This window comes from Apus apus, chromosome 3 (genome assembly GCF_020740795.1).
Source record: "Apus apus isolate bApuApu2 chromosome 3, bApuApu2.pri.cur, whole genome shotgun sequence".
Classification (NCBI taxonomy): Eukaryota; Metazoa; Chordata; class Aves; order Apodiformes; family Apodidae; genus Apus; species Apus apus.
In genome coordinates, this window is record NC_067284.1 from 108325832 (window position 1) to 108468074 (window position 142243).

The following is a 142243-nucleotide window of genomic DNA, read 5'->3' on the forward strand; positions in this document are numbered from 1 at the left end:
GTTGCCAGCAGGTCGAGGGAGGTGATCCTTCCCCTTAGTTCAGCACTGGTGAGGCCACATCTGGAGTGTTGTGTTCAGTTCTGAGATCCTCAGTGCAAAAGAGATATGGACATAGAGAAGAGAGTCCAGCAAAGGGACACAAAGATGTTTAAGGGACTAGAGCATCTCTCCAATGAAGAAAGGCAGAGAGAGCTGGGACTGTTCAGCCTCGAGGAGAGATGGCTCAGGGAGACCGTATCAGTGTGTATAAACACCTGTAAAGAAGACAGACGTTGGCTTTTCAGTGGTGTCCAGTGACAGGAGTAGAAGACATGGGGCACAAACTGAAATGCAGGAAGTTCCCTCTGAATGTCAGGAAACACTTTCTTACTGTGAGAATGACCAAGCACTGGCACAGGTTGCCGAGGGAGGTGGTGGAATCTCCCTCCTTGGAGATATTCAACAGCCATCTGGACTAGTCTTCGGCAACCAGCTCAAGGTGGTCCTGCTTGAGCAGGGGGAGCAGACCAGATGACCTCCAGAGATCCTTTCCAATCTTAACTATTCTCTGATTTGAAATTCCCAACTAATTCAATGGAAGCAAAGTTATATCAAACCCTAAGTGTTTTAAAAATAAAAATCCCTGTGCATTAATCACTTGGGGACTGGTAATCTGATTTTGGTTCCCGGGGTGTCAAGGCTGTGCCTGTACTAATGATGCAAACATAGTTAATCAGTAACCTGAAGAGCATGTAGAATTTATGACTGTGGTTCTCCATGCTCTTGGACTTTAATTTCCAGGGAGCTACATACTCACCAAGTCACACACACTTGGCTAACATTTACCTGCCTCCGTACCATGCTGCAAATTCATTAGCAAGCACAGGGGAAGAGAATAAAACCTAAGCAAGAAAAACCTACCCTTCACTGGGATAGAAGCTTAGGAACTAGGACAAGAGTGTCTCAATAGAAATTTCTGCATGAAACAGAGATCCAGAGTACACATTTTCTCTTTTCTGTAGCAGATACGTGGCTAAATAGAGATGGACTGGAGCAGCTGCACTTCCATTGGTTTAGTCATTATCCTGGCTTTTCTCTCCATTTTGAAAGTGGGAGGTTTCTGGAATAACCACCAGAGGAAGAATTTTCCCCCAGGGCCAAGACCATTGCCTATCATTGGAAATCTGCTTTTGTTTGATTTGAAGAGACCCTACAGGACTTATCTACAGGTAGTTATTATATTTTTCTCTTGCTGATCCTTTCTTAAAGGGTTTTTGACTTAGACATTAAAAAACATTTTTCTTGCCTATGGTTTTAAAAGGGATACTTGCACCTACATATCTGCATGGATGTTACATCCACAAATTAAAAGACTGCTCAGGTGCAGCATCTGGAAAATCATCTGTAGCTATCCAATGCAGCATAACTGGTTTGCCAAAAGCAAGCTCTATCTCTTCTCAGTCCAACAGATCCAACATGTCTCTGTCATCATTCCAGTAAATCCATTCTAAGGGAGAAGGTTGCTCCTCTGACTTGAGCTTAGATCAAGACTTACAATTTAAAAATGTGTACTTAGTGTACAAAAGCAACTGGAGACCATATGCAATCAACATTGCAAGCATTGGGAAGTCCTTATTGGGGAACATCCTTTGAAAAGATCATACTCTTGCCACAGCTACAGCAGTCTGGGATAACAGTATCACCACCAAAGAAGCTACTCTTAATTCAGACATGTCACTGCTGCTATGTTATTTCATGTAGCTGGCTGGACTTGCTTACCAGTTGCTGAATATTTTGTGTATTGACTCTAAATAGTAGTCTTTTGTTTCTCTGTGTAAACACACTAGATAAGAAATACAGTCAGGAAAACCCTCTCCTATTGTCAGGAGAATCAGGAACATTGAGTTCTATGAAAATAAATCTGCTTGTACAAGATAAAAAGGTACCAGCTTAGGCCAAACATTGTCTCTGAGACACATTCATGGTGGATGCAGTCATATGTGAAAAGTGAGACTTTACCTAGTGCTAGATCCTGGCCCAGAAACACCCTAGACTTTTTATACAATAACGGTAGCAAGGTTTGAACAGGCTTAGCCTGTCAACACAAGAAACACAGTACTGTAGAGATCAGTGAGGAAAAAAATGAGTCCAAACCTGAATTTACTGAAGTTCCTGAGGGAAGAGAGAGCTGCCAGCACAGTCCTTGACTGACTTGGGGTTTCAGCTGTTAACACTCCTGCTTGGTTTAGAACAATGGTGCTCCACTCCTGACTGCACCATTGAATCATTAGTTGTCATAATGTCTGGCACATTCACATTATTTAAATCAATTCTTTCTCTGTACTTAGAAAAATACTTCAACATTTTAGTAACTTACAAGCAGGACAGGAAAATAAGCAGCATTGAAAGGGTGGCAAATTTCTTGTTAAGCCTTTGACAAAGCTGTAAATCACCATCATCTTCTTTTGACAGCTGTCAAAAATATATGGTCCAGTCTTCAGTGTTCAGATGGGGCTAAGGAAAATAGTAGTGATTTCTGGGTATGAGATGGTGAAGGAAGCTCTTGTGAACCAGGCAGATGCATTTGCAGAGAGACCTAAAATCCCAATCTTTGAAGATCTGACTAAAGGAAATGGTGAGTTCATTTTCTTTTTCTTCATCAGCTTGACTTCTTCAAAACAAGTTTTTTTCCCACAGAAGAAGCAGAGGCTGGCACTTTGGACCAGAGACCACACAAAACATTGGACATAGAGAGCAATTTCATTGACTTCAGTGGCTTTGTTGAAATTTGAAACTCCTGACAGTGACAACAAAACAACTATAACTTTCACAATAATCACAGCAACAGTTAGTCCCACTGACTAACTCCTTGAAGAACTGAAAGTTTGATTTCCTTTCCTAAATTTCAGGGTCCTGACCCATATCCCTCAGGACTGCAAACTCCACCAATGCATGATCACCACAGCCCAGGCTGCCTCCAGTCTTGATGCCACTGACTAGCTCACTTGAGTTGGTGACAAACAGGTCCAGTATTGCATCCCCTTTGGTAGGCCTGTCTGTTACCTGGCTTAACATCTTATCCTCAATGCACTCCAGGAGTTTCCTGGATTGCCTACAGCTCACCACACTGCTTTTCCAGCAGAAGTTAGGGTGCTTGAACTCCTTCAGCAGGACAAGAACCTGAGAGCCAGATGCCTCCTGTAGCTGCAATAAGAAAGCTTCTTCTATAGGCTCCCCTATTGTCTAAAAAATAGTTATTTAAAATCTTCTGCCACCTTGAAATGTTCTCCTTGCATCAGGGGTTGTTTTTGCTCATGGTGAAAACTGGAAGGTGATGCGAAGATTTACTCTCACAACCTTAAGAGACTTTGGAATGGGAAAGAGGGCCATTGAGGACCGCATCGTGGAGGAGTACGGGTATCTGGCAGACACCATTGGGTCTCAAGAAGGTGGGCAGATGATTAATTCTTCAAACCACTAAGGTTTTGCTCAAGTACCCAGAGAGTTGTCAGTAACCTTCTCGAGTTCAGACCTTTTCAAGAAATATACTTCAGACTGAATCAGTCTGATGAATTTTGTTCCTCTTAGCTTTGTATTCTAGCACAGAATAATAATAATAATAATAATAATAATAATAATAATAATAATAATAATAATAATAATAACAATCAATCACAAAGTAACAATAACAATTAGTTTTAAATGTATATTTATAAATTACATCTCTTGGCACAATGTAATATTCTTGTTTTTCATTGTATAGGAAAGCCCTTTGATGCTAGCAAAATAATTAATGCAGCAGTTGCTAACATAATTGTGTCAATATTACTTGGAAAACGATTTGACTACAAAGATTTCAGATTTGTAAGACTTCTACAGTTGACCAATGAAAGTATGAGGCTTGCTGGGAAACCTTTGGTTATGGTAATTATAAATATTTTTATGTTGCTGTTCCACTGGATGCCATGGGATTATATATTCATCCAGTCACTTTTTCATGTTCTAAAGAACAAACGATTAATATTAAGTCTTTGCCTTTGTATCAGCAAAATAGGAACAATGTTATTGATTTGTATCTGTAGTGTCTGGTAAATTTTAACATTTTTCACTCTTGTAGATGTACAACATGTTCCCTCACCTGGGATTCCTCCTAAGGGCTAACAAGACTCTTCTCCAAAACAGAGATGAATTCCATGATTATGTAAAAGTTACTTTTGTAGAACATCTCAAAACCCTGGACAAAAATGATCAAAGAAGTTTTATTGATGCTTTCCTGGTTAAACAGCAGGAGGTAACTGAATCTTTTTTAAATTTCTTCCAACTGTTATGGTTGTATAAAGACATTTACAATTTCCTTTCAGTCATTATATCTGTATTTCTTTAGGGAATCTGTCTTTAACAAAAGACATATAATGAACCAGTAGAGTTGAACAGATAGTTCACTCTGTTGCAGTTCCAACCCCTTTTAATCAGTAAACATTTATCCTTATTTATGCTTTGCTTCAGACAGTATCAATATATTCTTCATAGAGAAAACAGCTCTCTTTGCAGCTGGCCACAGTGAGGGCAGAGACCATGCACAACATAAAACCTTTGTCAACACCCTTCTCCAGGTACAAGACCAAACTCTTCTTTCTCTCTCACACTATTTTAAAATACTGGATTTAATTCTTAGTAAAAGCTTAGCTACATAAATGGCATTTTCACATGGAAAGCTTTAAGTTTTCAACATTTTATCTCAACCACTTCTTTCAGGAGAAATCCTCTACCAATGGGCATTTCCATAATGGCAACTTGCTAAGCTTGGTGAGCAATTTGTTTACTGCTGGTGTTGAGACAATTTCCACCACACTAAACTGGAGCTTTCTGCTGATGCTAAAGTACCCTGAAATTCAGAGTAAGTGGTTTCATGACAGACACTGTTAACACTCAGTGCATTAGGAACCCAATGGGGTCCCAGACAGTCAAAGTATCTGTTAACAAACTGTTACAAAAAGCCAACATTTCCAGCTAATTATTACCTAGGTATTGCTGTGCCCTCTGGTTCAGACCCAGTGAGGGGCACACTGGTCACCTTACCAGTAGATTATAAACAGAGTCCATATGGGTCAGGTCCTTTGTTCAGTAAAATCTCATTGCTCCAAAAGAAGAGAGCTGTCCTGTGTTGGCCAATTAAATTGTTCCAGGTTTCCATCAGAAACAGGCTGTGGATGTAGCAAAGGCCTGTACAGATGCTGAATGGACTGTATTGAGGCTTTAACCACTGGAGAAGATTTAGGGAATTACACCTTCTCTGACATCTGCATTCCAGTTTATGGTACCAGGTTGTTAGGAGTCAGGTGGGGTTTCTGAGACATTTCTTGGTCAGAGCAAGAAACCTTAGGCAGAATAGAGGGCAGAATAATATGTCTTCAGGTTTCTTATCAGTAAAGAAATAATCAAACACTGTACTTCTGTCTATCTCCACTATTTCTGAAAAGAAAAAAAGATTTTGGGAGAATTTATGGATTTCACTCAGGGTCTTTTATACTTCACATGTGTCAGAGATGTCACATGAGCCTTCGTCTCTTCCTAACAGTGGATTTCTTCCTCAGGAAAGGTCCAAGAAGAGATAGAGCAAGTGATAGGGTCAAACCCCCCACGGATTGAGCATCGAACCCAGATGCCATACACAGATGCTGTCATCCATGAAATTCAGAGGTTTGCTAATATCCTGCCATTGGATTTGCCTCATGAGACTGCTGCAGATGTCACTCTCAAAGGCTATTTTATTCCCAAGGTGAGATGCCTACAGGCTTGTTTCTTTTAGCATTTCTTCTTTCTCAAACCTGGTTAATGTGCTAACATAAACTCTCTAATGAAGTCACGTAACAGGAGGCAAAATAATCTCTTTCTCCAGGTTGACAGTCTTGAAGTCTTATTGCCATTACTGCTGCCATGACACTTTTCTGTGGATTTATTCCACTGTCTTGTTTTGCAGGGAACCTACATCATCCCCTTACTGACCTCTGTCCTGAAAGACAAATCCCAGTGGGAGAAACCAGACATGTTCTATCCTGAGCACTTTCTTGATGCCAATGGAAAATTTGTGAAGAAAGATGCTTTCATGCCTTTTTCAGCAGGTACCTTGTCTTTTCCATTTACTGCTGTTGCAAGAACAGATCTTAGACAAGAACTACTTGTAGTGGTGGGTTTTTTTTTGTTACTGAAGCCTGGGCTCCACACTGTCTTTTCACAGGACCCTTTCACAACCCATGTTTCCCAGATTTCTCAGCACACACCTCTGATAAGAGAGAGTACTCACAAATGTCTGCCAGTTCCTCCAGTTTCTGGATTTTATTAGTTTCTCAGTTAGTATTCAATTATTATAAACCAGAATTTGTAATTCCTTCTTAACTCCAATTCCATTTCTGCATTATAATCTCTAGTTCTCAACTGCTCTATGGCCTGGGCTTCTTTGTCTCTGACTCTTTACCATGCCCAGCTGCATTGTTTGTGATCACACAGGAAAGGTGGATTCTGTGCCTTTCCTGGAGAACCATGTTTCATTTTTGCACGTCCTTTTTAAGAAGTCAAGAACAATGTCGGCTGGGATTGAGACTTCCCATACTGTGCCAAAAAAACAGGAGTTGCCTTATATAAAAACTCAAATTCTGTGTAAAATCAAAGGACAGAAAGGGGTTTCCTGAGTCTGTTATGCCTCTTCTGCATTTCATTCCAGGGCGGAGGATCTGTGCTGGAGAGACTCTTGCCAAAATGGAACTCTTCCTCTTTTTCACCAGCCTCCTGCAGAGGTTCACTTTCCACCCTCCCCCTGGAGTTTCTATCTCAGACCTGGATCTCAGCCCTGCTATTTCATTTAATGTCATCCCCAAACCCTATAAAATGTGTGCTGTACCACGTTCCTAGAGCTCTCATCCGCATCAGTTTGTTTTAAAAATGTTTAAATTACATTTTCATTATATCTGTCTTCTAATTCTTTGGCCAAAATCATTCACAATATTACATCTTAGTGAAGGTTTCCAGTACTTCTAAAACGAAGTGGTGTTATTTTATTTTTTATTTACTGAGGAAAGGCAGAAGTGGACGAGAAGTGTGGACTAACTGATGACTTAAGGATCAAACTATTAGATCACCTAATCAGAGCTGCTGTATTGGAAGATGTAACACTTCAGATCCTCACAGCCTCTACTGCTATTTAGTCCAGGACTCTTATGAGAAAACCTAACGTAATTTTCAGGACCTTTCCACTTCAATCTTATGCATATCTGTCTTCTGAGCTATGTTTGCACTTGGAGAAGATTGTATTTTTCACCAGTTAGATGATTGATATCTGTGAAAATTACAATTTAATCAACGTTAGCAGGAATATATTTTTCCCTTCTCTACTACTGAATATTAAATGCTAAAAACAATTATGAAAATACAGGGGGTTTCCACTGAAGGCAAGGTTTGAAAAAGGGAATCACTGTGGAAAACGTATTAGAAGTTGGTGATCACATTTCATTTTCTGAAGCTGTTTTTTCTTGTATCATCAAAGTACTCAAAACAAACCAGATGTTTGCATTTCTTGTTCCTATTAACCTTTAAACAAAACATATTTCTCTCAGTAATATAAGCAATTCAGTGTAACAATGTCTTGCATTTATCTTATTAAAGATTCTGAACCCATAGAAAAAATGTGATCATTGAAAGCATGATCACAGTGCATGAAAGGAGGCGATACAGTTGGACTCTGTTTTCCTGAGACAGTTTCTGTGTGTACAAAACAGCTTATCTTATCTAACCATCTTTGTACATATTGATTCATGTGACCTCTATTAACCTACTGTTGGAAGCTTTCCCATGTATTTATCTTCAAAGAGAGAACCATATCAAAATGGATTTTTAAATACTTTTCCAGCTCTAACATTTCAATTAAAAAATCCCAAAGCCCTGTTGAAATACTGTTTTTCTCACAGGAGGGAGGTTGGAGACAAAATTATGGCAAAAAATTATTCATTCATGAGCAAAACACACCCGTGTTCCTCACACTTCTTGCCAGCAGTTGCCACCAGCCCTGGAGAGGCTTAACTTCCATTTCTAGATCTTTATAATTAAAACAAACAAAAAAAGGACATTATCCATGGCAATGCCAGATTATCCAGGAGTTACAGCACAGTTGCTTGATGTTTGCAGGATCACCAGGACGAACAAGGTCACAGAGGCTGTAACTCCTGCAGGAGAGATCCACACATTTCAGAAAAATGCAGAACCCAGTTTTTCTAGAAACAGGGCATTAATCACATCTAACATTCACCAAAACAACCCAGTTATAACCACAAGAGTACTTAAGTCTGTGGGTCTGCCCAATTGCCTTGGACAGTTTGGGCACACTACAGGCAGACTCACCAGCTGACTGACTGCTTCTCACCCTGAGAAGAAACAGAAGCTCTTCCTCCACCACAAGACATTTGCATCTTTAAAGTAGCAATTTCATCTTTAATCATAATTTCTCTCCCTTATTTCCCTATTATTTTCTGTCAGCCTTCTTCCAAAGACTAAAGCCCTACAATGCTGTAAGGCAGTCAAACAACCCTGAAAATTTATTTCAAAAAGAGAGATGCACCTGACACAGCCTACCAGGTGCAAAGAAATAACAGTTACGTACTTGCTACAGCAGATCACTTATGAGGAAAAACCTTAAGCTAAGTTTACCTGAGTCCAGAGGGTCACTGGAGTTTTCCTGAATATTCCATAACTGGATAACCTCAGCAAATAAAGCATACACCCATGGCAAAGAGCCATGGTTATTTTAAAATCCTGGGCTGTCTTAAACCCAGATTGGCCTTTGAATCAGGAGTGTATAAATGTATGTACGTGCTCACACACTAACAAAGCATTATTCTTTCCTGCAGTTTTCACTTTTCTATGGTCTTGCAAAATTTCTCTTCTGCCAGAAATCACTGCCTTGCACAAAAAACACATTCAGTTTTTAAAAAATTGATGAAGTAGAATCACATCTTGGTTTTCTGAAACAAAATCTGCAAGCCCCATATGAGTGACTCAGATACACCTACTGTTTTGCAAATACCAGTGCACATAAAAGTGATATTCTTATATTTAATGCAGTATGAAACTCAGAAAGCTAAAATACTAATGGACTATTTGCATGTTAATGACATTAAATGTTTCTATCCACTTTTTTGTCCTCCTTTCAGAATATTTTAGCATTTCAGTCCAGGACCTGGTAATGATTCAAAATCCTTTTTTGCCCATAAAGGACGAGTGCTTCCTCCTATGCTCCAGGCACAGATTTAGCAATAGGAGGTAACTTCCATTTATATCATCCAGTCAGGTATATGCTGCAAACCAAGTCAACCTGGAATTAGCCCACGAATACATTGAGCATCACCACCCCCCAGACCCCCAGACATCCAGGTCTGTACCTTCCAAAAGTCTATGCACGTGAAGTACTTTTCTCAACTCACCTGGGAGGTTGTTAGTTGACTCATGAGATCGTGTTGTTAGTGACGCTAAAGGATGCAAGGAAGAAAACCAGCAAGCCAGTCAGGTTGGAACTATATGAAGCTTTGAAACTACATGGAGCCACAGCTTGTATTACTTGAATTTTTAGCAGTTTGACAGCTGCTGTTCAGAGGCTCCCTTGCAGCTGTTTGGCCAGCAATATGCCACTGCTCTGCTTCTAGCCCACATTGTATGAATCAAAGCAGATCTGAGTGACAGTGTTGACATAACTGAAGCCAGTAGCTTAGAGGACAGGCAAACCTTGGAAGAGGAAACAGTCTCTTGGGTATTAATCAATTTATTTTTTCACTTGAATCTGTATAGAATGCACTTCTTGCTTTGTATAAAACTCCTTCTGGGCATAGGCTGTCTGCATTAAACCTTCACAGCAACAGAGCCAATTTTCTACAGGACTAAGGACACCCTTGTTGTCAGTACCAGAAGAAATAGACAGAAAATACAAAGAACATGTCCATTTGTAAAAATAAACAGGCTATAGCATGGAAAGCTGACAAATACTGACTAAAACACAAGTAGAGCCCTCGTTCTATTTTATATCATGGATAACCTGGCTTTTACAGTTGTGCTAACCTTGATTGATAATTAAAATCCCAGAGTCCCAGAATGTATCTACAGATGTATATACCAATATTCATAGAAAATGTTTTAACAGAAATTCAGCAATCACAACAGTAAAGCCATTAGGAAGGAAACACTGGTTCCATGATCAGCATCCTGCTGCTCTACACTAGCACAGAATGCTGGCACAGGTTATCTCCTTCCAAGGAAATTCTTGTATATTTGGTTTCTCAAAGGAGGTCCACCTTCTCATAGGTCTTTTCAATGAGGCTTAACATGTTCTTCAAGTGAGCTGACTGCTGGATAGTTTCCATATCCTTTAAAAGGCCTTTCTGATTTTTTATCTTCAAAATTTCTTCCTAAAGAAGGAATGACACAGTCAACAAAAAAACGCCAACCAAACAGCTTTCATTGAGTCCAACAGAAATTTCACCTTCCTGCAGCCTAGCTGTACCTAAATACAGCTAATCCAAAAAGGATTCAAAGACACAGAATGAGACACAGTCTTCCTTCCATCAGTTAGAGATGTATTAAAGAAAATACTCCAGGTTCCCTAAGACCATAAGGTTCCTAGGAAAAGACACATGATCATTTAAATGGAAAGTTTTCTAGGGTTTTGTCCAGTTTTTAAAATCTAAGCATTTAGTTCTCAATGAAAACAAATTAAAAAGATAAAGTTTTCAGGTATTTCAGAATTTTTTTCTCTGGCAGAGGTGAAGTGACGAAAGCACATTCTGTTGCCTTTTTTCTCATAGCCAAGGTGTGTCTGAAAATATATTCCATGCTCACCTGGAAAGTGGGTGCCTGTAAACTTCTCTTGGGGAGTTCTGGAAGGCAGAGTGCTCCACTGGCATTTTCCTGGAATACCTAGAAGGAGGAAAAGAGAAAAAACCCACCACAAACAAAACCAAAAAACAAACCAAAACATCAGGCATACTAGTAGGAAAATAAACTGGCAGTCACCATCCAACTTCTGAAAACTAAACTTCTTAATCTTGTCGGAAGTTGGAAAGATGGAAAAGTTACATTCCCAAAGAGAGACAAGGCCCTCCTCATATGACACTCTGTGCAGAAACACCTTGTACAGGTTAGCTCTGGAAAAACCTTCTCCTTAGAGAAATCCACCAACATCTATTGGAAATACCTTCCTGGCCTCTTTTTCATTTTCCTCTAACTCCTTCTTGAGCACCTGGATTTTGTGCTGCAGCTGCTGTACAGTTTCTTCAGTGCGTTCTGCTGATTGCTCAGTGTCCTTTATTTCATCCTAAGACAAAACAGACACAGAACAACACAACAAAATTTCCTTTAGAGATAGGGAGTCTTGCATACAGGATGGTGACAACCAGCATCAGCTGAGTCACCGATCCAAAAAGATGTGCTCCTTTGTAGTGGAGGTGGGTGACAATGATGAACAGTGGTCAACTCCTCCACAACAGCACAGGCATAGCCAGTAGTCTGGATACTAAAGAGTTATAAAACAGAGTAGCTGCAGATGGGCTTTTTCTTCCCTTCCTTGCCTTTCCTACCTGCAGTTGTACCAAAGACTCTTCATTTGTCTCAAGCATTTGTTTCTCTGCCATTTGAAGGCCTGAGACATTCTTCAGGTTGCTCAGCTTCCCTGGAGGCACTTTTAATGTCTTGAAAACTTTCAGCACCCTGTATTAAAGAAAAAGGAAAGCATGCCTTGTTTGGACTACTTTGCACAACAAAATTAAAACTTGACTCTTAATTTCTCTGGGGAAAAACTGAACTTAATTTAGCCCAGTTGCTGCCAGTGAAGTAAAAGGATCCAGAGGGGAAGAATCACAGAATTACTGAGGCTGGAAAAAACCTCTGATATCATCAGGTTCAATTTATGACCACATCAGCTAGACCATGGCACTAAGTGCCACATCCAGCCTTTGCTTAAACACCTCCAGGGACGGTGACTCGACCACTTCCCTGGACAGTCCATTTGAATATCTGATCACCTTTTCCATACGGAAGCACTTCCTGATATCCAACCTAAACCACTCTTGGTGCAGCCTCAGGCCAGGCCCTCTCATCCTTTCACTGGTTGCCTGGGAGAGGAGCCCAACCTCCACCTGACAGCTGAAAAGCTGTCTTAAATGGTTTTCCAAAAATCATGTAGTATAGATTTTCTGGTTCCTTCCTTGGACTAGGAAAACCCCCCACGCTAACATTTGCTCTTACACTGACGTTGCATGGTTTCTATCCCACTGGCCTGCACACTCTCTGACTATAATTTGTCATTAACTAATTTTTTCCTTCTTCTGCTTCCTGCTTTTCAAAGTAAAACTAAATTCTAAAAGCAACATTTTTAACTGTTTCCACACAAAATCAATTTATTTAAATCTATGAGTGCTTTTGTGAAATAGGATACATCGTTTTATGCCAGAGGAAGAGTTTTAGCTTGCTCTCAAAGGTCCTTCTGATTCTGAGGAAAACTTCAATTCTATCTGTTAGATATATCAAGCTGCCATAATTTCCATGCACATCAGATGAGACTGCAGGAATTTGGCAACTCGGAAATCAGGCCAAATGGTCACAAATTAAACATTTAAAAAAAAACAAACCCAAAGCATTTATGAAAATCTAGCTCTTCATGTTTGAATCCTGAGGTACTGAAAGAACAAAGAAAGCAAATATATAGGCTGAGGCTTTATATTGATAAGAGCCTGGTATATCAACACACACACAAAAATTCTCAGGCACTTAAACATATATAGTTACTCCCACTATGACACAAAAAGGCTACAAGTTATGTCATGAGACAGAATTTCAAGCTTTCTTTGAAGTAACGAATTAACTATAACTGCTCCTGCCACTACCATAAAATAACAAAATAAATAGCCCTCCACAAATTTAAACCCTGAATAAAGAGTACAAAGCTGATTCAAGGAGCCCTTAAAAATACCTCCTAGGTTCTATTACACATATAGAAGTAGTTAAAGTGGGTTTTTCAACAACTCTTGCTTCTCCACTTAACTTGATGGCACATCAAGTGATTTCCCTCGATTTTGCAACAATTTCCCTTTCAAGATTTCCTAAAGGTGACTGCTCCCAGAAGCAATTCTATAAGCATGGTATAAAACAACTGGGTAAACTAGATGACTTCTTTCCCTATCTCTTTTATTTTCTTTTTCAAAATTACAATTCCTTACCTTTCTTTCAGTAAATTGAGGTGCTTCTGAACATCATGTTTTCTTTCACTTTGTTGGCACAGAACAGATCTAAAAAGAAAATAAAAGGCAAAATTTTCATCACAAAGCCTGCAAGCACAGAGAACATGTTAAGTCAACACAATCAGAACTGCTCTAACTGAAAATTTCCAACTTCAGATAGAAAATGTTATACCAGTCAAAATATCCAAAGCCAGTCACAATGCCCAAAAGAGCTCCAAAACTTTTCAAGTCCAAGCAATGTTATGATTTTTACATTATTCCTTGTGGGAACAGAGAAGAATCATCAGGCTATTCAGCACTTACAGTATTACTGAATCCATTATGGTTTCCAGAAACTGCCTGCTGCTCTCTGAGAGAATCTGCCAGGATCCTATTTTAGCACTGGTTAGCCTCACCTTTTTTGAATAACCTTTTTCTTCTGTTAACACAAAGGAAAAAAAGAAAAATATATTATTTACCAAGCCTGGATAAACAGCTTTGTGATTCAGTTCAGTCACATCATAGTCAAAGACATAACAATTAAGATTTTTCCATGTCAGAAAACTACCAGGTAAATCTATCCACATTAGGGGGTACTTATTATTTGCAAGTCACGAGCTGTTGAAAAAGCAAAAAATAAAAAAGCAGTTTATATTACAGCAGTTTCATTCTAAACAGATGCTTTCACAAAATCATTGGCAAAACAAGTGAGAAAACCCACAAAGAAATAAAAAAGAGTGGGAACATACACAGGTGTGAAACACAATGCAGCACGGGCTTCATCTCATGTGCATGTTCAATATAATTTAAGACAGAGGATCAACAGAGAAGGCAATGACTTCTGAAGAGAAAAATCAAAGTTCTCTGGGTGCTTCTGGTGGAATTTTACAAGAGAAGAATACTACTTGCAAACAAAAATATATAATTAACATACTCATATACAGCGTCTATAATAGGAATGCACACTGGCTAAAACTGCACTACAAATACTCACAGTTACTGTTCAGAAAGAAAACTTTGAAGCTTATTTCAGTGACATCTCAGACATCTATGAATTCAACATAACACTTACTACTTTTACTTTCAGTCTTTTTTCAAAACACTGAATTTTCACGAGACAAACACAAGGAAATAGTATCATCCTACCTGCAGGGGAATTGTCTCCATGTTCCTTAGCCTTCCTTTTGACTGTCCGATTGACTTGCTGAAAAGAAAAAATTCCAGTAAATGTGGTAACTTTGAAACATTCTCTGCTGTGCAGCCATTTATCTGCTACTAGCAGCCCACTACAAAAAGGCTGTGAAAGCACTTCAGCGCTTGATGGAGGTCTATTGATGCTGACCATGAAAAAAAGCCTTTTGGACTGTGAAACAGTAATTCATCTCAAGCAGGTTAAGGAAAGCAATTCACTCTTCTTGGTTCCTCCCATTCCATCAATGAGGTCATGAAATAAGAAATGCACAAGATGATGTGGCTGGATAGCCAAACATGAGATCATGCCATCCATAAGAGGTCTCAAAAGAGCTGTTCACACTGGACATTTTCTCCGGAGGACTATGCTTAGTTAATGAAATATTCTCTATATATTCCAGAAAAAAATAGGCAAAAATGTCTCTTTTTTTTTTCCCTCCTTTGGTTACTTTTCTAATTTGTTCGATCTAAAATAATTATTACCTTTGTTTTTTGACCTTGTTTTCTTCCTTCTTTATCTGTACTTTTTTTTTTGCTGGAAGTCCCTGGCTGGTTTTGTGATTTAAATGACTTTTTTGCTGGTCCCCCACCAGTGGTCTCCCCCACTTTACTGGAAGGTACATGGTGGCGTTTCATTATCTATAAACCAAACAGAACAGGAGAAAATAAAAACAAAATCCAAATCCAATTATAATCCGTACAGCACAAACCACACACTAGCGAGCAAAACAACAGAAATACCCTGTGCTAAATGAGCCCAAATGTTTGCATATTTGCTAATCCAGAGCTTTGCATATTTATCCAAAAAAAATTTATTTATCCTCAGAATCACAGAATCCTAGGGGTTGGAAGGGACCTCGAAAGACCATCCAGTCCAACCCCCCTGCCAGAGCAGGATCACCCAGAGCACATCACACAGAAACGTGTCCAGGTGGGTTTTGAATGTCTCCAGCAAAGGAGACTCCACAACCTCTCTGGGTAGCCTGTTCCAGTGCTCTGTCACTCTCACAGTAAAGAAGTTCTTCCTGATATTCACATGGAACCTCCTATGCTCCAGTTTACATCCATTGCCCCTTGTCCTATCACTGGACATCACTGAACAAAGCCTGGCTCCATCCTCCTGACACTCACACTTAACATATTTGTAAACACTGGTGAGGTCGCCCCTCAGTCTCCTCCAAGCTAAAGAGACCCATCTCCCTCTGCCTTTCCTGATAAGGGAGATGTTCCACTCCTTTCATCACGTATGTGGCTCTGCCTTGGACTCCTTCAAGCAGTTCCCTGTCCTTGAACTGAGGGGCCCAGAACTGGACACAATATTCCAGATGTGGCCACACCAAGGCAGAATAGAGGGGGAGGAGAACCTCCCTTGACCTACTAACCACACCCTTTCTAACACACCCCAGGATGCCATTGTCCTTCTTAGCCACAAGAGCACATTGCTGGCTCATGGTCATCCTCCTGTCCACCAGCACCCCCAGGTCCCTTTCTCCTACACTGCTCTCAAGCAGATCAGCCCCCAACCTGTACTGGTACATGGGGTTGTTCCTCCCCAGATGCAAGACTCTACACTTGCCCTTCTTGAATTTCATCAAGTTTCTCCCCGCCCAACTCTCCAGCCCTGTTTGCCTTTAAGACAAGTGTAAGCCAGTGAACAGCAATAGCAATGCAGTGATAGCTGCACTGTCTGAGAACAGTCCCATTTGTTCTTAAAGGCCTCCAGCAACAAAAATTACTTGTTTTTCTAATGCAGTTCAATCCAGTCATCCTATCACCAGAACTTTTTACTCTAGTACCTAACCATAATGTTTCTTGCAGCAGTTTAAACCTGCAGTGTCTTTTCTTACGACAGAGGAGGGGAAAAAAAGCCACACCGAAGAGACTCATCCTTACACCCCACTAGCCTTCCCTTTACAAGCGCAGTGACCCAGACACGCCGTTTTCCTTTCACCCTCTCAGGCCGCTTCTTCCCTCACACAAAGGCCCCGTCAGGGCTCGCCAGGTGACAGCGGAAACTGGCACTGCTGCCCCTCCCTGGAAATGCGGCCCCTCTCCCTGGAAGGCCAGGCTGGATGGGGACTGGGGAAATCCGGGCGCTCCAGAGGTGTCCCTGCCCACTGAAAGCGGGTCGGAACTAGATGATCTCTTAAGGTCCCTTTCTACCCAAGCCATTCGAAGATTCTCTGCCACCAGGTAACTAGGCCTCTCTCTCTCCCTTCCCTCTAGGAACTCCTGATGTGGCGCTGACAGCAGCCGCAGCGCGCCCCAGGGCACCGGGCGCGGCCTACACCTCCCGGCATGCCCAGCTGCCCGCCTCCCTCCGGCTACTAACCCACCCGCCGAAAAGCATGCTGGGAGTCGTAGTCTTCCCCGCCTACTCCCTGATACCCCCCTCTCCCCCACCCCCGCCAAACCCCTGCTCCCAAAAATTGCTGCCGGTACCACCGCGAGACCCTCCACAACACCCTCCCGTCAGCCGCCCGCTCATCCCGCCCCGGGACTCGCTCACCGTCCCGGCACCTCCCGGACGCTCCGGCCGTTCCTGAACCGCCGTGCCCGCGCAGCCGGGCGGGAGCTGCGCGGAGCGGCCTCTTGCGCATGCGCGGCGCGCGGGAGCCGCCGGAGGGGCAGGTAGCGGGGGGCGCGGGGGGCCGGGGTCGGTGCTGCTGAGCCCGCAGCCCGCCCAGCGCTCCCATCCCCCGGGCGGGCAGGGCTGCGACCCGCCAGGCAGACCCCCTTCCGCCCCTCCGGTCGCTCTTGGCCGCCGAGGGGGTGTGGCGGGGGCGGGGGGTGGCGGTGGGGGGGTGCTGGGCCTGTCAGGGCGGTGTGGGGCTGCCGGGCCGGGCCGGGGAACGGTGCTTGCTGGTCTCTGTCCCCCTCCGGGCGTGGGTGCTGTGGGGTGAGGGGTGCTGGAGGAGGTGTGGAGGGGGGTGACAGGGCAGCTTGGTGGTTCCTTTGCGGTGCGGGAACGGGGGCATCGCCTTGGGACCCGTGAAGCGGCGGAGGCAGAGTTTGCCTTTGGATGTTAGAGTAAATTTATTTATTCTAATAAGGTTTATTAAGGGTTATTAAACACTGCTGCGCAGGGAGGTGGTTGAGTCACCATCCCTGGGGGTATTTAAAACACATAGAGTTGTGCTTAGGTACATGGTTTAGCACTGGACTCGGTAGATTAATCATAGGACTCAATGATCTTCAGGGTTTTTTCCAGCTAGAACAATTCCCTGATTCCATTCTTGGCTGCAGGATCACGTCTCTGCAGGAAACAGTGCTCCTCTGATGCTCCTTTGTGCTCATCAGGGTATATGTATACCACATATAGCATGTATATTATTAAACCACGTTTGTGGAGTATGTTGCTGCAGCACTGTAATAATGACAGAGATGCTCTCCAGTTTTATGCAGACTTCCTCATAAAGGAAGGCAATTTCCAGGGAGTTGTGAGGGAGCTGAGGCAGAGAGACTGGCTCTTACAGCCAAGCTAAAAATGGCTTGGCTTGGGAAGGAAGTGCAGCCATAGGGCATGGACAGCAGGAGCAGAGGAGCTTACAGCTTTCAGGAGTTACTGTGCCTGTCCCTCACATCAGTCTCATGCACAGTGGGATGAGCTCTGCCATTTTGTTATCCCCATGTTCTTGCATACCACGTTTTCTTTGTCCTTTCTTTGTTAGCATATCTCTGATTTTCATCCAGCCCAAGCCACCTTTTCCAAAGTGTATGATCTGGCAGCAATTTTCTGACAGTCCACTTCCTTCAGAGTGCCTCTTTGATGCTGAGGGTCCTTCTCTGACATTAAGAAAGCCATAGGTGAGAGAGATGGGAAGGTGAGAAGGCAGCTAGGCATGCTGCCTTCATGGCTAACACTGACTTTTCAGTGGCTGATTAATGATGGTGCTGCTTAAGGATTGAAATAAGTTGCACATTTCATGTGTGGGTGTAGATGAGTTGTAGGAATGTCTTCCTTAGCTAGAGGAAAATGCAAGATTTTTCTCAAACTCTGCTTTACGCGCTTAGTTTTTTCTTGCGAAATTGTTTTGGTTTTAGCAAAACTGCTTGACCTCTCCGTGCTCACTTCTCCCGTGTTGGATTCATACGATGATGCAAAACATGTGCTTTTGTTTCCTTCAGCTTGCACCATAACTCCCCAGGGACAGACATGCTGAGAGCCAAGGATGCTCTCCTGCGCCTGCGGCCCTGCCGCTGCTCCTGCCTGGCACAACCGCCAGCCTGCCGGCCCGCCTGGCGTTTGCTGCACCGGCAGCCGCTGCACCCCGAGTGGGCTGCCCTTGCTGAAAAGCAGCTGAAAGGCAAGAATCCAAAGGAATTAATTTGGCACACCCCAGAGGGGATTGACATCAAGCCCTTATACTCCAAAAGGGACACGGAAGACCTCCCTGAGGAGTTGCCAGGCGTGAAACCTTTCACTCGAGGCCCCTACCCAACCATGTACACGTACAGGCCGTGGACCATCCGCCAATATGCTGGCTTCAGTACAGTAGAGGAGAGCAATAAGTTCTACAAGGACAACATTAAAGGTTAGACAGCTGATTGGGGGAAAAAAACATTGCATTGCAAAACAATGGGGAACATTCATGGGGCTAGTTACATGGCAAATGTGATTATTCCACCTTGTGAGTTGTGGTTTCTGATAGGATCTTCCCAGTGGTGCTGTAGTGTTAAATGCTATTTTTAGTTACTCTGCCTGCAAACTTGGACATAATTTGGCTGCATCCCAGGGTCCAACCAGCAGAGATCATGGAGCACTTTTCACTCATTTTGTGACCATGAAAGAAGATTGTAGTGGGGGGAAAAAAATAGTTAAACTTTGTCACTTAGCTAAACTTCTGGTGTTCTGGCATCCAGACAATTTGGGTTTCCATCTCACATTATAAATTCTGCATGAAGTTATACATACATATGAATGGTATCATTCATGGTGTATTAGTAAAGCCAGGTTCCTAAAAGTATTGGTATTTTCCTTATCTGAGAGCAATTTTCCCAATATTTCTATGGAGTTTTGTGATTTACAGCAATTTGTTTAGCTGATAGCCAGAGCATCATCAGAATAAATGCTGTTAAGTTAGGCATTGTAAATCCACTACTAAGCAGTTGTTCTTGATAGGCTGAAGCATTAGTTTTACACCAGCCATACATCTTTGCAATTGTTTTAAGTCAAAACAACAGACCACTGAAAGTTGCTTTTTGAGTAATACATCTGTGACACTTTTCCACTTTACTGTGCCACATAGTCAGAACATAACTGTTTAGGGCAGGGGGGAGGAGTTGTTTGGGTTTTTTATCTCTTGTGGTATCATTTTTAGCTAAGATGAAGCAATATAAGCTGCTGCAGTATCTTTGCAAGTGTTCTTGATTCTTTCCATTTATAAAACTTAGTAAATTAAGTATTAGAGGTTCACAAACAAACATGTCAATAGAAAGATTGTTCTGAATATTCTCTGTCTTTCTCCTGAGCATTGCTGCTGAAGCAGAAGTGCTAACACTTGGGTTAGCTGGTAGCACAGCTCAGTAATTCAAGAATGTTTGCTGCCAGGAATTTTTCATCTTTATTTGAGTTTTGACATTGTGATACTGTAATTTTATCTTTTTGTGTTAGTGGTTGTATCAGTAATGAATTATTTAGTGTAGATTCTGAATCTGTCCCATGTATTTATAAAGCATTTTAAATAATTAATTTAAAATCTCTATATAATTAGAGAATAAATTATTCAGTTCTCATAATTGCTGGAATTTCTGTTACTTGAAACTAGGTAGAAATTTACATTTTGCCATTGTGCTTCAGAGCTAACACATAGCTTTTTAGATCAGAGATGACAGCTGATATCTAAATAGCACTCTGGTGATGCTGAGAAGCAGATTGCAGATGCAGTAGATGAAATTATTTCAGGAACAGCAGTTCTGGTCAGAGGCTGAATGCCTGGGGGTAGAAGAGATTTGGTCTAGAAAGGAGAAGACTGAGGGGGTATGTAATTAATGTCTATAAATACATGGGGACTGGGCATCAAGAAGGCAGGGACAACCTCTTTTCACTTGAGCCTGTGATAGGACGAGGGGCAATGGACTCAAACTCGAGCACAGGAAGTTCCACCTCAATATGAGGAAGCACTTCTTTACTGTGAGGGTTGCAGAGCACTGAAACAGGCTTCCCTGAGAGGTTGTGGAGTCTCGTTCTCTGGAGACTTTCAAGACCTGTCTGGATGCCTTTCTGAGTGATCTGCCCTAGTATTTTTGGTCCTGCTCTGGCAGGGGGGGCTGGACTCAGTGATCTTTAGAGGTCCCTTCCAACGCCTAATAGTTTGCGATTCTGTGAACTGCTTTCAGGTTGGAACAATAGGTCTGCCAAGAACACTGACTCTCCCCTTCACTGCTTTATAGGAATAATTCTCCTCCTGTAAATTTAGTAATGCACCACTTTCCTTTATGAATAAATAACATATGTCACTAGAGCCAGGGTAACAATCTGTGTGCATGTGTTTAATTTGTGATAAAGAGAAGGTAATGTGATGTAGTTAATCACACTTTTTTTCCAGCTAAGATAAGCAGAGTTTCTGTGTATAAGCCCTGTCAGTGCGCGTTTATAACTTGTGGCTAAATTGTTATTCAGTAGTAAGCTGATTATGTGGCTGAGCTAGAAGGGCTTTTTCATACAATATTTAAGACTAGAAGGCCTTGAATAAGTTTGAGGATGGAACAGTGTTTAACATCACAAATTGGTTTGTTGTTCAAGACTGGATCATGTGAGATGGAGCTAATACATTTAAATCCAGTTCTAATGTGACTAACTCTCTTCAGTGCTTCTGATTCTCTCTCTTTCTCATTTTTTTCTTGTGGTTTGTTTGTTTGTTTCCCTTCTTACTCATTTAGCTGGCCAGCAGGGATTATCTGTTGCTTTTGATTTAGCCACCCACCGTGGTTATGATTCAGACAATCCACGAGTTCGAGGAGATGTTGGAATGGCTGGAGTTGCCATTGATACAGTGGAAGACACCAAAATCCTTTTTGATGGAATTCCTTTAGAGAAAATGTCAGTTTCTATGACAATGAACGGAGCAGTGATTCCTGTGTTGGCAACGTTCATTGTCACTGGAGAAGAACAGGGAGTGCCTCAGGCCAAGCTGACAGGGACGATCCAAAATGACATCTTGAAGGAGTTCATGGTCCGAAATACGTACATTTTCCCCCCAGAACCATCCATGCGGATTATTGCTGACATCTTCCAGTACACCTCAAAGGTATTAATTAACTATTTATGAGGCACTTTGGAGAACAAAGCAGAAGATGGGAAGATCTGTCATAGTGAAGAATGATGTGTTTGAGGAAAGGGCCATGAGGAGAAGTTAAGATCCCAAATCATTTACAGCATAAATGTGAAGATTTTTCAGTCAGTCCAAATCAAAGTCAGATTAAAATGAGCCTAAGCCTGAAGTTACGGCATGAAACCTGGAGACAAGGAACACACAGGCTATTCTTTGCACAGAAAGTAAGAAGCCCCCTAGTTAAGAAGTATTAGCAGGAGTGAAGAGGTAAGCAATCTTTAAGAACTTCTGCAAAATGTATCATGAGAAGGAGGTAGTGAAAGGAATGAAGTCCTCAACTGATGACTGAAGTTCTGTATTACCAGTTGTTTTCTTAGTTGTGTTTTTTGTTGGAGAGGTGGCACACAGTCTGTAATTGAGGAAGATACTTACCATGGTGGATCACAGGTTAAGCTCAACAAATAGTGCAGAGAGGCAAAAGCATGTGAAGTGAACATCTGCAAACACCACTTAATAGAGACAGGTTGTATTTGCAGTCTTACAAAGAATGGATTATTTGTGAATGTTGATAGAACAACTGTCTGATCCCCTCTTTTGCTCTCGTACCCTATTGTCTTTTATTTTTGCAGTATATGCCAAAATTTAATTCCATTTCGATCAGTGGGTACCACATGCAAGAGGCAGGAGCTGACACCATTCTGGAATTAGCTTATACCATAGCAGATGGCCTGGAGTACTGCAGAACTGGACTTCAGGCTGGCCTTACCATTGATGAATTTGCACCCAGGTGAGCTGAAGAAACATGCAAGTATAAAACTCACTTTTGGTAAAACCTCTGGAGTTTAATATCAAGTTTAGTATTTTTTATACATACGAGCAATATTGGCAATGCCCACATTGCAGACATGATTTAGTTACACAGTTTCAGCAGTAGGAAAATATATCTGATGCAACAGACACTTAGACTACATCTGCAGTAATAAACTGAATAAAGCTCATGCACAAGCCCAAGCATTGTCAAGATCTGTTGTGACAATTTGTCTCTGGGTCAGAAAGAGGATCTTTAAGCTGTTATATCGAATACAGTTGTAGCTTTAGGACTCCAGAATGCAGCAAGAGCTCTTGCAGTTCTTTTATGCTGTACTGTTACTGAATTTTTTTCATTAGTATTATTTTGAAATATTTGGGGAAAATGCTTAACAAGGGGAGATTTGGATAATTCAATTTACAGTTGCAAATTTCCTCAAAATAAAAAGGAAATATCTGTAAAAGTAATTTAAGAAGAGGCCTTGCTGTAGGACTTTTTTACCAAAACAGAGTTATTAGAATGTTTAAATGTTTTATCCTGTTCATGTGCTTTTATTAAAGGCTCTCCTTCTTCTGGGGAATTGGCATGAACTTCTATATGGAAATAGCTAAGCTGAGAGCTGGGCGGCGGTTGTGGGCTCACTTGATAGAGAAAATGTTTAAGCCCAAGGATCCAAAATCTCTTCTGCTGAGAGCTCATTGTCAGACTTCAGGCTGGTCCCTCACTGAACAGGTTAGAAATTGGACTCACATTAACTTCCTAATTTAAGTATGTTCTTTCTCTTAGACAGGGCTGCTTGTTTTGCTCATAAAGATGCAGCTTTCTGAAGGAGACAGCTTGTCTTAGTCTGACACATGCACACACTAGCTTTGGGTACATCCTTTACTTATGTAACACAAAAGGCTTTGTTGAATGCCAACAGCATTGCTTCCCAAAACGCTGCTTTATGAACTATCTCAGTATTCTGGACTGCCATGTAGCACTCAGGAAAAAGGGCAGAAACTAAAAACTTGAGACTGTATTCACAAAAGGATTCCACTGTGGTGATAGGCAGAGTCTCTGTGCCTAACTTTTCATTGTCTGGTTTTGTTTTCATTCTGGAATCATTGTCTTAAGTATGTGTGCTCACCATCTAGTGCATACTGAATTGAGAGTAGGATCCAAACCTGCTGAGTAGAGAGAGAATTGCTGAGAAGTGCTTATATTAATTCAAAACTCAGAGGATGAAGCTCTCTTGCATTTGTCCTCTAAGTTGTCATTTAAAAATGCAACTGAATGAGGAAGTAGAAGCATCTTTTCCTCAGAGTCACTGGCTTTGAGGATTCATTTGAGGAGCTGAGGAAATCAGTTGTGCCCCTGACTCTCACTGCTGAAGAGTGAAGTAACGGCTGCAGCTTATCTGCTCTTTTGAAACTGAGTGCATCAGCTACTCTTCATGTTGAGTTACATCACAACAAGAAAATAAATCATCAGACTGCATATAGTTTCCCACGTGAGGTCATAGCTGGATTCCAGCTCTGATTCCAAGTCATGCAATATGAGTTATTTTTAGGTTGTGGTTGCAACTTGGTTTCTGTGCCTTGGTTTTATTCTTCTTTTTTAAAGCAAATGTAATGTTCACTTTCATTACAGGAATGCAGTAAAACTAATCCAGTGGAATTTTTTGAACAGTAGCCTTTGCAAGTTACCCAGTTGGAAGTATTGTATGAGTGCAGAAATATTAATATTACCAAAATTATGTTCAGCCATCTTCCAGTGTCCAGCATAAATTGATTCCAGCAGGATTATACCAATCTTTTCCTGTCTAAACATTGTTTATCTTAATATAGCTCCTCATTGTCCAGTGTTTACTCCTTAAGTTTCAGAGAGCACATGAATTTTCCTTTACCCTGCCTTTAGGTAGTATCCACTCATAAATTAGATTTTACTTTCTTGCTTATCCAAATCACATTTTACTGTAATTCTTTCAATGGAATACTTGAACCAGAAATAGACTCCAGTGTAGGTGGAATTACTGTGCCCTTGTAAAATACTGATATTAATTCAATCAATTTGATTTTACAAATTGATTCAATTTCTTTACGGAAAATAACATGATTTGCAGATTTCATTTTATTAATTTTGCCTTCTTCAAGGTCCTGTTACATTGATAGCTCGTAATTATTTTTGATACATTTCATCCTCACTGAGCATGTCAATAATTAGGTATGCAGTCTAAGCTACTGTTAAATTCCCACAAGAATCACATTAGGCAGGCAGCTGCAGCGTGTGATTCTTCTCTCCATCTCAGAACATAAGTCACCCCCAGGAGATCATGATAGCTCCTCTTTGACTGTAAAGGCACATAATATACAGTTCAACAGTCTAGATGTCTGAAAAGAGCCGATAAACTTTTTGACCTAAATGCTGAGTTTGTTTTCTGTAATACCCACTCTATTTCTATACCTCATACCCCATATTCTCTGTTTGTTTTGGTTAATATCCCAGTTTTCCCATAGTTACCTTTCAATTTTATAGCACCAGCAAATTGGAGCTGTAATTCCTACTTTTATGTAATGCTGTCATTAATGAAAATATTAAGCACATTTATTTCCAAAACAGATCTTGACTAGTAACAGATGCCTTACAGATGTGCTACTCACTGCTCTGAGAATTCTGGAATTCAGGATGGAGGACATTGGGACTACCTGTTCCATCCTTTCCAACTTGGATTTATTAAGTTCTTTGAAACACCACTAAATATACGTCAGGCTTTGCTTTATTATCGTGACCAGTTTACTCATAACACTGATAGTTTTGACTTTCTTTATGGATTAATTTCTTTCTCTGAGATATTGCTAAACTATAAGCTTGATGGGATGTTTATTATTAACTGTCTCCTTTTTCAGCTTCTGTTATGATTACAATGTTTCATTGGGGAATCTTGCATTCATTTCATTGCAGTAGTATAAGTGTGATTAACCTCAGCCTCACAACAGAACCTTTGAGCTTCAGAGCTCTCCTTTTCCTTCCAGGATCCCTTCAACAACGTTATCCGTACTACAATCGAAGCCATGGCTGCAGTGTTTGGAGGCACACAGTCTCTGCATACAAATTCATTTGATGAAGCCTTGGGTTTGCCTACAGTGAAGAGTGCTCGCATTGCTCGGAACACACAGATCATCATTCAAGAGGAGTCAGGTATTCCTAAAGTGGCTGACCCCTGGGGGGGATCTTACCTCATGGAGTGCCTCACCAACGATGTCTATGAAGCTGCTTTAAAGGTCAGTTTGCAGAACCTTTTATGTTTCGTGACAGCATTTCAGGTATAGGAGTTCTGACACATGCTTTTTAAGGGACTATTTGATAAGTGGGTACCTCCAAAAGAGGGAAGTATTTTACACTTAACACTTCAGTGATTTCTTTGTAAATGAACTTTACAAAAATACAGTGTGTATTTCAAGAAAGAGAGACTTCTGGCTTCTAGCAGACTATGCTCAAAAGGGAATATCCCAGGGTGGAAAAAATAATCAAGCCCTCTAAAGTCTCTTGCACACTGAAGACTCCCACTGGGATTTCTGTTTTATGTGTAAGGAAAAAAATACAGTTCAAAAGAAGAAAGAGTCAAACCGACCTACTTAGTGACATACCTACTCATGCCTATGGTGATCTGCTTGAGACTTTAAAATTAGGGGTTACTGAAAGCAAAGTTTTATAGCCAGGCATGTAGGCAGGCAGTTGTCTGGCTATGCTCAACTTTTATGCAGAATTTAGAGGAAATTCTTCTGTTGGATCCAAATATTTTTTTACATTACGTTTTTAGCTGCCAGCCATTACTTGCATGTGAAAAGTACTGTGCAGTAGTAGTCTGACTGGTGGCAATCAAGCATAAAGATACATGCCTGCATGTCTAGCCTACAGCTAAACCCACTGATTCTCCTTTTGAGCAAATTACTGCTCTTATGCAAAGGCCCAAATGAATAAGCTAGCATGGGCTCAAGCCCTAGCCTGTGGCTGTACTGACACAACAGCATCTGACGTGTTTTTTACATAATTGTCAACTGGGACTCCTTTAGACAGTGCCAGGCATGGTCTGATGGACATTTTCAGTAGGCAGTTTGAATACAGTCACCCTGGTTTGGAGTTGAATGGGCTTCTGCTGTGTGGGAGCTGAACCATGCCAGGCCACTTGCCCTAAGGATTAGAGAGCTGACCCTCGCTTTTTTCAATGTATTTGTGTTTGCATACATGTAGCCATAAGGGCTGATTGACAGGCAGAAGGCAGTGCAGAGTCAAGGTCTCATATTTTAAGCCTTCTCATCCATAGGTGTTACTGGTTGAAAATATGCCATACACTGGTATTGAATTCATATACCACAACCTGTAGTCAGAGACACAGAGATAGTAAACACACTTTTAGTACACCAGATTGTAAAAATGTGGATGGCAGTACAAGTGCAAAGCTCATTTTGTGAACCTTGCTAATATTTATTTTCTAAATCCTTTTCATTTCTCAGCTTGTTGAGGAGATTGAAGAAATGGGTGGAATGGCCAAAGCTGTTGCTGAGGGAATTCCCAAACTTCGCATTGAAGAGTGTGCAGCCCGAAGACAAGCCAGGATTGATTCTGGTAGGGAGCAGGGAGATGAAAGAGAGGAACACTGCCAATCTTCTTCCAAAGTTTTTTTGCACACATTTTCATTGTTTGTTTTTTTTCTTCTTAGTTTCAGAGTAGCAAATTGTGAGTGATAAAATGGTAATATTTTAGTGTTACGGCAGTGAAAGTTTCTGGAAAGTGATAGTATGTATGGAATACAGTACCAGTATGAAAACAGTCTTGCTTGATATATTCAAGACTAGATTAGGCAAAGCACTGGAAAGAGTATTTTCAAGGAGTGTTTTGGCCTTCAACAGTGAATCGCTTAATTTCTGTTAGTATCTTAGATCTGTGAATCCTGAATTTAAAAGCGTGACCACCAGCAGATGGCGATACTGACTGTATCTGGCCAAATTTCTGGTTTTGCCTGAAAACTGCACATTCTTCCTGAAGACCAAAAAACGCCCTCAGCTTAGACGCAACCCGTTCTTTGTGATATGTATGTAGAAATGTGTATGCATATATACACATATAGTAAGTATAGGTGGAAATGTATATACCTGTGTATATGTATATACATGTGTGCTTATAGCTTTATTTTTGTAGCCTGCATTCCATCAGCAGTCCAATAACAGAAACTAGGGATAATGTGAATATGAAAGAATTTATATGAACTATTTTGTTTGGAGGATAATTTTGAAGCAGGTCTAATAATTAAGACCAACAAAGAATAATCAAAACAAGTACTGAGTTTTCTCTTCCAAGGTAAATTACTTCATGTTGCTTTGGAGAGTGTAGGAATGTTATCTGGCATTGCAATAAAAATGGTTAAGTCCATACTTGCTGAAAGTTTAAAAACAGTTTTCCAAGATGATAAATTGATGTTTATTAATATGGAGTAGTTTTAGGTAGGAACTTCACTTTCTTACTTATGTGGTAAATCAGAAAAGTAAATGCAAAGCAGTGCATGCTTAATTCTGTAAGATTCAGTTATGTAAACTTAAAAAAGAGAAAAATAGCTAATGTATATTAGTGACACATTACTAAATCACTCTGTAAGATAAATATTGTTTTATTTAAACTTTTTTCTAACCCAGTATTCACTGAGTTGAATGGTCATACATCTAGTGATCTCTAATCCTAAAATATGGAAAATACAGACTTAAGTCCTTCCTGTAAGAGCAAATTTTAAGCATTTGAAGTATATACAGTTATAAAGTAAAGCACTGCATTATAATGCTCAAAATTTTATTGTCCTGTTACTATTGTGTCTTTTCACAGTAGTTTGCAGTGTATTCTGAGTTTCTGTTTGTTTTCTGGCAATAGGGTCAGAAGTAATTGTTGGAGTAAACAAGCATCAGCTAGAGAAAGAGGAGACAGTCGAAGTTCTGGCTATTGATAACACTTCAGTCCGTAACAAGCAGATCGAGAAGATTAATAAGGTGGGAACTTCCTTCTTAAGAATGAAAGATCTTGTAATTGCAGATAGAACGTGAATAAAGGTGGCTTGCCAGAAACTTGACCCTCAGATTTCCAAGTATCTGCTCTAGTCTTTAGAAGAGAAGCTAGATTTCTGTTCCACTTCGGTGGAGGCTGATGGAAAATCCCAAGAAGGAAAGTATTAGAATCCAAACAAAAATGTTTTTGTTACGTTCATTTGATCTTAATCATTGTATTTTAAATAGTCTCGTAAATATATGTGTAGCCTTTCAAAATTAGTAAAAATGTAGATGATATTGTTTTAGAGTTATTTTATGGATATGGACACCTTTTTACTTCTAATTGTGTTGAAATACACAGCATATATTGACAATTGTCAGTTCAATGCCTCCAGAATTAATATTTGAAAGTCTTGCACAGACAACTTCCCAGTTCAGTTTGTAGTTTGTTTTAACTAAATATTTCTGTCCCTCACTTCAGGTGAAGGCTAGTAGAGATCAGGCAGCAGCCCAGCAGTGTCTCTCTGCTCTAACACAGTGTGCAGCTACTGGGGAAGGCAACTTGCTCGCTCTTGCAGTGGAAGCAGCACGTGCAAGGTATTGGGGATGGGGGTGAACATCCAACTGCTGTTTAACAACTGGTTGTTCATTTTCCCCTTTTAGCTGTTCGTGGTTATGGTATCAGTGAGGTTGGTGTCTTTGAGATGTTTTGGGTTTTTCTTCAGATGTGGAAGTTGGCTGGAGTTTGACATTGTAAGATAGACTTGTTATATTTTACAGTCTCTTAATGCTATGCTTTAATTTCTCACAAATAACAATATGGGTACAAAGAATCTCATATGAAATTATGTTTGTACACATCGTGTTGTTTACAACTCAGACTCTTAGCAGTTTCAGGACATAACTGAGTTTCTCTGTCACCCTGTTGTTTCATAGGTCAGGGAGCTTAAGAAGTGTCTGAGGTGAGAAAATGGATATTCACAACCTTATTGCAGTCTGTTGCTTCATCCTTCCTTGCACTGCAGGCTGGTGTGAAAAGATTTTTTGATTGAAAGAGGAGTAAGTTTGCTTAGTCAGACAAACATGTAAAAGAAGCTTTTGAGTAAGGCAGTGAGGCATCCTCTAGGGTCCAGTGGAACATTTACTCTTTTCACTTACGGTACTTTTAAGACTGTTTTCATTCCTGCTTCAAAGTAAGTGCTAGTCTCTAGAACAGATCCTGTCTGCCTGTTCCTTAACTAAATGCTTCAGAAATGAGCAAAACAAATTCATTCTTTACTGGGGCACTGTCCTGTTTTTATTGCGATGTCTCAAATTCCTTCATTCCCTTTCCTTGAACACTTAAGAGCCATATTTTGAATGCTTTTTCTCCCATAGAAAGCTTGTCACAATTCTGCCTGCAGCATGTCTGCACCTGTCTTTGAACTGTAAAGGTTCTGGATTTACCCAGAATCCATATCTTCTGTACCAAAATTGGCCAGTTTACTGCTAGTTTTTCATCTTGGTGATGAAAAGAAAGAATTGTTTTTCATTTTTGTGCAGTACACAAAAAAACTTCATCCCTGACACCAGATTATACTTTATTAAAACTGATAGTCCAAACCAGTCTTTTCACTTTGTTCCATGAAACTTTCCTTCACACTCTTATAACCTGTACTACATGTGCTGCACTTTAATACTAAAGCTATAGTCAGGTGTTGCTTCTGCTAAAGAGAAGGAGCAAGATTTATCTAAGCTTGCTGTTTTCTCCAGAAGAAAAGACACGTGTTGTGCCAGTGTAATCTTTCACCAAACTGCCCATGTTTACACAGGAGTAAGTTGTCAGTGTTTGTATATAGGATGTGTCTGTATCAGGCTGCAACCTGTCATGTCTAGCACTGATGAGAGGGAGTCAGTATTTATAGGTACTATTTTTAGGTCTGCTGCAAACTTGCTTTTTAACCTTGGGGAAGTCACTTAATCTAGCACTTAGACAGTTTACTTTTCAATATTTTTTTTTTAGTGATATCAGAGGACAGTATTATTAATCAGATTGTTTAGATGTCCTGAAAACCAAAAATAATTATTATATAGTGAGTAACGTCTGAGAATTATTGTAACTCAGACAGTGCTTGCTAAGCTTTCTGAGATCTTACAGGTGCTGTAAAAATTAAAAAGTATTACATAGTGATGTCAGTGGTTTCTGATGCAATCATGGATAGTTTGTTGTTTTAGCTGATGCAACCTAAAGCATTACTAATACATAAATTCAAATAAATTATCAGACTAACCTGGTGGATCACGGTAAGTAAAATATCTCTCTGAAATGTACTGAAGGATTCAGTTAACACAGCAAAATCCATCTTCTGTTACATTGGACATGTGGCAGATTGCAGAAGGTGGGAATCAGATAATAGCTACTGAAACTGCAAACAGCAGAAGGAAACAGTGCAATTTATTTGGCCATGTCCTTCTAAAAGAATGAGGACAAGAAGTTGCGTCTCATCAAAACATCCTTTGAACATTTTATATAAAACCTTTAGAGGATTCTTAACCTAATTTTGCCTCCGAGTTGCTTATAGTTAAATGCAATATGACAGGAGAAAATCTGAATTTCATTTCAAATGTAGCTGAATGGATGGGGTTTGGTCTTTGTATTTGGAAGCACACTTTTAAAGTGTTTTACAAAAGTAGTATTCTTTCCTATGATAAAGTTTGCAGAAAGTTGTATTCATTTCTTAGTATACATAAATTCTCTGGTCTTTTCCTATTCAAGTATAAACTATAATATTTTCATCAAAATAATTTTGGTGAAAGATTTCAAGAGCACAGTTGCATGCCTTCAAAATCATTACACAGTACTGAATTCCAGTTCATTTCATACCAGAAGTAAGAAGCTTGCTGTGACAGAGCTACCAGTTGAACTGCTTGTTCCACAGATTAGTTGTTTTTCTCTTCTAAGTAAGTTCCTTTCATCAAGTATTTGGTTGCAGGCTCAACTGCAATCAAAGCACTGCGTTAGTTTTTGGTACAGTCTGCATTATAGATTTTACACAGCAAAGTGTAATCCATTAAGCATGAGATTTTTAAATGCTGTGGGACAGAGGCTGTTCTTTCTGATGTTTGTACAAGAAGACAGCACAGCCTAGTTTTGCTTCTAGCACTTGCGCTACAGCAGTAAAACGTGTATCATTTGGAATATGCACAGTGTCTCCAGTAGCAAACAAATTTGTAACTTGCATGTAAATGGATTTCCCAGGTTCTTCTGCATCTCAGTGGATAGAGGAGCTCTGTCAGGAATAGAGTAGAAGAAGAATAAATGCTAAAATATAAACATCATGGGTAAAGTAAATAAGTTTCACTGAAAAAGTTAGGCTTCAGTCTTTCCTGGGTGTTCTTCCTTTTTTTCTCTTGATTTATATTTTTAGTTTTAGTATGAGTCCAAGTGCAAGATCTTGCAGTCTGGGCTCCAAAAAAATGCCCATTTGAGAAAATTTGATTTAATTTTCTGAAGTGTTTTGCCGTGCTTGGCCCCCAAGTGACATTGCCTTGTCACTTGTAAAATCACTTCTCACATTAGCAAAGCAATATTTTCTTCAAAATACTCTTCCATGTTCTATTAGTGGATGACCATGGGGTGAGTCAGATTGCGAGAGTTGTAGCAACAAAGAGGAAATTAATGTGAACGAATTTGTCCTGCAGCAAGGCAAATAGCTGGGCCACTGCCAGTGGTTTCTGTGTTCTGTTTTCATACAAGCCTGGGGATAGCATCAATACTTTGTTTCTGTATCTTAGGTGCACTGTTGGAGAAATAACTGATGCCATGAAGAAGGTGTTTGGGGAGCACAAAGCCAGTGACCGAATGGTGAGCGGAGCTTATCGCCAGGAGTTTGGAGAGAGTGATGAAATTCTTCATGCCATCAACAGGTGAGAATAGCTTCCCAGGAAGCTGAACACATTCTTACATTTAATCCATTAAATGTATGTGCTACTTGCTGTGCCCTAAAAAAGCATTTCCCAAACCTGAATGGCATCCCTGGAACAAAACAGTGACCTACACAGTCATGCTCATGTGTGTAGGCAAGTAAGTAGAATGAGGAGCAATAAGTGCAATAAGAGAAGAGTCAAAACTTAATTGAACTTGTATTTGCTTGCAAACAAAATCCACTGAGGTGATGTTATCATTTGAGGATTTGCTCAAATGGGTTAGGCAGCTGTAGATTTATAAACTGAGAAACACAGATTTGATTACTTGCTTTGAAGACTATGTAATAGTAATCTCTAAAATATTTCCAGCAATTAATAATTACAAAACCTGGTTTCCATCTGCCCATAAGTTGTCCCTGCAACTTCACTCTTACTATTGCTAAAATTGTAAGCCTAAAATCTGTCTGGATATCCACATAAAACTTCCAGTCTATGGGTGTTACTTACTCATATCACAAGGGAAAAAACATCAGAAGATGGTAGTATGTGTGAAGAGAGCTGCCTGGTTTTGCCTTTTGTCAGTTTCTGCTTTTGCTGCTGGTCTCTTGGGTAAAGAGGCTGCATTGCTGTAGTGGGTGGTGATGTCATATGAATCGGTGCTCAGAAGTCCCTGCTGTGTTGGGGCATTAAAGAGTTACAGGATCTCTTAAAAGGGAATTACTTGATGGATTCCAGTGGGGGTGTTTAGCCTGACTTCAAAGTAGTTGTGCTGGGGGATGTCCCTATTATTTTTTATTTTAAACATTTATTTTAAATGTAAGTATTTAGAATTATGCATGTACACAAAAAGGAACTGGTTTCTTGAGAATCAAGATGTAGCTCCCTTTTTTACACACCTGCCTTTATGTCTAAGGTCATATGTACCTGTTAGTAAACATAGTAATGAAACTGAATTTACTATGTGTCACCTTTGCACAAGCTTTCAAAAGTCTGATTTCACCCTTGCCCCACACTTAACCCAAGCCCCAGGTTGCAATGACTCAGGTGATCTCTAGCCTGGTAAGTTTGGAGCACCTAGGGCTGGTCTTGTTGGGAGAGAGCCTGTGGGTGGGAAAGTAAGAAAACAACAATATAGAAAGAGAAAACAATACAGAGAAAATTATTTCAAGACATACTGGCAATGTGTGCTTGCAGCCTGCAGGGCCAACCATGTCCTGAGCTGCATCAACAGAAACATGACCAGCAGGTCAAGGGAGGGGATTCTCCCTCTCTGCTCCACTCTTGTGAGATCCCACCTGGAGCACTGTGTCCAGTTCTGGAGCCCTCAACAAAAGAAGGACATGGAGCTGTTGGAGCAAGTCCAGAAGAAAACCACAAAGATGATCAGAGGGCTGGAGCACCTTTCCTATGAAGACCGGCTGAGAGAGTTGGGGTTGTTCAGCCTGGAGAAGAGAGCTCCAGGGAGACCTTACAGCAGCCTTCCAGTACCTGAAGGGGGCCTACAAAAAAGCCAGAGAGGGACAAGGATAATACTGTGATAGGATGAGGGTTAACGGTTTCAAACTGGAAGAGGGTAGATTTAAACTAGACATTAGGAAGAAATTCTTCACTGTGAGGGTGGTGAGACACTAGCCCAAGTTGCCCAGAGAAGTTGTGGCTGCCCTGTTCCTGCTAGTGTTCAAGGCCAGGTGGGATAGGTCATGGAGCAACCTGGTCTAGTGGAAGGTGTTCACCAGAGGGATTTGGAACTAGATCTTTGAGGTCCTTTCCAACACAAACCATGCTATGAATCTATGATTACACAAATGGATTCAGATACCTACTTCATTGATATTCTCAACAGTCCTTAGAAATAGAGAAAGCAGGCCCAACAGTTACAGATCCTCAAGCAGAAGCTTTGCCAGCCTGCTTCTTCAGACTCTCTTGACATAATTCCTTTTTAAGCTGTCCATGTTCTTTTTTATTCCCCCTTACATGGTGCCTGTTCCTGACTTGGTATCATCTCCTATTCAGACCTGTGCTGGTAAATGCTTTATCTACAGTCATCGTTCTCCCCAACTATGTCACTGGATTTCATACAGTGATCATCCCAGCCAGGTCAGCATATGGTTTCAAGGCACACCAAATCCATACAACTCCATAATTAACAGAATACTCAGAACAGCACAATGTTAAAAAAACCCCCACATTTAGTAATATTCCTGAGAAGGAGTAATCTTGGTGTCCCATTCAAGGACAGATACTGGTGGTACCTGGGTAATAAGAAGTAAGATGAAAGATTAAATCTCTGACGCTGTGCTTAGACTGTCACTTTACAACAACAGAAATCTGAACTGCCTGCCACTAACCAGAAAAAGAGAGATACTAGGAGTGCATGGAATCAGGGGTACAGTAACCATTTTCTGCACAGACTTGTGCCCAGTTGAATGATGACAGCCAGCATGATGTCTAGGACATCTATAGCCCATGTGCCATGCAGGTACTTTTGAAATAATTGCTCATTGTTATTCTTAAAATGTAAAAATGGTGGTTTGGTTAGCTCATTAAGCCCTCAGAGAATACATTATTTTGTCTGTTAGAAAGCAGAAAAGTAGCAGAGTGGTTTTCTTTAAAAAAGAACTTTTCATTATTGAGGCTTGTTCCAGAGGCTACAAGAAATCAGTTATCATAGCATAACTATTAACATATGCTGACTACATAGACAAACCATGTCTCAGAAGATCTTTTTATTTTAATGTACAGAAGTGATACTGCAATCGCAGCCAGTGCTTTCTTGTTTGTGGAAATGCTTCTAATAAATCTTAGTGACTTACAATGATACAATTTGTGTTTTCAAACAGAGTTAACAAATTCATGGACCGTGAGGGGCGCAGACCTCGTATACTTGTTGCAAAGATGGGTCAAGATGGCCATGACAGAGGAGCTAAAGTTATTGCTACAGGATTTGCAGACATTGGCTTTGACGTGGACATCGGTCCCCTATTCCAGGTATGACTGATGGAGCAGTGTCCAGTGCATTTCAAATGCAGGAATTTTCCTTCTAATCCATGTTCAGCAACCAGGCTGAGGCTAACTATGACTTCTCATGTTTTCTCCCTCCACAGACACCCCGAGAAGTGGCCCAGCAGGCGGTTGATGCAGATGTGCACTGTGTTGGTGTGAGCACACTGGCAGCAGGTCATAAAACTCTTGTGCCTGAACTCATCAAAGAACTCAACAGCCTTGGCCGGCCAGACATTCTTGTCATGTGTGGAGGTGTCATCCCACCTCAGGTATGGGTCAACATCATTTCCATCAAGACTGTGAGGCTGCTTTGTTTCTGTCTATGCTGGTTTTAGCTATTTCCTGCATTCTGTTAATGTCATAGGTGATTTACAGTGCTGAAGGCTACCATGTTCAATCACCAGGGTCAGCACAGAACTGCAGGATGCTCACAAGGTGTTGTCAGGTCTCATTGATCTGTTTTTTTGCACGCCATGTCCTGGTTTAACTTAAAGTATTTCTTGAACGGAACATTAAGTTGTGTTGTGAAAATCGTAGAATGGTTAAGATTTGAAGTTAGATCAAATTTACATTAGGTTATTCAGGGTCACATCCAGTTGACTTTTGAGTATCTAACAAGAATCTGATATTAGGCTGATACTAAACAAAGAAAACCTTTCCTGTGAATAGTTGGGTTGTTTTTTTTTTAATACTTATGTTTTTTCCTTCTAACCACTGGGGTTTTTGGTCATTTCCTCTGATGCTGTGGTGCCTCTCTCTGGGACTTGCTGTGTGTGCTTTCTCAGGGCCAGCATGCAGAACAGAGCACACCAATTGTAGAGGTCAATTTTCTGTTCCTCTGCTAACTACAGACCTTCATGTGCTTTCTGACCAGGACTACGACTTCCTGTATGAAGCTGGTGTTACCCATGTCTTTGGTCCAGGGACTCGCATTCCAAAAGCAGCTGTCCAAGTGTTGGATGATATTGAGAAGTGCCTGGAGAAGAGGCAGCAATCCATGTAATGTCAAAATGTCCCACAACACAACCAGCCTTATATTGATCACTTATGGAATGTAATCATCAGCAAGGGAGGGCCAGCCACGTACCTTTGGTTCCACTGCGATGTCTCCTGGTGTTTTGTGCTTTCTAAGAAAGTTTTAAATTCTCTGCATGTTCTAGTTGAAGATTATTTATATACATACCCACAAGAAAATGTTACCTCTAGGACTATGACTTCAAGGAACAAAGGGAATTCAGTAGGTGGGTTTGGTTTGCTTTTTTTCCAATATACTGATAAATAAAACATCTGTTCCAGCTCGTTGGTCAATCTCTCTTGCATGCAGATCACTTCTTTTGAGTTTTTTGGCAGGCATTGCAGGCCTTAAAGTCTGCAGGCAAAATCACTCAAGTTCAGCAGAGATGTGATGGAATGCAGCAGCACTTTGATTTTAACATTAATCTGACTTAATTCCTCTTTAGAAACATAAAGTAGATAAGTCAGAACTTTTCGAAGGTCATGGTTTCTTTAATGAGATACAAATCCTGTATCTGGCAGCAAACTGTACAGGGGCAGCAATGCACCTCCACTCTGTGTCACTGCCCTTGCCTGATACTTCACTGTTTCTCAAATGAAGTTCATTCCAGTCCTTCTCCTTTATTTAGTTCTGTATTTTTGTCCAATGACTGGGTTTGCTGGCTGAGTCTATTCAGCATTTGGACTTTCTTCAGGTAAATTGATCCTAAATCCTCACTATTTTTTTCTCCCTTCCAGGAGAAATTTTATTTATATATGTGAAAAGTCATTTTTGGAATCCATGTAGGGCAAATAGGGGGTGAGGGTCTTTCGAGGGGCAGTCTCTGGCCTTATGGCCCTGCCCCACTTGATTTTGCCTTGTTGCTCATTGCATCCCATTGTAAAATGAAACTACAGCCTGGCTGGGACAATGCTTGTATCTGCCTGGTAGTGGAAGAAGCTGTGGCACCTTTCTAAGAGGCTCAGAACCATCATACTTTATTAAAAATAAAATTTTCTGCTGTTGGCTAGAAATTGCAGATCTCATTAACAGCATTGTATCCTCACTTCAAAGATTGCAATTGATGAGATCTGTACTTAAAATACACTTATTTAATGGGGTACATGCCCATCATCTCAGACTGCTCAGAAACAAGGAGGTTAACTGACTTGGAAGTTTTCTTTTCCCTGTTTTTCTAATGAAGGTATAAAATATTGATCCCAAACCAGACCTTTGCCTTTAAAACTCCTTGAGGTTTTTTCACCAACTATTTATAAGAATCTGATTCCCATCAGGAAGCATTGGCATGGTTCAAACGAGGATATACAGAAAGTAACAGCAATAAAAATACTTCCTTATGTCTTTTCACAAGCCTTCTTGCCAGCCAACTGGAAAAATGCATGCTCAAAGTGTTGGTGGCCTCTGGACTTCGTAATACTACAGGTTTCATTTCTTTCTATGCATCGTTTCTCTGCTCTTTGATCATTTATGTCATCCACCTGTGTCTGCCTTAAGAGTCCTCCCCCTTTTTTTATTTTTTAACTCTCTTGATCTTTAAACTCTGCATCTCATTCCCTTTGAAATCAATTAAAAATGTCCCACCAACTTCAGTTGGAATTGCTCCAGGCCTTTGGTGCTTGAAGAAGGGCCCTGTAAAGGTACTGGAAGGCACCTGTAGAAGCTTTTTTTGTTACCTCGATGTCCCTGGCCAGATTTCATTCTGTCTGGGCTTTGGCTTTCCTAACCTTATCTCTGGATGCTTGGACAACTTCTTTGTCCTCCTCCCAGGCTACCTGTCCTTATTTCCACCCTCTGTAGGCCTTCTTTTTACATCTAAGTATGTCCAGGAGCTCCTTGGTAACCTGGCATTCTTCCTGCCTTCCTCTTTGTTTCAATGCATTGCTCCTGGGCTTGGAGGAAGTGATCCATCAGGTCACTGCTAAGTAGAGCTTCCTTATGGGATGACAAGCTAAGATGGAATGTGCTTTTCCCATGTGTTCCAGGCTGCTGGAGCAGCACGGCAGTGACAGCAGTGCTTGCTGACAGTTGCTGTCAGCCCTCATTGGTAAGGGTGGATGATTCCCAACCAGAACCTCATGTGCTGCACACACTCCTCATCAGCCTGCTGCTTTAACACTGCACGTCTCCTTGGGCTACTGAGAGTTTCTTTTAGTTCAAAATCCTGCAAATATACTGAAACCTTTTGTCTCAATATGAGTATTTTTGGCATACTGCAGAGCAAAACTATAAACCATGGGACTCAATGCTCAGAACTTTCCAATAGGAGTAAGGTAGAGGCAGGTTAATGCATGGCTAAGTCATTTCCCTTAGGAGGTTCCAAAATAGATATTTTTTTAGGTGTAAGACATTTTTCGTTTTGCAAAAATTCACAAAATGCAGATAGAACAAGTCTGGAGATTTGGAGATTTTAATTTACACCTAGGAACTGACTTTAAATCCATTGTCCTTCATGAAAACCGTACCAAAGCAAGAACTTGAGAGAAGGACTGAATTCCAGGCCAGTCCCATGGCTGTGAAACAAACTTCCCCATTGACTTTAAATTCTAAAGTAACATCCTGAGCATGGTAGATGATCCAGAGGACAAATTACTGCAAGGGAGTAGCAATCTGTTTTTCATTCTTAGTGTTAACAACCTTCAGGGTTGGTGCTTTCACACTTGTATTAAGCTGCTTATCAAATAATTGGTGCTTTACAATGATGCAAGACCATCTCTATTGTGTGGGTAAGAGAAGAACCCAAGACTAAGGTTAAGTGATTTCTCCAAAGTGGCACAGTGTAACTGGCAGGTCTCCACAGTGTTTGCCTCATGCTCCCACTGAACAATAACCTCCCTCAAATAATTGAATTTTGTTCTGAAACGAGTCACATTTAATTTTACAGATGGAAACCTGACCCTTAACAGAAGTGATCTAATTCTCTAAGTTATTCCTGTGCTGAGATGGACAGAGACTGCCTAGAAGGTTTGTCAAAGGAAGGCACAGAATTCCAATTTATTCTAATGCAAATCAGGGTGCTAGCTGTCTTCTTTGACTGGAAAGAAAGGAGCTGAAGATGTCTCCCTCAGATGTGTATGTCTGCATTGTAAACTTCCACGGTTAGGTGAGAGAGCTCCTAGTATGTGAGCAGGTTAGATGCTCTTGGAATTTTTACCTAAAATGCTTGTATTGGGATGACTGCGTTGGTGATTGCAAACATAAGATGCCCTGTGGTAGCTGCTTGCATTTTGCTTCAAGGTCTTCGAAGATCATCTAGTTGACAACACAGTCCAGGGAATGGCAGGAAATACCATGTAATTAGAGTTAGAATTTGACCATAAATCAACTTCATGAAACCTAAAACAACTAGTTCCCTATACAATATTATATACCTCCTTTCCTAGTTCTCTGGTCAAGGGCAGCCCTGCATTTTAAGTTTTCTGAATATAATATAAAAGCATTTAAAATTCAGAATCTCTACTTGGGAAGTTTTGATTTCTTCTCACTGAGTCCAAGTGAGGAAAAACAGATTTGAGCCATAGTTGATACACAAACACTGGGACTTTGATTTTTAAAAATGAAGGACATAAACAGGTAATAAATCAGGCTATTAAAATATTATTCTTAAACATTGACACTATACAGATCTTTTGGTTTTACAGAGACCTTGCCTGTATTGTAGAGTGACATAAATTTCATATTACATACACTTCAAAAGCATTTACAAGTGGATGTGGATTTGTTTTGCTCCTAAATTTTTGACAGAGGAAGCCTGCATTATATGACATTATTAGTGTGCAACACTCATTGTTCCATTCACAAATCTGCAGTTAGTAAATGGGAATATATACTTCGGTGTTTATTTTAAACATCAAGTAACTGAACAAATGAAAGCAAGAATTGGGAGGTGGAAGAGGATTGTTAAAATACAGTTTCATTTTCCTATCAGGTTATTTTTAAAGCTGAAAAAATGCTGGTAATCGACATTTACCATAGCAAGTCCCTTTCCAGCATGTTCATATTTTCTCCACCCATTGACACACTCCTCTGACCCCTCTTTTGTTTTACACTCTTGTCTCTTTTGCATTTCCTTCTGCCACCTCCTCACCCTCACTGCAAACACTCATGCTAACACTCCTGCATCTCTTCTCTCCCCATATATTTTTCTTCAGCTTTCACAAGCTCCCCTCTCAGTTATTAGCATTTTTGCCTGTCCCCCACATTCCTCTTTTCCCATTTTACTGTGCCATGGGCTATCAGAGGTGACTGTTTCCCAGAGGATGGTTCACCTCTTAGTATTTGGGACAGAAGACAGCAGAGTGTCATTCCATATGGAGCATCTGTGAGTGACAGGCCGAGACAAGATAATGCCACCTTGAAGGTCAGCTTAATTTAGGAATTTTTCACAACTTAAAAAAATAAACCTATTTTAACCTAGTAGAATATTTATGACAGTTGGTGACACTGCCAGTGGCAGGAGTTCAGGGGGAGGCAAGCTCCTTAAGATGTCCTAATTCCCCAAATTTGTCATTAATTTGTGCCATAGTATATATTACAGCTCTCATTTTGTTTGTGCTTCTGTAATCCAGTCTCCACAGTAACAGAAATTCTTGTAGCCACGGAAATGCTAAAGCCTGTCTTTTAATCCTGCTCTTGGCTTTGGCTGTAGGTTATAAAATGAAACTTTATTAGGGTTTGAGTGTGGTGGAAGTTTTCAAGAACTCCAAGTCCATTCAATATTGTTTTAGTTTGTTGCCTAAAATCTGTGCCAACATGAGCTAATGGACCTAATGCAAAGATAGATGTTGTCAGCTGGGCAAGCAAGGGAAACAAGAACTACTGCAGTTATCAAGCCATATTTTGTACACTTTGAATCCTGAAGATAGTTGATTATGTCCTTTAAAGTCACAAACAGTAAGTCAGAGAGAGATTTAAGCTGCAGAAGCTCATCATTTCCACTTCAGAATCTCTTGTTAAAACTGGCTGCCAGGATGCTGTGTGCTTTAATGATATGATGGACACATGGTTTAATGAAACTGCTATTAAGTTGTACACGTGCTTTAAACTGAATCAGCAAACTGTTCTCAGTTGCAGTTGTGCCAGTGCTCCAGCCCCCAGGGAGCTCTGGATCTCAGGAGCTCCCACTGAAGCCATGAGAGCTGGGACTGCATCTGCAGGCTCACATACTGCTGGGCAGGTTGTCCTGGGGGTGTCTGTTGCTGTGCTATACAAAGTGCTCCTGCAGGCAACAAATGCTCTGACTGCTTTCGTGGTGGAAGAGCTGTTACACCTCAGCAAGCCACAGCAGAAGTGCACAGTTCCTTTTGCTAAGAGATTCCTTCACTTCTTCTTGTGCTATTCATGACACACAGAAGGCATCCTTTGCTGAATGCCACATTCCCATCTAACCACTTCACAATAAAGCTGCTCAGCACCTTTTCAAGCTTGTGTTTTGAGGAGTTAGGACTATACCTCTGATGGAGCAAGGAACTGTAGCTCTCCATAAAACTCTTTGATGGCAGCCACTTATCATCTCCTGGCAGTGAATATTTCTCGCTACCCATCTGGTTTTCTGTCTGTCTTGCTGGAAAGCTACACTCTCAGCTGTATTTATTTGGTAACACTTTGTGTTCAACCTACAGTTTTCTCTGATGGCCATTTTACTGATAGAGCCAAGAGGATGCAGATAGCTTGCATTAAAAAGCCAAAAGTGTAACAAAAAAACCCCCAAAATAATAAATCCTCTTTTAATTGTAGCTGTTCCCCTGGCAGTAAGTTTAGTTTACATGGGTTTATGTTTAGTACATAAATCTATTTCCTCTAAAGTGCAAATTCTTGAAAAAATAGCATATTATTATTATTATTATTGTGTAGCTTAAAGACAATATTTGAGAGTTGCTTAAAAACATATACTTAAACCCCTGTATTTGACATAAGATAGGCAATGAGAATCCCATGTGCTGCATTCCGACTCATTTGGACCCCCGAGCGAGCCCAAGTTTCAACCTACGTTGTGAAGCCACCACTGCACTTCAGCGAGCTGCAGCTCCCTGGTTCTCCAGCTTGGCAGCTGAGGAGAGACGTACATTGTCTCTCCCACTCCACATCATGGACACAGGATTTTCAGCAGAGTTGTCAGTGCTGAAGAAACGAACTCGCCAGCCACAGCAACACTGCAACTGTTTAATTTCACGCCGGAAAGTTTTGCTGAAGATGTAGTAAATGAAAGGGTTGTACGCTGTCGAAGATTTGGCAAACAGACAGGGCAGGAGTGTGACAATGGGCTGTAGGGCACTGCTGGAGTTAAAGATGGACCAGAAGCTGGCTGCTGCATACGGTGTCCACGAGCTCAGGAAGCCGACCGAGATGAGCACAGCCATCTGAAAGGGAAACAGGGCTTCAGTTCTCAGCTGGCACTGCCTGGCACAGGGGGTGTGGATGAAACCACATCTGAACCAGCTGAAATACCTGAAGCTGCATGCTTGCTGTGTTGTGACATAAGCTGAGTTGTGACAGCTAACACTGCACAGTGCACACAGGATTTTTCTCCTACCAAGCAGATCTACACTGTGGGTTTCCTGTGAGGCAGTTTTCATCTCCTTCCCTGACTCTGGCTGCAATATGTCATGGGAGACACAACTCAAGCAGACAGCACAGCCTATGGTTGACTGGCCTCTGGAAAGCTTGGGTCAATTCTGCTTTTCGACAAGAAATGAGCAACTGAAGTGCTTATTTGAAAAAATGTTATATTAAAAAATCCTGTTTCCATATAGAATTTCTCTCACTCGGAATAGCCACTCAGTTGATTAAAAATAGCTAACAGAACAAAACCTCCACTTTAACTATAATGTGAATGGATTCAACAGGTATTCCAGCATGAGTGGAAATATATGTCCAGTAAAATAATGAGTGCAACTGCTTAAAGAAGGTTTAACAAGCTGCATTATACCCACAATATATAAACCAAATTAAGCCACTGAAATGACAAGGATTTCAGGAGCCCTCTGCTCCTCTGAGGAGTGCAGAGGGGGAGACTGGAAGTAGATCTCCATCTTTGGTCAATACCAAACAAAAGCAATGAGGGCTCATCATGAAAGATGCATGAGCAGAGCCAGTTCTCTACAAGCTCCTTCAGACTCATCATGGGGATATCTCACCAATGTCAGCTTTTTCTCCAGTTTAGCTGCATTAGGGATCCTGTTAATATTCTGGATCTCTTGGTACGCTTTATGAACTTTCCAGGCAATTCCCAAGTAGCAGGCAACAATGGTCAGTGCAGGCAGGACTGTGCACAGGAGGAACATGCTCAAGATGAATGAAAAGCCATTGGAAGAGTTGTGGAACTTGCTCCAGGCTATTGTACAAGAGATGCCAAATGGCTCAGGGCCATAGTAGCCCCACCCTACCAAGGGCAAAATGGCCCAGAGCAAGGAGTAGAGCCAGATGAAAGTAATCAAGATGCGAACGGTGTTCTTGGTGATTTTGTTACCTGCAAGAAGGAGGAAGAGCAAGGATATCTGAGTCTCAGCCACATTGTTTTTGCCATAACTTCTCCAACAGAAGGATGTTGGCTACAGTTCCCTAACATTTGGTCTTGAGAAACATAACAGAGAGAGTCAATGGACTGGGTGAAACCCCAATGCAGACCTAAGCACTGATCTAAATTTGGTAAGTTAGGCAGCTTTACAAGATCAAGTTGACCCAAAAGGTCGTGTGCTTCCAGCCCAGGAATGCCAGAACAGCACTCCTTCCTCAAGTTTTAGTATGCCTGCTTGCACACAAAAAGGAAGACAGACTGGTCCAGCAAAAAATTTGGGCTCTGCACCCTCAGGTAGTTTCACTTGGTATTGCTAAGAAATGAGAAGCCTCACTGTTTGATAAGGAATTTAATCAAATCCATCTAGGAACATTAAAGGCTTGATATTGGACTAAAAGTTAAGGCTTATTCCTGTAGTTATTCAACTGATACTCCATGCCACATGCGGCCAAGTAACTCTCTGAACATAATAGCCCAAATGCACTGTTATGAGGTTACCAGAGATGTAATTACTTACTGTTAGATTTGGATGAATTGGTAACAAGGAATCGAATGACAGCCATGGCACACAGGGTCATCATGCTACAGACACCAAAAAGGAAGCCCATCAGGGCATAATACATGCAGGACACATCTCCTCCCAGCCAGGCGTGGTTCCAGGCAGATGCAATGGCCAATGGATACATGCTGATTGCCATCCCAATATCTGCTACTGCCAAGTTGACTGTGAGCAGCTCTGGTGACTTCAGGAGGGAAGAACGTTTCACAGCTGTAGCCAGGACAGCTGAATTTCCAAGGATTGTGAGGATGGCTGGAAGAGAAGAATCAGAACAGACTATAGTATAACGTAGTTAGCACAGGTGTGAAATGCTTCTCCATACAAAGGATGTGAAAAATGCTGGGGTTTAGGCTGGGCATAAAGTCTAAAAGACAGGACGGACTGGGAGACTAGCCAGAATTCGGCATCTCCCAGGCCAACACTGTTGGGCTGATGCTTTGAAGAAACACTGGGGTGTATCTGCTATGACCTGCTATGAAACCTTGTTCTTCATCTCATAGCAAGGAAACTTGTTCTCCTAGAGAGCAGATAGGCAATGCCACCTGGATAGCAGTTCTGAGAGCTGCTACACAGCTCAGCATCCTGACCACATCATCTGCTGTTCTGCTTCAGCCAGCTTTGGGTTTCAGTTCCTGCTTCCTTGCTAGACAGACATTGCCTAATCAGGCTGTGTTTCCACTATGGACCTGGTAGAGCAAAGAGAGCTCCAGATTTCTGTTTACAGCCTCCTGTGGTGCTGGCCAGCCTTACTGACTGGGGGAAATTTTGTCATAGGAATAGTAGACCGTACCCTGTTCCTTCCTATCCCCATATTATAGACCTGCACTTCCGTGTCACATCCCCCTGTCCGTGTACTATATCCCATCTATTCCCTTCTGGCTCCAATCTCATGTGAATAGCCCACAGCTGACAGTCAACATGTGCTGGCTGGGCAGCTCAGGGTCCTTGCTGGCCAAGTGGCTGAGAATCACTACGTGCTGCTGTTCAGGCACCCACACTATTCTGGCAGTCTCCAAGTGCATTAAGACAGGCCATGGAATTGTTTTTTTTTGCCAGGGGTATGCAACAGACCAGAGATTGCTTTGCAAAAGGACATGTCAGACATACATTATTCAGATGTGCTATAGGGCTTCAAAGCGTTTGTGACAACAGTGTCAAAAGTACATGTAGCAAACAACTCATTTTCTCATTTCTTTCAAGTGAACATGGTGCTGGAGCTATGTTTTGATCAAAGGTTTTCCTGAGAGGGTGTCCTCTACAGTCAGAAGTGAAGTAGGGAAACAGAAAAACGATTTGTTGATTTGTTGCTGGGACAACAGAAAGGCTGCATTTGCTCACAGACACCACATAATAAAGTGCCCACAGAGGAATTAATAAAGGCATATGCAACAAAATGAAATAAATACATTGGCATAAATCCAAGGATGGGTAGACATGCCAAGAGAAAGCCTTCAACAGAAGAGAGATACAAATCTGAGACCCCACATCCCAAATTTTTTAACTTTCTAACCACACACGTTCACTTGGCACCTCTGGATAGGCTTGAAGAGTCCCTGAGCTCTCGGGAGTTGGATGTCTGCACACACAGATGCCCACAGTGGCTTGGCATGGGACTGCTTGCTGACAGGGAGCAACCTGTGGCTTGGTGGGAAGAGCACTCTCCTGCCAAATGACAGCTGCAGGCTGGGACATCCTCAGTTCACTTTCTTCTGAGACAGCCCTAACCACTACACAAGAGGAAGGAAGTAGCTCTTAGTCTTACCATCAGGGGTGGACATCCAGGCCCACCTTCTCTTTTACTTTGACAGATGCTTGATCCCCTCCATCCCACTGCCTGTGCGGCTGCTGGCTGGCCCAGGACAAAACTGTGAACTGCATCTGTACTTACTTTTGCTTGAGGAAACAGCAGGCATCCTGACTTGCATGAAAAGAAAAACCCTTTGTTGTTTTGCAGACAGTGATTTTTCTCACCCTGTGTTGTACTCTCTGCTGTCAGCACAACTGAGCGGACACCACAGTGCAGGGAAAAGCGCATAGAAACAGGCATGAGGTGTGAAATGCTAAAGCCCAGCCTTGCTGCCCAAAGCCTCTTTACTAAAGCACATAAAAATATGTGCTTGTCTTTCATAAATGCATCTCGTACAAACCAAGGTTTGTAAATGAGCCGAAGGGAGGAAGGTACTTGCATCTTAGCAAAATTCAGGTGGGCTGCATGCCTAAAGCAATTCTGCTTCCCTCCAAATCTACAATGATACTAAACAAATCACCTGGGTACATGCAACAAACAGACAAAGAAGAAAATGCTTAGTTAAAGCCATGCTGAAGCAGGCTGATACACGTGCCCACTTGGATTTAATTGTCAATCTGCCTTCAGCAGAGTAAACAGGCCATTATAAAAAACTGAGCTGCTGTTTGGCAACTTTTTGCTATTTCATAAGAGTTTATCCTACCAAGACAGAACTGCTCTTCATGCATGATGAACACCCCCACAGAAGGAGCAGACCAAAGCTGCTCTCTCCTGATCAGCCCCAAGAAACGGGCTGCCACATCTCTTAATTCACAGGGCTGAGGTGCCAGGGTAAGAGGTAGACAACTTATTTTGAATACTTGTGCTGCCACAGAGGCAAACTTAGGCTGGCAAATCTTCAGCATTGAAACAAAAGGCTGCAAATCTGAGAGCAGAGATTAATCCTGGCATCCAACCAACTCAAAGGCAACATGCAGGAATCTGGAAACAGATTTTCTGTCATTTTCCTCCAGCTTCCTCTGGCTGACAGTAGCACGGATGGGGCAGCCCTGGTGTGTCTGCTCCTAAGCTCAAAGCAAACAGGCAGGCTGTGAAAGCAGAACTCACCTATGATCAGAAGAAAGACCCCAGCTCCATAATCCACTATTGGGTGGAGTTTGGAAATGTATTGCTCCTCCATTGTCCCTTCTTGAAGCGGGTGAAGGTTTTAAATCAAAGGCGAAGTGACTGTAGGGGCAAAGAGACTCTTCCTCATGGCTTGCCTGCTGCAGGTGTGAGCCGGGCAATTGGGTGCTGTCAGTGTGAAGGGACCTTTCTGTGTTCTCCTCTCTCCCTCCCTCTCGTGTGGCAGGGGAGAAGCCTGGATTGAGAGACAGGCTCCCTCCCTGGGGAGACAGAGTGAAAGCCAGGCAGAGCCACTGCCAGAGCGATCCCGCCTGCCTGGCTGGCAGAGCGTCTCTCCACCCACCCCCTCCTCACACGCTGCTCTGCTCCTTGGCTTGTAAAGCAACTTCACAACACAAATCCCTTCATTCTGCCATTGATGAGCAAAAACAATTGTTCTTCAACCATCAGCAGCCTTGGGAAATCCATCCAGGCTAAGGGATCAGGCCAGGGAAGGAAGGTTAGGAGTTTTGTTTTACAGCTTTATGGGAAATACAGGTTTGGGGTGGGGGGATCTCTGTGTTGCAGTATTAGAGGAGAGCTGTTTCACTGCAGGGGTTCAGAAGAATCAAAGTCCCACCACTGAAGGTAGGACCTTCAGAGCTGCTAGAGGGCAGAACTGAAGGATGCTCAGTCCAGTGCACACAGCTGCAGGGCCCCACAGTGGAACCCAGCTCTGAGTTCACTCTAGTGACACTCTAAGTGTTATTACTTGGCAGGCAAGGAGAGCAACACCTCACATGCAAATTTACCTTCGGCTTATAGTATCTGAGCTGAAAATCGTCATAATTCTCTCCTCAGCCTTCATAAAGAATGCAAAGTTTTGCTACAGGCTCCAAATATGTCTTACAGGCTCATCTATCAATTTACACAGCAGGTCCTGATCCTGGTGCATGCAGGTCTGTAGTTGCAATGCCATTAAGTTAACTTCTAGCCTGGGCAGTACCCAGGGAGCACACTGAAGAGCTGATCTATTCTAAATTATTTAATTCCAGTACATGGATATGCTAAACTGCATTAGCATCATTCTCTGCTTGGCCTATTTCATTCTGTTCAGACATAGGTAATTTTAACATCCCAAAGAGCACACAGGCAACTCTTGTGTAACCTAGGTGGAATTTAGGCACCTAAGTGTAGTAGTACCAGCCTAAACTCTGAAATTCTTAGGAATCTGAGTGACTTAAAAAGCTTTGAGTTTCACCAGAAAGTAAAACTGGCCATGAACAGATATGCTGCTACCTCAGCTTTGCTGCATGTCTCTGTGCTTGTTCCCTGCTGACTGGGATTTACACACCAGGGATCCCTGCACTGAAAACTTTGAGGAGTTTAATTCAGCAACCAAGTCCATGCAATGCAACATATACAGCACAGGGTTCAGTAGCATTCACAGGCTTTTGAGGGTACCTTTGTCCTAAAAGCTCAGCCATCTTCCATAAAATGGATAAATCAGTTGCCTCCTCTTGTTTCAGAGACTTGAATAACATGTCTTTCTTGTTAGAGTCTTTAATTCTGGAGGTTATAGATGCTTTGGGGTGAGGAAAATGGCATAACAGGGAGATGCTTTCCTCTCCACTTGGAGCTTGATTGCTCCACACATAAATCACAAGATTGGAGGATGAAAAAACAAATGGTATCTGACTCTCTTGTATGGTCCTGAAGGGAGCTCTTGCTCCAGAAGCTGTTATAACATATTTTGCAAGGAAGAGCTATGGCATGAAAAAAAAAAATAAATCTGCAGGGATGATGTTGCTTCAGTGTTGGTCACCAGCTCCAGCTTCAGAGTGAATCAGTCTCACAGAGGTGATGTTCAGGGGGTAGTTATCTCTTCTGAGAAACAAAATCCCTGTGTCTGGGGCTATGGCTCCACATCAGGATTCCCCATTGTCAGCATGCTGGGTGTTCAGAGTTTTGTTCTTGGTCAATCTGCCTGCACCCCTGAACAGAGAACTTGGGTACCAAATCCAGCACTAATTCTGCTGTCACAGACACATACTTTGTTTTTAAAAGAGACTGACGACTAGGACTGAGGTAAGTAGTTAAGATGTAGCAGAGTAGAGCAGAGAGGGAATGTCTGTTTTTCTATCAGAGAATAGACACCATAACTCACATTATTCAGAATGGAGAGCTCAAGAGATGCTACAACCAAATGATTCCCACCCCAGAAGCCACTTCCATGTGCTAAGCTACTTCTTGAATGAGGCCTTGCTCATGTGTAGCCAGCCCAAGTGTTTCTGAAAAATTGCCCCAACCCATTCCACATCACTCCAAAGTCAGTAGAAGCACAATGCAGTCTGCATGTATTCATGGCATAAATTAGCACTAGAAAACTGAATGGTCCACTGGTTCTTCTCCAGATCTTATAAAATTCTTATTCAATGGCAGAAATTGCTGGTCTGAAAAACCTGAAAAATTAAGACAAAAAGATTGTGAGGTTTCTGTTTAAAGTGGACAGCTAGGAAGGCATGGGTTATGGGTAGAAGGAAGAAAAAACAAGCAGGAGGGACTTTGATTATTACATGGGTGAAGAGATATTGATGTTCCAAACCTTGATCCAAGGAAAAGAGCACACAGAATCACAGAATCCCTGAGGCTGGAAGTCACCTCTGAAGATCACCTAGTCCAGGCCCACTGCTCAGAACAGGATCAGCTACAGCAGATTGCTCAAGGCTGCATCTGGTTGAGTTTTGTCTATCTCCAAGGACAGAGAATCCACAACAGGAGGAACTCCTCTGTGGATAACTTTTTCCAGTGCCCTTTTGTGGTCTCAGTCCAAGTCTCATACAGCTTTTGAATAAAGATATCACCTAACTCAAGAAATCAAGCACCTACCCATTTAGATGTTCAGTGCAGATGTCCTTCACCAAGTGTTCCTTGGCAGCAGATACTCAACTGAAGGTGGTTGGTTGTTCCTCCTCAAGCCTCAGTTTTATAAGCGAGTATCAGTTTAGCCAAGGTAGATAGCATATATACAACATTAATTATAAAAGGAAGTTATTCTACCAGCAAAGGCTAAAAAAGGACAGATACATTGTCTAAAAAACATGCTCAGTAATGAGAGTATTAAATCAGTGTAGTCTGTTCAAGAAAGAGGTTACTATTTCATCCCAATTTGGGGAAGAAATATCTTCTAGAGTCAACAAAAGAGACAGTAAATCTGTGACAGAAAGCAGAAAATTGCTACATTCTGACAATCCAGTATAGTGCACACAGGATCATAATATTAGTATATTAAACAATGCCAGATCATCACAGACATGCTGGAATTCATCTGTTCACCTTGTTAAATTCACAGAACAGCTGCTGCCATTGTTTTGGGTTCAGCCAACTAGCAGCATCCTAAGTCATTCCCAGGCACAGGTCAACAATGGCCCAGGGCCATTCCCAGTAGGCAGTAAGGTCATTGGTTTCAAAGACAAAGTGACACTGTTTAGTTCCCTGGTACAGGTGTTGCCATGGTTTTTGCATTGATCCCGAGTGCAAACATTTATTTGAGCAGCAGATTCTCAAGGTGCAGTCCATTAGATGAGAAATGACTGTTTTAAAAGGTTGTTAGTGCTCAAACAGAGCTTGTAATTCTGATAATGAAAGGTCTTTGGCAAGTTTCCTGGCCTGTGCTACATAGTCAGCTCACCTAATGGATTTTTTGGCCTTTCTTGGTGAAAAAATGACAGAGGGCACAATTCAAGGAGACTGATGTCACTGAATTCAAGTCAGATCTCCTGCTTTCCCACTTGTTGCATGGTCCATCCTCTCACTACTGAAAGAAAATAATAAATTACTTCAGGCAAGCAAAGAGAAACCAGAGGCAAGATTAAAACTTGTTGCTGAGAACTTAATTCCCTGGGGACCCCAGTGGCTACATCAGGAGCCTAGTCCTCTTCCAGCTTTTGTGGGCACTTTAGATTATTCTCTGGATATTTCATGCTGGTTTAGATTTCGTTTATTGTGAAACACTGAATGTAGCATTCACATGGGGTAGGATTATATCAACTCTTCTGTTACGAAACAGAAGAAAAGAAAATAAATTATTAAAACCAGAAGAGCTGACTGATCCCAAATCCAGTGCATTATTCATGTGTCATTTAACAACAGCAAGTTGTACCCAGCAGTATCTTTCTGCATGTCAGATCAATCTAGATGAGCTGTTTACAACCAAAGCACAGTGAAGGTTTACACATCTTGACAGACTGAATTTTGGGGGACCATATTTGAGAATTGTTTTGTGAAACTTCCTTTCAGTTTAAGAAAGTTCTCTTTAAATTTGACAGATGGAAGAGTAAAGTTGCTAGCTACTCAATTCTGAAAGGTGATGTGAAACCTGGAACAAAAAATGAACTCACTATGAGATCATACATACATATTGGATGTAAATATATAAATATATACAAAACAAATTCCCATTATTGATGTAAAACAAGGTATGGGTTGAGTAATTACTTGATGCTACCAAGCTATTACATCCTACAACTTTATTCTTCCTTTTCTCAGAGGAGAAAAAAAAAAAAAAAAGAAAATAAGCATTCTGAATCAGTAGAATAAGGGAATTGTTCTGAATTATCAGTTTGCCAGTATGTGGTAGTTTATTTTGCAGACATAAAATTTCTCAGTGTTTGGAACTGTTTGGGGCAAGAATATTTGGCTTAGTTTGGTACTAATATATTCATATTGTTGATATCTCTTAATATCAGGAGAGGACTATGAATCCATGTCCATTTCTGCACAAAATTCACATTTATCAATAATAGTCATGTACTATTTGGAAGAGGAGCATTGCTTTGCTGCTCCTGTTTACCTCTGGCTGCTCTGTCCAGATCTTCTCTTCTGTGAAGGCTCTGAGGTATCAAACTGAGCAGATTGCAAACAGTCTTACTTGGACAGTCTGTTTTGGGTGCCTTCTTTCAAAACCAATCTGCCATGATGCACCCTCAGGTTTTTTCATTAACAAATGCCACCTTTTTCAAACTGTTTGGAGGAGACAACTGCATCATATTCTCCAGGAATTCCTACAACTTTCTTCTATTTAACTGTTAGGCTGTTTCTGCAGTCTTACTTTTGGAAGCTCATCTTTGAGCTGAAACCTCTAACTGAGCTTCTAGCCTTCACCTCCATTTCTGAAAACCAGAATCAGCATTTAAGTTGAATTCTCAGAGTCTGCTCATGAAATTGTATGTTTTCAACAACCAAATCTTGTTTAAGCCAGTATTTGCAACCTCAAGCATCATAATTTGCAAATTGTTTTCTGCTGGACGTCTGCACTGACTTGAATGTTATCGCCTGAGGCATTATTTAAAAGTCTAAATTTGGTCTAGGGACACCAACCTCCCCAGCTTCCCTCTACAGTAACTGAAAGTAGCTGTCCCCTTGAAGAATCCAGCTCTGATCAATTCTGATCTTTCACCACCAACAATTTTTATATCTAATACTTGGCTGTTGGTTAACCCAGTACAAGTGAGTACAGCCTTCCACCATACAGCTAGAGACTCACCAGGAAGACCTGAGCTGCAGCTGTTATTCCAGAGAGTGTTTGACCCCAGAGCAGAAAATGGACTCTAAACCCAAGACCATCTTGTAGGCACAGGCCCAGGACTGAAAGATGATTTAAAGACCTTTTACGTCACTTATATTCTTCACCTTTAATAGTTGTTTGCTGCTACTGGCAGTTTGAGGTGAAAGGAAATAGCACTTTCACACAAAATGAATCACCAGAGATTGAGATATGAGGAAATTAAAAGTTGTACAACTTGGACTCTAAGACTAGTAAGTGTATCATGGAACTAAAGCCAGCTCACATTTATTCAACAACAATGTCATGACTTGTTTGTAGCTGGTAACCATTGATACTCATTCTGCATTGGTGGAAAGGGGAGGACAAGATACATGTACAGCTGTGAGGAAAGTCACACGTGAAGTAAAAAAAAGGTGTTTTGTCCTTGACATGAAAAGCCAGCTCTTTTCAACTGGGCAAGAGGTTTCCCTCGCAGGGACAATTTTTTTAAAAGTTGTTTTTCACAGTTCCAAAACAGGAAATAAAAGCCACTAATTTGAAAAGCAGTATGAAAAAGAAGACAAAGCAGAAACATAGCAGGAGGTGGGAAGGGAAAGATGGTAATGAGATATGAAAAGGTTAATTCAGCATGGAAGTATGAAGCGTATTATAGCCATTTCTTTCAAAGGTGAGAGAAGACAGACACTAACACACTGTGAGGGGAAAGGAAATGGCACCAAAGGTGCTAACATAAAATGAAAACTTCTATTATGTCAGGAGAAGAGAAGAAGAAAATGTATTGCCTGTGATGTGGAATTTGACAATGCAAATGTGCTCATATTTAAAATGGTGACAGTGTTCCCAGGCCTCAGTTTAACAGTAGTATGAACAGTACTAATCCTCTAATTTACAAGGTTTCAAAGACAAATTCATGCCCTGTTATGCTGGATATTGCAATATAATCATGAAGGGACATATGCTTGCAGTTTAAGCATTTTTTCAACCATTTATTGACAGTAGTTTTTGGTAGCAAGCTCCACTGCATTTTCTGTTGCATTTTGGTCCCGCACTCCATTTATTCATGGTTCCTCTATGCCATTCAGAACACGAGGAAAATTCATGGAGTTTGTAGAATGGACCACCCAGAACTCTGCTACCACAAGAATATTGCTGTGCTGTAGCTCTGGATCATCAGCCTCTGCACACCTCTAGGCAGCCTGGAAGCAGGAGTGTGGCTAAAGAGGAGGATGAACTGGGAAGCAAGGCATTGCAGCCACTCTATGTAACAAAAACCCAGTGAACAGACCAAATCATTGATGGCAAACAAAGACTTGGCTGTCCATGATCTTAAGCTCAGAAGTGTCCTGGAAGCAGCAAAATAGCAATCATGCCACTGGGAGAGACATCAGAAACTGATCACAGTGTGTAGGGTTGGGAACACACCTGCCCAGATCCCTCCAGCAGCACTGGGAGCAGTAAGATCAGCTCTTCAGGAGTCTTCCCAGCTTCAAGAATAGTTTCAGCTCTGCTCTTTCTTTGTCTTTTTTTCATATGACTTATTGCTGATTTGGACTCACGCCTTCCTCTTTGAATGACAGAACTCAGTTCTGTCCACTTTGTTGGGAAATCCAGAACCATGCTGAGAAGTAGCATCACTCCAATAGCACAGGTGAAACTGGCCCTTCTCTTTGTTCCAACTTGGGTAGCAGGACTAGGATCTGGCAGAACTGAGACAGGACAAAACAGGCTGTGGTGGTGATGGTCACAGGTGGGGATGTCTGGCACGCAGGGTCCTATGGAATGGCAAACACTGGAGGGCCCTTTTGAACATAGTCATGAAGACTGTAAAAATCATCCAGTGGTGCCTCTGGTAGACTCTACTGATTGCATTCTTGCTTGTGTTGGTGGTGTGTGCTTCACTGCAGGAGGGAAAGGGGGATTTATTTTGAGAGCAGCTTGTTAGATTTATTTAAAAGTAGCCAGAGGAAAGGTTACCCTGAGGAGAGAGAAGAGATCAAGGTATTTTTACTGCCTCTGGGGACAAAGCTGAAGTATATACTGCTACTCTTTACCCAAATGGTGTAACCTAATTGTATTGACACCAAAGAGTCTCTGGACACCGGGTTTACAAACACTGTCTCCAGGAGGGATGCTCCAAAATTCACTCACTTCTATTCCCTCTTCCAGTTTCTCCACAAAGGCAGGAATACACCAGACCAGGGTATGACCCCAAAGCAAGTATGGCTGTGTATCCAGATCAGACAGATCATGAAGCAGGATTCAAGGGTGCAATCATATGGCACTACAGATGAACTCAATGGTCCTGCTCTGGCCCTGCTATTGCCTACTATGTGACACTCATCAAGTCACTTCCTCTTTCTGCCTTTGATTTATCCACTGGGATTGTACATTTTTCAAAGTCTGACTGATCTCCTACTATTTCTGCTCAGTGTCTGGTAACAATGTAGTGCCATTATTGGCTTGTGCCTCTCAGCATCATTGTGATACAACAATAGTTTTAAGAGGGAGGCCAATTTTCTTTCATATTAGGATCTGGCTAATTTTACTGTTACTGATTTCTAAATGGAGCCACAGTGGGAATTCAGAAATGCCAGGATTACAATTTATTATTTAGAGAGACTTGGAAGAGAAAAAATAGCTTAGATACTGAATCCTGTAAAAATATAGTGGAAAATATGCGTGGAAATTCATGGAGGTGCTTATTTTGGATGGAAAATAACAGGTTTCCTTGATCAATCTGGGATACAATTTTTAATGGAGAAAGAAGATGGGAAAATTGGGTGGGAAACAAAGGCACAACAGAGACTTGATGATAACAAATCTCTTATTAGGTAGAATGGGGAAGACAAAACTTCTGTTCTACAATAAGCTGTGGTGGCACCAACAGTACTTTTTAAATGACCCTGTTGAGGACAGCATTCAGCATAGCTGCCTGCCCATCAACTACTAATGCAACAACCCACTGCTACAGGCAACTTCCCTGACTCTTAAATTCATCTGCAAGATACTGCTTGGCTGAGTGAGTTAAGAGTGTTGAGCAGCAAGGATGGAACCAGAACTTTATGCCAAGACTCTCTGTCACTTCTGAAGTCTTCATCAAATTTGTAAAATCACGTTCAGGTCTCTTTTTTCAGCCACCAGATTATATTTATTGATTATAGTTATGTGAGTGAGGTACATCACAGCTGTTCTGACTTCCCTTCCATACCCATTTGACCCTCTAAGCCAACTAGTGTTTCATCCTTGGTATATAAAGCTGCCAAGTTTCAAGCTGGCTGTAAATATGGCACAGACATGGACTGTGAGGCAAAAAAGAGAAACTACTGTACTACTTTCTTGATATTATTAGATATTAGGCACCAGAATTTTAATTGCTTGAGTTTCCCAAGTTAGCTGGGCTGCACCTACATGTTGGTTTTGGAGAACTTATCCTACACCTCTCCACTGGAAAGTGCTTTAGATTTTACTTCATGGCACTTCACTTCTTGTTTTCAGTGGTGTGAAATGTCCTTTGCAGGGATATAAGAGATCATCTAAATTACAAAAAACCCTCTTCTCACAAGTATTATGAACTTGATGTCAGGTCCTCTGCACATTGCTCTTGATAGTTGATAGGAAATAAAAGTGGGATCATGCACTAAGTTGAATATTGAGTGGATATTCCCTGCATTTGCAGACAGAAACTTTGAGCTATTTCCTCCATGTTTAAAATAGTGCTCAGCTAAGCTTTGCTAATATTGAATTACCCTTCTGATTATCTTCCAAGGGCCACTCTGCAGTAAAAAAACTAGTATGAAGACAAAAGAAAAGCTATACATCACTGTAGCCTTCTGCACCTCTAGGTAGGTATGACACAAATCCCTCTGCTGTACATTGGAAAAAATATTGTTTCACTTTTAAGACACTGATTCAGTAATAGATCATGCTTAAAAACAGCAACAGCAACTGTGAATACTCTCTGCACTAAATTACACTGAAAACACAAAGATGAACCTAGCCTTGGAAAAAAAAAAAAAAGGCAACAACAGTCTTGTGGTGAGGGCCCTGGGGGGCACTGGGTTTAGTTTCTTGCCTTGCCGCGCCAGAGTCTTTCTGTCTGCTTTTTGGCAAGTGATTAAATCTTTCTGTGCCTTACTGACCGAAAATTAAACTGTGGATGTCAATAAAGCCTTCTTCTTTTTCTTCTTCATATCCTTTAAATCACTAGCACACTTCATGGCAGCGTTCTGGCCTGTGCAAATCAGCATTCTCTCAGGCAATGTCTGGACAGGATTCAGAGGGTACCAGTGCCCCAGGGACCATTCCTGGTGGGCAGTTTCCCTCCTGTGTTGGGAGGGAAGAAGGTTCAGGCATGTAGATCCAAGCTGTGCTACATCACCTGCTACTCTACTGCTCAGAGCACAGCTGAGGGCTTGTTTTACTCACACACACAGAACCTGAGGGCAAAAGGGGCTTGTTTTGGGGGCCTTGATGAACTCATGTGGGCACATGGGTGCAAAGGCCCCCATGGCACTCTTTGGTTTGTGACCTGGGCAATCCCTCCCCAAGAGCATTTTCTGTTCAGTCTGTGCTGCAAGTATGTTTGTAAGCTTCATTTCCTCATTAGAAGAGAATCTCTGTATTCATTAAGAAGGGAAAATTCTAGGCCGTATTTATCCATTAGAGTTACTTAGAACAACTCTGTGTGCTTGAATACAACAAGCACAAAAATCATGAGGCAAATTAAGAATCATCATTATGATGCCTTTTTCACTCACAATTTCTGATACTGACTTGTGACCACTTTAATGGGTGGAGTTGACAGGATATTAATCTATTTTGCCTGTAACTGAATATATTAACATTTTGTCTGTCACATGTACTTAAATGGATTGTAGAACCCTAATGTTAGAAGCAAAACTTATTCATTGGCTTGTAACTGAATATATCAAAACCTGTCACATATACTTGAATGGATTTTATAATCCTAACATTAGAAGAGAATTTATTTCAGCTAAATAAAACCATTTAGAAGTTTCAGATCTAATTTAAACTGGCCATCCAGGCTTCTTCTAGAGTCAATGGTGAAAGACAGACATTCTTGGTGCAGAAATACCTTATCTGAATGAGATCAGTTGCCATTAAGTGCCTGTTGACACTACAGGGAGCCCAGAGAGGTGTCTGAAACAAGCCACCTGGTTTGAGGACTCGATTTGGTTGAGCTGACTCCTGTCCCAGCAGACTAATAGAAGAAGAAGAAAGAAAGAAAGAAACCTATAGAAAAGGCTGAACTGGAACCTAGGTGTCTCAGATCTTGAGCTAAGGCTTTACCTTTTTCATATATTCTCCTTGTTTCCATTACTACCAAAATCTGAAATTCCCCAGACCATGCAACAACCATGAATCCTGTTTGCTATCTTAAATGCAAAAGAACTTTAGCCACCCAATTTAATATTAATTTTCCCCAAGGTTTTAAATTACCAGTTTCTTCCTGTAGAAACACAGTTAAGAGAATGATGTTATTAGTATATGAATGGTCTCAGTTTGACTGTGAAAGTATATCCCACTGACCTGAACAACAGGGGGAACATGAATTTGTCACTTTGTTGTTGCAGAAAAATTGTTGGTACCTGTAAGGCTCTGCTAGTAATGCAATAACATGTTCTCTGAGGCCTTCTCCAGTCATGAAAGGGTAATCTTTCCCAGAAACTGAAAAGGAAGACGGGAGCAGTGGGGTGAGTAAAAGTATAAGCATTGCAAAAGCACCCACAGTGCCACAAAAATCACACAAATCCTTAAACCCTCATATTTTCTCTCCCAAGTCTTCACTTGCCCCAAAAGCTGCAAGGTCCTTTCATATTACTTATTGTTGATTAATGAATTTTCAAGCTTCGGTGATACAGTTCAATAATGTATTTCTTTTTACCAGTTCTCCCTCATATAAGTAACATCTCTGAGGAAGAACATGCAGTTTTATCCCAAAAGTTTTGCTTTAATTCGTATCAGTCCCCTCATCACCAGTAGTTTGTTTAATCCACTAGACTTGCTTCTGAGATGCAGGCTTCAAGATGGCCAAATGATGAAAGATAGAGATTGTATATCAGGGAAACAGTTATGGATGGATTCACATTCAGTTTTCTGTCCTGCAGGTGTTAGTCACCCACAGGCACCCCTTACAGCACAGCACGCTCCATATGAAACACCATTCCATCTCTCTTCAGCTGGAGGTGACCTGCCCTTCAGAGATGATAATGAAAACTTATGTAATGAGTTTAAAACAGGCTCCTTAACTCACTCCTGTCTCTGGTAAGCCAGCTGACCAGACTGCTAGGGCTCTTTCAGGAAGGTGGTTAACAATCAAATTGGATGAGGAGGCTGTTCTTTCTAAACCACGGATCAGAGGCAGCCTTGGATTAGATGGATGGAGGGAGTAAGTATTGATTGTCCTGATAATGAAAACAGTGTGGACTAGATCAACCAAATCAGAGGAGACTCAGGTACTATGGGAAGAGATTGTTGTCCTAACATACTCTAACAGATAGAATACACACGGCCTTTACAACTGAGTGAGACCCCGTATTAGTCTATGACTCACTTTGTTCTGCCAGCTCCACTTCAAAAGTGGTGACCTTTGGCAAAACATTGATAATAAAAACCAGAAGAATGAGGTTATCTTAAGCTGTGGCACCCAACCGCTAAATTTACATGCACCAAAACCCCAGGGTTTGCAAAACCCACTGAAACCAGTGGAAAGATTCCCCTTGACCTCTGTGGGCTATGAATCATTCTCAAATGGAAATGGAACTTCAGTTCCTTTGGCTGTTCTTATCTCCATGCAGATTAGTCTTGAGACAGATCCCACATCAGCCATGGTGTTTGCTGGGTGAGAAAACTATTTGCTGCTGATAAGGCAAAGCATACCCTCATTGTACTCTGGGGATGAGATGAGTTCATCTGCTCCCATTAGATATCTACGTCCAAGCTAACCAGCCTCTGCTTCTCTGGTGCTAAATGGAGAGAAGTCAGTATTTCATCTGCAACTCATCACTCCAAAGTGGACATTTAAAATAGGTCAGATGACTCACACTCTAAATGCCTGTTTCTCCCCATTGACAATAAAGGGAGCCTGAGGTAATTTTCTCAGATTCAGACATTGGCATGTGGTTGGAAGAATTTTGCTCCAAGCATCTTCATTAGACAAGCTTCAAAAACATTGTGGTTTTGTATCCGATTGTGAAATCAAACAACTAAGTCCTACTAGAGACAGATTCAGGTAAACCCAGTTGGCTTTGAGTTGTCTTGCATGACCTACAGAGCTTTGCCTCAGCAGGATTTTAAATTAATCTATTATACAAAAAATATACCAAGTTTTTTCAATGATAAGATAGCCTTTGATGTACCCTGCCCTGGTTACATGATCTGGATGACAGATCCAAAATGGTTTCAGGTATATTCCAAAGATAATAATATTAGATGGACAAGAGGCTTCAAATTATTGCCATTACTTTGTCCTCAGAAAGCTCTCATCCTCCTGGTGGACAGTATAGCATGAAATGTAGCACCAAATTCAAACCTAAATGCACGTGTATACAACAGGGTCTAGGCTCCTGTTATATTTACTGGACAACCAGCCAATACAGGAAATAGTGATTGGAAAGCAATTCAGCTGCCAAAACGTAGGTATCTACTTTAGAGTGACTTGGACTACACTCTAGATTCTGTTGAAAATCTGTAGAAAGCCCCTCTCCAAATGAGCAATCTGGCCACCAGCTTCAATGTAATCACCATACAAAGAAGATACCTAAAATTAGGTAACTGTAGTTGAATCCAATCCACTGGAAACTGCCCACTTGGTTGCCCAGTAATAACGTCCTTACCTGGACCACATCCTGAAAGGATAGTGGTCATCACAGTGTGATGAGATGTGCCATATCCTGGGCCACTAGACTGTTTTGTTAGGAGACAAACTAATACAAAGATAAAATATAAGCTTTGAAGTGACAATTTAATTTGGAAGTTTCATGTGTACATATACACACATATTATATATATATTTTTTATTTTTTTTTTTTTTTAAAGCATCAGTTTTCTAAATGGGCAGGGAAGTTTTTTTCCTTGTGGTTTTGTTCATACTGAGAATGAAAATACACTGTGAAACTTTGACATTCACCATGAAATGGACATGCTGAGTTGCAGACAGTTCAAGTAAATTCAGTAAAGCCCTGCCAAGATGAGGTGTACAACAAGCACAAGCAAAAGCAGAAACTGGCTCCACAAGGGGACATGTAAGTATGACTGCCAGTCCTTATTGCATCAGTCTGAGCCTCTCCCACCAGATGTTTCTCGGGTAAGAGTCCAGATACACCAACATAAAGCTTCTCATGAAATCACCCAAAACATAATAGAGTTCTTGTGTATTTGAAAAGCTCTGCTCAGAAACACAGCTTCTAACTTGGCACTTGTCCTCTAAATATTCAGGATTGTCAGCAGCTATTAAAATGAAGAATAACAGTGGCTATTTCCATAATAGCTGGATTTTGAAATCTCAGAGAACTCTGTGAACTTAAGACTTCTCTGAGATGTATGGAGTTGTATCATCTGCAAGGGAATGCAGCTCCCTCTGGGGCAAGAACTGGACTTTGATGTCCAAAAAGTTTGCAGATAAAAGCTTCTTGGGAAGTTATGGAGATACCTTTGGATTGGGAGTCATCTAAGCTAGTGTAGATCTCACTACACAGCCAATTCCAGGTGAAAAACTCATCTTTTAATGTAGATAGACATCTAAAGGTCAGAAGGATCAGACACTAAAGGTACCTATTTCTTTTTTATCCATAAAAATGGCCAGAGGTGTCTAGTCTAAAGTAAGTTTGTGGAAGGGTAGACAGTGAGGTAAAATATATATTATTTTAATAATTGGCAAAACAGAAAAAGGTGGATTAAGTTCTGATCAGCCCAGCTTTACTTGATTTTGTAGCAATCATGTTTCTAGATTACTTCACTCCTGCTAGAGATTTCCAACTGATTTGGTATGGAAATTAACCTTCTTTGGTCATTCCCTGTTTCTCTGTCTTGCTCTCTCTCCTGAGAAATTGTCCCTGGCCCACGCTAACTCCTAAACTGCACCTGGAAGTTGCTTAGGAGAGTTTCAGTTTGCCTGGATCCAAGCAAGGCCAGTACCTTGTTGACAAGATAGACGGATTGAGCTCTACAGCCTTGTGTGGGTGTCTGTCACTGTTTAAATTGTTAGTGTAGCCTGGCACAGAAAGGGAGATTAATGGATCATTTCCAAATGGCAGCTGGGATCTAGCCACCCATTTGTGGAAGGTAAGAGGAATTCACAATAGGACATGACCAGATCACACCAAAAGGCCTCCAGTGAGCAAAAAAGCCCTGCCACATGCAAACACCATGCCAAGAATCAGCTGAGCAATCAAATAATATCCAGTCAAGAGCAAGCAGAACATTCTCCACTTTGAGTGAGGCATCTTTGCCACCAGGTTCTTCTGTTGGCCTTCAATCTTTGTGCCTGTGAAGACATTTTCTCTTAAATAAAACGTGTAGTTTATTTTATCTGGTGTGGATTTTAAAGTGACTTTAAGTCCATTCGGGATATATCAAAACTAAACATATTCTTCACCTTCAGCCAACTGATCTTGCAGCAAATATTATCAATGGGGCCTAGAGATTATCTGACCAAATGCAGGAGGCAGACTGCATTGCCTGAATACAAGTGTTGCACCATTGGAGACACGCTTGGTCTATAGATGCTCTTCCAGAAGGACTCATTTTCCAGCTGTATCTGTCATTTCTGCCTGCTCACACAGATGTCTCACATGCCCTATGGCATGACAAATGGTTCTAGAAACCCACATTTAGACAACAGATCCATGTCTGTAGTGGCTGAATTGCTCTCTAGGGTCTACTGTCTATAATGGGAGCTTAGACACCTGCAGATGCATGTGGTGCAGGTCTCCTAATCTGTAGATCAATCTCATTTTAAGGACTTGAGGCAGTTCATAGATGGACTCGTAGCATTGTTTTAAATGCTCTGTGATATGGGAGACATCCTCGCAGAGCTGGCCAATACGACACAGCCAGGATACCTGCTCCTTCTAGACCAGCAGCAGAAGAACCAATAGGGTAGCCAAGGTTTCTCAATCAGCCCAAAGCACCTACCTGTCTGCAGGTACCTGACCTGAGCTTCATGTCTTAAGCACAACCTGAACACCACCAACAGATCTGGTTGCCTCTTGTCTGTACAACATGGATTTTAGCCTTACACGCTCCAGTGAAGAAAACTCCACACAGATGGTAAATAATTAAATTTATTTCATTAAGCAAATACACTTTCCTTCAGCTGTGGGTTACCCAGCAACTGACAATTTGAGAGCAATCCACTTGTTTTTATTATTAACCTTGTCAATCCACAGGCACTTGCTTTCCTGAGCAGCTGACCTTTTCCTACACTATTATTTTAGACAAGTGATGGCTCATTACTCTCTGTTAAACTGTCAGTATTTTAATGTTCAGTTTTCAAATTACCAAAGGCAGAGGGACCAATATCCTAGATTAAGATTTCCTTACACTTTCCACAATAAAGTCTTGCTATGCTGGAACTTTAAGGCTGAAATTTCCTTTCCCACATTTGTTTCACATTGATATTTTTTCTGAAAGGTTCAGTAAAAATAATCAGCCATTTCCAAGGCCAATGTTAAGAAATATTTTTAGTATGTAAAATAATAATTAAAAATACAATAAAGTGTATGCTATTGCTGAAAAGCTCTAGCATTTCTGTGCTTTGAAGCAGGAACTTAAAATCAAGACATATATGCAACCCTGGGGACAGTGTTGTGTCTTTGGCTGTTTTCATTATGTTCTTCCAAATGTGACACAGCTCTGAGCTCCTATAAATGTTCAGGATAGGCTTAGTTTGGCAGATATATTGTCCAGTGTGCAGGCACTGAGCTTCTCAGATCACAACTCCTTTTCCCACCATCCTTTGGATCATTAGGCACATCCACCCTGGGGTCACAGGGACTGGGCAAAGCCTTCCCTGTAAAGATTTCTCTAAGAAGCTGCAGATCACCAAAGTGCTGGGCAGTGATACACAAAGCAGAAGGAATTAATGGAGCCTCACCCATGCAAAGAAAGGTGCAAATGGAGTAAAATGAAGATTCCTGAAAAATGAGGATAAGACTGGGAGGGAAAAGGTTTAGGAGAGGAATAGTAGGGAAAGAGAGTAGAAAGAAAAATGAGACTCTGCAGAATGCAAAAAGATAACTGGCAGGTAGGAAAAAGGGACAGAAAACTGTAAAATAATAGAAATAAGAGCAGAGGGAAGAGCATGTTCTGAAATGTTTCATGCAGAACATGGGCAAGAGATGAAGAGAAGTGCATGGATTATGCTTTTTAGCATATAATTAAGACACGGGACCTCCAGGACTCTCTCCCTTCTAGAGAAACAGCTGTGACCAGGACTGCACAGAAGAAATATCTGGTATCATCTCTTGTCCCTCTCTCAAACTGCATCAAACTCCACAACCCAGAATTCTTGTCTGATTTTTCAGATCAAAACAGGAAACAACAGTTAGATTGCAGCCCAGAAAGCCGATCACATTCTGAGCTAAATCAAAAGAAATATGGCCAGCAGAACAAGAGATGCGATTCTACCCCTCTACTCTGCTCTTGTGAGACCTCATCTGGAGTACTGTGGGCAGCTCTGGAGCCCTCAATACAAGAAGGACATGGAGCTGTTGGAGCAGGTCTAGAGAAGAGCTACAAAAAATATCAGAGGGCTGGAGCACCTCTCCTATGAAGAGTTGAGATTGTTCAGCCTGGAGAAGAGAAGACTCTGGGAAGACCTTATAGCAGCCTTCCAGTATCTGAAGGGGCTACAGGAAAGCTGGGCAGGGACTGTTTGCAAGGGTAGTGTAGTGATAGGATGAGGGGCAGTGGTCTTAAACCAGATCAGGGTAGACTTAAATTAGACTTAGTTCTTTACTATGAGGATGGTGAAGCATTGGAACAGGTTGCCCACAAGGGAGGTAGTGGAGGTCCCATCCCTGGAGACCTTCAAGGTCAGGACTGAGCAACTTGATCTAGCTGGAGATGTCCCTGCTCACTGCAGGGGAGCTTGACTAGATTACTTTTAAAGGCCCATTCCAACCCAATGCATTCCATGATTCCAAGATTTAGTGTGTTACTAGTTCTTTCTGCATACCTTCAAGAATAGTAACTTTGGTATCAGGCCAGTGTCTATGTGTGGCTCTACAAAAAGCAAACAGATGTTCTCAGATCGGTGTCCTTGCTGGTAGAGCTTCCCTGTCTTTTCCATCAGAAAGGCACAAGAGAACTGTAAGGAGGGAGAAAGAGCAAACTCAGTAGAATGGACCATGTTCAATTTACCACAGAAAGGCCTGTGTATTTCCACTTTTTCCTGAGTCCTACCTTGGATATATTTGTCTTCTGATTAGGGAAATGCTGTGTATGGCAGTAAATCAAACTCTGTTTCCCATTACCAAGAGCTGCAAATGCTCCCATAATCACACTGGCCTGTTCTCTTTTAGCACTGTGACCAACACTTGCAAACAATACTGATCTCCACAAACCTGCAGAAAAATCAGGAGTGGAAATCAAACTTCCTGCCTCCTATGTCTCAACAGTAACACTGAATCTCTTCCCTAGTCATGCAGTTTCAAGTAAGTTCAAGGTGAACTTAATGACAAGGAAATCAGCTTGAAAGTATTGAAAAGAAGAATGCACCAGGGACTTGGTGTGACTCTCAGTCCCCAGCTGTATCTCTCCGTGGGCGTTTGGTGTTAGAAGGCTCTGTTCCTAAGTGTTGCTCAGTTCTTTGCCAGGGACTAGCTCCTCACTGATGTGTTTTCTTTTCCTCCCTCTGGAGCAGACGTTAGTAAAGCTGTTAGCAAAGAAAAAAAAGGAAAAAAAAAAAAAAAAAAAGAGAAAAAGGAGGAAAAGTCAGTGGCAGCAGGAAAAAGAGAAAAACAACAACCCAGCAGGTTTTACAATAAAAGAAGCCATTTAATTACTAAGTCTTGGCTATTTTACTGCAGCTTTCAAAGAGCTTTTAATGAGCTCTCAGCCATTGTAGCTCATAGTCCTAATACAGCTGATACTGTGCTGACTAACCCTTCTAGAGATATTATCCTTCTTTACATTAGTGGATAGATTAATTATTTCAAGCCCAACTCAGGCAGCCTGTTTCTATGCTTTCCCAGCGGGATTTGCATTCCGCTACTGCTTTTCCTGCTCTAATTGTCAGACCGTAACTTCTCTTCCATTATTTTCCTAGGAACAATTCTCTGACTCTCTCTAGTCTAAAAGTGACACTATCATTTAACCCTGAGGTTTCAGGCTTTTTGCTCAACTAAGATTTTTTTTTTTTTCACATGCTAAAACCCACAGGTTTAGCAGAAATCACTAGGAGCAGTGGATGTCCACGGCCAGATGACAATCTGGAAGTGGCTACAGACGACCATGCTTGTCTTCATGTTTTAAACAATGCATCTGTAATGCCTAGGAAAGGACTTGTGTTGCTATCTGTCAGCAGTCACAAATGACAGGTTCTGCAGATACCTGTGTGACTGATCCTGACACACAGCCACTGACAGAAATGGAATTAGGAGCATGCAATGAACTGGTACTTACAACTGCTGCAAGAACAGTACTTATACAGCAGCAGCACTTTGAAGCAGCAATCAGACTGTGCTCCACTAAGCAAAGTACTATACACAAGGGCAGAGCATCACAGGTACCTCACCTCATTTTTGTATTGCAGCCAAAGTTGCATATTAGGAGTATAATGTCCATAGGTTCTTCCATTATCAAGAAAGACCCTTCTAAAAGGTGAGTCAGTCTAGCTGATCCCCAGCAGAGTACCTCTCCCTGTTCAGCAATGGTTTTCAACCTTCTTCAGCTTGCAGAAGTCTGGAAGTTCCCTCTTGGAGGCAGACAGCAGTGTCTGGTGAACTGAAGCATATGGATGTAAGACCTTATGAAATTAGTGTCACTGGCCCTTCCAGTGTACAGCACTAGATGCACCAGGTGATGAGGATAAAAAACACTGCTCTACAGGCAGCCTAGGGTGGCTGCACTGTCAAGTTAAGCATTTCAGGTCAATACTTTAGTTGAGACAAACCTGGGTCACCATTCTGGCCCAAGATGTCAAAAATCCACACTTCAAATAATTACATTTTATTAGGGATATTTCAATTTCTTATAGTGTCCAACATTTTCCATATTGATTTGCAAAACCTATGATCTTCCACAAATACAAGAGACATATTTGACTGTCAGTCAGCACAAAGTTTCAGTACAAATCAATGTCTGATTTTTATCTTGCAGACAGAAAGCTGTTGCTGTGTTGTTTTCTTCCTCAAAGTATATTTTTCAAACACATATCTCATATGAATTGTTCTGCTTCTGCCACTGCTGTTTAGGAAATCAAAGGAACACTCATTAGCTACATACATCAAAGCTCAAAAATAAAGACTTTTGGCTATAAATAATTAGCAGCAATTCCTCCTCCAGCTAGCAGCGAATCTGAAGATGACCTCTTTCCCTTAGATTTGTCAGAGTTAGCAGGCAGAGATGCCTTAGAAGGTACTTTCTCCATCTCTTTTTTTCCATGCTGGAATGTGGGCACAAGCACTGTTGCAGGCAGAATTCTTTCAGTCCATTGGAAGTTGAATTTGCAGAACATACATGGTTCTGTGCAATGGGCTTGCAAAGGCAGCTCCACTGTACCCCAGACTCACTTTCCATAGCCCAAATTTATTGTTCAACCATTGCATGATAACTTATTTGCTGGATGACAGTGTTAAAGAGGACTAGGCTGAGAGTCATAGTTTGCTACTTTAAGGAAAAGAGTGGAAATATTCACTTCCAATGAAAAAGGCTTGTGATTTATAGCTTTGTACAGTTTGCACAGAGTTTTGCAGGGTTGTTTTATTTGGTTTTGTTGTTTTGTTTTGTCTTTTTTGTGTAGGGGTATTTTTCAAATAAGGTTGTTTAAAAGTTTATGCTTTCAAGAGAAAGAGTGGAAACAGATATTAGTCTCCTTCCAGTAAGAATATATGAGCAAACTAAACATTCCCAATTATGTTCTTCCTTTCCTCATTTTCTGCATTTCCTCAGGTGCAGACCCGGGTTACAATAAACACCACCTGTCTCAGTTGTGACATCCTTTTCAGCTGTTGGCCCCTGCACTTTTAAAATGCAAATTTGGGACCATCTCAGGAAGAAAAAAAAAAAAAAAAAAAAAAAAGATTCAGCAAGTGGCTGAGACAGAAATTACCACAAGAAACCAGTGTACACACCGATAGGAATTGAGACATGACCCACAGCCAAAAATAAATCCTATTCACAATGGACTTCTTGCAGTTTAATCTCCTTAAAACATCTGGGGTTGGTGCATTTTGAAAACAAATGCGTGGGATATTACCTTTCCATTAACTTTGACAACTACAACTGAGATGATATATTTTTTCTCCGTAATTTCTACTTGAAATTCAGATCTTGTCTGCCACTCTTTCCACCAGGGATGTTCTGGACGACCTGAACTGGGACAGGACAATTTGTGACCTCTCGTGTATTTTCAGGTGGTTTCATTGCCTTCAGAGCACAGCCAGGGAGCAAACTCGTGGCCTCAGAGCCCTCTTGTGGACAACCTGTCTGTTCTAGCAGGAGGAGATTTTTTTAATTATTATTATTTTTATTTTTTTTCCCATAGGAGTTACAGGAAGAACATCCTAAGGATTGTTGTGGCAGGAAAACTCTAGACAAGACGTCCTGCTGACGCCAGCATCTGCTTCACCCAGCTTGGAGTTTCTATAAGTCTCCTTGCCCCGAGAGCTGAAACACAGAAACTGATACTCTTCTCATCTTTGCCTAATTCAATATGCTCAATATGTTAGGAAAGTTTTGACAATGCTCCTGGCCAAGCAGTTTCACCACTTCTATTTGAATATATAACTGTTCCATCTGCATTTCACAAACTGAACTAATGTCTCTACCAATAAAGGCAGTGAAAGATGGGTATTTCAGATAATGATTCTAACATTCTGGAGTTTTATGTTATTTTCTGTTATAAGGACTGCAATCATGTCTTTTGGAAAAGTTACTTTATTTTTAATAAAAAAGGCTTCTATAACCTCATGAGACTCAACAAGATCAAGTGCAAAGTTCTGCACCTGGATTCGGGAATAAGATGGGGAATTGAGAGCAGCCCTGCCAAGAAGGACTTGGGGGTACCAGTGGGTGAAAAGCTGGACATGAGCCAACAATGTGTGCTAGCAGCCCAGAAACCAACCGTGTCCTGGGCTACATCAAAAGAAATGTGGTCAGCAGGTCAAGGGAGGGGATTTTTCCTCTCTGCTTTGCTCGTGTGAGACCCCCCTGCAGTGTTCTGTCCAGTTCTGGAGTCCCCAAGCACAGGAAAGACGTGTAGCTGTTGGAGTGAATCCAGAGCAGGCCACAAAGATGATCAGAGGGCTGGAGCACCTCTCCTATGGAGACAGGCTGAAGGAGTTGGGGTTTTCATCCTGGAGAAGAGAAAACTCTGGGGAGACCTCACTCATAGTGGCCTTCCAGTACTTGAAAGGGGGTTATAAGAAAGATGGGGACAGACTTCTTAGCATCTGTAGGGATAGGGCAAGGAGAAATGGTTTTAAACTAAAAGAGGGTAGATTTAGACTAGATAGAAAAAGTAACTTTTTTACTATGTGGGTGGTGAGACACTGGCCCAGGTTGCCCAGAGAGCTGGTAGATGCTCCACCCCTGGAACCATTCAAGGTCAGGTTGGATGGGGCTCTGAGCAACCTGATCTAGTTGAAAGTGTTCCTGCTCACTGCAGAGGCTTGGACTAGATGGCCTTTAAAGGTTCCCTCCAAACCATTCTAAGAATAAAGGCTACCAACATACCTGTATGTACAGGAAAATCACTCATCCAAGTATGCACCTGGGGAGCTTTCACAGAAGGCAGAAAAGTACAGTAGACAAACTCAGAAGTAGCCACATATTTAGCTGTGGATGGTGCTGCCTTTCTCTATCCTTTTCTCACTTTCTGTGCATCTAAACCAAATTTTTGCAAATGATAACGGGAAGGGAGCAGGGCTGGCCCAGTAGTGGCTGCCTGGATCAACAAAGAGCCCAGCTCAACAAATGGTGATGGATCAGGTTGGGAAGACAAATCAGAAAGGTGTGGTCAGGATCAGGCCCCAGGAGAGTAGCTAAGGCACAGCCCAACGACTGATGGGCAAGTCTATGGTGCTGAGGCAGGCCTGAGGCCAGGCCAGCTGGCCAGCCCACGGCTCAGGGGGGTCAGGGTCCAGGTTAGTGGGTCCATAGCCAGGCACATTCAGTGCTGTGATGCTGCAGGGCTGCATATCAGGCAGGAGCCAACCACAAAACTGATAATTTGCGTTAAGAGTCTAATAATTATTATTTGAGATATAATTTTAAAAAAAAAAATAAATTAATGAAAGTTGTCTTACACACACTCAGTTGCCCCATTTTCCTGGTGATGGGCTCACCCTTCCCCTGCTCCCTCTCAAGCACATAATTTCATTCTGGGATTGTGGAGTGTGTTAGAGCAAACTGTCCTTTGCCCAGAGGAAAGTTCCCTGCACATACAAATTTGCTTGAGTTCAGCTTGGGAATATTTAACTTTTCTAGATATTGAATACCCACGTTTGCAGAAAATGTAAACCTTTAACTGAGCTTTGAAAGAAAAATAATGGACTGGGAATCTCAACCAAATCAAGATTATTACCTCATTAATGTTTACAAATACGTAAGGGGTGAGTGTCAGGGAGATGGAGTTAGGCTCTTCTCAGTGATGGTGAGTGATAGGACAAGGGGTAATGGGTGGAAATTGGAGCATAGGAGGTTCAAGGTGAATATACGAAAAAATTTTTTTACTGTGAGAGTGACAGAGCCCTGGAACAGGCTGCCCAGAGAGGTTGTGGAGTCTCCTTCACTGGAGACATTCAAAACACACCTGGATGCGTTCTTGTGTGATGTGCTCTAGGTGACCCTGCTCTAGCAGGGGGGGTTGGACTAGATGATCTTTCGAGGTCCCTTCCAACCCCTAAGATTCTATGATTCTATGATGATTCTATAAGATTAAGCCCTGTCAGCTTTGAAGATCAAATTAGCATAGGCATCTGCACAACACTTTTCTACTAAAGCACAACCATTAGCAATTTGCAACCACTACAGATGTAGGGAGCCAGGTTATCACAAAAAATGACAAAAAAAGCAACAAGCTGTGGCATATGCCCTCACATGTGATATGTGCCCTCACTAACATTAAAAAGAGTCTGCTTGGTGTGAAAAAGTGTATGGTGCCAATACGGACCTTAGAAGTCTGGTCTTATGTCACAGGAGACAAAACCTAGACCCCTGAAGTACACTCTGTCAGGAAAAGTAACAAATAGGCATGTTTCCAGTCTATGGACCACAAGGTAGTTACGTGACTTAATGAACTGAGCAGCTACTGTGAATTAAGGGCAGATTCTGTCACTTACAGCTTATGGACTGTTAAGTATGGTGGGTAAACATGAATGTCCACTACTGGAGGAAGAGGAAAATTCAAATATTTCCAGTGAAGGACTTGAGGATGGCAATTCAGGTGATATCCTCCTCGCAGACAAAAACTTCTGACTTTGATACCCTGAGAAACAACAAAAGGGAGAGCATAACACCACAAAAAAGTGACAGAATCCAACCACATGTTTTACAGTTTTAATTGCATGACTCTTATTGAGATTTCTTCTCCACAGAAGTATTCTATGTGCAGTCTTATTATTTCTTTTTTTTTTCCCCCCTAATAATTAGATCAAGACTAATAATGATTCTTGAATTAGACTGTTAAGGTATCAATGGCTTGATACATCCATATAAGGTGTGCTGGACTTTGAGCACACCACCAGCTATTGCAATGATCCATACATGTACATACACATACATATAGATAGTATGCACATAGATACATGTAAGTATGCCCATTCCATTAGCACAATCCCACTGTGATCAGGCACTGAGGAGGAACAGGATCAGGCCACACTGTACCATTCATATTTGTGTGAGTGCTTTGTGTTTTCTTTCCAAGTTTATCTGTGTGGCTCTCCATGTGTGTATATGTAGATATGTATACTATGCATTTGTGTACAGGATGTCTGAATACGAGTGCCTTTTGGGAGTACACGCTCACCCTTGCTACTGGCTGGACCAGGGATCACGGAACTGCAGCAGCCTCCCCTGCATTCAGCAAATCTCAACACTTTCAGGCCTTGCATGAGAGATCCACTGCATACTTCTTATGCAGGACTGCAAGTTTTTGGCAGCATCTGAGCACTCATCAGAATAGTTAAGAACAATCTCTTCAGGGCAAATATGACCAATGTTATCCTCAGTAGTGGTTTACTTCTAATTTCATTTACATTCCTTTGCTATTAACAGCCTCAGAACATGGATAGTTGAGCAGTAAACAAAAAGGAACAAAATCTCCTATCACTCAGTGAGATGGCCATAAGCACCTGCACTGGCTCTGGCAGGAATGGAATCCACTTTCCTCCTAGCAGCTCACAGAGTGTTGCATTAGACTTGTAACTAAACAGTGTTAACAATACAAGGGGTAGTCATATAGTATAGAATGAACCTGGTCATTTGGATCAAATTCCTTTGGGAAGCTGCAGGGAGCTCTCCCAGCTGTGTCCCCTTCCAACCTTCCACGGGGGAGCAAAGTGACAAACAGTGAAGGCCTTGATGTTGTGCAAACACTGTTCAGCTCAAATATTGGTGCATTATCAAAAGCTGTTTTGGTCACAAATACAAAACACAGCACCATACTGACTGCTATGAAGAAAATTAACTATATTGTAGCCAGACCCAGTGCAATAATTTACTTCACTTCTGGTGAAACCCTTTGGGCCTAATGATACAACTTTCCCCTCCTTCAGTTTACAAGCAGCATTGGGAAGAACCTGGCAGAGAGGAGTAAGTAAGAACTGAAAAAAGCAGTCTTTAAGCCCCGAGAAACCGTTCGCTCATCAAGAAACCCTTCCTTCCTTATGAAGGAAAGCAGCACACTAATTTCTGAGTTCAGACTCTCATCAGCACACTCTGCAGCTCACTCCTGAAGCCACCCCTGAGGGATTATCCATAGTACCTATGGAGACAGTGGGCTGGGTAAGCTGCTCTGGACACTTTGCACCTCCTCATCCTCACCCACCAAACACCTACCCAGACCTGCTCTGTAACAGCCACTTGCCTTCCTGCATGCCTTCAGACCACCTCCTCCTCTCCTCAGACGCTAGGCCGAAGGAAACACTGGTTTCCATGGCCAGACCACCACAACCACCTCTTGTACTTCTAGGCAAAACCAAGGCTCGGGGGCACCGAGAGGCCCGAGTCCCTGGGCCCTCCACCGCCTGGCCCATGGCCTACCTCACCTCTTTCGTTTTGCTTCAAACCGGAACAGACTACACAGAGCTTTAGAAAAACCCTCCCTGCCTAGGGCTGGGGTGCTCTGGCCCAGGTAGCGAGTGACTGAACTGCTTTTTGAACCCCTGACAAACCCACGACCCCCACATCCCCCCCAGGCCCGCGCAGCCGCCTCAGCGCGGCGGGCACCAACGGCCCCCGAGGCCACGCCCCCCCCCGCCGCTCCGGCCAATCAGAAAGCGGCAGCCGTGCTTTCCCCCCCTTACCCCCCGCCCCTCCCTCCCGCCCCCCTGCGCATGCGCGGCGGCCCCGCGGCCCAGAGCTGGGGCAGTTGGGTGGCGGAGCCGCGCTGGGCCCGGCGGCGGGATGGCGGTGGCGCAGGGGACGGCGGAGCCGGCGGACGACAGCGGTACGTGCCCGTTTCCCGGGTGGGGAGCCCGCGGGGTTGGGATGGGGCGCGGGGTGAGAGGCAGGAGGAAGCGGGCCGGGCGACGCGGGGGCTGGCGTGAGGCCCCGTCCCCTGCGCGCGCTCGGGGTGGGAGGGGTTCTGGGGGCGGCGGCGGCCCGCGCATGCGCACTGCGCTTGGTTGGGGGGGCGGCGGGGGTGCGGGCCAGGGGGGCGTGATTGCATCAGGTATGTCGGTAATAGCTTTCATGGTCTTTTTTTTTTCTTTTCAGATTCGGATGTCTTTGAAATTACTCTTCCTATCACTGTCTTTGTTCTGAGCGATGATGATTTTCTCCAGGATGAGGCTGAGGAGCAAGCGGCCTCTGCTCCCCAGCTGAGCGAGGAGGAGGAGGAGGAGGTTGAGAGCTGCGTTTGCCTGGAAAGCTACGTGACGCCTTCGGGTGACAGTAACAGTTCAACCATTTCGAAAGAAAACAAGAGTGTTTCAAATAAGGAAAATAGTGTGGAATGCTCTGAAGACAACTGCTTTGCTGAGGGTGTGTGTAACAGCTCAAAATCATCTTTAAGTGATGGGGGCGATGCAGGCACAGGTAAATATAGCCCAAATGATGTGCTGCCTGCATCATCTTGCATAACAGAGCTTACAGACCAAACTACTGACACGGAAGAGTGTGATGGTGATGACGGCTTTCAGAAGATTCCTCCTCCTCTCCTCTCCTCTGCTGGCAGTGAAGGTAGAGAAGATCCCATCAACACAAACAAGCAGTTGACATCGGCAGTGATTCCCAGATGCTGTGAGGAACCCAGGCACGAAAAGGAATTCAGAAATGGGGAGGAACTCTTCAGTGTTGCAAGTGTTGTTCCTGGTGGCACTCAAGAGCACCAACCCAAAATCTGCGAGGAGATAGAGACAGTTGTTGAAATGGAAGGTAACTTGTTCATAAGACTAATGCAAGAATTTAACAAATCTGGCAAATCTCAAGTTTTTGAAATAGGAAAGTGTATAATATGAATCCCAAACCCATTTATTTTAGAGTAAGCATTTCAACATAGATTAATATCATATGCAGTAGAAAGAGAATATTGGCTGGAGCATGCTTAATTCTTTCACAGACTCCTGTGAAAAGTACTGAAAATAAAATATGTTGGTACTGTTTCATTCTGCTATGGGTTGCAAAAAGGCAGCCTTTTATTAGGGAAAAGGATCTGGAAAAAAAATTTTTAAAGCCAGAGGAGCATCATACTTGTGAGAGTAGAACCCTGACAGAGTTTGATGACAGTACTTCCATAGAAATTCTGGCATAAAGTTGTTTCATTAAAAACTGCAGGGCATGCATTGTTGTCCTGTGAAGTTTAGAGCTTTGCATGGAAAGGAGGAGGCTCCTAAATGGATTTCTTCTCTTAAAACTTTATTTAAATGTTGGTGGGGGGGAAGTGTGGAGAGTGACATTAGGAAAGAAGTGGACTTAAAATATTAAGGAAGTAAAACGAGTGAAGAGCAAGCAAGTCATTAGACAATTTGGGATCATTCATTAATACCACTTAATCATGAACATTGGTGATTGATTGACATGTCATGCATGTGACTTATTTATCCCCCTGTAGATCCGTATTCTTCAAAGAATGGAGTCAGTAAAGCTAATACCAAAAAAAGAAAGAGAAACAAATTCAGAAATGAAGCTCCGAGTTCTCTCTTGGAACATGGCTTGAAAGAAGCAGCAAAATCAACCTGTAATAATTCAGCTATGTTTCTTAGTGGATGTTCTCCTTCTTCAGAAGAATTGCTGCAAGATGTAGGGAAACCGGAGATGAAGGCTTCCACTTCTGCTGAATCAAATATTACTGGAGACCATATTTATAAGACATTAACACCATTTTCTAAAAAAAGATGTCGGCAACAAAAAGTTGTTTCTCAGCGCGCAAGCCCAAAAGAATTCCAAAGCCAGCAAGAGGGTTTATCATGGCTAAGTAGCAGTGTGACCATCAAACCTCTTCCTCAAGCATCTAGTTCTATAAATAAGCATGAAAGGTTGAATTTGAAGTGCAGGTATTGTGGCTCTGCATACAAATGCAATGCGCATCTAAAGAAACATGTTTATTCAGCCCATAAAGATAAGAAAATACATAAATGCTGCTTTTGTAAAAGAACTTTTTTCTTTTCTATCAACCTTAAGAACCACCTTAAATTTCATAAGAAAATCAGTAGGTTGCAGAAGGCAAGAAAAAATAGGTTTAATGCAAAAAAAGTTAGGCAGAAGAGGTCTGAAGAAAAAAAATCTGAGACTAAGAAGAAAGAAAGTAAGTATGAGAAATTCTTCATGAAAATGGAAAGGGACTTTACACCTTTGAATGAGCCAGTTAGTTTTTCCTGCAAAACTTGTTTCTTTGCTTCATCACATCCTAGGACTTTTATTCATCACGTGAAGGGACATAAAGAGAGACCACCTTACCAGTGTCCTCAGTGTGATTACTCCTGCTTTAGCTTATTGTATTTGTTAAAACACATGTACTGGCATGCTGGGTATAAACTGTACCAGTGCAAGTTTTGCACCTTTTTTTCACTGTATTTTTCAAGTATGGTAAGGCACAGCTACAAACACACAGGGGCTAAACCATATTCCTGTGAGTTCTGCCAGTCAGCCTTCACAAGCACAACTGGGTTAAAAAACCACAGAAGATTACATGCAGGCCAAGAAATGTACCAAGGGCATCAATTTGACTTGGTAGGTGGAAAAAAGAAAAATCAAAGACCTTTACGCAGTTATGTATGTAATGAGTGCAACATAGTGTTTTACACTAAAGGACATCTCAGCTTTCATAAGAAATTTCATGAACAGTGTAAGGCTAGTGGTAATAGTTGTACAAATCAGAGCAATAAATACCATAAAAACAAAATGCACCAAGTTGACAGTGAGTCTCAGGACCATATTTCTCTGTCTCCTTCTGGTAAAAAAAGTGTTGGTGTCAGTGGGAGAATGCTGGCTTCAGAAGTAGACTTTGAGGAGGCAGGTGTCGTGCAGAACAAAGAGAAAATATGCTCTGGAAAGAAATTCCCTGAAAAGAGCCATGGAAGCAACAACTTAACCAGTACTGGGAATAGATCAGAAGTTCCTCTGAATTCATCGAAAATGGACAGAATGAATTGCAAAGAGGAACCACTCTTCAACTCCAAGGCCTCTCATTCACAAGTTCAAGATGATGATGCCTATCATAGATTGGTGGAAAATTTAAAGGATACATGGCCTTTCAGTTTGTCTACCTTCAAAACCTACAAGTGCCAACACTGCAGTTATGCTACTGCTGTTCATAGCGACTTTAAGCTGCACCTAAAAATGCATCCAGAGGAAAGACCATTTATGTGTAAAGAGTGCACTAAGACGTTTAAAACCTTGGATCATTTGCAGAAGCACAGCCTTGTTCACATAAATAATGGATACGAGTTTGGGCATTGCTTCTATGTAGACAGCCATTTAGAGAATCAGGAATTGCATCATGAAATGCATGTAAGTATATGTCCAGAGAGAGATTTTGGTTCCTCAGAAGGTTCAGCCCCGATCCATTCCTTGTTTGGTTCGGAAGTCTGTGGAGTACAACCAGAAGTCCAGAGGGGCAAAATAAGTGATTTGCTAGCACAGAGTCAGCCACCTTTCTATCATTGTGCCGAGTGCGACTATGCTACTTACATTTTAAGCAACCTCAAACTACACGTGAGAACTCACACAGGTGAGAAACCTTACAGCTGCAGCATTTGTCTGAAGAAGTTTCGTACTTCCAGTCACCTGAAAAGACACCGAGTCACACATTTTAATATGGATTATCTCAAGTGCAGCAACTGTGACTATTCAACAAACAAATGGCTGTCTTTGAAACGGCATCTGGCTTCACACGCTTGTGAGGAAAGCTCATCTACTGGCAGTCCTTACCAACAAATGCAGCTACCAGTCAAAACATACACGTGTGAAGAGTGTGGCTATTGCACAGCCCACAATGGAAACCTGAAGCTCCATTTGAGGATTCATACAGGGGAGAAGCCGTTCAAGTGTGGACAGTGCGCTCACGCCTTCCGCACATCCAGCCACCTCAAGCGCCACTTACTGACTCATTTGAAGTTCCACTGCAGAAGGTGTAGATTTTCCACGGTAGATAAATGTGCTTTCCAAAAGCATGTAAAGACACATAAAAAAAAGTACAAGTGTGAAAAGTGTAATGTGACACTGCCTACCAGAAGACTTCTGAAAAAGCATGAGCAGCAACATAAGCTTGCGAATTGCAAACTGGCGCTTGGTTCTGGAGAGGTTTGTGTGCCCTGAGTGTTTATTCCTTTACATTCCTCTTCTGTCCCAGAATGATGGCTGGTAATGGAAGCATCCAGCATTTTGGTCCAGTGACCAGTGAAACTTGGCATACTGGTTTCTTCCAGGTTCTTCCAAGAGCTTCACTTCTAGCACAATCTGTGCTAACTAAGATCTTGGAGGCCCTTTTTCATGCCTGAGTAATGACCGTGAGGTCAGTTATGATTTGGCCAGTATTCAGTTTGAAGAGTTACCTGTGCCACTTATTTTCTTGTAAAAAATGAGTTAAAAAATCTTGTCTGATGGAAAGAATGTTTAAAGGGATGGGAGAAAGTATAGTAATTACTTTTCATTTTAAAATTGTCTGTTTGTTTGGAGGCTTAACACTACGTCCCATCTGCTGCAAGTTGCATTCCCTACTCCCAGGTTCTTCTGCAATACCTGCAAGAGAAAAAAAAATAGCATCTCACAATGTTACAGAAAGAAAAGATTCATGTCATCACTGGATAATTGGGATATGAAAATGTATTCTGTATATATGTGTATATAATGGGTTTATTAAGCAGTTACCTTTTCTGTAGTTTTGATAGTCTTTTGAGTAGTCTGACAGAAATAGCATTGTTCTTAAGCAGAGATTGTATGATACTAAGAATCGTTAAATCTTCAATAATTTTTTGTTTAATGTTCATCTAGTATGAAATACCTTTTCTCAGGCTGGCAGGTACTGTGCTATTTGTTTCTTAAAATGGACAATATAATACTTTTCAAATAACTTCTCTGTTGATTTAACCACTTGCTGATGAATTCTGAATACTACTTAGTTACACTGCAAACCCTAGCAGTATCCTGAACTGTAAAATTTACTTTGTTAAGGAGTTTTACTGTGCTTCTAAAATACCACATATATGAACCACTTCTGCCAAACAGCAGTTGTTACCTGATATGGTAAAGACAGATGGAGGCTTCTGCCACTTAATCTAACAAGTCTTTGCTTGTTTTACAGAGCTAAATGCTGCTCAAAACTCTGTGCAGACATCTGTGACTAATAGGTTCTGTGGTATTGATAGCAGTGGTGTTACCCTCTTATGTGGGGAAAGCTAACGGCAAAGGGCTGGTGCTAACTGTCCCCTCATGTTACAGTCCAGTCCAGGAAACACCAAAGTAAAGGAATAGCTTAATTTGGAGAATGTAAACATGAAACTACCACTGCTTTTTTATTGCTCTGAAATGTGTGTTTTTCTTTATAAATGTAGATAATAGCTTGCAGAGGCTTTCTGGTACCATAAGGCACAGATTGGAAAGCGTTGCCAAGAGAAGTGGTGGAGTCTCCCTCTTTTGAGATACTCAAAGGCATCAGGACATGGTCCTGGGCAACCAGCTCGGTGTGGCCCTTCTTGAGCAAGGATGTGGGACCTCCAGAAGTACCCATAGCCATTCTGTGATTTGAAAAGCAGTTTTTCAAGAGTGGGTTGAAAATCAAGAATAGATACATGTCTTTAAGGCCAGATCAGCAAAGGTATTTTTAAGTGATTTGTTTCTTTATAGTTACAGTAAAATCAGACAAGTAACTATATGTAACTGAACCCTGGTAATTACAGGTGTTTTTACTACAAGCTGGGAAGTTACCCTTTAGGAATGAGTTAATTATGTCTTAGAATAATTGAGCTAACCACCTGATAAAATTGTGAGAAAGAAGACCGTTATCCTGATATGGATAACAAAAGGCATTTCTTCTGGGAAACATTAACACTGTTACACAAGCTTCGAGGATTTTTTTTACCTGCATTACTGTTCAATTCTGTTGATTTATTTGGTGAGACATTCAAAAGAATAGATAAAAGGTGGAAACAAAAATGTTAAAGGTAATTGAAAGCCTGTATCAGATGAGACTAGTAAATAGTCTAGAGAATAATTGTTTAAAAATATTTTGCACAAAGAAGGGAGCCTACTTTAAGAGGGTTAAATTCACTGCAGGAAATTTCAGGAGTTTGTAAACAGCATGAATTTATTTTTGTTTTTGTTTTTTTTTCTTATTTTGCTTTTATTTTTCTTCTTTTAGTTGTTTTAAGTAAGTACAACAAAGACATTTTCAGATGGAGCTCAATGAGTTTGTAGAAGTAATTATTCCAGGTGGTTGTCTTTAATAAAAATAAAGTGTTTCTTGCCTGTTTAGGTTCCCCTCTGTTCCTTATGCAGTGCACAGCACTTTAGGGGGTTGGAAGTGATACTCAGTCTGCCAAGTCAGACACATTTCAGAAATTATGGTGGAAGAAGCATTGTAATGGCCTCTCCTTTCAGCTGCTTTTGCAAACATTGGTAACTATAATTGAGTAAAGAAATGAAGCTGCTCCATGGCTGCCTTGATAAAGGCCAGTTTTGCTGCTAGGCAGTGGATGACATGTGCAGGACTTCAGCTGTGGGGGAAAAAAAAAAAAATCTTGTCAGTGTGAACGTAAGTACAAACTTGATTATCTGGTCTTGTTCAATTACTTAAAGTCAAAAACTAGGAAACAACTGAGGAGGACTCACTTTGCCAGTGGTCTTCTTGGGTGGCTGAGCTATTTCTGAGATAATAAACCCTTCTGGGGGGTTTGAAATCCTTCCCAGCCCTGTCATGGCAGGCAGTGTGGTGTGGAGATCTCTGCAAGCTGCTAGGGGGTCTGAAGTGTAAGATTTCACAGGTGTTAAAATCTGTATGTTACTATATGCTACTATGGCAATTTTCATTTCTTCACCACTGTAGAGGCATGTTTTTTCTCAAACACACTGTAAATGAAACATTCATAGAACCACGGAATGGTTTGGGTTGGAAGGGACCTTAAAGATCATTCTAGGGATGGGGCATCAACAGCTTCTCTGGGCAACCTGGGCCAGTGTCTCCCCACCCTTAACACTGAGGAGTTTGGTCCTAATACCTAATCTCAGTCTCCCCTCTTTCAGCTTGAAACCGTTTCCCCTCATCCTACCATTCCATGCTCTTGTAAAGAGTCCCTCCCCATCGTTCCTGAAGCCCCTCCAGGTACTGGAAAGTGCTCTAAGGTCTCTCCAGGGCCCTTCTCCAGGCTGAACAAACCCCAACTCAGCCCTTCGCTGTAGCAGAGGTGCTCCAGCCCTCGGATCATCCGCACGGCCTCGGCTTGCTCCGCGAGCTCCACGTCCTTCATGTGTCAGCTCCAAGACTGGGCACACAGCTCTACGTGGGGTCTCGTGAAAGCCGAGTAGTGGGGGACAGCCCCCTCCCTCAATCTGCAGGTTTTTACCAGGACACGGTAGAAACGGAATTTCTCCCGCCGCCCCCGTTCGGGAGACGCGGCCCAGGCAGGAGCAGCCTGCGGCTCCCCCCACACGCCGCGCGCACCCCCGGCCGGCAGGCGGCGCTAGCCCGGCCCGCGGAGGGGCGGCCTCGAGGCGCTGCGCCTGCGCACACCAGCCCGCCCGCCCTTCCCCCGCCCCTCCGCCCAGGGCGCGTGCGCGGGGCTGGGTCGGGCTGGCTGAGGCGGGCGGCGGTTCCTCCCGGCCGCCGCTTTTTCTCTTGCAGGACTTCCCGCCCCTGACGCCGCCAAGATGCCGCGGATTATGATTAAAGGCGGTGTGTGGCGCAACACCGAGGTAGGACTCCTGCTGGCTCTAACCCCCCAGCCCCTGCGGGCCGGGGCCTCGGCGGCCGGGGAGGTGGGGGGGGGGGGGGGGGGTCGTGCGTTAGTGCGCAGGCGCTGGGGGAGGGGTCGCGGGGCGCATGCGCAGGGGCTGGCGTGGTGGGGTGTCTTGTACCGGGGCGGGTCGGGGGGGGCTCGCTGGGGCCCCTGGGCTCTCCCGCTGGGGACAAAGAGAGTTAAGCACCTGCAGGCACCGTGGCTCCGGGGGGCTTTGTTCCTCAGCAGTCTGGACCTGCCTTCTCCTCCCCTGCGTCCGTGCGCAGAGGTCACATCGGTGTTGTTTCTCCTGGAGCTGCGTGTTGGGGCGGGCAGGAAGCTCAGCCACGAGTGTGTTGTCTCCTGACCTTCCGGAGAAACCGTTCCCGCAGCAGCTGGAGAGAGTGCACGGACAGCGTTGCCCTCGGAGGCCTGCGTTTTGTAGGCCAGAGTGTGTCTTGTACTGCATAGGCGGAGTTCTTATCCTTTAGGGCTGTGAGGCATCTGGAGTCTCCTGCCCGTCAAGGCCTTTCCAAATACGGAAGTGGTGAAGATGGGTATGGGCTCTTGACCCGAGGGTGAAAGTGCTTTGCACATAGAAGTCTTAAGTGTCATTCCGAAAAAGAGCAAGTAAACCTCCCTCTCTCCCATTTTTGCTGTCACATGCTTTCAGAGCTTCAAGTGATTATGCAAATGAAAGCAATAATACGAGAAATCAAGGATGTCAGTTTTATTAGGTGCATGGTTAAAGAAAAAGGAGGTACCCAACACTGTAAAATCCAGAACTCTGCCACTGTGCACTGTTGAACACTAGGTATGCGTATAGTTACAAAAAGCAATGAGAAAAGTTTATGGAAGGTAGTTGTACTATGTGCTTTTAACCACTTGTGATACGTGTTTTTAACCACTTGTGGCACATCACCTATGTGCCAGAAGGCTGCTAAATTGGAGGCCAGCAGAGGACAGGAAGAACCATTGTGTGCTTATAATCTTCTATAATTGACTCATTTTGGTGCTGTTAAGAGAAACAGTAGTGGGTTAAATAGATCATTGCTTCACTCATTTTTATGTACCAGAGATGGTACTGTTTTTTGATTAAGATTTTAATGATACATGCAGTGTTAATAATATAGGAAGTGTAACTAGTTGGTACCAGGTCATTAGGAAAATGACCAGATACTTGCAAAAAAAGCCTGCTGATGTCATTAGTGAGGCTACTGCATTCTTTATAACATCAAGAGAAATTTAAAAATGCAAACAACAACAAGTGAAATTTAAATTACAAATGAGGACTTGCTAATTATTTTTCAATAGAAACTACTTTAATTGTTGCTTGTAGCAGCTCAAGGCAGAGGTCACCAGCAGCTGACAGTTAAAGCTGCAGTGTGCTCTGATAGGTGTCTGTGCTAGATGTGGTGTCTGTCCTTGATGGGTAGCACTTGCACTGTGCATCTGGACAGATTCTGAACACAACTGCAAGTACTTTACTGGATACTGGAGGAGCATCTGTGGTTGACAAGGCTGCAAGAATAGCTTTGATGTGTTTATAAATACCACTTTCTGACCTGGGAGGAAAACAGAAATAATGAACCCGTTTATCTGAGGGGAGGGGAATGATGGATGAATTGACAGATAGTTGATGGGACTGCTAGCTTTTGATCAAATCTCAGTGCTCACTTTGATGTATATGAACAACTTGGCTCCCAAGCTGAATCTATGACATTATTTTTCCCCAGAAGTTTATAAGCTTTGGGATCAGCATTTTTGGATGTTACATTCTGAACATTAAAGTGATTGATTTTAAGATTCACTCATTAAAGAGAAACTTAGTATAAAGTTCCCTTATTTTTGTGATCCATTTAAAAAAAAAAAAAAAAAAGTTCCATTGATAGGTAAATATTCCATTTGAATTAATGTATTTGAAGAAGGAAGAAGAATATTTTATGCTATTATTTAAAATAAGCTACCCAGGTGTATCTTATCAGTTGTTGTGTTGTTGTTTTTTCCCAAGTGTTGTGTCATTGCCAGACAAACACTGCCGTACCTCATTACCTTAAAAACTGGGCATTACAGAGTACTGAAAGCAGGAGTATTGGAAGTTCTGTTGGGTCTATGAAGTAAGCCACAATGGTCATCACTGATCATTTAAGTTAATCTTTATTGGTTTCATTGGCCTTTGAAATACAAATCTTCATTCATGTTGAGAAGAAAATGGGGAAGAGAAGCAGCAGTGCTGTGCTTTTTCCCCTGGGTCAGCCCATTAGGTGAAATCCACCACGTTCTCCTCTGCTTGAGCTCAAACTTTCTCTTTTGCGAGTTTTTGTGTTCCATAACAGTATTTTTTTTTGTTAAGGATGAAATCCTGAAAGCAGCTGTGATGAAATATGGCAAAAACCAGTGGTCTCGTATTGCTTCTTTATTACACAGAAAATCAGCAAAGCAGTGCAAAGCCAGATGGTAAGTGAGAACTGCCATGTCTGAGAATATGAGATTTATAATTAGTGGGAATTTAGAAATCGCCGCAGATTAATTTATGTACAGAGAGGAACAATAGAGTTTAGCTTGAGGATAAATGCTTAGAAATTGTGCTATGGAAATTCCTTTTATATAAAAAACTAGTAGGTTAAAACTAATGCAAATACATGCAGTATGAATGTCTTTGAGAATCAGACTTAAGTTGCTCAAGAACTGAACTGCACGTAATTATTTGAATACTTCTCTATAAAGATAGCAGTACTGTCACAGTTAAAGATCAGTAAGGTAACTGTTGAAGGATTTGGACCAAACAAAGCTACCATTTCTGGTGCTTTTTGTTGTTGAGATTTTTACTTCTCTTTTTCTGGATTAATTTTGGGACTCCTTACTTTGCCAGAATAGAGGTGGGGAAAGGAAGAAGAGGCAATATCTGTATTAAAAATAGGGGATAAATTTTACCTTTTCAAGCTCAAATACATATGTCATAAAAATAGTCTGGAGTAACATCCTTCTGTACAGAAAAAAATTGTGGGAAAATTGCATTACAAGATTCTGAAATCTCATTGTGATGGTTTGGGTAAGCACTGTTCTGAATTAATTCAAGCAATGAGTAGCTTGGATCTGTCATCCTTAATTTTTTCACTTTTTAATAGGTATGAATGGCTGGACCCAAGCATCAAAAAGACAGAGTGGTCACGGGAAGAAGAGGAGAAGCTGTTGCACCTGGCCAAGCTCATGCCAACCCAGTGGAGAACCATTGCCCCAATTATTGGGAGAACTGCTGCACAGTGTTTGGAGCACTATGAGTTTCTGCTGTGAGTTACTCTTTTACTGGAGATTCATATCAGGGCAATCTGCAGAATTAGTTGTATAGATGTGTCGTTCCCTACTCCTGTGTTGCTGAACTGTGGCAGTTTCAAGTTGACCAAATCCTTTTGTAAGCAAGTCCTTAAGGACTCTGTTCAGTTGATGTGTGTAGCTTGAAAGAAGCAGGTCCAGAAATTGGAGAGAGCATTCTTGAATAGACACAGGTGTATTATTTTCTTGCTTCTGGTCATTCTGACGAGAGGAATGTCAAGATTGATGCCTTTTATAGTCTTCCATTTCAAGTTTATTAAGGTATTTTTTGACAGGCTGATGAGCATGAGTAAGAGTGTGACAGAGAAGAAAAAAGATGAGCATAAAACACATCATGTTTTCTCTCTGAGGGTTCCTTTAGGCCCTAGGAAGAGGAAGAAAGTTCTGTTTTCCCCTGTGAGCTTTCTTAATTCTGGTGTGATTGATTGAATATAAGAGCCTAATGGGAAACTCTTGGCTGCTTTGTCACAGTGCTTGAATTATTATTATTACTGTTAAGAATTACCTGAGGAGAGCTCTTTACTGTTACCTTTGTCAATATTGTATTTTGCATAATATTTTATTGTTTTATTTATACAGTACTAGGTTGGCTGCTTTCTGTTTTCTAGTATAAAATTATGTAACTGTGCCATGTTTATGAATCCTTTCTGCAGTAATTGTGTGGCAGGCTTATGTATTGTATGTAGTACAAGGTTACTTCTTTGATCTGGCTTTGTTGTGACACACAATTTGTTTTCAGGGACAAAGCTGCTCAGAGAGACAATGAGGAAGAAACTGCTGACGATCCTCGGAAACTTAAACCTGGAGAAATTGATCCAAATCCAGAAACCAAACCAGCCAGGCCAGATCCTATTGACATGGATGAAGGTAAGATAGATTTTTTTACTGCTTTTGACAGAAATCTGACCTCTTGGTTTTCTCTTTTTACACAGCCTCTGTGCCTTCTGTGTCTGCCCCAACTCCCTATCATTTTTTTTACAGGTTTTGTCTGATTTCTGTGATCTGTCCAGTCATTTACACTTGTCCAGTTTTCCTTTCCTTTTCTTGGTGTGTTTCCTGACTTACCATCTGTCTTTGTCATCTCTTACCATGATTAACTGTTCTTTGACAACTGCTGTGCTTGTTTTCATTCTTATTGCTGTATCTTCATATTTTTTAATCAGCTAATAGCCCCCAGATAAATCCCTGATGAATCACAGGGGGCTACACAGCTTTTTGAGGCAGTGTTATAAATTAAAAAAATTATCATTGCAAAAATGCTGTGAGGGGCCCAATGGTGTTTTTGAAAAGTCACAGATTTACAAACATACTGCTCTTAGATCTGAATGTAAACAAAATGAACAAGTTCTTTGGTGTAGTAATCTCAGATGAAGATTTAAGTAAAATTATAATTTCATTAGTGTGGTCACTTTGCCTCTTTATATAGATTTTTTTAATTTGTTGTAGAAATTAGTTGAATTATTTTCAATTTTAGACATTTTCTGTTAAAGTTTTAATTTCATATGGCCAATGATTTATAAAATATATTGGAGCAACTTGGAGAAAACTAGTTTATCATTCATGCAGAATGCCTGTGAAAACATTAATTCAGCTTTAAAGATTGATTTCTGATATTCAGGTAATCTTTTTCCTTAATCCCATCTTTCAGTTAAAATTGATAGCTGTATTTATCTGCACTGTTGTAGATGAACTTGAAATGCTGTCTGAAGCTAGAGCTCGTCTGGCTAATACACAGGGAAAGAAGGCAAAAAGAAAAGCAAGAGAGAAGCAGCTGGAAGAAGCCAGGTAAACTTATGCTTAGTTCCATGTACTGGAACTGCTTTTGTTGCCTGCAGCATTTGCAGTGCATAAACTCAGGGACAGCCTTACACCATTGCAGAATCAAACCTTTTATAGTCGTTTGTGACAGGAGCTTCATCCTTGTATAAATACGCACAGCTTTATTATAGTAGCAACTGATTAAAGTAATACCAGATCTTAGGATACAGGAGCTGCCTGTAGGTGTGGACTTTAACTCGGGTGGTATTTCTGTTTTCTCAGACGGCTCGCTGCTCTCCAGAAAAGACGAGAGCTACGGGCTGCTGGAATTGAGATCCAGAAGAAAAGAAAAAAGAAGAGAGGTGTGGATTATAATGCAGAAATTCCATTTGAAAAGAAGCCTGCCCCTGGTTTTTATGATACATCAGAGGAAAACTACCAGTCTCTGGATGCAGATTTCAGGAAGCTACGTCAGCAAGACCTGGATGGAGAATTAAGATCGTAAGTGTGTGTTATACTAAGGAGAAAACAGTGTATTTGAAAAAGAAAAAACAACCATATATTTATGCATGAAGTCCTGGGAGTGTCTGAAATATAATGTGGGCATGAGTTGTATTTGCAGTCTAGGGCAGGTTGCTTCTGCCTCTTCAGTCTCCTGTATTTTTTTCTATCTAAAAGATCTAGTTGACCCTTTTCCCATGAGAATAAAGTTTCTCATGCATATTCCTGCTTTTTAAAGGGAAATTTTTAATTTTTTTCAGGTTCATTTTCTGTTAGCAGTAAATTTGCTTGTGCGTTTCAAGTCCTTTCTCAAAATCACAACATGGTTAAGATTGCTTACAGGAGGTGTTACTTGTTGTATGACTTTTGATCAGATTATTTTTAAGTAGAATCTCTTTAAATGCTTGATTTCTTTCCCTCTCAAATCCTAAAGCATGGGATTGAGAAATTAAATATCCATCTTCATCATCAGCAGTATGGCACGTAATTAATTGTACAGTTGTAATTCCTACTACTGCCAGTGGTTTTTAATGGAGAGGGGGTCCAGTCCACATATGGTTTGGTTTATTAGCTTGGTATCTGATCAGTTCATGCTCTATGGTTCTTAGTTCAGAAAGTCTGTCAGGAGTTTCAAAATATATTAGTACATTATTATTTTAGAGGCTGATTTCATTATTGTCTGAAGAAAATATTTTTTTAATTAAATACTGAGGAGAAGTTGGTTCCCATATCCCACAGAAAATGTTCTTCTCTTAGGAACTGATGAAGGGAAAGAGACTGTTCACATCCTGTGATCCTTGCCATCTTGCTTAACTGAATTCTTGAACTTGACATTTTTGTCTTCCTCCACTGACCCTGCTTATTGTAGCTGAAGCAACCACCTGTTGCTGAATTCCAGAATTTGGAAGCATTACTCTGCCTTGTTCTACTGCTGCAAGATCTGCAGACCATGTCTAATCACTTAACTTCTGCATCATGAGGTGGTTCACTCTTCTGTAGCATGTTTTATTTCAGCATATCCAGCTTTTGATTGGGGTACAGGCTTTTTGCTCTTTGCATATTTGTTTTATTTTGTAGCTGTTTGGTGTGTTCTAAAATGATTCTCTTATCCATAATGACAGTGAAAGGGAGGGAAGAGAGCGCAAAAAAGACAAACAACATATGAAACGGAAAAAAGAGTCAGACTTGCCTTCAGCTATTCTACAGACCAGTGGAGTGTCAGAGTTTACCAAAAAAAGAAGCAAACTAGTGCTTCCAGCTCCTCAGGTAAGCTGTGGATTGATCCGTAAACAACTTACAAGGCCAATGCCAATCAATCATTACTATTTTATCAAGTGGATTTTGCTGTTGTTTTATCTTACTATGCCTTGGAATTTTTTCTGTGCTGAAAGACATAAGCTGACTGAAACCAATAGGTCTAGGTGAAAAATTTTAGCTTGGAGTGGTTTTTGAAATAGAGTTGAAGACAAAGGTCAAAGAAGGTCTATTGTATTACCATATATTTGAGCCTTCTGCAGGATGTGAATGCGCTGTATCTTGTGACTGTGGTATTTTAGAAACTAGTGGGTTTTTTTCTTAACTGGGTTAAACATGCCAAGTGGCACTAATGCAGTGCCCACCTGGGAGAGGGGATGATGGTGAGAGTAAACTTATGTAGTGCTATTAAAGCAAGTGGCAAGTGTTTCCTGACATGCGGATAAGGATTTTGTTTTTCTAAAAATAATGCATTGTTTGGTACTGTTTTTCTTTTAAAGATATCTGATATTGAACTTGAAGAAGTTGTAAAAGTGGGCCAGGCAAGTGAGATTGCACGCCAGACCGCTGAGGAATCTGGAATTACAAACTCTGCTTCCAGCACTCTACTGTCTGAATATAATGTGACCAACAACAGCATAGCACTAAGGACTCCCAAAACTCCAGCAGCACAAGACAGGATCCTGCAGGTAGAGTATAAGTACAAAGAATGGGCTTTTAGTTTTAGTGCAGTGGTTCAACTGAGTAGAGTGAGCTGTATTCCAACAGTTTTTGTTTCATAGTAGGAGAAAAGAGAAATTTCCTGACTACAGGTCATGACTGAAGTCTCTGCAAGGTTTGCAGAAATGGTCACATTCATCTTCAAATGGAGTACTTTAGCATCACTTCTATCACAGTGTTACATGCTATACACAGTTTTGTAGATGGTTTAGTAGTCTTCTGTGAAGATAATTGCTATATGTAGTAGTTTAACTATCTCTGCTGATTTTCAGTGTCTTAATTCTTCATTGTAAAAAATAAAAGTAAAAAAAATAGAGGAGTATTCATAAAAGTCCCATTTGAGTCATGACCAAAAGTCCGAATAGTGACCATCTCTTTTGGAATATTCTCTTCAAACTGCAGTTCAGTTAAATTTAATTGATGTTGGATTTCAGAGTGCAAGTGTGCTGTTCCCTCTGAAAATTACGATCCTTAGGATGACTTGAGTATTCAGTCAGTAATAAATCTTACAAATTTATGGGATCTGGCAAACTGAAGGAATTTATAACCGACTCATTTTTGCAATTCCAATTTGTAATATATTTTACTGGAAATGAAAACCAAATACCCTTTCAGAGGAGCAGTAAGGTTTGTAAATACCAGTATATGGGAGGGAAAGTTAAGAAGTGTTAAAACATTTTCAGCAAACTGACTCTTCAGTTGTTCTTGCTGCTACTGAATCTTTTAAATATGTGTGACTTTGACAGTGTTAGTGATGTCCTGCATGTGTCATCTCTTACACAGGAAGCACAGAATTTGATGGCTCTCACTAATGTGGACACCCCCCTGAAAGGAGGTCTTAACACTCCCTTGCATGAAAGTGACTTTTCAGGGGTAACACCACAGAAACAGGTTGTTCAGACTCCAAATACTGTGCTTTCCACACCCTTCAGGTAAAGCAGACTCTTTTTCTAAGGGGTTCTTGGCTGGGCATATGTCTAGGAGGGTGGACAGAGTGGATTTGAATGTGTGAGATAGTAGGTCATGATCAGTGCTTTAGAAGAACAAGTTAACTCACTTTTATTTCAAACCCTTCTCTGACTTTCGCAAGCTCAACCACATCATTTTCATCTGTATTTGTACAGGGTATAGCTCACTGGAGTTTTGGTCCAAAATGAGGTTTTTTGTGGTCTGGAGCAATATAAATTATACTGGAGTAATACAGGAGTATAAATAGTAAGATGGAGGGTCATTCTGCATGTGGATCCTAGACTTTCCAAAGTATTACCTCTGAGGCAAAGGTGTGGGAGGTCTCTTAGCCAAATGCACACTGAATTTTTGAAAAGCTGGCGTAAATATTTTATAAGCCATATATATCCAAAATAAAATATTTCTTGTATTGCCAATCTAAACAGTATGGATTTAATTGCTGGTTTAACTCTTACAGTGGGTCCTGAATAAATACATATCCCGCAAATGCCAAATACCATACAGCTAAAACATATTACACTTGGTCCATTTTGTCTGTCAATTTTTTTCAACTTAGGTTCTAATTTTACTTGTATCATAATAGTTGGAAAAGTGGAGAATGAAATAAAAAAGACCTTTATGGCAGCTTTTCAAAAGCAGCTTTATTTTGTTGTTTAAAAGCTATGGGCAAATGCCATGCTTTTTTAATTGCATCTACATAAATGAATAATTTTCTGCAGATCTTTTGGCATCAGTGCAGTGCAGGATGAATGTAGAGTTTGGCCTGGAGTGATCTGGCTGTTGATTTGGATTGTTTTATGTTAAAGAAAAATTATAAAAATGACATTTTAATTCTGTTGCTTGGGTTTGGTTTGTGGTGGTGGTGGTGCTGTGGTGGTTTCTTAGCTTCCAAAGTTCAGATTTGCACATGTATATGTGGCACCTGCATATCAAATTGGCTTGCTTGCAGAAATGCTGTACCAGTGTGAAAATGAAAGACCTTGAGCAGAGAGAACAAAAAAATCTTTCAAGTGGTTAAAAAGAAACAAAGGGAAGCCATATATTTTTAAGTAGGCAGACTAGTGAAGCAAAGCCATCATGTTACTATTTAAGCAAAAAGAGCAAACAAATCATTTATGTACACCTTTTTTTCTTCTCATGGTATGAATATAGTCATATTTTGATGCAAGGTTTTTATCAAAATTGTTGCCTTGCATTGACTTGTTTTGTTGGGGTTTTTTTTCTTACTTCCTAGTTATAAGAATTTTCTTAAAAGCTATTAAGTTAAAAATTACAATAAAGTTTTAAATGCAGCATGGAACTGGGACAACTGGGAAAAAAACAACCCATTTACTCCACTAACTTGTTTTTCTGGGAAGTCACCTTTTTCTGCTAGTATCATCAAAGTAAATATATCCTATGAAATAATAATTTGAAAATGTAAAAATTTATTTTACTTATTTTACTGGTTTTTGTGGCTGTCATACTGCAGATGTTATTGTTTGAGTTTTTTATCCTAAATGAGAGTTTATAAAATTCTGTGAACAGCCTCAAGTAAGAGGAAAGTATCACTTGACCCTTACAGGTGTACCCAGTAAATAAGCTACTTTTGTATCCCTGTGTCAGGCCTTATATACAATTGTGTTTGTCGATCTTTACAAAAATTTACTGGCACTACAGAATTACAGTAACTGATGGTGGAAATGATGTATTAAGTCATCTTGTCCAGCCCATGTCTGACAGGGTTATTCTTTACAGCAAACATATTTGTCGTTGCAGAAAATATTTGTGTAAATGTAGATGAGAACCACAATGTAGGCTTTCTAAAAGTTTTCCACCTTCCTGAACTTGTTGTATTTGAGGTATTGAACAGTGTCTTTTCAGTATATTACTATTATCATCACTGTGTGAAACCTCATTATAAATTGGCAGCAGAATAGTTGTGGCTGTATCCAAGGCAGTGTCTGCATGCCTTTCATGTAGGATTTTTTCCTAGTCCAGAGGAGAAGCAACCGAGGACCACAAAAAATTAAGACTTAATCCCTCTTGCCTAACCTTAGGTGCTTTAAAGTAATTACTGTAATGTAAGCATTCTATGTTTCTGTGGTAATTGCTTCTTCAATAATTAGTGAAAGTAAGGAGGCATCTTTAGAGTGATTCATTCAGTAGTATTGATGGGACAGCTGTTAAGCCACATAAATGTAGAGTGAATGACTTGCCACAGGTGGTAGGGAAGTCAGAGCTTGGAATTAAATCCTGCTTACTGTATCCCAGAGTAGTGCCTGGTGACTGGGTAATCTCCTCTCAAAAGTAATGGTGGGAGTTTATGTTAATTAGTTCCTCAGACTGCTTTTAACATAATGATAGGCTTAGATTTCAGCTTGACAGATGCTTGGTTACACCTTGGCAGATTGAAACAATGTATATTTTGGATTCTCTAATTGCGTATTATGGTTTCACTGCCTCCCAAGAAAAAAAACTAGTTTTAATTTATTAATGGTATTTATGTAACTTTTTGCGGCATTCAGACTTTTCTAAGTAGAGCTCTTTAGGAGAAAAAAAAAATATTGTATCCACACTTCTTCTAGAACACCTTCTCACGGACAAGAGGGCTTAACTCCTCGTGGAGGACTAACTCCTAAACCTGTGGTTGGTACAACTCCTGGTAGAACTCCACTGCGTGATAAATTGAACATCAACCCAGAAGAGGGAATGGCAGATTACAGTGACCCATCTTATGCAAAACAAATGGTAAGAAGAATTTAAGAAGTGGAAAGCAGTGTTCTATTAATTTTAAGGGCTAATTCCCATCTCCTGAACAGAATTTTGTTTTAAGACAAATGTTATTTCTACTGCTTGTCTATAGGTCTGTACTCATCACCTGGTAGAATCAAATCTTTATGTGAAAGAACAGAAATCTTGCCATTTAGAACAGCTTTCAGCATGCTCAGTGCAAGGACTCTAAAGCTATTTGTCAAAGACATAGCTGAGTTTCAGTCCTACTTGTATCTTTGAAGCTGACTAGGAAATATATCTGAAGGAAAGATTCATTTTTCTTGCAATCCTACACAGCCCCAAAGCCCTCAAATCCCTCATCATGCGGGCTTCCCGATTTATCTAAAGGACCTTTTCATCGGTCTGTCCTGTTGACAACATTGAGCTAAAGGAGTTTTAATTTTTGCCATTAGGAGCACTTGGTTTTGAGATGTCCAGTAATCTGAGTCCCATCCAGATTCTTTCATCGCCTTTGGCAACAGATGTTTCCATTCTTGGAGATGCAGCCAGATGTACCCTGCCAATTAGACATGCTATAAAAGGGCATATGCCTAATAGTTAGCACCTTGGCAACTCCTTTTATGTGTCTGATTCTGCAGCCTTAACTGTGGATTTGGGTATCTCCCACCGGGGCTATTGACATTTTTTTTCTTGGGCTAGCTAAGGGATCCACTTCACATTTTTGGCATGTTTTTCTCACAAAAATAACTCTTCTGGTTCAGAAGAGTTTCAGATTTCCTCTTATCTTGAAGGACAAGGTTTATCCTTATACTTACTTTGGTTCTGTCTTAGCCTTTTTATAGTAAAAATGCTTTTTACTGCCAGAAGGAAAATGGGGGATTAAATTTCCTGATGGACTGCACTGATTTCCAGCTCTGGTGATGTTTGTCGCATTTTCAAACTGTACCACAATCTCCAGTTTTGTGAGCAATTGAAAGGAAAAAAGTTCCAGCTAGGCTTGCAGATACTGCCATGTCCATCATCAGTGTATCACAAATTTACAATATCTGTTTCTTGAAAGGTATTTTTGTGAGTCTCCTCCGTTGTACTGAAACTACTGGGAGGTGAAGGCACCATGCTGCTTTTACTTGAGTGTATTTCAGTCTATTTGAATATTTCATTATCAGAAAACTGGCTGTTGCTTTTTAGTATCAGAGAATTTCTGTGCTTCATAGCTCATAAACTCTGGGGTGGTGCTCTGTAGGCCTCCCTGGATTAGCAACATGCCTTCAAAGATTTTGTTTCTGTTGACTTTGTAGCAGACTAAGATGGCCAGATGATCTTACTTGATCTTATTTTGTCGTGTGAACAGACGTGCTCATGTCTGTTAATGTAGGTAATGGAATTTGATTGGATTGCTCCTCTGTGCATGATGAATCCAGAAGCATTATATCCTGCTGTTACTTCAACAGGAGAGAGAGTCTCGGGAGCACCTGCGCCTTGGACTGATGGCCCTTCCTGCTCCTAAGAATGACTTTGAGATTGTTTTACCTGAAAATGCAGAAAAGGAACTTGAAGAACATGAAGTAGATGAAACCTTTGTAGAAGATACTGCTGATATAGATGCTCGCAAGCAGGTAGGTGTGTGTGATGCAGATAGTGCCTTTCGTTTAGAACAAATTACGTTCTTGGTATGGTTCCCATAGTTTCATACCTGTTAAGTAGAAATGGTACAGGTTCTACAGGATGACAAAGTAAAATATACCTGTTTTCTCTGCTGCCATCAAAATATACACATACAGGGGCTAAATCAGTTTCCTCTCTGAAACCTTTTCTTAATTTGTTAATGTTATGTATCATGTATAATTTTCAATGATGAAGTCTCAGAGTGTATATTGTCCTGCTTCCTGCCTTTGTTCCCCAAAAGTTAAAAATATAATTAAAAGCATTTTTGTGAAGGCACATGCTTGATTTTAAGATCATGAGAACTGGGGGGTTTTCTGGTTTGAATTTTTTTTTTTAATTTTTGAGTTTCATGTTAATTCTGTCAAGGTTAAAAGTTACTGTTTGTGCAGTGTAGGACAATCATATACAAATTCAGGCAGGCTGGTGCCATGCAGGTAGAAATCTGCCATGTGGTGAGTTGGTCCCTTTAGTGTGACTTGGATCACAGCATTACCTAGACAGCCAAGTTTTTAGAGGACCTCTAGTTTTTGTTTTGTTTCAGAATCAAGGAAGGTTAGATGAAGTGCTTAAATTCTGCTGGTTAAATAGCTATACTGTGTCTTTTCCATTTATTTCTTATTCAAAATTTTGTGATGCAAATCTGTTTTTGTTACATACTTTCAAATAGATTTCATTTTTTTTTTTTTAGTTCAGAGAGGGGTTTACCAATGACTGAGCTTTGACAAATGAGCAAAACATTTTAAAAAATCCTGTGCTCTGATATCTTCTAATACAATAAGCATGTCCCAAAATTTGTTTTCTAGCATGTCTTGTTTGGGGAGGAACACATGATATACATCTGTATGCATGTCATGTGCATACTTACCCTAATGAAAAGTCTGAATAAATACAGATAAGTGACATGTAGAATAAAGAATCTGAGTTGTAATATCATACAAGAGAATAGCATCCTGCCTTTCAAATCAAGTCATGACATGGAAGATCTTGGCCACTGTTGCTGAAGTTTTACAGACAACACTGTGTTTTCAAGTTATTTATTGCCTGAAAGTCTAATGTAAGGGGAAGTCTCATGTTTTTACACTTTCACAAATACTCTTGTGACAAAGTAGTTATTTTATGTCATTGAAGAAGACAAGAGTCCTGGCTGTAAATTTAAGACCCTTTTCATAGTGCATTTCATGTCTGGTGAGCTAGAGCAGTTGTCAAACTTGATGTGGTGATGTGGGGAAATTTGTAAAGAATGAAGTCAGCTGAGGTTGAGGCTGAAGGAGAATTTTATGTCTGGAAATTACTTAGGATCTCTCTCCTCTTTGAGTTAGTCTGCTGTACTCTTGCCATTTACTTTAGAGGCAGTAAATTACGATGTCATCACACTATTTTGCTCTGGCATTATAACGAGTTCTTTAAGGAATCTTTGCTGCAGTAATCAATTAGTTTTTATATTACATACATTTCTAGGAAGCATCTGACTGTATTACAGCACCTGGAGTAACACTTAACTTGTTTGTCTAGGCTCTCCGAGACGCAGAGCGTGCAAAGGAACTGAAGAGAATGCACAAAGCCGTTCAGAAGAATCTACCACGGCCCTCAGAAGTAAGTGGAAACAAAACTCACTTTTAAGGAACAAAATAGAAATAAAGATTTAACCATTATAGGAGGAAATACAGTCTAAGTCGATCATGAGAGAGTGAAATCTTTTACTAATTTCAGTGTTACAGGAAACTCACAGTGAAATTGTCATGGGGGGTATTTCATATGCACAAATGAAAGCACAGTTGGGTGGTCAGATTCCTGTATGTGTGTCACACTGCAATGGATTTTTGCACCTCTTCTGCATTGTTTAGCTGATGTATACATCCAAGTATGAATTTTATATTAATTTAATGTGATCTTTGGTGTATGTGATCTTTATGAACTTTTTTTTATTCCTGGACAGGTTAATGAAACAATACTGAGACCCTTAAATGTGGAACCACCTCTAACAGACTTGCAGAAAAGTGAAGAGCTGATAAAGAAAGAGATGATTACTATGCTTCATTTTGACCTTTTACACCACCCATTTGGAGAACAAATTAGTGGTAAGAAGGGGAAAGGCCCAGGATTTGGAAGCAACAATGCAGAACATATGGCTTACTTGGAACAAAATCCTTATGAGAAGTTCTCCAAAGAGGATCTCAAGAAGGTGAGAACTGGCGTGATAACTGGTGGCCTAATGTCTGCTTATGTCACAGCCTTGCCATCTTGCAATAAAAGGTGGATTCAAGCCTGTATGCTATTTGTTTGGGACATCTCTGGAGGGTTGTATGAGGAGCTGTAAGGATAATTTAAGTGCACGTTCTCTTTTCCGTGAGTTAATGTTAATCTAGGCACTCAGAAGAGTTACTAGGATGCTGTACTTGTCCAGAGACACTGTCTTTTAGATATAATTTTGAATGTGCTGTGATTTTGTATCATTTTAAGTAAGGGTAGCAGTGGTAATATTCCAACAGTTACCAAATTCTACTTCGATGTTTCTGGAAGTTGATGTTAAATCACTGAGACTTTAACGTGGTGTGATTTCCACATTCTGCTGCCTGTGGGTTGTTAATCCAGAATTACTAAGCCTTTTCTTCACAGCAGTGCAGACTAAATATGACAGTGGTAGCCAGTTTCTAACTTAGAATAGCAAATCAAGTTGTTTAATTACACTGGTTAAGCTTGATCCAACAGACCTGTGGTAGTGCAGAGCCTGCTGGGCTGTGGCAACTGATACTAGAAGTACACCTGGTTAAAAAACACTGAATAGGCAGAATAGGTTGTTGCTGGATGAAATGAGTAGACTGGCTGGGCACTCTGTCCTGTTTTGCACTGTAATCCCAAGTTAAATAGCAGTCTTGGACCACGGGTTCTGGTTCGGGTTGCTCATTTACTTAAGCAGCTACAGATGTTGCCTTTTGCTGCCAAGTGACAGACAGTTCAGACACACAGTGCTGTGGTTAGCTCTTTCAAAGAGTTTCACCTGTGAAGTTGTGCCAGTAATCTTTGAATGCTTACAGGAACAAAACAGTGAAAAGGAGAAAATCATGTGCCACCAAGTCATCTATTTTATGCAGACTCCTGCTATCTGGGACTTGCATTCTGACAATAGCTGTGGTATCTACTACACCTAAATCCCATGTTACTTTAAAGTGACTGAAGATATTCAGGCAGATTTTAAAGCTGTCTCCTTGACTATATGTGACCAAGGAATCAAGAGCCTAAAATGAGAAACCCTGAACAGTATGTACTTCCAGTTTGCCGGTTTTGTCTGGAAACTTTCTTCAGAGTCCCTGGAAATTTTCTCTCCTAACTGATGGGCAGAAGTTTTTTGCACACTTTCTTCTGCTCCCTCTCTAACATTCAGTGCAATATTCCCTCTTTGTATACAATCAAATTAAGACCAGGAAGTTTTCCTGTCTCCACACTCTCATCTGGGGCTTGTTTATTTTGCTTTTTTTTTTTGGGGGGGGGTTTGTTTGTTTGTTTGTTTAGAACATCTTCCTGCTTAAATCCCTTCGTAAAATGCTCCTTTCTTTATGTGTGGTGCTCTTTTGGGGAAGATCAGCAGTGGTGCTAAGGCTGTGGAATTGTTGTGGTGCCATAACTAAATTCTGCTTCCTGGTCTGTGTACTGTTAGAAGACACATGCCTGCTTGTAGTGAAATATCTACTGCTGATGTGGAAATTTATGGTGCACGTATAGATGTGTTGAAAGGGAAGACATGCATTTCTGACCAATGAAATTCAGATTGGCAAAAATATTTTAGGCATTTGGGGTTTGTTGTGGTTTTGGTTGGTTTTGTTTGTTTGCTTTCTCAAAAGGAAGGACCCTTGTGCTTATATAGTTTTGTAGGCCAGGCTCTTTGTCAGAAATATTAAAAGAGTTGGGTGACCTGTAAATTTCAGTAAATTACTTTGTAAACTAAACTGGAAACAGCAGAATGCTCCTATCTTGCCAGTATTTCTCTAGCAATGGAATGTGTGTTAGTTGAAGTCAGAGCAGTGTTTCTTGCAGTGGAGCTTATACAGCTCACATGTTAATATTTAGAATTTACTTTCTAGATTGGGTGGGGAAGGGCGAGCAAAGGGAAATGAAAAGTGATTTTTTATTCATACAACAGCTGCTTCTGTCTGTACGGTTCTCCCTCCCCTCAAGTTTCTTGCTTTTATCTCTCCTGCAGCAAGATGAAGTATCTAGCTGTGCCACAGCTTTCATTAGCTACAGGAGGGTGATGTCAAGTTTGGCTAAATTATATAAAATGAGGGATAGTTGCACTGTGAGTAGCCTTCTAGCCTGGGTTTCATTTATAATCCACAGCATCTGTGTTAGATTTCATAGTTAGCTTAACCTGGTGGTGAGGTTTTTTTTGTATGAAAGGAGAAACTGCCCCCATGAATTGCACACTGAAGGATTGAAAACAAGAATAATTTTCTTTTATCCTGTGTATTGTAACTGCAGTTTATTTCTCATCATTTCCAACAGGCACAGGATCTATTGGCACAAGAGATGGAAGTGGTAAAGCAAGGAATGGGGCATGGAGAGCTCTCAAGTGAAGCTTATAACCAGGTGTGGGAAGAATGTTACAGCCAAGTGTTATACCTGCCTGGACAGAGCCGCTACACAAGAGCTAATTTGGCCAGCAAAAAAGATAGGATAGAGTCACTTGAAAAGAGGCTTGAGGTCAGTGTTGCTTTTTTCTTCTTTTTTTTTTTTTCTTTTTGCACCCGAGTGACTGGTTTTGTTGTGTTTTTTTTTTAAAGTTACTTTTTGTGTGTTTTGTTTCTTCTGTGTAAGAGTTACAAGTTATTTTACAAATTATTCAGATCTTTGGTTGGATTCCTTTGAACAGGTTGAGAAATTCTCCCAAGGAGTTCACAGAGGATCTTGAGGTGTTGAAGTCACCTTTTTGTCTACCTCCTCCTTTTCTTAAAATATCCCTAGAGTGTTCCCACCCACAGTTTCTCTTTATACAATTGATTAGCTGTAAGGCTGCTCCTCCCACCCTCTTTATTCTCAACTGGAGAGGTCAGGTTTTGCTCTCTCTACTCCATGTCGATTTTTTACTGTTTTCTTAATCTCTGGTGTTATCAGACCAGATACCTCATCTTTCTAGTATTGCACTTTGTCCCTAGTAGTGGCCAGTGTGAGATACTTCAGAGAAAGATGCTTAAAAATGTCTCATAATTCCTCTCAAGTTCTGTTTCCAACTTAAGATTTGGTTTCTGAGTGACTACTACATACGTGAAGATCCAGATAGTCCTGAATTCTTTCCAGACTGTCATCCTCTGCCAGTTCAGAGATTCCCTCCAGAAAAGGGAACAGTGGATGTTTGTGATCCCATTCCACTTTATTAGGAAATACTAGACTTCCTTATGATTGCTTTTTAAACACAAATTTCAAGTTTGCTGTTGTGTGTTTACCTAACTAATATCTTCTGCAAGTACAAAGCTCACAACATTTCATCAACGTGTCTGCATGCAATTTGAGCCCTGTGGCAGGGACACTGGCACTAAGGGACAGAGAACTGGAACTACATCTTTTTCTGCTGAGTTGTAGAGTACAGCATTCTCCAGTGATGAAGCTTGCATCAGCTTCTTCAAAATGCAAGTCACAGGCCTTAACAAGGCATTAAGATTTCTAGGATGTCCTGGAACTGAGGAGTTGTGTGTGGAGAGGTATGGTGCACTAAGTAGAAGATGGCAATTCAGACCCTTTGACACTAATTTCCCTTGCCTTGTCCCCTTCTCTAAGAGTTTCACCCAAAAACACCACACAAAACACAAAGATACAGAACTTCCATAATATAAAGTAAGCTCGTTTTAAATAGTTTCTTCCCACAGAACATGTTTAGACTTGCATAAGTCATTAACTGTGTTCCCAAATACAATTTTAGCCTAAAAGTCTCTGTAAGTTATGCAGGCATCAGATTATTTTTTTCCATGGTAAAAGGAAACTTTAAAAAAAAAAACAAGTTCTGTGTTTAACATCAACATAGCTACTGTTGGTAGAAGTAAACCTCCTCAAACAGCTCCTACCACAGGAATAACATGAGAGTGAGGCCAGAAAAGCTGAATTTTTACTTGATTTGTACATCTGAAATACGGCGTGAATGTGGGTTTTGTAATGTCCGTCAGTCAAGAATGTCATCCAGGGATGGACTCCACAGTTGTGCTTTTAGCATTAATGCCAGAACAGTTGTCGTGCGGCGGCTCATCCAGCAGAGAGCACCATTGCTCTGCCCAACGCTGCGGGCTGGCTGCCTGTGACTCACATGCTCTGTTCTACTCTTAATTTTTACAAAACCAGTGTCTGAGCCCGGCAGCAGCCAGCTCGCATGGCGGCAGGGGCTGTGCTGGCATCGCGCCAGCAGGCGGAGGGCTGTACCTAATTTGTGTACAAATGCTTTTGAAATTTAAATATCTTACACCCAAAACTACATGAGAAGTGCATTATTAAAGCTGCAAAGTCAAACAGTCTTGAGTTAAAGAATGCACAAACAGCTTTACTCTGGCAGCAGTAATTTGCCTATGCATATAAATTATGAGACAGTCTTTAATTTCGTGATTATAGCCCAGTTTTTCTACAGACTCATTTACTGCATAGGGTGGATGGTACTTGTTTAATGAGTAGCTATTGAATATTTTGTTTTCTCTTTATTGTTCAGTGTGTGGCCCTGTGCCTTTATGCTGCGTGCTATTTCTGCAGTTTAAATTGGATACTTCTGTGTGGGCTTTCTTGTACTGTTTATTTCTGTTCATCTCCCAATACTTGAATGAGTAGTTGGTGGTGGTATGCTTATTAAGGATATTGAAGCAAAGAAACTAAGGTCAAGTCATCCATTTGTCAAGGCTCTGTTGTATTTGTTCCATCTGTATGTGCTCATTGCTCTGTAGTCACGAGACAGTCACCCAGGAAGCAAAATACAAATCAGAGGTCTTGCCAAGAAAAAAAAACAAAACAGGTTTATTTGCTACCAGCATTGCATGGGACTTCATGGAAAACAGTTAACAAAATCCAGCAGTAGTTGCTGCAGTCATGAAACTCCATGTCTCACTAATGTAGTGACATCTCTTCAGAGTAGCTGGGAACTTGCAGTGTTGCTGGGTGACGCTGATTGCTTGGTGCATTTAGAGGAAAGTGAGAAAGCAAACTCGTGTGAGTGTTCAGAATACCTCACACCCCAATTTTAATCAGGCACCCAGGGCCAGCAGAGCTTGTTGTGCCCCACAGATGCAGGTGCAGTGAAAAACCTGCACTGCATTTCACAACTCACTGTTTGTTGAGTGCAAGTGGACTCTGCAAAGTTAAATTTGAGCTGCAAATCTCTCCCAAGTGTGTGTGAAATGCAGTTTAGTGTAGCTCTGTTGCCTGACCTATTTAAAAGGCTCTTCCTAAAAGCAAGATACAAGATACATATATTGGGTCTCCTAAGTATAAGTCACCAGCTGAATCACTTTAAAAATAATAAATAAAAAGCATAGCAGTTTAATGAACAAATGAATATACAATGAAAAAAATGCACAGCGATATTTTTTTTTTCCTAACCCATTCTCAGCAGTGGCAAAACCCACCTTCATTTTAATATTTCCAAGGAAAATTGTCTGAAAGCAATATCAGTTGAAATAGATATTTTAATGGGAAATATCAGACAACCTTAATGAAAAACAGGGATATTAGCTCAGCTTTCATTACCCCAAGATACTTGCTTGTACTCTTAGCTTCCTTTTAGAGAAGAGTAGAAACTGTAAAATAGAGTCTGCCAGCAGCAGAAACTGACAGTGGTCAGTTTTTGGGGCTGCTTCTTCCCCCACATGTTGCACTAAGATAGTAAGGAAAAAACCCATGAGAGTTCAGTGATATTTACTGGAGACAGCTGCACATTGGGTAGTCACTGTCTTACTTCTTCCATATGGGACTGCTAACACCCTGCAGATCCTGTGCAAAAAAGCCAGCTATTTCTAGTCCTGTCTTCATTGCTCGGAGATTGCTGGGTGGATTGATGGCGTGGACAAACAGTCATCTTTCTCTAATTGGCCTGCTTTCACTGCCTGAGTGATTTAGTGGTGGCAGCCTTGTATATGTTGACATGACATTTATCTTTCTGAAATGGATGGTGATACCACGAACAGATTTGTACTGTTATTGATGAACTTGAGGAGGCAAAGGGGAGCAGTTGTGGAGAGCTTCTGTTTGGCTGGATATCCTGTCCAGGCATCATCAGCAGTAATGCACAACTCAGCGATAGTTTTAACATTGGAGTGTACTGCTGTGTACTAGCAATACTTTTTACTTCTACTTTACTTTGAGAGTTTTTAGACTCTTTGAATATGTTACTTAATTAAGAGTGTTACAAGATTAGCATGTGAACTTTTTACATTACGGATGGGGAGTTTCAGGTGCATGCCAGTGAATCTCTGACTTCACTATATGCCTGTGGTACAGCTTAGATTTGCTTGAATGCTGATGGAATTTTCTGATCATTCCAGGAGCTTCTAGAACTCTGGCATATCTGTTCAAGGCCAAGCTACAATATAGTCCTTTCAGAAATGGGAGTTTTCCAATCTCACAGTTACATTTAGTAACTGCTTCAGTTCTCTGCAATACCTTGTACTCCTTTCACTTTCACTCAACATATTTAAAAGGAAAAGCATTCCTACCTAAGGTGTATGTTAAACTAGGAAACTTATCAGATGAAACAAGATAGTAGAGGCATCTACTTAACAAGCTAGTTGCATCCCTTCATAGTTCACAATGTAGAAACTTCTTGCTGACATTACTTTCCCTTTGAAGGTGGTTCATAATGTTGGCTTGCTGCATACTAATATTTTTTATTAAAAGTGTGGTAGTTGGTATCATCATTTCAGTTGATTGATAAATTATAAACACTATTGAAAGTCTACAGGAGAGGAAGCTCTAATTACACTGTATATGCAAAGCATAGTAAATTATCTATTCTTTTAGATATCCAAGATACACCAAGATGGTGATTTACCAGACCAGTGTCCATTTTTGCTTTTGCTTGCAGCCCAAGTCCTCAGAATTGCTTTACTTTGAAAACCAGTTGCTTAACTGGAGTTTTATGGGTTACATGGTACACTCTCATGCAAGGTGTATCACTTAATTGCTTATTGGTGGTTGCATTTTAATTTCTCTCTAGTTTACATGCTTCTAAAGCTTGCAGTTCCTTTTAGAGTTTTGGGTGTGCTATAACTGAGAAGACACCTGGAGAAAACATAAGACTAGGAACAAAGAAATTGCTCATTAAACTAAAATATGGTGTAATCCCTGTGTAGTCTGCTTTTATGGCCAGATATATTAATTTGTATTACTGTTTTGCTTTGGTGGAATGCCTTTTTAAAATCAGCTCTGTTGGGAATGTCGCTGGCACCAAAGGATCACATTTGAGGGTTACCTGTGGTCTTCATTGTTAAACTGTTCTCGGTCTGATAAGTCTGACTGTTTATGCAAGAACACTGTTGCAGTGTCTGCTTAATGTACAGTTGATCATGAGAGTACATGTGTTTAGCACAGCAATTTTAGAGGGTTTATACTTGTGTAACACAGATATATCACAGATCCCTTAAGAATTGTCTTTACCTATGTGTGAAAACACTTTTACTGTTTACCAGAATGGTTACCATGCAATTTGTACTATAGCTAGGGTGCTCTAACATTTTAACTTGTGTCAGAAAGCATCAATACTAATTATTTTTCTCCATCTGCCACCTACCATTACTTCTGACCTTGTCCCTGTGGTAATCTGGATCAGTTCATCGCATTGGCGGAAAATTAATTCCTTCTAGGTTAAGTAGTAGACCTCTTTCCATAGTAGCTGGATGTTTGATTAGCTTAGCTATAACACATCACATCTTTGCTTGTAGAATTATGGAATATTTGTGAAATCCACAATGAAGGTAACCCATAACCTATAATGAGGAAAACAAGAAATAAAAATCTTTGTATTGCCACGGATAACTTACGTCTATGGTGGAAAAAATGTGCAAGGGAAACTGATTTAGTGAGAAATCTTGTGCTTGCTTTCTAGCACAGGCAAGTGTTCGTTGCCTATTTTTGATCAAGTCTTGTGAGTTCAGATTGGGTACAACTTCTTTAGCCTCCTAACAAAGCTGCAGTTGCCTTAGTCTCCCTTTGTTTTCTGTAGAGAGAAGGCACCTCCTGCAAAAAGCTTGGCCCATTCAAGAGTTGAATTTCCTTCTGGGGTTTCTTGTTTTGCTCTTTTTTTTTACAGAGAAACCAAGCACACCTCAGGTCAGTTAACCAAAACTAGATCTGAATGTCTCCCTTGGTTCCTTTGTCACTGGAAAAGGAGTAATATCTGCCTTATGCTGCTCTGTGGTTCTGTTGGCAAAATAATTTTAGACCTGTGCCTGAAAATTGTTATCTAAAACTACTAAATCTTTAAGTGTACTTACATTACTTGGAAAGTGGTTGTCTTTTCCATTTACAGCTTGTTGAGTCAAATTGGAGCTTTGCATGTTAGAAGTTTGGAAAAAAAAACCCCACAAACACATTGTTCACTGTCCTTTAGATGAATTAACTTACTATATCCTTGGTTTTCCCCACAAATTATATCCCATCAAAACCTTCATCACTGTGAGCAGGGAGGACAGCAGATCTAATTTAATCAAATGTAACTTGTCAACTCTTAAAGCAATGACATTCCCAGACTGCCAGTTGAACAGCTTTGGGAAGCAGAGCTATACTTTTGCGCTTAAATGGTTATTTTCAGAGGAAAATGCTACTAGGTGAGTGTATACCAGTTCTCTTACTATTGACTTACTTTGGGACCTTTGGAAGGAAGGAGATGAATGCCAGTAAGAGGGTTCTTCATATTATTTCTGTGATCTTGTCTATGAGTCAAGTTTGTCTTCAGATTGGACCTTTGTGCTAGCCTTTCTTCTAAGCTCATAATTTTGGGTGGGCTGGATAGCTCTTTTTGTATAGAAAAGTCTTTTTCTGCCTGTCTTCAGTCCAGGATGTGTCAAAACACTGGAAATGAGCAATGAAAAATTCATGAAAAGTAAGCATAGGCTTCATAGCAGTTACGTTTTGTGTGGCCGGTTGCTCATAGTGTCGTGGGAGATTTTTCTCATGTCTAAACCCATTGATTTCCTCTGTGGTGGTTTGTGAAATCACGCTTCACATTTGGAACTGTAGTTCATAATGGGAGCTCACGTGCTTAGAATAAAGTTCAACGTTGATAAAGCTCTTAATCACAAAAGGCCTTTGCACACCGTCACTGTTGAAAATCGTGTTTTGACAGAGAAAAGTAAAAATTGTTATGGTCTTTTGCTGGAAGCCACCTCATCTGCAGACCTGTCACTCTTCAGAGACTGTCCTAACATGAAGCAGTGTCAGAACCTGGAAATGTTGGGCCAGTCTGACTTGCTGCTAGCAGCAGCTTCACTTACGCTTGCATAATATTAGCTCGTGCAGAAGAGTATAAGGCACTGCTGCAATCTTAATGTGGGGTTTTTGCTGTCTATTGAGAGGAAACTAGGCTGTTTGCTAGTTTGTTTATTGCATGAACTTCCACAAGATTGTTACCCTCTTCTCTGAAAGAGAGCAGTCCAAGAATTCTGGGTTTCAAGTGAGGATTTTTCAAGGTAATTACATTGTGCTTGTTGCCGTATTATCTCATCAGAAACAGCAGTAACCCATGTTTGCTTACAGTTAATCAAAGCTGTTAGCCTGAGGTAGTTGTTGTCTGTGATCTTCCTGTAATTTTATTTTTTTTCCATGGAGAAGTAGAGAGTTTTCAGAAAAACTTAGTAAAAATAAATTATTTTTTTTCTTAACCTGTGCTCTTCTATATGTGTTTCTAATGTTACTGAGGTACCTGATATCACTGATAATACTGCTAGTCTTAGAAGCAAAATATTCAAGTGGGCTTTAGTGTTATAATTCTAGATCAGCAGTGACTGCTAACATAATCAGTAGTTTTCTGGGTTATTCTAGATCTAGATAGTCAGCTGCTGTGAAATTCTGAGAGAACACTTGCTCTTGGCATACCTTGTACTGTCTACTCAACAGTCCTACCAACTTACGTTATGATATTTGAAGGCAGGTCACCATAATTTCTGAAACAGTAAACACAGAGAGTATTCTTGGGTTATTAGCTGTGACTGTGAGCAGAGCAGCTAGCCTTCTGCAGGTATCAGTAAGTTGTAAGGATATACGTAACAAAATACAATATAGGAGTTTATGTTGAGGCTTCCCTGTTAAACTGGGAAAAGATAGCTTTATGTTTCCATACAAGCTTTGAATATTTGGTCTAGTTTCATTTATGAAGCTGCAGTTGCATGCCAGCAGTGCCTTAATATGAGGATCACCTTGACTGAATCTTCCCATGAAAAACTTTGGTCCTAGTCATTTAGAATTAAATCCTACTTTGTCATCTCTTCAAGTTACACACTTAGCCCCTTTTTGACTGCTCTGATACTGGCCAACACTTTTTCTTCAGGATCCTCATACCCCCTTGTACACTAAGTAAGTATCATCTTCAGTGTCGCAGCAGTACTGACATCATGTCAACCCATGGAGTGGTTTCAGCTCATTAGCTGAGCTAATCAGTGTTGATGTCAGCTTGATATTTTGAGCCTCTGTTGTTCTACCCTGTAAATGCAACTTTTGTTTCATAGTAACCCCCAACCTCTGTTTCCAGCAGAGTTAACTATTACCTTTCAATAACTCAGAGGTAAGAAGCAGACTGTATAGGTAGTTTTGCCTGGTCAAACTATAGACAGCTGAAACAGTCTTTCAAGCAAAAAAAATGGAGAATTCTGTCCAAGAGCATGAAAGTGGAAAAATATTTTTAAGTAGAGCAATTAATTATGTTTTTGTTTAAATACATGCTAATGTAGAGTGTATCATTAAGCTTGTAAAGGCTTAAACATACTCAGAGGGTGCACTAGTGTTACAGTCAATGTTGTCCCTGAGGTGGTTTGAAATGCTGGTGGAACCTGTTTGGAGTAACCTGGTGTTGAGCAGAAGGCATGAGTATGCATTGTCTCATTGCAGCTACTTTGGCTGGCTGAGCCATTATGAGACAAGTTCACAAACCCTGCTATTTAAATTGAGTTAATCCAGCTCCTGACAGCAGAATTCAATATGGGAGGGCCACTTGTGGGTCTGGGGTGAGGAAGGAAGTTACAGTAACGTTTGGAGTAGTCCTGTGTAAGATCCAGGGGTAACCTATTCAACCAGCATAGCTGAAGCTGGCAGAGGATTTATCTGCACAAACTAAAGCAGTTTTATGATGATGGTATGTTGATTCTCCAAGGTCACAGAAAAAGGTGGTTTACTTTTGGCTATGGCTTTGGTAAGAGCATGCAGCCGTTTTTTTCTTCCATGTTTTTATCTATCAGGCTGACTAAGAAGATCAATTAAAAGATAAGAGAGCTTAATGCTGTTTAGGGATTACCAGAAGCTCCGCATTTAATGGAAGGAAAACCAAAACAGTCAGTACAAGGCAAAACAGCCCTCTGAACTGAGAAAGGGCATCCTCAGTAGATTTAGTGAGATGAGGAATTATGAAAATACAGTTTTGAAGGCACTTGATCCCTTCCTTCCTCAGGGTCAGTTTTTCTTAAATCTTCCCCAGTTATTATTTATTCTCATAAGCAGTCTTTTCCTGTTCTTTGTTGCCCTTAGTTAAACCTTAGGACTACTCTTCTATCTAAAATTTCCTTGCCAAATTTAAATCCTTCTACCTTTCTCAATGGACATAAGAACAGACTAATTTTTCACAAAGATCTTTGGGATATTTAAAACATGTTGTTGTGTCTTTCTTAATTATGTTTTTGTTAGATGGAGAAAAAACAAACTAAGAACCCTGTTTTTTCCAGTCAGTCTTTTCTAGATCATGTTTTATAAACCTCTCATTATGTCTGTTGGCTCTGTTTTCATTTGTCTTCCTTGGATCTCTAGTGTAGCACTGAAAACAGAACACAGCTCTCTGAGGCGTGAAGGAAGGCTTCTACAGACAAGATTTGGAGTCGGATGAGGCCCTCACACTTGCCCTAACATCATATATCATTTTACACCATGTCTGTACTTGCTGTTCTTGTTTTGCTATAGTTGGTACAAAATTCAGCAGAACCAGAGCTGACCAAGTTGCAGTACAAAATAAATAACTAAGTGGAGAAATCTTTCAAATTTCTGCTAAGTTCAGGGGGAAAATGGTTGTTGGATTTTACTAAAATCTTATTTCTCAGCTTTAAGCAAACAATATAGACTACTGTTTAAACACATCTCTTTATAACTGCTTGGAATTTTTAGCTTGGTATCCAAGCCTTAGAATTTTATGAAGCTTAAACTAAAATTATATGCAGTTGTTGGCATTAATGTAGCAGTCAGCAGTTTTTAATAAATAGTATTTGTTACAAAAGGTGAGACCTCCTTTTGACCTTTTCATAGGAGGTCCTAAAATCTTGTACTTGGGAGGGAGGAGGAAAGGTGACAGGTGTTCATATTTCTTTCTATAAGCAAAGAAGGATGAAAGGGCTGTTATTTCTGGGTTTAGATACTTGGATGATTTTCTTTTTCCTTTTACTTTTTGTTTTACAGCAGTGAGGCCTATGATAATCCAAGATAGACAAGGAACTGAGTTGAAAAGCAGGGGCTGAATAGCAGTGTACAACCTGAAGAGCTCTAGTAGTTAAAAGTAAGAATCTGTATCCAGAACAGCTTGGAAATATTAAGTCCAGTTCTCATTGTCTGAAAAATTCAAGAGTGCTTAAATAGTCTGGGTCTGATACTATAATTAGCATTAGATTTGAACTGGCTTTGTCTGTTGAATTATCTCATACAGTAAAGCAGTACTCACTTAGGGTGGGATCTATCCACGTGGCTTTATGTAACAGTGTCTGAGCAAGCAGTCTGGACTCCCATCCCAGTTAGTGGAGAGCACTTCAGTGGCATGCCTAGTCTTGTTCTGAGGCCCTGGATCAGATAAGCCATGCCTTAGAGTTGCTGGTTTTATTCCTGGTTATGGAAAGACTTAAGGTGTCAAGCTTAGTTGCCAAGTGAATCCCAACTGAAGTGTATGAAAGTGAGACCAGCCCAGTACTTGCCACTGCTGCTAGTGATAGACCATGCAGATAACTTGAGGGCTTCTGACTCCAATGCCCTGCTCCCATCTCTTCTGTATGATGGAGATAATGCCTATGTTTGCATTTCATGGCTGCAGCTACTCAGTGTAAAATTAGGTTGTTGATAATCTTCACTCAGGACAACAGAATAGTGGAATTTTTCTAAATGGTCTTTTTTCTAATGTATTTTAGAAAAGTCATGTTATGATTGGAGTTTGATTTCACACCAAGCATACTCTGTGTTGTCTGTAATGCTGTGAAACAGCACAGGACAATTGATCTTTGTTACATTAGACCCCTGTTATAAACAAAATTCTGTTTGCCTATGCATCCATCTAGTGCATGTTCTCTAAATGTCAGTGGCTCTCAACACACATTTTTCGTCCAAGAAACAGTAATTGGAAAATAGTTCGTTTACCACACAGCTGTATTTGTTGTTGCAGTAATAGCATATTATTTACCAGTGAAGACATTTAAAGCTTTCATAGTTTTCCATCAGAGAGTATCCTTGCAAATCCCTAATCTATTTATTTAATTTTCTCTAGATTTACATAAATATTGAAAAAGAGGCGCCTTTCTGTATGCTTAAAGCACCTTGGGCATAGCTTAAGTCTACATTGCAAACAGAACCTGAAAAGCATCGCAGTCTGCATCTGTCTCCCTCAGGAGCAAACTAGACAGCTCAGAAAGTAAAATTTCTCTTTCCCTCTCCCATTAACAGTTTTCTCCCTTGACCATTCACTTTGTTTATCCTTGTACCACCTACTAAAACTGTTCTAAATGAGTGAATAATTTGTTAAGGAGTAGGGCATTTTACAAAAACATGCAGATGTGTAGTAGCGTGTACTTTAATGAAGTTGGATGGTTGAAAGTTTGATGAAATGCACTTTGCAGTAGCTTGGTGCATAGGACTGTGGTAGCTGCACCAGTACCTCTGTACAGGACAGATCAGAAAGTAGTTTATTGCCAATGGAGTTTAGTTTCATTGATAAAAGATGATGCCTTGGGTAACGCTAGGGTGCAAATCTGTGAAAAGCTTCAGCGTTTTGGCTGTTCTGTGGTAATTCCTTTGTGTCTCAGAATGTTCACCAGCAAAGCTTTGAATTTTAAAGAAGAGAGGCAAGTATAGGTGACTTAGCCGCTTTGGTTCTGAGTCTGGTTTTTATATTTTAATACTTGAGAAACACATTTTTCTTCATCTCCTGCATTAGTACCTCCTTAGCTGTGGAAAAAAAACAATCTGAGATGCCTGATTCTTTTTTTTTTGGTCAAGTTTGACATTTTTACACAATGCTTTCAAAAAAATGGGAGTTGTTTTTTTTTGTAAAGGAAGTAGCATTTTAAGAAAAAAAGCAACCAACCAGGAACCTTGTGTCCATATTTAGAGGTGTGAAGTGCTGCACCTCTCCATAGTTTTGCTTACTGGGTAATAGTCCTGTTTTATTTGTTAGTTTGTAATTCAGTGTTAAAAGATTTCTTTGCCATCTATCGAGCCTTAAAAATGGTGATGGCTATTTCATGCTTTTACTGCTTATTTCATTTTGCCCTACTGAATACATGTATAAAAATAAGCAAAGGCTTCTGTTACCTTTTGTATTTATAAATGTTACATGAAACACTTATGTTAACATCAATATGCTTGTTTATTTGTCTTATGTCCTAGTAGGCAAAATTTTGTAATGTGTGTAACTTGTTTCTTTATGGATTATGTCTGGATTAGGGTTTAGGAAGACTGACCTGGACAACTTTGGGGAAACTTTCAAATCCAGGGTGCACCAGGTAGTGTTTACCAGAATGATGTAAGAAGGACAGCTTCATGTCTGACATGCCAGTTGCTTCATGTTTTTTGATACCATTATTTTAATCTCATTGCTTTGTCACTTCTGTTGTGTACTCTGTTGGATTGTAAATTGTGGGGTTTTGCTTCTGGCTTTTCCCACTGACCTTAGGCAGCTGACTTGTTGTGCTATCTCAGTATTTTTCTGTTAGCTAAAGATAATCTTACCTTCTTGCTGTGAGATCCATAAGGGAAAAGCCCTGTGAAAAAGCACTGTTAATTGAGAGGCCTGACACCAGAGTGAATAATGTTGCAACTTTATAGCAATGAATGGAATTTAAAGCAGAATGGCAGATTTTATAGATAGGTGAGGTTACTTTATCTTAAGACAAAAACATTTTCACTTACTTGAAGTCTTATGCTCACATGCTTGCAAACACTGAAGAGACATGATCATGGAAATGTTTGGATTGGAAGGAACCTTTAAAGATTATTTAGTCCAGTCCCCCTGCCATGGGCAGGGACATTTTTCACTAGATCAGGTTGCTGAAAGCCCCATCCAGCCTGACCTTGAACACTTAATCAAGCAATCTGTCCAGCATTCAGCTACACTTGAATCTAAGCAGTCTTTTCGATATGCTTTTTGATGACACCAGGAAGGAAGGGCAGTATGATTTATTAATAGAAATCAAATAACTCGATATCAACTCAATACAGTTTCACAGGTATATTTTTACTACATTTTTGTTTGTTTGTTGATCTTGACTTTTGAGTTCTGGATAAATAAAACAATTCTTGGGTTCCTTCTGATAGATAAACAGAGGTCACATGACAACTGAAGCAAAGAGGGCTGCCAAGATGGAGAAGAAGCTGAAGATCTTGCTTGGTGGTTATCAATCTCGAGCAATGGGCCTCATCAAGCAATTAAATGATTTGTGGGACCAAATTGAACAGGCACATCTGGAGCTACGTACTTTTGAGGAACTGAAGAAACATGAAGATGCTGCAATCCCTCGGAGACTGGAGGTGAGATTCCTAAATGTAATACCTTAGGTCAAATACAGGCACTTTGTGGAAAAGATGTTTTTACAATGCATGGGCTCTGAGGTTCACAGCCTGAGCTTGTATCAAGTTTTTAATAGTCTTATTAAATTATATTTTTAGCTATTACCAGACTCGTCTGCCATTTACTTCAATAACAAAGATTCTATGATACATTTATTGGAAGCTGGGACTAATCTACTAGTGTGTTCTTTAACTTTGTTTTTATTTTATTTTCTTGTGCGGTTTATTTTATTAATCTTCTGCAATGTGTATCAGCAGAAATTCCATATCTGTCTTAATTTGGCTTGTTTTGTTTTTAATTACTGTTCGAACTTAGGATAGATCTGAAACTTGTGTAAAGCCTTCTGCTTCCTTTGAAAGTCAGTGGACCGAATGCCAGTAGAAATGCCACTGCAGGAGCTCTGTTCCTTTCACATGTTGATTGCATTACTCCATGAAGCTAATGTTGTCAGACTTGCAGATGGCTGGACTTTTAGAAAGCCAGTACTGGAATGGGGTTATTGTACTGATGTAATCATGGCTCTCAGTTTCAGAAGCTGAGAAATTTTCTGTAATCACAGTTTTGAGCCATCCTTGGAGTTCACGCTCTTTGCCTACAGACCTCTTGTTGTCTGACTGTGTGCATGTGTGATCTGGACTATTGCTCCTGAATAATACCACCTGCTTTACCAGCCTCTATCTAGTTGGCTTGGCTTTGAGGAGGAAGATACCTCTTTAAGCAGCCTTACCTTCAACCTGAAACTAGTAGAAACGGGCACACTGAGATACCTGGAAGCAAGACCCTAGGGTCACTGTTCTTTAGCTTGAGGATCTCTGGTATATTCTTCTCTGCTTTATTCAGCTAACAAGGCAACCCTCAGCCAAGACTCAGTCCTAGGCTTGACCCAGTGCCAGGCTTGCTTTTCAAGGAATTAGTACCCATCTGAGCACAATTTTTCCTCTGATTTTCTTCAGTTCTTACCTGTTCCTCTGAGGGAACTAAAACCTTTGCTAAAGATCTTCATGGGTGTGACTACTGGAAAAACTGACTTGTTGCTCGTTTTTGTTTTTCTTTCAGTGTTTGAAGGAAGATGTGCAGCGACAGCAGGAGAGAGAAAAGGAGCTCCAGCAGAGATTTGCTGACTTTATGTTGGATAAAGAGACTTTTCAAGCAAAATATTAAAGCACAGAATTCCCTTCGTCACTGATGTAACATTTTAAAAGTGTACAGATACTTCTCCAGCAGCTTTTGCCATTGGTTGCAGAAATCAAGTGTAGTCTGCTGTTAGCATCTTGTCAAGTTTTTTTTTTCCCTTTAATGGACTGTTCCAAATGCTCTAGTTATTAATGGCTTTGGCCACCATTAAAAGATGGATTGAAATGTCAAAAATTTTATGAAAAGAAAAAAACCCCAACGCTCCGATATGATTTTAGCCATGTCTTCATTTGCTAGGATATCTCATTATTCCTAGTGTTTTATCAGTCTTAAGACCTGGAAGATACATGCCTGCAGAATAATGTCTTTTGAATAAACCTGGAATGTTAAAAAATAATTAAGAAATAAAATGCTCATCTTTTTAACTAAAATGGAATCCTCCCCTATCCCAGACCTCTTTAGTGTTTCTGGTAAATTGTCTTTCTTCCCTTCCCCTGCTGTTGCTTTTATTTTCCAAGACAGTAATTTGTATTAGGTGGGACCTGTGCAGGGTGATTGTGGTCCCTGTAATACCATGTTCCTGGTTATTTTCTGTGCATATGACTAAGCACTCCCAGGCAACTAGTTAGTGACAGGACAAGAGGATCTCTCCTGAAGCTGTGCCAGGAGAAGTTTAGGTTGGATATTAGGAAGCACTTCCTTACAGAAAGGGTGATCACATATTGAAGTGGACCACCCAGGGAAGTGGTGGAGTCACCATCCCTGGAGGTCTTTAAGGAAAGACTGAATGTGGCACTTAGTGCCATAGTCTAGCTGATGTGGTGGTGTTAGGTCATAGGTTGGACTTGATGATCTCATAGGTCTTTTCCAGCCTCAATAATTCTGTGATTCTGTGATATCAGGATGTTCAAGTGGTCATACCAGCAGTAAGTATAACTTCACCATCCTGAAACAGGGTAGCTTTAGGTTTTATAAAAGCACCCTGCATAGCCTAAATGTTCCCCTAGATTTTAGGAGAAAACATACCCTTACATTTTCTAAATAGTAATGCTTTTAAAATAATGTGCAAGTGTGTTCCTTCTGCCTTGTTGATGAACTTTTTTCTGCTGACTTATAAAAGTCAGTGGGCTGAAGGTCTTGAGTAACATCACACATCCTGGCCCAGACCTTGCTGAAGATGGTTGCAGGGGCTGTGTCCCTATGTTTTTCACATCACAAACGCTGTAACTCAGTTGCTTGTTTTGTTCAGTTTTTAGAATGGTCCTTTGCTCCCTTCTAGCTCTAATCAACTGGCATCTTCAAACCACCTCCAAGTCATGGTTTGTGAATTCGTGTAGGCCAGGGACACTGGGAATGTTCAATAGGCAGTGAGGACGTGGCCAGCCTTGGCAGCTTGATTGCACTGGCCCGTGCGGTGTCAAGTTAGCCTGAGTATTCAAGAGCATGCCCTGGACATTGTTTGGTTTACTACTTTAGACATGGACACACCATCTCACAAGTTCACCCTTGCACATTCAGGGGTTTATGGGGTACATGCTGAGCACATAGTTCTTTTGAAATCCTTAGAGGTATTTCCTGTTGTTCACTGAGAGTTTGGTGGCGTGCTTTGTTGCCCAGAGCAGCATCAGAATGGGGTGGAGATAAACTCCCTGTTTACTCTTCCTTTTCTCTCACCACATCTCAACAGGTTTTGATTTTCTTGCTGCTTTGACTGTTCTGAAGGGTAAGATTATTGAAAGGGGTGAATGTATTATTTTCTATTAATGGAGTTGCTTTTCTAAATCTCATCCAAAATCATTCTGAGTACTGTTTAGTCAGACCATGCTTAAGTGTTACCGTTCAAAATTTTGTCAGCTATTCCCAATGCTTTTAATACATGCATTTGCCAGAGTCGGGCATCTCTCAGGATGGCTTTCATGTTTTCATTTTTGTGAAGGTGTTGATCACTTCTTCAGGGATCCATCTTATTTTGAGCTCTTGACACTTTGGGCCTTTTGGGCAGTTTGTGGAAATGCATAAGGAAAAAGGCAAAGCTGCAGCACAAAATTCAGCAAGCAAGTATATCAAGTTACATGTATGGTGCAATTCAGCTTATACGTATTTGAATTTAAAGGAGGACTTCATGCTTTGCAATTTTGTCTTGTCACAGAATGTCACTTTGTTAAGGCCTTGGAAATATTGGTGGGGGACACAGGGTTGTGGTTGTGTAGCTGTTTAAATGTCATCCATGGTGATCAGTGCTAATTGGATTATTTTTTTTAAAGGCAACCTGACTGATTCCTGTTGATCACTGGCAGGAGTGGGTACACAGCCAGCCTTGGAATATCTTTCCCTTTCCTCACCAGGACATCATTCTTCTGAAGTATTAATGCAATTATAGACTACATACTTCTAGAAATGTGTTAAATATTTAACAAAACCAGAGCACATCTGGAAAGAAGTATTAAGCATCAATCTTTTACCATATGGGGTATTTTAGTGTGGATGGTTATACCCAAAAGGAAAAACCATATAGATACTTATCATGACAGTTCTTGTGGTTGTGTGGTAGCCAGAGATATTAACAGAAAACCCTTGTAGGTTTACCAGTACCACAACTACAATTATTTCCTTTCTTTTTAGGGCTGCAGCAGAGCCTCTTTGATGTTTCCTGTGTTTTTGACAGCTTTGGAGCTGGACAGGTATTGACACACTCTGCTTAGCAAATATTTTTTATGGCAAATTCAGAAGGACTTATAAAGACACTTTTCTTTCTTGAAATGCATGCAATTAACCAATTGTTAATTGCAGCAGGTATGTGGCATGTAACGCAGCAGGTAATGCTGTATTTGTAAGGTAGCTGCAGGAGGTTTGTTTGGTGTTTTCTCCCCTTCAGTGTTTAGACAATGTTTAAACAGGTTTGTCGTTTTCCCTGTCTAGTCAGGGTTTTTGGCCTGGAGTTTCTGCCTGTCTCATGAAACAAAATTAATGAAACAGAGTTTCTTGCTTTACTTAAGCTCAATTGTACCCTGCTTTGGCATTTTACCTGCCAGAAAAATCTGCTGTGAGCTGGGGGGGGACCCATTTGGTTCTGAAGGTATTCGAGGCCCTGTGGTGGTACTTGAGGTCAAATTGGAGGGCTGGAGAAGACTTGATGTCAAGGTACTGCTGAGGGTCCTTAAAGGCAGAAAGTGCCAAGGTGATGCTAAGCTGTGGAGATTCCCTCTTCCACATCTTGTCTTTATCCAAAGTAACTACTACTACAGTTTTGGAACTTTGGTTTTCAGAACAAAATATGGACAGAGGAGGGAGGCACTCCTGCCTCCTTTTCCAGAAGTATTTCAATGTCATGGGACAGTTACTTACCACTGGCAAATGCTTAAGATGTCTGAGGTTGTTAATCCTAAGTATCATTCACAGCCTCCCTCCCCTAAGGCAGCTGGTCTTAGATCTGCTGAAAACACCCCTAAACCTTCACACTGGATGCTCTGCATGTGTCTGTGGGATCCAGAGGGATGTAATGGAGCAGCAGAGCCTGACTAGGGCATCCTGAGATCAAGGAATTCAGTTTAAACTAGAGTGCTTAGGAAATGTGTTCACCCAAATTTGGGTGCTGGTAGATGTCAGTGCTTCCAACAGCAGGTGGTGATGGAACTTGGGCTTTCTAGATCTCTTTATTGGGATTTGGCCCATTTTATGTCCCAAACAGTGCTCCCTGAGTCTCGTTCAGTTAACAATGCTTTTTAACTGAATGCAGATGTTTGGTGGACATAAGAGTGACCAGCACACCTTGACACCAAAATTTTATTTTAAGCTCCTGAAGCCAGCCACTAATTCAGTCTTTGTTTCCAAGAACAACAGTAAGTATGACCACAAACAGTGCAAAGTAGTTAACAATTTACTGCAGTGGGTAAACAATAACCTGACTGAGTGACAGAGGTGGGATGGGGTTTGTGTTGTGTGTGTTAACAATTATTTTGAGAATTATTTAACATTCTCCCTGAGAAATTCTTCATTTCCACTTAGCATGCCAAGATATATCTGTGAGTCTTTAAAGAATTTCAGCTGATGATTTTCCTCCCTTCCTGGAATCAAACTTGACATTTACATATTGGTTCAATCCCGTAGCTGGATTCTGCTTCAAAGTCTGTAGAGTTGATAACACTGTCATTTGCTTCAATTGAGTTGGATTCAGGTACCTGGGAAAGCTAATAGGACAGCAGTGTTAAATGGTAACAGCTGAGTGTCTGCTACATACCCGGCAGATAACAAAACTCACGCATGAGCTAGAGTTAAGGTGGAGACTTTTCTAAGGCTCAGGAGGTTCCCTGTGAGAAATCCAACAGAGCTGGAGCTGGCTTTTCAAAACATGGCAAATCTCCAGAGAAATAAGCACTGTTTTAATGTTGTAATTAGTCACTCCAGTGAGCAATGGCCAAGATACACTGTAGTTTTCTGGCTTCCTTAAGCAGAGACTTTGAGTGCCAACAGAAGGAGCATCCTGTCTTTGCCCACTGCTGCTTGTTCTGCTTTTGCACCCTTGGTTGCTGGTGCAAGCTTTGGGGCAGCCACGTTTTGTTTCAAATGTGTTAATCCATCTGGGTTGTTGTCCTGTTTTTGCTGGGATAGAATGAAACATTGGCCAGCCACAATAGGCAGACTATTACCAGCTTCAGGTCAGCTGGGAGCTTTAGCCAGAGCAGCTGACCCAAGCTGACTTAACAGGTGTATCCCATTCCAAAGGCATCAGGCTCATTATAAAGGACACGTTGATGTTGGGGAGCTCCTCTTTCTCAGACTCCTCCTGCTTCTGCTCCAGAGAGCTGGGCTGAATATAACCCTGTGTATTTCATGTTGGCATTAGCATTAGTTTTGCTGTTTCATTAAATCTGTTTTCAACCCATGAGTCTCCTCTGTTTCTCTAAATTCCCCTTCCTGGCTGGAGAGGGGTCACTGGGTGATAGAGCAACTGATAGTTCCGCCCTGGATATGGGCTAAATGAAGACACTTGTCCAATCCTCGCTACAGACAGGAAATGGGCTGACATTCAAGGAAGGAAGTGCAACTGAAGGTGAAAGTGGGGCAGAATTGCCTGTCAGAGGCTGTCCCGCTTCACTGCTTAAAGTGACTGTGAAACATGGTCTGCAGTGCTCCAAGGCAAGGAGCTAACATGCGGCAACTACCCACAATTAGGCACTCTCACTGACTCAACTGGATCTGAGCCCTTGATGATAAATGCTGGAGATTGATTGCTTTTAGCTAACGTGGCCTGAACACAGATTTCTAAATAAAATGCACCAAAACTATGTGTGAACTTTTTGTTTTGGCTGCAAACTGGCTAGCAGGATCTTACAGTGTGTGAACTTTGGTTTGCCTTTGATATCCCAGGACAGTGATGTTGCTGGAGAAGATGACATTATTGTGGTCTGGACTTAATCTGCCTCACATTCATCTCAGGAATGCAGCTTGCAGTTATCTTCTGTACTGTGGGTTCAAAGCAACACCTGTCTTCCAAGCAGGATTTAAAAGTGAAGTATCAAATAGCATTTCCCCCATTTTCTCAGTTGAGTGAAATGCATGTTGAGAAAGAGCCAGCTACTCATCTAAAAGCAAAGTGTCCTTGTAACTGATTCCAGACTTGTACTTTCTGCCTTTCTGGGACTCCAGCTTGGACCTTTGCTCACAAATAGCAGAATACCTGGTTCCGCTGGTCTTGAAGACTTGCACTTACATTAACTCACCTGGGAGTGAGATCAGACCCTGACTCAGAAAAGGACTTAGAAGACATGCTTGACATATATGTAAGCCAATCCATCCCTGTATCTCCAGTAAGTCCCTACAGTTGTTCCACTGCTTGAGAAGTTGTCTCTTAGGTACTTTGTCAAATCAGGGCTTTGGTGACTTTGAAGGGGAGTAGCAAAGGGGAGTAGCAGTGGCTAAAAAGAGCTTCATTTTTTGGTGACATGCAGGTACTTCTGTTAGGTAAGTCTCTTCTATCCCCTCCAGGTAGCCTATGGCTCATTATTTTCTTGACGTATTTAAATGAGGTGGCTTTAACCAATTCCTGCTGCCTCTGGCATAGCTGTGATACACACAGTAGGTGAAAAGCTAAAGAAGTGGGTACATGCAGAGTGTTACAGCATCACTCCTGCTGCCGGTGTGATTACTCATAGTGGGTTTGATAGTTTGCCAGTTGTTGGGGGGTGTTTTCTGGCTTTTCTTTGTAATTTATTAAGAGATGCCTTAGTGTCGGAGTTAGAAGAATCTTGCTTTCAAGTCAAAGTTTTTTTCACATATCAGATGAGACAGGGTCTGCCTCATTAGATCACTTTCAGGTTTCCAAGTTACAACTGTGGTTCTGATGTATATGGATTCCTTAAAGATTCCTCAAAGGAAATGCAAGTACCTCTTTTAAGATCATTTATGTACATTGAAAGCATTTATGAATTGTGACACGAGGAAACACAGACTATTTTACTATTTATTCAGTTCATATATCAGATCTTTTGCCAAGTACATGCTACAGGTAAATGCCTCATAGGATTAGACAAATGTGTGTGTTAGCTTCCCCTCTTCTCATCCCACTCCCTCCCCTCTCCCAGAAAAGAAATGTGGGGTCTATTTTATGTAATTATCATGCCAGTAGCATTTTAAAGCATGTTATGGAGCTTAGGTGAGATCGTGGCCCCAGTGAAACCAATGGGAGATTTGGCTTCAACTTCAATGAAGCTGAGATTTCCTTTCCTCTCCTCTCCTGTCTGCATTTGATGAGCCTTTCTGTCAGGAGAAGAAAGAGATACTCTTTTGAAAAATAGTCATAGATGCTTAATAAAGCTGAATGAGCCAGCCAGGATTACAGTTTTAGCTCCATGGCCAGCAAAATCTATTCCAGAACTAATTCTGATTAAAAGGACTGAATCCACTGGTTGAACTTCAGACATAAAGGCACCCCTGAAGTAATTCAGCTGTATGATTTAAAAAAAAAAGTAATGATTGCACTGATCTTTATAATATCTGGCCCTTGTGTAAAGCATTGATTTCAAAGCTGTCTCGCTCTTATCTGTTAATGTTCATGAATTATCTTAGGGCTTGGGCAAGACCATGACTGTAGCTGGATCTTGTAAAAAGAGTGAGTTTACTGGTCACATTAATTAATCTGCATGGCAGGCCATAAAATTTCTATAAATAGAAGTTACATTTTCCCATAGATTGTGTCCCCTTGCTTTTCTTTCTAAATTCAAACTCAACTAAATAAATCCTTAGCATGGTACAGGCTTGCCCTTGGTCTGTGCTCCCACGAAAGCATTTTCAAGGGTTTGGAAAGAGAGCATCTTGGGAACATCTTTCATTAGACTATATAGGTGGAGGATATAGATATGCATGAAGTCCTGAACTCTGAAACTAGAATCTTGCCTCTCTTTTCCAGCTGGTTTATTAAAAGATGTTCTCCCTGCAAACCATGCTGCTTCTGTGTCTTTAGATCACCCTGGCTACAACAGTGATCTCAAATATTTTAATTCCTTTTTCCCCCTGCTTCTTTAGTTTAAAATAGACAATTATGATCTTCTTGCTTTAGTTTTAGAGGAAAACAAGACAAAAACTAGGACCAGTAAGACCTTTGGCAACAGAGCAGATAGTACCTTAAATACTAATGTCCCCCAGTTCTCAGACATGGAGGGATCCCAAAAAAACCCGTTTCTTCTGCAGGCCAGGAAAGCCTCAACCCAGCAATTCTCAGAGCCTCCCTCCTTCACCTCCATGGTGTGTTTTCAGCCTATGCATTAAATGAATGGTCATTGCTGTAGAAGGCTCCAGCCAGTTTCTGTTCCTGTGCTGTCAGATTTTTAGTCACATAAGTGTGTCATTTCTGTATGACAAAGTGCCTTTCTAGAGGAAACTTCAGCACCATCAGGAATTAGAAGGTCTGGACATTCAGTGACACACCACTCCCAGAGATCCCCCATCCTGCATCACTATGTTGCCTGGAAAGTGTCCAAATCCCAGTGAAGGCAGAACTTTTTGGCTCTGGCCTCCTGTCTGGTCTCTAGATCGGAAGGTGGGAGTACCTGGTCATCCTCTACCTCATGAAAGGATTGTCCAGAAAGGAAAAGAGGCACAAGAATTGTTTTATGTATTTCACGCTTGCTATAGCATATTGTGTGGATTTTATTCTGTCATTCTTAATAATGGCAATGCTACCAAAGTACAGGCAAAAAAAAAAGTCCTTGAACCTACTATCAACATTAAATATCCCACCTAATCCTAAATCACATTTAGGTCTAGGTGAACTTAATCTTGGGGGTGAGAAGAGAGTAGTCAATCCAATTTCCTAGCAGGTCCCAGAATGTATTGTTAGCAGCACAACAACCCCTCCAGCACTGGCTTTCTCTTCCTTTTATTGCAAATGCCTTTTGGTTAACAGCAAGGATCTGTTTTAATTTTACAGTTACCCAGTGACCACAGGACACAGATTGTGCATCACCAGGGAATGCATGAACGTCTGCCTGCCTTCCCTTGTTCCAGCAGTAATGAGTGATGGTAGGAGCACAGCCAAACCCATGCGGCCGCGCGAGGGGCGGTTGCGGCAGTAATTGAAGAAACTGCCGAATCAGCCAGAAGAACAAGGGTTCAAAGTGAAAGCTTGAGCCAGGCAGACACAAGTCTTGAAAACACCAAGCAAGAGATAACCACAAATAGTGGTGGAGACTTGGTCAGGAGAGGTCAAGAGATGGTTGGAGGCGTCTTCCTGCCTACTAGGAAGTCTTCTTCCGCAGGACAGCAAGTTATCAACCCTCTGGTGTTGTAAGGGGTGTTTTTTTCTAAAGGAGTTCCTGGCCTCTGGATGCAGAGATACTGAGTGGTACCTCCAAAAGTCTCGGAGCATAAGAATGAGTGTAGTCATGGCCATTTACACTGTGCTGAACTCCAAACTGGGGTATATTGTACCTGGCCCCTCTGGGTACACTTTGGCTTGTGCAAATCTCACTGGTGTTTAGACTAGAAAGAAGCATCCTAGACCAGTTCTGGTCATGCTTGTGAGAAACAAATGAGGTTGCTTAAGGACTGCAGAGAGCTTTTGGAGCCAAACTAGCTAAATTCAATCTCACTCAATGTTTTTGGGCCATTTCTGGTGTCTTCAGGAACAAGAATCCAGCCCCTCTGTCCCACTGGTTTCAAGGAGAAGCAGATATCCAACCTGTCTGGACACTGCTGAGAAGAGCCACTGGCACAAAAGGAAAGTTGCCTTGGGAAACTGATTGAAATGGTTCACAAGAATTTTAACCTTTTAGACAGAGAAATGTGGACTGCAGTGGCCTGAGTAGCCAAGGCTGTGTGACCAAAGCCAGAGAGAGTGCTTTAAGGAGGCTTGAACAGCTTCCTTCAGAGTTTGATGCCATTTGATGTACTACCAGACTATCAGTAACAGGTTGAGAAGGTAACCAGAGGAGGACAAAGCTCATGCAACAGACATTGCTGCCTAGGAACAACATGTACAAGATCCTTTTTTGCCAGATTTGCTTCAAGAAAGGGAGATTCCCCAAGCAACCATTACGCCCTTCTTGCATTAATGGTGTAGATGACACCAGGTTGTTATGATCCACCTTCCTGAAATCTTTAGCTCTTGTAGCCCTGTGCATTGATTTAGCTCATCAGGAGGGCCCTGTGCCTATTTCTATCTGTGTCCAAAAGAGTCTCCAAACTGGCTCTGCTTCTGAAGAAAGCCAGCAGTAAGGATCAGCCTTTCCTCACCCATCCTCTTGGTTTAGGAAGCAGAAGCCCAAGAACAGCTGCACGGCAGTTGAGAGCCTGTCACAGCCCACAGCTGGAAGCAGTTTTCTTGCAGAGGCTGAGCACATCTTCCAAGCCCCAGGGTGGAAGGAGGATACTGCAGGGAAGCAGGGCAAAGTGGAGAAAGGGAGGGAGACAAGGAACTGTAATGAAGTGCACACATGTATATGTGTGAAGGAATGACCTGACACACAAGATGTGTGCCAGCGAAATATATATAAAAAAGCCAACCCCAACTAAAAAGAAAAAAAAAAATAGAAAAAAGAAAAAAAAGTGCATCCTGATAATTTTCTGCTCGTGTCACACCGGCAGAGCTGACCTCAAGTGCCTTCTGTCTGGCATCAGCACACTCCCAGAGATGATGAGACTCAGGTGACATATTTGGTCTTTGGCCATCTCTGGTTCAAGCTCCTCAGCAGAGCACTTGGCCCAAAAAAAAAAGCAACAAGAGGAGGGACAGTCTCAGCTGGAAGGGACTCCATCCACGAGGTCTCTGCGGTGGAGAAATGCCTGGACCAGGAACTGCCCAATTTTGTGCTGTAGCAACAAGGTGCTCAGCTCCTCTTCCCCCCTCCCCAGACCAGGCAGACAGTAGCAGTGCAAGGAAGATGTTGGGAGACTAATTTGGTTTGTCTTTGTAAGTCACCCTTAAATGGAAAACATCTGAGCAGTCCTTGGACCCGAATGTAGAGTCCAGAGCTGCTCACCACTTCCTGCTTGCCCCACTGAAGCTACAGGGTCCTTCCTCCAAGACATGTTCACATCTGTGCCAGGAAACTAAACCATGCCTATCACAGTCCCTAAGGTGGGGCATGGCCATGCCCTTATTATATTCCTTCTCCCCAAATGATAACAGTGCTAAAAATTGGCCCTGGTCCTTGCTAACACCTGAGGAAACTTGGGAATCACTGGTGCAAAGGGAGCATCCTACCAGCCACACAATATAGACCCCCATGTCCCATGTGCTGGTGACACATTGTCCTGTGCTGGGTCTGTAACTGCCTAATGGAAAGTAGGCAAGGTGATAGGTGGTAGGCAAGGCTGCTCTCTCACCCCAAAAAGTGACAAGGTAAAGAACCCTTTGTTGTGGCTGAGCATCCTACCCCATGGATTCCAGCTCCAGATTACACATCTGCCAGCATGTACAGACCCAAACCCATCCTCCCTGGGTGGGCTTGTGACTCCCTCTTGAGGGAACAGCCACAAAGAATCCTTGACCATCTTGGCAGATGCTGGTACAGCCACAGCCCAGTACTAACAGCTGGGATAGCACGTTTAATGGTCTTTTACCATGGTGAAACAGCTACAACTGCTGAAGCAAAGCACTGTGGATTGTTTTCTTAACATGGTTTAAGGTTTTAGATGGTTTCAAGCATGCCTAGTTCACATACTAAAATGTTCTTTTTTTTTTTTTTTTCTGCTAATACTACCTTATTTGCTTAGTGCCTGTTTACCTGAGGGCTGACTGATTTCTTCTCCCTGTGGCTCACTTGTGCTACCAGTGCTGGTTTTTGGTGAGCTATTTGTCAAGAAGCCTCTTGGGGCTAAGCTGCAGGATTACCTTGGTGTCCTCCTTCCTTCTCTATCAGCGTGTGGGCCTGCGGCAGGGGGATGCAGACCCATGAGCTGATATTTCTGTGGTATTTGGATTTGAAGCTCTAAGACTGCATGAAAGATGGTGGCAACAGAACCTGGGAGACTACAGTAACCTCTTGCCCATGCAAAGATGTTAATCTATAGTCATGAAAATGCTTCAGAGGTGAAGTCCATCTCCTTGTCCATGCCAGTAATAATACAAGGGCAAGAAACCTCAGAAACACTAAGGTTATACCAGCAAATGGACAAGAATATGTCCCACATGGTGGAATGAAACCCAACCCTCCAGAGCTCACTCTAAGACGGGAGATCCTCTCCACACAGTAGTGCCTAACCACGTGGTCAAGGTCCAATGACAACATGCTAATAAATGCCAAGCACATGCTGAAGGACTCTGCTCCAGCAACGCTGTAGGTTTTCCTCTAACTTCTGAGTCCTGACGTGTTTTAAGGTTACGTCTCTGCCCTGCAGCCATATCTACTGATGTACACAAACCCTTCCCAGCCCCATCCAGCAACACTCCATTTGCACAGCCTGCAGCAGGACGACCTCCTCCCAAACCACGTCTGCATGTCGTTAAAGGCAATGCCAGACACCCACTTCCCTAACTGTGTAAACACTGCAGAGGTACTAAAGATAGCATCAGATCGTTTCTCAAAATCACATCTTTTCTTCTATGCTGAGGCTAGAAAATGGCAAACAGGATGCAGGATTTGGCTCCACAATATTCGCTGTTGTCATGACTCGTGAGTTATTTTTATCTTTTTTTGTAACAGTACAAATGGCCCTGGTAATTAATCTCCATCTGTTTTGACAACGGCCTGGCCGAACAGATTATGTTCTTGCATACAGTCACAGTAATGAGAGAAGCTCAACAGCATCATGTGTGTGAGTCAGTATTTTAAGTCTTTTCTCTAGGTTTCCTATTTCTGTGTCTTTGAAACATGCTTATGTACTGTACTTGATGTACGAAGTAGAGTCAAAAGGATCAACAAGTGCTATTACACAGGTTAGCTGCCCAGATGTAAATCTCTCTTTTGAAGCTCAACCACATGTGAAACAAGAGCTAATCAAATCATGGCAAAGGCAAAATCAAGTCTTTTCAAGAGGATCCAATGAGGAAGCACCCAGTCCCAGTGGAAGATTTAACTCTGCCAAGCTCCTTCCAACTTTATGGGTTAATAATTATTTCTACAGAAAAAAAAAATGTTGCAATCAAACTCTACCCCAACAGTGCTTTTGTTTTCTACAGAGCTGGTTGAGCAATGAAAAGATCTATTAGTGGAGAATATATTAACGAGGAATTTGAGGAGAAAAAACCAAGAAGTCAGTGAGCAAGATTTCCATTAAATATCCCCGGGCTGTGAGTTTGCCTTGCACACAGCTTGCAGATGCCCAGCACTCCCTATAGGGTAATAATCATACCCAAACCTCTGGAAACAAGATTTTTGCCACCCAACATGCCTAAAGAGGAATGCCATTTACAGTAGTAGTCCAGATCTACTCTTACCAACTCATCCATGAGCTCAAAGAGCAAGTATTTAATCTTCTGAGTTCAGGCAACTCCTAACTGTTGGCTTAGCAAAATGCTCCTGCACAGGACTGCTCACCCCATAAGCATAAATTATGGTTTCTTGTCCCTTCCTGTGAAGCAACATCTTCTCATGGTCTAGAGGATATGAGCTAGACAAGCCTGTCTAGTAAACTTACTATGACAGTCTCTCATGGGACTTATACAAGCACATCCTAAAATAAGAAACATCCATTTTTGATACCCACTAGTCACTACTAACATACTATCTGAACTATTCTGTCACCATTAATAAAGTATTCCTTGCAATGATCTATGAGAGAAGATAATAATTAGACTTGTCCTTAGCACACAATCTGCTGCACAACAAAACATTATTACAGCACCGTCATTTTAAAGGTCTTAGAAAACATCCTCCAAGTCTGTTGTAGCAGGATGCTTTTCCTTCCTTCAGACTTCATAAAAGTGAGAGGGAAAAATAATTTTTGTCTAGTCCTTTCATTTGTCTTTTTTTTTGGTCAAAACACAGAATCTAATTTGGAGTTGTCTTTTTTTTCCACCTATGGGAAAAGTTCGCAGGCTGAATATTCCTAGTTCTTCCAGAGCTGGGATATCTGTATTTGTGTTGAATATAAACAGTACCCAATTTCTCTTATTTCCAATTTACAGAGAATTTGGACAGATGTATTTCCTGGAGTTTCATGGAACTGATGTGTCTGATAGAATTCAGAAGATGTTTTTAAACCGTTAAAGGAAAATACACAAGTATTTCCTGAATTTGTTTCTTCTTATCCCATAGTTTACATGAACTGTTCAGCAAAGGGAAGCAAAAGATGAGTTTCAACCAAACCCAGACCAATACAGAGCTTCTGGTGGAAACCATGTTGGGATTAAATGATTTCCTTTGGTTTCCATCCAAAACCAAGCTGAACGTGGATTTCTGGATTGAGTTTCACTTTGAATTTTTGGTTTTATTTAGTTATGAAGAATTAAGTGAAACTTGGGAGGTTCAAACCCTCATTGAATGATCCTGAAAAATGATCTGCAACCCCCCTTGCTATGGAGTCCTATTACATACCTTTGATCTCTGTGGATGCTGGGAGCAGCACTCTCGCATCTTCCAACCTATAAGAAACAGGCCAGGGAAGCCACTACATTTTTATGTAAAGACTTCAATATCCAAGAGACAACATCTGATCCCAGCCACCACCCTGAAGCCAGCTGGAAAGCAGGAAATCCCAGAATTCGCCCTTCTCCCAGACAAGGTCCACCAAAGCCAGCAGGTACCACCCTGAGCACCCCATGAGCCTACTGGGAAATGCAGAGAGAGGCAGACAGCTATGAGTCCCACTAATTTCTCCCTCTAGGAAGAGGAAAGCATTTACTTTCCTCAGCTCCCAGCTCATGCTGAAATCACAGGCAGTGCTCCTTGGGCTTCCTGTCATGATCAATATGATCTGGGATATCCCAATTCCATGGGGCAGCTGCCACTGCACAGCCCACCACAGCTGTTAGGAGCAAAAGGGCAATCATGGAGCTGCCTGGCCATCTGAGTACTAGGCATTTCATTGTTGCTTCTCTACTTATCTATAAGCCTGGGGTGTAATCCCATGCTGGTAGGAGAGATGGTACAAGAACTTCCTGGCCCACCATCTTGGATCTTCATAGCTTGCTTTTAACTGGGGTCATTTCCATGAACTGACTTTAAGTCTGATGCACACAAGGTGGCATGATGACATTGGGGAGGGTTTAAATGCATCACAGATTGAGTAGCTTTTGGGAGAGGAGAAGCCTTTGAAGCTACTGTCACCCCCAAAATATCCTCAGGTACTTCTGTCAGACCCTTCTCATAGATGGGTGACACATGTCTCCCAGTTAAGTCATCTTTATGGAGCACATATTTCCTGCTCCCTTGTGTTTTATTTACTTCTCCCTCTTCAAATACTTCCTGCCTTTGGATGTCTGTGATTGAATTCCTTGGAGCCTTACGAGGTTTGGAATCCCTCCACTTTATAACTTGATTTTACAATTTAGAAGAAAGTTTGATACCCCTCCCCCCCCAAAAAAAAAAGAAAAGAAAAGAAAGAGAGAGAGAGAAGAAAGAGGGAAAAAATAATTGTGTTCACTCCCCGACAAAGAAGCAAAATTCAAAAGGACAAAATGATTCTCATTCAGCTCCTCATGGCATTGGACTGCATTTCATTTCAGCGTCTGCACAGGCCTTTGTAGCAACCATCTGACTGAACATTACTTCTACTGCATATTATATGCACTAATGAGAAAATTATTCTAAATTGCCCCTGGGGATGGTTATGATTAAACTATTTGCCTTCACTTCCTCTACTAAATTAAAGCAACCGAAAGAAAGAGAGAGGAAAAAAAAAAAAAAAAAAAAGAAAGAGTCAATCTGGAAAGCAGTCAGAATCATGGTTTGGTGAAGTTTCTGAATTCCAAGGAACGTTTTGCCTCCTAACCGTGGTGATTGGCTGTGTATTTCATGCTGCAATTTGAAGCTAAAGCTGTGACAAACGTGACACGGAGAAGCATTTGGCGTGATTTTCTGTGTTGTCAACCAGTTTGAAGCCCTGATCAGCTTTAATTGCACAGGACTGAAGCCTCTAAAGCCCTCTCTGCCACTGAGGAGCTCCTCCAAGGCGTCAGACGTCTGTCTCTTCAAAAGAGCATTTCAGAGGCTCACATACACCGAGCCTCATTCAGACGTTTTATTTAAACTCTTAAATCTTTTGAGCTTTTGGATGAATAAACAAGTCTCTGAAATGCAATCCATTCTTGCTGGTAGGAGTTTGCAAGTTTTTTTCACAAAGGAGAAACAAAATGTCATCTGTGTTTCCTTTGGCCTTTTGAAACCCGGCTGGGTTTGTGGAGTGGGGAGCAGCGTTACAGTAGAGGTGCCTGTGCCTGTGTCTGCTCGTGCCCTGGGACATTAGTGGGAGTTTTAGACATGATTGTCCATGGCTATTGAGTTACCTGATGACTTAATTAAATGTCTGCAAACTCCATGGGGCAGATTGCCAGGTCACACAGCTTCTGAAGCGCTGGTGAAAATTATTTCAACTCCAGAGTTCTGAAACTGGAGCCCATGTCTCTCTGGTGGTCCCCAGGTCTCTGCAAGGTGGCCCTCATCATCTTCATGGTCTCCAACCTGGACATTTTCTCACTCTCATTACCTAATCCAATACATTGGGTTCAATTGCTGCATCTGGTTTATGGACTCCTCTGTGGTCCTAGAGACTGGGAACCAGTCGGAGATGACTTGTCTCCTGATACACCAAAGCACTACAGCTTCTCTGCTACAACCTGGGACATGCACATCCCCAGAACAAAAGTGCAGTTACACCCAGTGTGCACAAGAGCTGGCTCACCAAGCCCCACAGATGCCTTGGTGGTTCCTCAAAACATAACTAGGCACTGAGTTCAGAGACTCAACAGAACAACCAAAAGATGCACCATAAAGACTTATTATAGAGGTACTAATGATGTTACACCACATCTTTAGGCAATATGTCCCTCTTGTTATTCTTTATATATCACAGAGCCATGAAATAATTTATTGTGAGCTTTCTGTATAATACCAGAGATCACATGGGCCCTCATATTTCTAAACTTGGGATGAGAGGAATCTGTTGTTCCTCTCCTTTGGCCATGAAAAAATATAAGGGATTAATTCAGATGCAGATGTGTGTATCAAAGACACCTGAATTTGGGGGAGTTTTGTGGGTAATGGTCCATTTTTCTGGGGTAATGGAGAGAACTCTGGTCTCTGAGATGCTAGGAAAGATCTTGTCCCAATGCTTGCATTAATGCAGATGGACACTGAGACTTATTCGTAGCTTTATTTGGGGCGGACTACATTAGAGAGCTGAAGTCCACATCGCTGAGACCCTAATCTTAATCTCCCCTCTTTCATCTTAAAACAATTCCTCCTCATCCTATCACTTCCTCCCCTTGTAAAAACTCCCTCTCCAGCTTTCCTGCAACCCCTTCAGGTACTGGAAGGCCTCAATAAGGTCTCCTCAGGGCCTTCTCTTCTCCAGGCTGAACAACCCCAACTTTCTCAGCCTGTCTTCATAGGAGAGGTGCTCCAGGCCTCATGGCCCTCCAGTCATCTTTGTGACCCTCCTCTGGACTCACTCCAGGAGTCCCGTGTCCTTCCTGTGTTAAGGACTCCAGAACTGGACACAGTACTGCAAGTGGGGTCTCATGAGAGCAGAGGGAGAGAATCACCTCCATTGACCTAGTGGCCCAGCTTCTTTTGATGCAACCCAGGATACTGCTGGCTTTCTGGGCTGCAAGTGCACATTACCAGCTCACATTGAGCTTTTCATCAACCAGGACCCCCAAGTTCTTCTCCTCAAGGCTTCTCTTAGTCCATTCTCCACCCAGCCTGGTATATGTAGGTATCTACACCACCAGGTCACCTCTGTGGGGTCTGACCAAGTGTGCACATGTGCGCCCGAGTGTGTAGGTAGAAGGAGAAGGAAAGAGGAAGAAGATTCTTCTGGACAAATCCATTACAACTGGGAAGCTGTCCCTTAAATCTCCTGGCCTCTTGTGCAGAAAGATTCTGGCTTTGGTGGCAGGAATGTATTTTCAGCTGACCCCATGCTCAGACCTGAAGGAGAGTCTTTTTTGTTTCCTCCCCACACGTCTGCCCCCTCCCTCCCCCCAATAACTGGAAGGTTATGTGTTTCTTAGCTACTGGTCAGACTGGTAATGCCTGCCAAGAAGCTTTCAGGGAATTTCCTCACTATGTAACAAATTTATGAGTCATATGAAAATCTGGGAAATGATTCAACCAGCTGTCTTTCGTTGACTCAAAGATTTTTACAACACCTCGGTGCCTCATCTTTGATTTGAGCCAGCAGAATGGTTTATTGTAACATCAAATGGGCTCATGTTCACTCGAAAGATGCTTCCTACTACCAGAAAAAAATAATAAAAATAATAGCTGTAAAACTTTTGAAAACGGCCTGCTTCTAGGTGAATGATGCACAGAGCTACTAGATTTATTTATCGCTATGAACTGATGGATGTGGCTGGACTGCTCCTTCCCTCCAGGATGGCTGGAGAGATGGTTGTCACTGAGCAGCCACGGCTCAACTGCTGCAGGTACAACCTTCACGCAAGGATCAGGCTTGCAAAAGCTTTTGTTCCATTTTTGGGAACATTTGGGGTGAACTAGCTACTTCAAGGAATTTGAGCAGATCCTGGCTGAGCAGCAACTTAGTTAAAGCTGGGGAATGTTGTTAGTTTTTATCTTTTCATCCAGCAGTTTCAGGCATTGCCTTCAAAGCCTTGGATTCAACTGAGCAGATAGGGATTCTGGCCAACCACTGAGCAGCCTTTGGAGCAAAATTCACAGAGGCAGTTTATGCTCACACATGGACCTGGAGTGGCAGGATGAAGGGGAATGGGTTCAAACTGAAAGAGGGTAGATTTAGACTGGATATAAGGAAGAAATTATTCCCTATGAGGGTGGTGAAACACTGGCCCAGGTTGCCCAGGGAAGTTGCCCCATCACTGGAAGTGTTCAAGGCCAGGTTGGATGGAGCTTGGAGCAACCTTGTCTAGTGGGCCGTGTCCCTGCTCATGGTAAGGGATTGAACTGGATGATCTTTAAAGTCCTTTCCAACCCAAACCATTCTATGATTTTAGACACCTTGGTCCAGACAGCTCCTGTTTGCAGTGACAAGACCCATGGCTGGGCAGGAAGGGATCATGCTCTCCCAAACAGGAGGCTACCTCTTGCGAGATAGCCTCTGGTTTGTATCCAAGGAGTGCAGTTTGCAGTGCGCTATTTGCCCAGGGAGAAGAACCCTAGGATGCCTCAGTCCCAGCTGAGGGTGCAAGACCCCCATTTTCTCTTTCTCTTCCTTATTTTCCTCCTGTCCCCAAATATCTTGCAGTGCTTCCTGTAGAGAGGCCAAAGAAAAAATAAAATAAAGATCTTACGCTATAGCTTGTACAGCTGAAAGAGAAAGGTTTCATCCCTCAAACAGAGCAGGAATGTGACCTGGACTTTCCATGGCCATTGAGAGGGTTCAGAGAAGGAGACAGACATAAATAACATTGTTTTCATAATTCTTTTTGTGCAAAACCATCCAGAGCTGCTCTTTGCTGTGCTGGAATCACTGTCAGTTCTGTGCAGGAACAATGCTCACAGACTGGGCTTCCCAAGGGGCCAGGGGGAGTCCCCTTTCACTGGGGCCTTGGAACGGTCCCAAGCATGTGGAGCACTGGGAGAACAGACCTTCAACTGGAAGAGAGCTGGACTGAGACATAGGCAGATATCTACAGCTATGGGCACAAGGCTGAGGAACAAAATGAGTTAACCCTTTAATCAAGGACATTCACTTGGGTGAATGCCTCCCTCTTGGGTGACACAGCCAGCTTTTACCTCCCCTCCTCTTCCTGAGGGGACTTCAAGTACCACAAAATTCATCTGTAAATTCTTGCCGATGGGGGATGTTTCCTCAAAGCCTTACTTGGCACCATGACAGGATATCAGCCAGGGCTGAACTTCTAGCCAGCGGCTAACGTGTGCCCCTTTGGTAGGTAACACCATTGCAGTCCTTGGTGGCACCAAGCGGGAGAAAGGTTTTTAATTTTCCCCTCCTCCAATCTCCATTGTTATTCTTCTGATGGAGTAAAAGTTGAATAAAGGTCACTGGATCCAGGCCTAGAGTAATATTCTTGTAGGCACTGAAATTGCTTCCTCAGCATGGAAAAACACGTCTGCCAGGAGCATTTGAGCCTTGCCAACAACCTCCTGTGTGGGGGATGGAGGTAAGGAGACCTGTGAAATACCCATCAGGAACCTGTGGGCAGGGCCCTTGCCCCACAAGTGTCAAGGAGCATGGTCGGTGCTCACACTCAATAAGCACTGTATAGGTCTTGGTGAGAAAAAATGAGGTCCTGTATGCAGCTTGCTGTAGCATGGCACCCAGGAAAGGGGCATCTGTGCACCCTGAGATACTTACTGAGTACCACCAGCCATCAGCCTCTGCTGGAGGCAAAGCAGGACCGTGGGTCTTCTGCTGGTCATCCAGGCACTGAGGGAACTTCCTACAGCCAGGACTGTGCTCAGCAGACCTCAGTGCTTTATTGCCTCTACTACTACCAATAATCATCATTAATGGAAACTGTGTTGTTTGGGTTTTTTTCCTCAGAAGAAGCAGAATAAGAGCAATGAGACTTGTCAGAGCTACCTGAGTCCTGAAGAGGCAGCCCACCTAAAGAGCACAGGAAGGGTGTCATTAAGCAACTTCAGTCACAGTTTAATTGCTTAGGATTCATGTATTTGTGTTTGCTTATTTGAGGTACTTACAAATACAGAGAAATTCCTGCTATCCTGTGTTTTTTACAAACTATAGAGGTGAACAAATCCATTTAATAGATGACACTAGAACTAATCAGAGAGTGGAAAACAGGAGCAGAAACGAGTTGAATTGCTGCAAACAGAATAGAAGAAAAACTTGAATTTATTATTACAGAGCTAAATGAACACTCTGTATTAAATATCCACATGAATTTAATTATTAGAACCATGTTTCCAGCACAAGTTGCCATGTCTATGAAAGCAATAAGACACACAAAGAATTGTCCACAGTAGCCCCAAATCCTTTGTTTTAGTCATTCCATTTCTCTACCAAAATGCTTGTGGCGAGCGGCTCTCAGAGTATCTGAAATTAATGCACCTCTTGCAGCATTGACCCAGAACATTGCAGGTGCAATGTGGCTTGCAAATCTTGAAGTGCTTTGTGTCAGCACCTGGGGAATCCACTGTACAAAATGGTAAAGGTAAATATAATATACTTTGAACAGAAAGGACAAGTAAGTGTTCAGAAGAGAGCAGTATTGTTTTGATTTATTGAGGGTCACAGCTTATATTCAGTGAATTGAATCACCCTTTTCTGTCCAGGGACTTAGAGCAGCTGTGTTCTTAATACAAGTATTCAGGTAAGCAGTAAAAATCCTTGTCAAAGTTTTTATCCATATCACAAATACACATATACTTGCTTGGTTGAATCTCTTGTTTCTATCCATTTCCAAGGGATACAAAGCTGGGAATGGTGGATGATGAGAGAAGCAGAAACAGAGCACATAAAAAAATCTTAAATTGTTATGTTGTCTTATGACTCTTTTTTGGTGGAGAATTCCCCTTTCATCCTCCCATCCCCTTCCCATTGAGCAGCATCCTGGCTGCCATTTGCAACAGGGAGAGTGCAAAGATATCTGACTTCAGGGGATTTGGCAAAGATTCTGGGCTTGAACCTAGCAGCAGATACAGAGCACTTGTAACATTCAAAACAGGCCCTCTCTTTTTTGACCTCTGTGATTTTTATTGCTTATCTGAGTATACATAATCATTTGAAGATGTCTCCCCTTACTTACCATCAAATAACCATTAATTATTTTTTTAAAAGGTAGATAATAAACTTCAGAATAACTTTTAAATGTACCCAAGCAGTCAAGGGGGAATATGAGGTTACTGTCATGAAGGATAGCTCCTGGCAGCTGATCTGAGAGAGCTGCTAATGATTTTAATTAGGTTTTGGGAGCACAATCCACCCATTCTGAAACCAGCGCCCTGCTGCCAGTGACGATGCTTTGGAAAAGCAGCAGCATGAAACATTTTCTGTAATGAGACTTCACACAACTCCACGTGTCACGCAAGGAGTGATTTGTCTCCCACAGAATTGCAGTAGAAAATCTGTAGCTGGAAGGCTTTCCAGCTGTGGATCTCCAGCTCGTAACACAAGTGCTCCCCTGGGCAATTGGGGATTAATGACCAGGCACAGAGACCTGGCACTGGCAGGTGCAAATCTGAAAATCATCTTCTCCTCCTGGCAAATAATTTCAAAACCTTATTTCATCTATTTAGGTTATAGGATTTTCAGAAGGATGTTTGTTTCTGCTTGGGTGCTTGTATAGCACATAGTAGGTAGTAAGGACTTAACAGCAGTTGGGGCTATCAGCCTACAGTAACAGGAGCAGTGAAAAAGCAATAAATTGGGCAAAGCAGCAGTAGATGTTGGTCCCTTGGAGGTAGTTGGGATAAGGTCCCCTCACTGGAAGACCAAAGCTGGATCACAGTTAACAGTGAACAGCAAATCTAGTCTAGTGAGGAAAGTGCAACAAGAAAAGATATTTAAACTTGCATTCTTCTTTAGAGTCTAGTGACCATGTCAATGTTTTGGATGGTTGTACAACCTTACCTGTGCTGGCCAGAGCTGAGAGCAAGTCCTGCTGCCCTTCAGAGTCTGGCTGACCTCAGGGTTGGGGCAGAGGTACAGATGTCCCTGCATGTCCTGCAGCCCATCCCAACGAGGAGCCATCCCTCAGACCTTAGAGCTGAAAGGGGGTGGGAAATGCACACATTGAAGAATGACAGGCAGCTGCCCAGACACACAGCTCGTTTGCAAAGGCAGGAACATGCGGCTTCCCAAAAATTCATCTGCTGCTGAGGTGTCTCAAGTCAAGTGATGAAAAGCAGAGGGACCCAAAAGTAAATCATATCTTTGGAGGCTTTCAGCATGTCTCAGCAGGACAGGTATGAGAGCTTGATGGTCTGCAGTTTGTGTAACTGGGCAACTTTGCCATCCCAGAGCACCTTCAACATCTCCACAACAGCTTATTTGGGAAGAGTAAAAAAACCTCCAGCAAACCAAGAGAAAGACACTTGTAAAAGACCTAGAAACTTCCTGATGTCTGAACATACCAAATAACTTGGAGAACTTAAAAATGACCTAACACAACACTCTTCCAGGTCTGCATGGATTTTAGGAGGCAGGTTTAAAGCAATGACTGAGGCAGTGAACAGCTGGTCCTTCAACACAGGTAACAGAGGGGAATGTAGCAGAAAAACATTGCAATGAACATATATTACTGGTGGGAAAAGAAATATTTAGACTAGGAGGCACTGAAACTAATAGTTAATTAGCTTAAGTGTTTGTGTTGAATTTTTGACAGGGTAGGATGACATCAGGCAAAGATGTCCCTGTGCTCAACAGGTAATAACTGCTGCACTTCCAGCCTCAGAGAGAATCTGAAGACAAGGAAGAATCAGTGGATGCAGAGGTGGAATCATCAACAATTTTAAACACCCTGTGACTTTGTGCTGTCTGCTGGAATCATAAATATCAAACTTTTAATTATTTAAAAATGGTCAGATCAAAGATAAGAGGCATTGACCAAAATTTTCACTGAAGATGCAAATGAAGGCTGGGCTTAGTGTTTTCTACAACTTAGAAGAATTTTGGGTTTCTTTTATACCCCCTATGATAAACCATTGGGCCCAGAGCACATGTTTAAGTACTTTGTTGAATCAGGGCCATTATGAATAAGAGCCTGGCAATGCTCCCCTGTTAATGAGCTTCCAGGAAATGTATAACTGTTTCTAAAAGAAGTCTAATGAAGACAGATTTGTAGGAGATCTCATTTGATGCAGCCAGAAAATCCAAACTCATCAACTAAACAAAAGCATGGGAGTAATTTTTTTTTCAGTGTCTGATTATACTTCCAGGAGTGCTGGTGTGTAATGCTTTCAAACTTTCATTGAACTTTACTCTCTCACTCCAGGTGATTACTTTTCCTTGATGTCTGATGTTGAATGATATACGTGCACCTGCTTGATAATGGCTGGTTAGATATATCTTTACTGAGCTGGGAAAACCCAGAACATCACCTCTAGACTTAACCATTTTACTTCTTTTATGGCTCTGGTATGGATCCTTTCTCTAAAAGCTACCAGTGGAGCTTACATTTGTCAGGGGAAATGTGGGTGTTTTATCATACCAGCTGTTTAAAGTCTCCTACAACTTTGCAAACTGCTTTAAGAGTCCCTGCTTTTATCACCACTCAAACTTCCAAGCAGTCACCAGAACAAAGGAAAGAACAGCTGGGAAGTTTTAAAAGCAGCAATGTTTGCCATTTCACTCAGGTTAAGCACAATAATTAATAAAACTTTCCCTCCTCTTCCACCCCATCTCAGTGCACAATCACTTCAGAACAGGACTCCTTGTCAGCCACTTCCTCTGGGTTTGAGCAGTTATAGCCCCCTATTCCAAAATAGCTGCTATTATTAGTAGCAGTAGTAGCAGTAGTAGTAGTTGTAGTAGTAGTAGTATTCTCATCATCATCGTCGTCGTCCTTGCCATCGTCATCATTTCACATCCACATTGTGCCAGTTTCCTGGCATCAACCTGCTAAGAAGCAGTGTGCTCAGGACAAGTTTTTATTAAGCATAAGCAAATCTTCTGGTATTTTATTCATCTGAAGAAGAAATCTTCTGGAGGAGCAGGAATACAGCACGCATGGCAAAGGCAGATAGATATCTTGCTTCTCTCAGCCATCTAGAAGTTAAGTATCTTGCATAGGCAAATCATATGGGCTCCACCTACAGCCAACACAAAGAGATGGGCCTCTGAAGCATCATTTGCCTTCGCTGCCTCGGACACCTCTTCTCGGCATGGGCTGAATCATCCCCTGATCCTCTCAAACTCTCTCCACCCACTGTGGAAAGATATTTAGCATTAGCCAAACCTGAAGGCAGTTGCAGGAAGGTCAGGCAAATCCCATCTGGGCACCACGGTGGTCTGTCCAGCCTGGCTTTCCATCAGGCTTTCCATCAGTGGATGATGACGAATGCTCCACAAGGAAACGAAACAAAGAGCAGCACCGGGATCTGTAGCATACGGGGTTGTGCAATAATAAAGTGTGAAGGAAATTGCTTCCTTCCCCTCTGTGGTGATTAGTGTGTGCTCTGAAGTAGGAGGGCTGGATTGATGGCTGCTGAAATTTTATCCCAACTGAAGCTGCCGGAGTAGATTTGAGAGGCGGAAACAGCCCTGCGGATCCCCAGAACCTGGTGCTGGGTCTTCCAAAAGGAGCCAGAGGCTTGAAACAGATTTAAAACAAATTTGCTCTTGCTGCAGACAGAGCAAATTGTGGGATTTTAATGGGAAATAGCAGTGATCCTGTTCTCACACAGTACATGCTTGGAGACATCTCTGCAGCAGGTACAATTCTGAGCTTTACCTAAAGGCACCTAGGGATCTTCACTCCCACTAAATACAAATACAAACATTAAAATAATAATGTATAAAATAAAATAAACACATTTTAAAAAATACTTTAAAATAATAATGAAGGATTTGGCCTTTTTGCTCTGCTCAGGGCATCCCCACAGCTGCAGTTCTCCACCCCAGTGGAACACTCTCCATGCCATGAATTGAGTCCATCCACTCACAGGTGGGATGGGTCCTTTATTCACAAGACAGCATTGACCAGCCATGGTTGAAACAGGGATTTTCCAGAGGTGAGGTGCCCTTGCTCAGAAGTGACCTAGAGACTTCCCCAAGGTGTTCTGCTTCCCATGCTCTGAGTCAAGGTCATCTGTTTCCTCTGGTGACCTCCCACATGCCAACAGAGGAAGGAAAAGAGGCCGAATCTGGCCTGAGACACTGGCCATTCAGCAGAGCATTATTTCACCCTGTCAGCTGTGGTCACACAGATCTGTGACAGTAACAAGCATTTTTTAAAGGAAAAACAGTTGAGGCACTTCAAGTATCACAAGGTACCTGTGTTTCCCAGCTGAGACTTTTTCCAAAATAGTGGCAGCGACACTTTGATACTTCCGAAAGGCAGTGTTTACAAACCATTATTAACAAAACAAAGCACTTTAAAGAGAGTCACTCAAGGGCACTCTGGCCTCTGTTAAAACAGACTTTTCAGAAACATTTATGGACTTAAGTAAAACTCGTTTCAGAACACCAGTGAAATTGCCTCCAGGTTTCACTCTGGCTTTGCTACCAGTCCAGTCCTTAAAATTACTCACCAGAAAAGAGAAAGATTGTTTTTTTCCCAGCTAAAGAGTTCCTGTGTGTGCTGCTTGTCTGTGAGAGTCCTGCCAGAATGCAGCTGGCCAGATGTGGGTGGCTGAGATTTGATGCAGTGCATATACCAGATTGTCTTTATTGCTATTACTATTTATTATTATTGTTGTTATTCTGCGTATTACAGTCTTGCCCGAAAGTTTGCATAGGCAAAAGAAAAGGCAGGAAAGCTTTAGCACAGGGACCAAGGCACAGTGAGATCAAATTATTTGCCCCTGGACACACAGGAGGTTGGTGGCAGAGCTGGGAAATTATTTCAGCTTTCCTGAGATCCAAATCAAACTCTTTAAAACAGGTCTATCTAGACCTTTTTTAAGGTGTCTGTCACACAGGCATCGAAGCTCCTGTCCCAAGAGCCCAACCTGCACCATCCTCTGAAAGCTGCTTTTTATCCTTCTGCCAGTAAAAGCAAAAACCTCAATAGTAAGAGTGGGAGAAATGGTTGCAGAAATGCATTTGCTGGTTAACTTTCACTCTCTAGCTCATATTGCTAACACACCCAGATCCAAATGCTGGATGGCAGATGGAAATACTCATTGGCCTGATGGATTTATGGACGTTTGAATCCTTGTGGCAGTACATATTGCCTTCAGTACAACAGTGAGCCAAGTCCTGGTACAGCTGAAGTTATTGCAAGTTTTGCCACTAACTTTAATGGGATCAGGATTTGGATTTCTGTTTGCAGATACAAAACAATCTGCTATTGCAAATTTGGAAAACGAGTTAAATTAAATGGGGTGAGACTGAAGAAAAAGAGAGAAAAAATGAAGCTCTGGTAAGATGCAGGATTGAGTTTTGCCCCGTCTCTGTGTCTTCTTGTCCTGAAGGAGGTAGTCCCATGCAGATGTCATAAGCGCATCAGCATTTAGTTCAGGAAAAAAAATGTTTTTCCTCTCCAGGCAAGTAGCTGTAACCTCAACCCATAACATTGGTGACCAAAGGACGTTACTTATGTGGCATTTGCCTGGTGCACTCCATGAAACTGGGTCTTGTTCTCTGTTTGGTGACCAGCAAACAATTACTTATATTATGTACAAACTAAATCCAAGCATAAGATGGACACACTGCTATATATTGCAGGGGGCTATGCCTAAGAACAGCCCAGATACCTTATTTGAAATAAATTTGTAGAAGAGACAAGAGATAGCAGGAAGAATTGACCAAATAATTTTTTTGTAAAAGCAGCCCAAGCTTGAACATTCATGTGACAGAGACCACGGGACACCTCAGCAGTGCTCTTTTTTTCTGTTGCCTCCTCATCTGAAAGAGTTGAGCTGGGAGGCATTGTTTATAGCAAGCATTTCTGCTTAATGAATACCAAGAAGCAGAAGACATTTCAGAAAATGGACTCTACTGGGGTGATTTCTAGTTCATTTTGTAAAAAACATGGTTAGAAAACTACAACCTAAACTGGTACCCTGGTGGCAGACAAGGGGAGAAGATGCTGCTTTGGATGGTGCTTACACTACTGAGGAATTGCAGCACTAACACACAACAAGCTGAGGCTGGGGATGTCCAACAGGTCCTAGAAGTCTGCATGTGGTTGTGGTGAGTGACACCATTTCCAGACTGAGAAGTGAAAAGATGCATGTAGAAAACTGATCTTTTAAGACACTCAATGTATTTTTTTAACTCTTTTGCCAGTGATGGTGGTTTAAGTACAAGATACTGCAGCATGTGAAGGTGGGTTTCACAATCAGAACAAACCAACAGGAGCTGATAACCTCTAGACTTGACTCCTCACATTGCCTTGGTGATTTTGAGGCTGCTCCGAAACCACCAGGAAAGTAATAAATGCATTTGGCGGAGGTATGTCGCCTCCTGCAAGTCACCTCCAGCCCCTCCCAGTGAAGACCACTTTAAAAGAGCATTTCAACTAAAAAAAATAAATAACCAAAAGCTTTCAGAAGATGACCCCAAAGACCATCCACCAAGTTCACTGAGCATCTTCAATCCAACTAGAGACCAAAACCTGTCAGGCACAAGTCTTCACAGCTCTGCCTTGAAAGGGAAGATGAAATCCATCCTCTTGAGCTGCTGGGTTCAGACAGCTCCAGCTGTGAGCTCCAGCCACCCTCCTTCCCCAGCAGAGCCAGACAGCCATGCGGAAATCACCACCCGTGGCTGATGACACAAGCAGGTGTGATGCCAAGAACATCGTCACCCTCTTGGCTTGCTAAGTACCTGGATGCAGCATGAACAATCGCATCCTGCAGATAGCTCAGTCAGCCCATGAGCACATTCCCCTCGGAGATAGGATGACTGAGCATGCAAACTAATGTGTTTGGGAGCCTTTCATGTGCAGAGCTGGAACAGATGTTTAAAGATCATCCTCTGGCACGGGGTAAGTGTCTAGGAGGCCCTGGATAAGAGGTTTCTTGGCACACTCTTTTCAGATGAGCTGAAGGGGGAAAGTTCCTGTTAGTGATTATTTTCTGACCGTGAGCAAAGGGCTTATGATGAGTGTCCCAGCTCATGTATCAGGGAATGCCAACCAGATAAACGCTGCTTTTCTCTTCCCTGGGGGTCCCTGTGTCTCAGCAAGCTTTGCAAAGATCTGTAGGACATCCTTTCTGGTGACACCACCAATTAAAACCCTGCAGCTGGAAGAACCTCGCACTTTCCCTGACAGTGCTCCACACAAACGTGACTCACAGGTGCTGTCCACAAGAACCTTGGCCAACAACAACAGGGATTTATG

The 142243-nt window shown here is 41.4% G+C and overlaps 6 protein-coding genes across 11 annotated transcripts; 4 read left to right on the forward strand and 2 right to left on the reverse strand.

The window, feature by feature from the left end:
• Window positions 1-785: 785 nt before the first annotated feature.
• LOC127382680 (cytochrome P450 2K1-like) lies at window positions 786-7923 on the forward strand. Of its 2 annotated transcripts, none has more exons than XM_051614609.1 (9): window positions 786-1208; window positions 2452-2614; window positions 3279-3428; window positions 3743-3903; window positions 4097-4270; window positions 4735-4876; window positions 5574-5758; window positions 5960-6101; window positions 6701-7923. In XM_051614609.1, the coding sequence occupies exons 1-9, from the start codon at window positions 1023-1025 to the stop codon at window positions 6886-6888; spliced, it is 1491 nt and encodes a 496-aa protein (XP_051470569.1). In that variant the 5' UTR covers window positions 786-1022; the 3' UTR covers window positions 6889-7923. The 2 variants fall into 2 exon arrangements, with proteins under 2 accessions (XP_051470569.1, XP_051470570.1); XM_051614610.1 differs by having other exon boundaries at window positions 7056-7923.
• A 1845-nt stretch (window positions 7924-9768) lies between these two features.
• Window positions 9769-17166, reverse strand: CENPQ (centromere protein Q). Of its 3 annotated transcripts, none has more exons than XM_051614617.1 (9): window positions 16930-17166; window positions 14904-15059; window positions 14376-14433; window positions 13554-13668; window positions 13230-13298; window positions 11592-11721; window positions 11210-11329; window positions 10855-10932; window positions 9769-10424 (listed from the first exon to the last, which is right to left on the reverse strand). In XM_051614617.1, exons 2-9 carry the CDS (start codon window positions 15054-15056, stop codon window positions 10296-10298), a joined length of 852 nt encoding a protein of 283 aa, XP_051470577.1. In that variant the 5' UTR covers window positions 15057-15059; window positions 16930-17166; the 3' UTR covers window positions 9769-10295. The 3 variants fall into 3 exon arrangements, with proteins under 3 accessions (XP_051470577.1, XP_051470576.1, XP_051470578.1); XM_051614616.1 differs by lacking the exon at window positions 16930-17166 and adding an exon at window positions 16584-16682; XM_051614618.1 differs by lacking the exon at window positions 16930-17166 and adding an exon at window positions 16314-16530.
• Window positions 17141-36733, forward strand: MMUT (methylmalonyl-CoA mutase). 3 transcript variants are annotated; one of them, XM_051614608.1, is made up of 13 exons: window positions 17141-17170; window positions 18549-18955; window positions 21303-21670; window positions 22324-22481; window positions 23063-23234; window positions 25517-25765; window positions 26999-27110; window positions 28404-28519; window positions 28998-29113; window positions 32291-32422; window positions 35263-35410; window positions 35527-35694; window positions 36300-36733. In XM_051614608.1, the coding sequence occupies exons 2-13, from the start codon at window positions 18577-18579 to the stop codon at window positions 36426-36428; spliced, it is 2247 nt and encodes a 748-aa protein (XP_051470568.1). In that variant the 5' UTR covers window positions 17141-17170; window positions 18549-18576; the 3' UTR covers window positions 36429-36733. The 3 variants fall into 3 exon arrangements, with proteins under 3 accessions (XP_051470568.1, XP_051470567.1, XP_051470566.1); XM_051614607.1 differs by lacking the exon at window positions 17141-17170 and adding an exon at window positions 17239-17319; XM_051614606.1 differs by lacking the exon at window positions 17141-17170 and adding an exon at window positions 17769-18227.
• A 5708-nt stretch (window positions 36734-42441) lies between these two features.
• LOC127382683 (opsin-5-like) lies at window positions 42442-47570 on the reverse strand. Its single transcript, XM_051614615.1, has 4 exons — window positions 47367-47570; window positions 44471-44764; window positions 43574-43905; window positions 42442-42796 (listed from the first exon to the last, which is right to left on the reverse strand). The coding sequence occupies exons 1-4, from the start codon at window positions 47437-47439 to the stop codon at window positions 42449-42451; spliced, it is 1047 nt and encodes a 348-aa protein (XP_051470575.1). The 5' UTR covers window positions 47440-47570; the 3' UTR covers window positions 42442-42448.
• A 26145-nt stretch (window positions 47571-73715) lies between these two features.
• Window positions 73716-80236, forward strand: LOC127382677 (zinc finger protein 845-like). The gene is made up of 3 exons (XM_051614603.1): window positions 73716-73783; window positions 74053-74712; window positions 75389-80236. Exons 1-3 carry the CDS (start codon window positions 73741-73743, stop codon window positions 78091-78093), a joined length of 3408 nt encoding a protein of 1135 aa, XP_051470563.1. The 5' UTR covers window positions 73716-73740; the 3' UTR covers window positions 78094-80236.
• Window positions 80237-81528: 1292 nt separating this feature from the next.
• Window positions 81529-114183, forward strand: CDC5L (cell division cycle 5 like). The gene is made up of 16 exons (XM_051614605.1): window positions 81529-81684; window positions 84061-84164; window positions 84836-84997; window positions 85780-85907; window positions 86726-86825; window positions 87081-87299; window positions 88421-88565; window positions 89054-89242; window positions 90057-90205; window positions 92810-92972; window positions 94409-94573; window positions 96135-96215; window positions 96559-96804; window positions 99123-99320; window positions 112344-112556; window positions 113653-114183. Exons 1-16 carry the CDS (start codon window positions 81640-81642, stop codon window positions 113755-113757), a joined length of 2412 nt encoding a protein of 803 aa, XP_051470565.1. The 5' UTR covers window positions 81529-81639; the 3' UTR covers window positions 113758-114183.
• The last annotated feature ends 28060 nt before the right edge of the window (window positions 114184-142243 follow it).

Excerpts from the sequence above, each read along its gene's own strand:
- LOC127382680 (XM_051614609.1), top strand. The coding sequence starts at position 1,023 with ATGGACTGGAGCAGCTGCACTTCCATTGGTTTAGTCATTATCCTGGCT. Across the intron at positions 3,429-3,742 it reads CACCATTGGGTCTCAAGAAG|GAAAGCCCTTTGATGCTAGC; the intron begins GTGGGCAGATGA and ends TTCATTGTATAG. Across the intron at positions 3,904-4,096 it reads CTGGGAAACCTTTGGTTATG|ATGTACAACATGTTCCCTCA; the intron begins GTAATTATAAAT and ends TCACTCTTGTAG.
- CENPQ (XM_051614616.1), bottom strand. Across the intron at positions 11,722-13,229 it reads CTCAATTTACTGAAAGAAAG|GGTGCTGAAAGTTTTCAAGA; the intron begins GTAAGGAATTGT and ends TCTTTAATACAG. Across the intron at positions 10,933-11,209 it reads ATGAAAAAGAGGCCAGGAAG|GTATTCCAGGAAAATGCCAG; the intron begins GTATTTCCAATA and ends TCCTCCTTCTAG.
- MMUT (XM_051614608.1), top strand. The coding sequence starts at position 18,577 with ATGCTGAGAGCCAAGGATGCTCTCCTGCGCCTGCGGCCCTGCCGCTGC. Across the intron at positions 23,235-25,516 it reads GCTGGTCCCTCACTGAACAG|GATCCCTTCAACAACGTTAT; the intron begins GTTAGAAATTGG and ends TTTTCCTTCCAG. Across the intron at positions 32,423-35,262 it reads ATTCTTCATGCCATCAACAG|AGTTAACAAATTCATGGACC; the intron begins GTGAGAATAGCT and ends GTTTTCAAACAG.
- LOC127382683 (XM_051614615.1), bottom strand. The coding sequence starts at position 47,439 with ATGGAGGAGCAATACATTTCCAAACTCCACCCAATAGTGGATTATGGA. Across the intron at positions 44,765-47,366 it reads GGTCTTTCTTCTGATCATAG|CCATCCTCACAATCCTTGGA; the intron begins GTGAGTTCTGCT and ends CTTCTCTTCCAG. Across the intron at positions 42,797-43,573 it reads TGGAGAAAAAGCTGACATTG|ATGGCTGTGCTCATCTCGGT; the intron begins GTGAGATATCCC and ends TTTCCCTTTCAG.
- LOC127382677 (XM_051614603.1), top strand. The coding sequence starts at position 73,741 with ATGGCGGTGGCGCAGGGGACGGCGGAGCCGGCGGACGACAGCG. Across the intron at positions 73,784-74,052 it reads GGAGCCGGCGGACGACAGCG|ATTCGGATGTCTTTGAAATT; the intron begins GTACGTGCCCGT and ends TTTTCTTTTCAG. Across the intron at positions 74,713-75,388 it reads GACAGTTGTTGAAATGGAAG|ATCCGTATTCTTCAAAGAAT; the intron begins GTAACTTGTTCA and ends ATCCCCCTGTAG.
- CDC5L (XM_051614605.1), top strand. The coding sequence starts at position 81,640 with ATGCCGCGGATTATGATTAAAGGCGGTGTGTGGCGCAACACCGAG. Across the intron at positions 86,826-87,080 it reads AAGCAGCTGGAAGAAGCCAG|ACGGCTCGCTGCTCTCCAGA; the intron begins GTAAACTTATGC and ends CTGTTTTCTCAG. Across the intron at positions 94,574-96,134 it reads ATATAGATGCTCGCAAGCAG|GCTCTCCGAGACGCAGAGCG; the intron begins GTAGGTGTGTGT and ends TTGTTTGTCTAG.